General features: G+C 38.1%; 4 protein-coding genes and 1 pseudogene across 8 annotated transcripts; 3 read left to right on the top strand and 2 right to left on the bottom strand.

The window, feature by feature from the left end:
• Positions 1–23,886: 23,886 nt before the first annotated feature.
• On the bottom strand, positions 23,887–43,102 carry PDE6H (phosphodiesterase 6H). Its single transcript, XM_079140574.1, has 4 exons — positions 42,990–43,102; positions 27,463–27,639; positions 26,380–26,420; positions 23,887–24,114 (listed from the first exon to the last, which is right to left on the bottom strand). Exons 2-4 carry the CDS (start codon positions 27,594–27,596, stop codon positions 24,038–24,040), a joined length of 252 nt encoding a protein of 83 aa, XP_078996700.1. The 5' UTR covers positions 27,597–27,639; positions 42,990–43,102; the 3' UTR covers positions 23,887–24,037.
• Positions 43,103–44,895: 1,793 nt separating this feature from the next.
• Positions 44,896–61,941, top strand: ARHGDIB (Rho GDP dissociation inhibitor beta). Its single transcript, XM_079142784.1, has 6 exons — positions 44,896–45,049; positions 54,118–54,301; positions 54,952–55,035; positions 57,002–57,078; positions 59,596–59,659; positions 61,241–61,941. The coding sequence occupies exons 2-6, from the start codon at positions 54,124–54,126 to the stop codon at positions 61,438–61,440; spliced, it is 603 nt and encodes a 200-aa protein (XP_078998910.1). The 5' UTR covers positions 44,896–45,049; positions 54,118–54,123; the 3' UTR covers positions 61,441–61,941.
• A 144-nt stretch (positions 61,942–62,085) lies between these two features.
• Positions 62,086–84,415, top strand: ERP27 (endoplasmic reticulum protein 27). Of its 4 annotated transcripts, XM_079142781.1 has the most exons (7): positions 62,086–63,085; positions 63,415–63,515; positions 65,303–65,440; positions 76,718–76,834; positions 80,344–80,469; positions 81,976–82,173; positions 82,574–84,415. In XM_079142781.1, the coding sequence occupies exons 1-7, from the start codon at positions 62,992–62,994 to the stop codon at positions 82,619–82,621; spliced, it is 822 nt and encodes a 273-aa protein (XP_078998907.1). In that variant the 5' UTR covers positions 62,086–62,991; the 3' UTR covers positions 82,622–84,415. The 4 variants fall into 4 exon arrangements, with proteins under 4 accessions (XP_078998907.1, XP_078998906.1, XP_078998908.1 ...); XM_079142780.1 differs by lacking the exon at positions 82,574–84,415 and having other exon boundaries at positions 81,976–82,489; XM_079142782.1 differs by lacking the exons at positions 80,344–80,469; positions 82,574–84,415 and having other exon boundaries at positions 81,976–82,489.
• Positions 84,416–125,693: 41,278 nt separating this feature from the next.
• On the top strand, positions 125,694–129,098 carry MGP (matrix Gla protein). Its single transcript, XM_079140684.1, has 4 exons — positions 125,694–125,845; positions 127,223–127,255; positions 128,307–128,382; positions 128,733–129,098. The coding sequence occupies exons 1-4, from the start codon at positions 125,785–125,787 to the stop codon at positions 128,872–128,874; spliced, it is 312 nt and encodes a 103-aa protein (XP_078996810.1). The 5' UTR covers positions 125,694–125,784; the 3' UTR covers positions 128,875–129,098.
• Positions 129,099–132,646: 3,548 nt separating this feature from the next.
• Positions 132,647–133,359, bottom strand: LOC306661060 (large ribosomal subunit protein uL18-like; annotated as a pseudogene). The gene has a single exon. The product of its transcript is annotated as a large ribosomal subunit protein uL18-like (transcript).
• Between the last annotated feature and the right edge of the window lie 10,820 nt (positions 133,360–144,179).

Below are 144,179 nucleotides of genomic sequence, written 5' to 3'. Positions count from 1 at the left end.
GGTCAGGAGATTTCCTTCCCCTACAGACTTCAGAAGGAGCACAATTCTTGACAGTTTGGTTCTGGACTTCTGGATTCCTGGACTGTGAGAGAATGAGAAAAATTCGGTTGCTTTAAGCCTCTGGGTTTGTGGCCCCTCATTGTGGCAGTCTCAGGAAACTAACCTACACACCATCACTGATGTGTTCACCTAGTTCACTTCTTGACCTCTCAAAGAAGCACTGAATGGAGGAGAATGACACAGAAGTAGTGAAATTTCAGTGACTGCCAAAAGCATTGGAGCAAGACTTCCAAGTGAATGGAGGGAAAAAGCAGAACTGAGCAGAAAGCAGACAATATGAAGAGATCCATCAAAAAGAGGCCATTTGACAGAGACCACCTACTTTTCATTTCCATCTAAGGGCCTAGGTTGAGGGTAATCAGCCCTGCTGATTCCCTAAAAGTCATTTAGGAAAATTAACATGCTTAGAGGATGTTTTAAAAATTAGCTTAAGTGTTCTTCTCAGTTATGTTTTAGCTACTTTATGCATATAAACCAATTTTCCTAATAGAAACATTATTTAATGAACTTTCACTCTGATGCACTAAAGTAAAACATACATTTAGATAAATGAGTGTTTTCAAAGAAACTTGAAAAACCAATGTTCATGTGAAAGCCTTCCTAAAGTCAACCATAAATGTACATATTCGTCCTAGCCAGAAAAACCCTTTTAAAATGGTATTTGAACAAACAGTTCTTTGCTTAATTTCACAAAACACTTAGTGAATACTTTCAAGACTTTGTAGAAAAACAAAGTTGGATTTAAAGTTGATTCCTTTCTCAGAATAAACAAGTAGGAATCTTGGATGGAGTGGTGAAGTCACTCCTAAGTTCATTTATTATTAAAACACAAAAAGACTTCACAGTTTAATAAAGGGACTCGCATGTTGAATAATCAGGAACCTCAACTGAGTTATAATCCAGCATCTGATATTGATTTACTCCATGACTCAATATTTTATCTCCCACTGACTTGGTCTGTTACTTAATTATAGCTATGTAACATCGGACAAGTGATATAATAGTGCTCTACCTTAGAATCTTCATCCACTAAGTGAAAATCATGATGGCATCTTACTCAGCGTGGCCATGAGAACTGAGTTAGAATATCCAAAACATTGAAAGCAGTTCTTGGTATACAGTACCTAGTATTAGTAATAGCAGTGTAACAGTCTTCCTTTCCCTTCTAAATCTTATGCCTCTGGAGGGCAGGAGTCATGTCTTATTCATCTCAATGTCTCTCAAAATGCATATTAAAGTGTTTTGCAGATAGCAAGTGCTCAGTAAATATTCATCAAACTGAATTTACACAAAGGACAGAGGCCATATAATATCAAATTGGTTCCGATTATATTCATTAATTTTTTTTTAAATTGGTTATCTGGGAAAATAAGAGGAATCATCTTTTGGGAAAACATCTGTGAGCAAAGGATTCCCATGAGAAAGTTTCCATCAGGTTGGAAAAAAAACACTTAAAAAAAAAAATCTTCCTCAGTAAAGGCCAAAGACTTGGGTCTCTGTTCTCTTAAAACTGCCTGAGTATACCCACAGTCTGGAAGAACCCCACTGCTCTCCTGATCCCATTCCCTTCTTCCTTCTTCATTCTTTCTCCTTCCAAGTCCCACTCCTCACCCTAGCCTATTTCCCATTCCAGTGGAGGCCTCCTTCTCCCAGGAGAGCTAATAGCAAATTCTTTATTGCTCTAGCTTTATTGCTTTTAGCTCTGGAAACAGTGCGCTTTCAGGCTGTAATTATATTCCATTTATAAATATTGTCTTTAAGAGAGTAGCTAATAGCTTTTTCGCAATGCTATCTGTAATTCTGTAACTGCTAAATTAATGTCAACTAAAATCTTGAAGTAAACAATGTTTATAAATTGGTTCCTACAGAATGATGCCAAGATAGATCTTGCTAGATCCTAACACTGCTCACATCTACATTAGCTGAGTTCATCAGCTAATAAGCCTGCAGTGAAATAAAAATATAATTGAACATTCTGAGCAGTCTTTGAGAGCCATGACAAACTAAAAATAAACAAAAACACATGAGAATCTGCTGCTTGGTGGAGAAGTCAGGTTGCTCAGACTCCAGAGGTTCTTGTACAGAGCTTCAAGTTTGCTTTTCTCACAAAAGCAATTCAGATGAAAACATTCTTAAACCTTCATAGAAAATAGTTTAAGGATTTGTAAAGAAGAATATAAATCACAGGTAGCTGTCCAACTTCCATAGAGGATCAGATGGAAATGCTACTCAAAAATAAATGAATGCCCAATCGAATGATCTGATTGCAATGACAGTGTTAGGAAAAGAACAGAAGAGTGACTGGATCTTATCTCCATACCAAAAAGATCCTACATGCAGCTATGTGCAACGACCTTCCCAAAACAGAGAAGTATTGTATGTCAGCAAACATCTCCACACTTCACCTGAAAAGAGCCACTTTTGAGAGGTGGCCTTATGTAATGATAAACTGCCTAAGTGCTGAGGACAGAGTGTCACAAGTTTATGTAGCTCAGTGGTAGAGTTCTTGTGTAGTGCACATGAGGCCCTGGGTTTCATCCCCAGTACCAACAGTTGTACAAGCAGTGACCATTTTTGCTGGTAAAATGAGCAGTAATTGCAAAAACTAAATGAGTTAATACAACCAAAGTGCCTAAAATAGGACCTACCACATTTAAGAAATCGAGTATTTGCTATTATTGTGTTAGTATAATTACTACTTAGAGTTATTTTATTTAGGATAATTATTAGGATCATTTTATTTGAATTATTATGTTATTTAGAATTATTAATTAGCTCCTGGGATCCTAGCTCTTGTTGCCTTTGTTTGTTTGTTTGTTTTAGTTCAGGAACTGCCAAGTTGTTACGTGAAGCAGTATACTGACAATCTTCTGTTTAACAGCCCAAAAAGGACAATTCCATTGGCCCCAGAAGGAGGGAAAGGCTTTTTTTTTTCCTTCCTTTCTTTTTTTTTTTTTTTTTTTTTATCTTTTACTAAAGGAACAAGCGAGAATAAAAACAATTAAAATCTAAAATGACAGATAATACAGAACACAGCATTCCAAGCGACTTGTTATCACTTCTGAGGAGTCCCTGGGGCCCCTCTATTTTTGGAGCACAAGGAATTTCAGCAGTTTTCCCTCCTCCTCTGAGATGTGGCTCTGTTGTCATCTGCTGAGATCTCTGTTTCCTCAAACTGGCCTCAGAATGGATAGCAGTTTTTCTCCTTTCCCACTTCATGCTATCTCCCTAAACTAATGAACAACCAGTCTTTATCCAACAATTTTATTACTTATCACTATAAAGAAAAGGATTGGTGCCAAAAATATAAAGTCATAAGTGGCAACGGAAATTGAACACCAAAAGCCTGAATGCTTTCCTCTGATGCAGCAGGGTCCCAGTGTCTTGCAACTTGCCTTTCAATCTTAAAGGTGGAGTTTATCAAACTCTCACCATTTACTAAACTTCTTTTGAAGACTTCTCATAATAAAGAAAAGGGCATAATTAAGGCAGATTAATTGGGCTTTTCTCAAGTGAGTACACTGTACCTTACAGGAATTGCAAATACGAATCTCTCCTTTGGGGCCATCTGCCATGTTCCTCGACCTCTGAATATAAAAAGGTCACTGGATGAAGGTCATTTATTTGAAAACTCCATTCCCACCTTTTATCAGGGGGATCTTAAATTTAAGTGTTTACCAGAATCACCTGGAGAGCTTGCTTACACATAGAATACTGATTCCACTGTTAAGGTTTCTGATTTAGTAGTTTCTAGCGCAGGACTGAAGAACATTGCATGTCCAACCTTCTTCTCAGCGAAGCTGATTCTGCTTCAACACACAATGAGAATCATTGACTTATGGTCCTCCTGTCTTGGTCCTTCTTCCTTCTGATCAAATAGGGAGAGCCTTTTTGCTGAAGAAAGCCAGAGTGAGACACATAGAAATAATGAGAAAGGAAGGGGACACTGAGAGAGATCCAGACAAGCTTGGCTTTAGGATCCCTCAGGATCTGAAGCCAGCCTCTGCACTCCATATCCAAGTTAAATATAAAACAAAATCATAAGTGTACTTTTTGCTAAGCTAGTATGAGTTGGGTTTATGCCATGTGTATCAAAACAGTCAGCCAATAAAATCTCAGTAATATATATATATATATATATGTATTTATAAATACATCCACTCCAAAGCATTTCTCATTGCTCCTGCAGATCATCAGAGACATTATTTCTCCTCATGAGTTTATCAGTTTAATCGGCAATAAATACCCATTACCAATTGAAAACCCTCGTGTATTTATTTATGGAGATCTGATGGTGGTTGAAGCAGATGGAAATCCCCCCAGGTAGACATAGGCACAGAAGGCAAAGTTGAGCATATGTTTGGCAAGCCCAGAATCACTCATGCATTTATTCAACAAATATTTGTTAAACACCAACAACATATTATTCATTATGTCAAGTGCTGGAATGAAATAGTGGAAAGAACCTTCCTTTTTGGTAAGGGTGACAGAAGTAAACAGACCAATGTTCTGCAGGCATCAAGATGGTACCATTGGCTCTAGGGTGCACAAATAGGGGACACCAGAGAAACAGACATGTTCTGTGTAAGCCATCACTCTGAGAAAAGTTGTGGGACATGGTGAGAATGCAGTGTAAATGAGAGGCACGTGCAGTGCAGTGATACGCAGACAGGCTTTGAATAGATCTTGGTTTGAGGCGTGGCTCCATTACTGATTAGTTAGTTACACTGGGCAATTACCTCCCTAAGCCTCAGTTTCTCTTATTTATAAATTCAACTATTCATTCTACCCATTTTAAATAACATTGCAGCAAGATGTATATATTGGTGTAAACAGAAAAAATTCTATCCATGTTTGCTAGATAAAATACCCAAAGTGATGCAATTTTAGAAAAACAGTGAAGGAGCCCTCATCTTCCACTAGAAAGCTACATGAAGAAATGCAAAACATAAAGTTCCAAAGATTAAAGTGACATGAAAAATAAATAAAGGAATAATTTTCAAGTAATCAGTAGCTTCAGAACAGAACTCTTATGGTGCATTTTTAAGAATCAATTACTGAGATCATAGTATTTATCCTACAAATAAGATCTGGAATCACATCTCTTTTTGAAAGTAGAAAAATAATACTAAAAAGAACATAGGAAAAACATGGGAGGTTGGAAGCAGTAAAACACATAAATGTTGGGTGATTCTCATAATGTAAAGTAGAAAATTTGCCCCTGCAAGGTTATACAAGAACATACCTGTTTTGTAGTGGAAGGAAGGGGAAAAAGGCAAAATGTGTGGCCTAAACTTAGATTTGACTGAGAACTTGCTTTACCGCTTTCTGGTTTTGCGTTTGATTATTAGCTCAAGTCTCATGATAAATGTTCATCATAATAATACCCACTCCACAGTTTCATGAAGAATCAAGTGAGCTGAATACAGGTCTAGAATTGCCTAGAATTGTCTCACTTTTCAGAGGTACTCAGTAGATAGACGTGACAATTGGTGAGGAGAAATGAATTTATTCCCTCTCTGCAGGCCAAGCCACACACTATCCTCTGATGACTTGAACCTTTCCACCACATTACTTTTCCATTTTTCATAGATCATGTGAAAATGCTGTTATTAGCAAAATCAAATTGGTTGCTAGACCTTAGGTCAACAATTCAGCAGAAAACCTGCCCAGGACATAATTATCAAGAATTTCGGCAATCTCAAAGAGTAATATTTCTGCTCGTATTCTGGCCCTGTCCCAGGTATTGCCTGCTAACAATTAGCTGCTTGAAAGCTGCTCTAATCGCCCCAGCAAGAAAAGGCCACTTCCTAACATGGGATTCTTATGCTACAAACTCCAACCTCCATGTGTCCATGTCCTCTGGCAGTGAGCACAACTGAGAGAACCGTGCAAGTGACTGTTGGGACTTGGTTCCCTTGAAAGCTACTCATATTATTCCACAAGGAAAAAAAAAATTAAACATATTTAAAAGAATTGTACCTGTGTAAGAACAAAATTACAAACTTATAGAGGTTGACTCAGGGTCACCATGTTGCCACTGGATAGCAATGACAACACTGAAGGTGTTTCACTGTGTGATGCAAAAGGAGAAACAACTAATCAACCAAGAAGGTCAAAAACTTGATAATCAGGGGCATCCTTTTTTCCATTTGTTCTTTGGAGTCAGTGCCATTGTCGACTATCTTCTCTATGAATTTCTCAGCAGCAGCTTTATTGCCTGTATGTTGATAGGCATATCTTGATGTTCTCATGTGGCTTGTGGGAAGTGAAGAATGTCACAGGTAGACTCATAGTTGGCCTTCATTGGTGGTATCTACTGATGAAAATTGAAACAGGCATTGAGTGTAAGAGTCTAGGAAGGCAGCTTCTCAGGAGAATAAACTGTTTCAGAGGCTGAATCAGGAATCTTTTAGTTAGGACTGTTGGCCTATCTAGTGCTGTGGGTGATATTTGCCTTCAGTGCTCTGTCCCCCTACAGAGTGAAGAGGTTGGCTGTGGTTATCATGCATGTAGTGCTCAAGATGCCAACCTGTGCAGTTACATAAAGATTAACCAGTATGAATTTAACCAGTATGGCTACATCATATCTTGGAAAGCATCATTGGAGATGATCAGACTTCCTGAATAGAGAGAAAGTTTATGTGTTCTGTGACATTGGGGAACAATTGAAGAGATTCTTGACTATGAACTATTTAGAACTCAGTTCAGTTGCAAGGAGAAAGTTGGGTTTGTCTTTCCATTTAAAAACTTTGTTTAAAAAAGAAAACACAGTTTTCATGTTAAGTATTTATTTTCTTTCTCTAGCAGTTAGTGCTAGAAAGTATGGTGTCACTAAAAACATTGTCAGAATTTATTTTATGGTACACATATGCATACAATAATGTGTCAATATATCCCAAATTAATGTGTTCACTTACATATGTTGGAGATCTTCACATTTTGATCCATAGAACATGGGAAGATGCTCTTGGTCTATCTCAAAGATCTGTGTATTAACATACTATTTCTGTAGGTTATTTTCAGAAATAAATTTTGATTCAATGGTAAGAGTGAGGACTTGGCTTGCGAATGAGTTAGAAAAGCTAGAAATAATTTTCAATTTTTAATACCTACTTAGTGAAGAAATTTCTTACCTTACCTATGTGCAAGGAAAAACCAAATTCAGATCAGTAATGTTAACTAGTCTCTAAAATTTTGTTTTTATTTTTTTATTTGTTCTAATTAGTTGTGCATGACAGTAGAATGCATTTATACATTTTGATAAATTATACATAAATGGATGTAATCGCTCAATTTTCTGATAATACATTTTTATTTTTATGCTCTAAGAAATCATTTACTTAAGGTCCAGTTAATATAAAGGAAATCTTCATAGTTTATGTTTAAGGATTTGCTGTTATTCTATTTATTTCATTTAAAGGCTAGTCAGATTTTTCTTTAGAACTTTCTGGAAATTCGTTGGTGGTCTTTGGGCTAATAAAATCTTATCTTTTATCACTAGATGTATATTATTATTATGTTACATTAAGAATAATCATTTAAATATTTGGCATAATAAATGCCTAAAAGACATTTTATTTTATGAATCCATTTTTTGCTATAACAGGAATATTGTAAATTGTACATTTGTATTAATGATATTTCTTCAAACAAGGCAATATATGTAACTGTAAGCCAATCTACAAACAATTACAGACATCTGTAAATTCCATTGTAGGTACTGTCAACTTTGTTGGAGTCTTTTAATCTGCAGATTGTTGTTAAGTGTATTTGTACTTCGTTAAGATATTTTTAAATATGTTTAGTTTAGTTGAGTTTTTGTGGAGTGGTAGATTGGGAGGTGCACAATTTTACATTTGTGTAAAACTGTTGTTTACAAAGCAAAAAAAAAAAAAAAAGAATCATAAAGCTATAGAAAGTTTTTTCTCCATTTCAATATCATAGAAAGGAATGCTCTTAGAAGTCTTGAATTATTGAGGGGTTTATTGGGGATTGCATATTTATAAAGAAGTGCCTTTAAAAGCAAGAGAGCATTAATCCAACTGCAACGCATTAAGATTGTTAAGTAGGATATGACATTTATATTCTGTGCATACCACTATTTATTTTGTGAGTTTTAATACCCACCATCAGGAAAACATCTTTAAATTTAAAAAAATCTTGAAATTAAAATTAAATTAAAAGAAGCCCTATAAGTCTGTGCAAGTTATTAGAACTTTGAAATGCAAAATTTGTAGAAACATACAGCTAAAGGCTAAAGAATGTGATGAGAATATTTATCTATTATAGTCCACTAGAGGAAACTGGAAAGCATGATGATTATTTTAGCAGAGGGATTTATCACACATTAATTATAACCAAATGTTAAAGAATTGGCTAAATAGGTGTTAGAGGGTTGAAAATGCAAAAGGGGACACTGAGGTAATAAAGAGATAATGTCCAGAAGCAGTTTCCTCCCCTAGGAAAGTAGAATAAAGAGAAGGAATTGGGGGAAGCCAGACCCAGACCCAGACCAGACCCCTGAGGAGAGGGCTCTGCCTGGCTGCCATGAAGCCTCTGCAGACAGTGGTGGGGGAGGGCAGAAAAAAGCTGGAGAAAGGAACGGAAACCAGAACCCACCAACTGCCACTGCAAGGAGGGGGAAATTGTTGTTGGGGCTGCTGCTGCCAAGGACAAGAACATCCTCCACTCTCTCAGCCTCTTGGCCAGCTTCCAGTGCCTCCTCCTCAAAAGAACCTAAGGGGAACCCAAACCATACTAATGGGTGTCCCAGCCACAGGGTCCCAAAAGGGAGTGTGCAAAGGCAGATTTGGAGCAGAGACCAAATCTACATAACTCAGCACAGTTTCTTCTTAGCAGTTCCTTCTATAAAAAAATCCCAGCAGGTGATTCAACTGGCAACTGCAGTTTGTAAACAAAAAACAGCATTTCTATAACTAGCGAGACTTCTGCTCACGCTGTATTCATCTTTGCAACTATTCATGCAAACAAATAATGGGCTTATTTATTTATCCATGTATTTATCATCCAAGAAGTCTTACCAACTTCCTCCTATTTTCAGGTATCTTTCTGGGTACTGGTATGGTTATGACAGCGAATGAAGGCAATTCCCTGTCTTCTTGGAGCTTATGTTCTAACAGGGTAGACAGATAACATGCGTGTAACACATGGCAGTAGTGCAAAGTTTAGGACAGAAAGTCTATGGCTACAAAGGAGTATCTGATTCACTTCCTTTTCCTAATGTGATAAGCACAAATAAATTGTTAGTAAAAACAACTAACTATTCCAGTTCATCTGGGATAACATTCTACATTAATGTTCTGTAATTCATAAGCCATCATTTCAACTGTCACCTTTTTATTAAACTGGTTAATATCATGTCTTCTAAAACCATGAGACCCTTAGATTCACTACTCCTGGGAAGAGCCAAAGTACACAAGTGTCTGTGCAAACCTGGTGCACTGAGGTGAGTGGACTACAGGACAATGTCTTCCAGAAGTTTCTTTTGTTCCAGGCATATCACATGGGTGTCTGAAATGACCCCTCCCAAAGAGATTTAGTAATAAACTACACATCAGCAGATTTGTAGGAGAAATTAAAAATCAGAGGGCATGTTTCAGAAACTAGTTCTTTTGAAACTTCAGTAACAAATCACTTACTTGTAGCTTTGGGTACAGTTAGTTGCCTAGAAAAAAATAATATTGCATGAGGGCTATTCTAACTCCGATCTACGTTTACTTTAGACAAAATGAATATTGCAGATGCCTTGACTCCAACTTGTTTTGCTTATTCTCAGTGTCATGACTACTGAAATTGGGATGATATTAATCTAATCCATGTGTGTACTTCTTGTGGTGACCTACGTAGGAAAATGGAGGATACACTGTGCGTTTATTGCTTCTGAACTAATTTAAACTCTATTCAGCATCTGCAGATTACATATACTAATCTTATATAATGCTGTGGTTACAAACATTATTTTTAAATTAAAAAAAAACTCTTCTCACCATATTCCTTCTCATAACTAATATTAAAATTCACGTTTTATTCCTCTTCTGATAATCTAATAATATGGGGTTCCAATTCCCAGTGGCCACTGCTCATAGATTCCCTGAAAAGTGAAGCCTGTGCTCTTCAATGTAGTGCTATATCTGGTCCCACTCAGCAGACATGGGCAGTCCCATCACCTGATGACCTCTGGAAGCATTTAAGGTTTATAGACTGTTCTACTGAACAGCTCCCTCCCGACCGCGGGCTGATTTAGGTATTATCCCTTTGTGCCCGTCTTTCTACCTCCACTTGGAAGGTCCCAGAGGGAGTGGAACATGTCTTAGGTACTTAGCATTGTGCATGGTGTTTGGCCTAGAGGAAGGATTAATATATTTAGTGAATGGATATGCATATAAATATCAATTAATAAACTCTTGGAAAATGGGAAAATCTGGAAGATTAGGAATTTATATGCTCTAAGTATGATGTTGATATTCCAACCCTTTCTTTTTGGTCTCTTTGTGTAACAAAGAGTGCATATTATATTCCAGAACACCTGGAGGTCCTCAGTTCTCAGCTAGCCCTCCATTTGTTGATTGCAAACAGCAGAAACTATCTCCAAGTTCCCTTATAAATCCTACTCTAAAAAGTAAGTGTGCAATAATTTCTATGACATAAAGTTAATATCATTTTTTGAAAATGAAGAAAATAGTGTTTCAGTGAGAATCAGAAAACCACATGAGTTCCAATGAAAGAGAATATCTTAACATCAAAGGAAATCTACCAAATTGTTCAAGATGCTGGATTGGGTATACACATTTATATCCTGTTCCTCTCAGAACACACTGAAACAGTTCAAAAGCACCAAAAAAAAAAAAAAAAAAAAAAAATTCAGGGAATTAGAGATAGAGTTTAAGAATAACCAAGGGACAACAGATTTCAATAAATCCCTGGAAGGCAGAAGACAGATGGGAGTACAGTGATTAACTATAGAAGAGGAAGTTGTAGCCTGGGATATTCCTTTGGGGGTTGAGTGGGGCTGGGTATGCCATAATGTGCCAACTAGAATCCTAGTGGGCTTCTGGGCTCAGAGGGAGGCATTGGTCTGGAACCTGGAAACAATTTATTGAATAGATAAACAGAGAAGAGGTACACTAGTTACGTTCCCCTCTCCACTTCCCTCACTGCTGACATTTGTAAGCCATCTGGGAAGCTAAAGCTTCTAATGAGTGTTAGCACACCCCAGAGTAAAGTCACCTCATTCTAACTTTTGGGGGGCCCCACACAACAGTCACGACCACATCTTCTCATTTTAAAGATGAGCTTCTGTTCCACAAGCTTAAGTGGATAAACAGAAATCCCTATTGGAATTTCCATTCAGTGAAGCAACCAATTGGAAACCAATACTAGAAACCAATACAGCTGGTCCATTACTCAACTACATCCCCACCCTTCATTCTTAAATTTGAGGAGAAAAAAACTAAAATGACCAAACATATAAGATAAACTATTATCCTAAATAGAAAAGAAAGAAGGGAAAAAATACTGCAATGGGGAAAAAAAAAATGAGAATTCAAGTATTCAAGATTATGCACCCAGTGCTGGGGATATAGCTCAGTTTGCAGGGTGCTTGCCTGTCAAGCACAAGGCCCTGGGTTCAAACCCCAGCACTGCAAAAAAAAAAAAAAAAAGATTATGCTCCCATGACCAGGATGTTAAGAAAAAGGAGCATGTAGGGAAAAAATAAAGAGATTAAAAGTGGAACAGCTCAAAATGGATTAAGGACCTCGGAATCAGACCAGAGACCCTGCAGATTATAGAAGAAAAAGTAGGTCCAAATCTTCACCTTGTTGGTCTAGGACCAGACTTCCTTAACAGGACTCCCATAGCACAAGAAATAAAAGCTAGAATCAACCACTGGGATAGATTCAAACTAAAAAGCTTTCTCTCAGCAAAGGAAACTATCAGCAATGCGAAGAAAGAGCCTACAGAGTGGGAGAATATCTTTGCCAATCATACTTCAGATAGAGCACTAATCTCCAGAATCTATAAAGAACTCAAAAAACTCTACTCCAAGAATTCAAATAGTCCAGTCAACAAATGGGCTAAGGAAATGAATAGACACTTCACAGAAGAAGATCTACAAGCAATCAACAAACATATGGAAAAATGTTCAACATCTCTAGTAATAAGAGAAATGCAAATCAAAACCACCCTAAGATTCCATCTCACCCCAATTAGAATGGCGATTATCAAGAATACGAGCAACAACAGGTGTTGGCGAGGATGTGGGGAGAAAGGTACACTCATACACTGCTGGTGGGGCTGCAAATTAGTGCAGCCACTATGGAAAGCAGTGTGGAGATTCCTTAGAAAACTTGGAATGGAACCACCATTTGACCCAACTATCCCACTCCTTGGCCTATACCCAAAGGACTTAAAATCTGCATACTACAGAAATACAGCCACATCAATGTTCATAGCTGCTCAATTCACAATAGCCAGACTGTGGAACCAACCTAGATGCCCTTCAATTGATGAGTGGATAAAGAAACTGTGGTATATATATACTATGGAATATTACTCAGCCACAAAGAATGATAAAATTATGACATTTGCAGGCAAATGGATGAAATTGGAGAATATCATGCTAAGTGAGATAAGCCAATCTCAAAAAGCCAAAGGATGAATGATATCGCTAATAAGTGGAGGATGACACATAATGGGGGGGAGGGAAGGGTTAGAGTTAGGGTTAGGGAGGGGGGCAAGTATGGAGGAAGGAACTACTGTATAGAGGGTAAAGAGGGGTGGGAGGGGTGGGGGGAAGGGAAAAAATAACAGAATGAATCAAACAACATTACTGTATGTAACTTTATGATTACACAAATGGTATGCCTTTACGCCATGTACAAACAGAGAAACAACATGTATCCCATTTGTTTACAATAAAAAAAAAAAAAAAAAGTGGAACAGCAACAATTCAATAGAACAATAGGAAAATAGTCTTGGGAATACCAAAAATATAAGCAAAATGATAAAGAGAAATATGGGAGAAAATATAAAGGAACTAGAAAAGACTTAGAAACTCAGACAGAAAACAAAGACTGGACGAGAAATGATATCACAAAGAAAGAGTGGGTAGTGGGGGGTGGAATCCATGAGCTGATAAATACAAGTTTTCAGCAGAAAAAGTTTCATTGATTGCTGAGTAGGATAAATTAAAAATCTTTGTAAATTTTAAGGCACTCAGGATACAAGATAATTAATTGTAAACATTTCCAGAAAGGAAAACACAGATGTGATCCAGAAAAGATTATGTCTGGGATGACACGGCTCTGCCAAAAACCTGGATAACAATCAGTCCAGAGTATGGGCCAGTAGGACAGAGATTCTGGTGGAGATGCCTCCCAGACAAGGTGCAAGACAGGGTAATTGCAATGCTAGGTGAACCTGAGACTGTGACGAAGGCACATTATTATATCGCAAAAAAAAAAAAAAATGGAATTGAAAAATCACAAACTTTGCAAGACTAAGTAACTGATGAAGTGTAACCAAATAAAGAAAAAAAGATTCCCTTTGATCTTGATGCTAGAAAGATGTTCCACTGAGCAGTCCAGAAGTGCAGATATTGAATGGAGAAGAAAATATTTTCTAAACATCCTACTTGACTTTGCTTGAAGGACAAAAACATAAATAAACATAATACTCTAACTGCTGGTGGTTAGTTTTTCTTTTAGAATCAACATATAGGAAATGTACAGGTTTATGTATGTCTAGGGCATCGAATGTTAATGCAGACAACCCAGAGAACACAGAAGAAAAACTGTAGCTGACTAAGAGAGGAAGGAAAACTAGTGAGTGAGGTAAGGACACTAATCCTAAGTAAGCAGCAATTTAAAAAAAAACAACTAAAGGTGATGGGAAGAGGTATCAGTTGAACCATATCTTTGAAATTACAAAGATGATCAATGAGAAATCTAAAAATAAAATATAAGATAATTCAAGGGATGAGAATATAATAAGAAGTTAATAAATAGTGTTTAAATAAAGGTATAAGCCTATTATTTAAGTTTATAGTAGTAAGAATGAAAGAGTTAAAAATAGAAGCAGATAAAGCATTGCCTCTGGGAAGCAGAGAGAACAGAAAGGGAATACTAATTATAAAATACTAATTTTGTAACAAAGTACTAAGAATCATTTTTTAGCCTTATCCCAGTTCTGAGCCTCATTCTATCTTTACACTCATTCCGAGTCTCAGGTCTATCCAATGTTTATCTTAGTCCTTCACTGGGCTTTGAAGGATCACAATGATGGATCAAAATGGTGCATCAAATTGGCCAAATGGAAATACCATGGTTACAAATAATTTTCCCCTCTCACCTTAAAGTATTATCTTTTGTAAAATTAGGGCATGTGGTGAATAATCTAAAGTCTCTTCCAGTTTCAACATTTTTAAAGAATGTTCGTGTAGCTGCTGGTGGGAATAGAAATTAGTATAGACGTTACAAAGGCAGTGGAGGTTCCTCAGAAAATTAAAAATATGACTGTTATAATGATCCAACAGTCTCACTAATGGGTATATATCCAAAAGAAATGAATTAAGTATGTCAAAGGGATATCTCACTCCCGTGTTTATTGCAAGATTAGTTACTATGATCAAGATGTGGAATTAATTTAATTATTCATGTACAGATGAATGAATAAAGAAAATGTGGAATAGACATACAATAGAATATTAATTAGTCTCAAAAGAAGGAAATTCTATCATTTGTGACTATCGATGAACCTGAAGAACATTGTGTTAAGTGAAATAAACCAGGCACAAAAAAATAAATATCATGTATTATCACTTATATGTGTGGTGTGTAACACTTATCAAAGTCACAGAAAGTAGAACAGTGCTTACCAGAGCTTAGAGATATGTTGGTCAAAGGACACAAAATTTGTTGTTTTACAGGAGGAGTAAATTCAATGACTCTATTGTAAATCATGCTGACAAAAGTTAATAACAATATGCTATGTATTTGAAAGTTGCTAAGAGTAGATTTTAGGTGTTTTTACTACAAAAATAAATGATAAGCATTTGGGGTAATACATATGTTAAGTAGCTTGATTTATCTGTTGCACAAAGCATATATTATCAAAGCATTATATTGTACACCATAAATATGTACAATTTTCACTTGTCAATTTGTAAAAGGTACTTATGTGTATATTTTCTTTTATGTAGTGTTTTTGCTGACACTAGAAAATGAGGCTAAACAGCCACAAGATGGCAGTCTAAGTCCAATTCAATAAGGATTCTGATTTTTGTTTTTTAATTTTCCTTGCCTAGATGGTAAAAGTCACTAGCAAAAAGAACTAAGAGAACTATTTGGAGGAAAAGTTTAGTTTTGGCCATAAGTAGCACCCAGAGCCCAGGCTCACCTCTGCCCTTCCCATCCTCAAGCCTCTGCTTACTCTCTGCTAGAGCATGTGCAGTGTACTGCCACAGAGTAGCAGCTTGAATGCTAACACACTTTGAAAATAACAACCACGAAATTGTATTACTCTGATTTGTACTTCCACCCACTGTGGGAAATTCTGTGTTCTGCCTACCTCTTGACCCCCAGCTATTCCTGAGATCCTCGGCGGGTGTTTTATCAACCTGACCCTTACCTTCATTTCTGTGTCATTAATGATTCTGCCAGAGAATAAACAGCATGCAAACATTTCACAAAATTTATTGTAAGCAATTGCTCTATGCAATTGTGGGACTGGCAGGGCAAGTTTGAAATTGGTAGGGCAAGCTGTCAAGAAGGACAGGCTGGAAATGACCAGGCAGTAGGGGATGCTACAGACAAAAGGTAAAATTCTTCAGGAAAGCTTCAGCTCTTCTCTTAAAGCCTTTCACCTGATTGGATCAGGCCCACCTGTATTATCAGCGATTATCTTCTTTATTTAAAGTCAAATAATTATGGATGTTACTCCTATCTACAAAATTCCTGTCTAGTCAACTTAGTACATCAAACCAACCATCACAATTTCCTTTGACATTTTCAGGCTTTTGGGGGCAATATCTGCTGGTGTTGCTTAGGGGTAGTGTCTCTACGGCATGTTAGTAAAGCTGCAATCACCTGGGTTTTCAATGTGCTCATGCTTCCAGATTTCAGCAATGAAGTCTAATTGCAGGCTCTCTTCCCTAGGTGCCAGGACCCAGAAATGATCTGAGGAGAAGAATCCAGGACATAATCATGCAGAAAAACTTCCCATTAGTCACCATCTGTTCCCTTTCCACAAAGCTTGTGTCCCCCGATTTTCTCTTCTATTCTCTTAAAATGGACAAATAAAGGTCAAATCCTTGGCATGAGCTATGCAGCCCACTCGACCCCTCTCTCTCCCTGAGTCATCCTGCGATGTGTTCCCTCTTCCTCCCACACTTGGGCTTTCGTTCCTCCAACATGCCAGATTCACACCTGCCTTGGCTCTTTCTACCTACGTGCTCTTTCCCTGTTTGGTGTATTCCCATCCGAGCCACACCATCCCTACCCCATCATTTAGATAATGACATTTTCCCCTCAGATCTCACTTCAATTGCTGTTTCTTCAGGGATGTCGGTCCTGCTTTTCTTCCCTGCTTGATTTCCTATTATATTCACTTAAAAAGCCTTACATATCACAAGTAATTACAGACCTTACATAGATGTCATTTTATACTTCTATGACATTCTTGTTTAATATTTCTCCCCAGCTAGAGGGTAAGTGCATGGAGGCAGAGACCATGTCTGGTTTTGTTTCTTATGTCTCTAACACTTAGCAAGAGCACCTTGGAATGTACTGGTGCTCAAAAAATTTTGCAAATGAATAATTATACTTTGTATCCCTTCCAGGGCCGAACATAGTATATTAGTTTCCTAGGGTCACCATACAATGTACCACACGGTGGGTGGTTTAAAACAACAGGAATTTGTTTTTTCACAGTCCTGAAGGTTAAACCTGAAATCAAAGTGTGGGCCAGGCCAAGATCCCTCCGTCCCTCCAGGGAAGGATGATTCCTTGTTCTTCCAGCTTCTGGCAGTGCCAGGTACTCTTTGGTTTGTGACTTCATGGCTCCCATCTCATGTGGGATTGCAGGCATCTGTTACCATGCATGCCCAGCTAACAGGACTAAGCTTTAAGCCAGGAGTTGTCCCCCAAGTTCTTATTCAAGGCCCACACAGCTTGCTCTATGATTCCAGAGGACACCTCTCGCCCCCATTCTTTCTCTCTCTCAGCAATATCTGTGCAATGACATTGTCCTACTTCAAAGGGTGGCTATGTGATGCCACATGATTAAAAGTGAAAATGATTACAACATCAAGGCAACTGGCCATATCAGAGTCCTTGGTATGAGACAAAATGTGCTTGCCTAAGTATGTTCAAGGGTGTGAATAGAAATATTGAATAATAGTAATGAAAAGGACAAAACCAGAAACCTCATGAATGAGTCCCACAATTAATTATTCCTAAGGCCTTCTCTCTTCCCCTAGACAAAAAGCTATATAAAAGACCTAAACACAGGAGTTAATATGCTCTACAGTTTTACAGTCTTGATTAGAAAATGATTCATTTAACTTATAGGAATCCTTAAAAACATGGAGTGATATAATTCTGCTAATCTAGTTTTAAAAAAAAGGAAGCAAGGTACTAAGTGTGCCTTTGGTTGACATTTCTTACGGAGTTTCATGATGTTCAGGTAGAGAGAGTGTATTTATAGAAATTTCAGCTGAACTTAGAAATGCCACATTTACCAAGGTCTAGGTCAGTGTAGTATTTCACCAAGTTTATCAAGTGAGAGCTTGGGAAGACAGGAAGAATACGCAGGAGGGTACCTTTTGGCTAAGATAGGTATGCTAGGGCAAACTCTTTTAATTCATCATTTATTCAATCATTGAACAAATACCTATTAAGTGTTCAGTATCTGCTGGGCTCCATGCCAGATGTTAGGTACACAGCCAAGAATGAGACAACAAGGACACTGTTTGCAGAGTTTATGTTATTATTGCTGGGAAAATGGACACAATGGCTATAATCTAAAGGGTGAGTTAAAGGGATAGAAGTGAGAACAGGAATATCATTTGGAGGCATTGTGATAATTCACTCCTGAGACAATGAAAACATCTATCAGTGGACAGATTCACCTAAATTATTACTCTCCTGACTTTATTGCTCACACCCACACGCATACACCTACAACATCTACCTGCACAGCTAGATGGCTCCCGTAAGTGAAACTTCATAACAAACTGCATCCCTGTGCTAGACTGTCAGCATGCTGATATCAAGAAATTCATAATGATGGCAATAAAAATGACTGTAGCAATTATAATGTGATCATTGGGCATTAACAACTACCCAGGGAAGACTCTCTCATTTTGTATTAAAAAAAAAAAAAAGCACTTCCATGAAATAGATGCAATTTCCTTGATTTTGCAGTGAGAAAATGCATTTGGAGAGCTTCAACTTACTCATCTCTGTAGGTTCTCTTGTCTATTTTTGTTTGTGCTGCCTGTGCTTTTGATATCATGTCCCAAAAACTGTTCATTGTCAAGACCATTGCCAAAGAGCTTTCCCCCTATTTTCTCCTAGGTGTTTTATCATTTCAGATCTTACATTTGGGTCTTTAATTCATTTTGTTGGTTTTTGTATGTGATGTAAAATAATGGTCCAATTCCATTATTCTACATGTGCATATTCAGTTTTCCTAACACCATTTACTGAAGATTATTCTTTCTGCATTGCAAACTTTGACCTTCTTTATTGAAGAGCAGTTGACCAAAGAGTGTAGACATAAATCTCAAGGTGGTTATCTCACCCTTCTGCATTGTTTGTTCTGTTTCATTTCTCTTGTGTCTGTTTGTATACCAGTGCCATATTGTTTTGATTACTGTAGATTTGTAATATAATTTTAAGTCAGGAGATGTTTTGCCTTCAGCTTTGTTCTTTTTTTTTTTTTTCTCCAATACTGCTGTAGATATTCAAGGTCTTTTGTGATTTCATGCAAATTTTAGGATGATTTTTTTTTCTACTTCAGCAAAAATACCTTTGGAATTCTGATAGGGATTTTGTTGAATCTGGAGATCACTTTGGTTGTGGATATTTTAACAATATTAATTTTTCTAATCTATGAACATGGAACGATCTTTTCACTTATTTGTATCATCTTCAATTGTTTTCATTGAAGTCTTGCAGTTTTTGGTGTACACATCTCTCATCTCCTTGGTTAAATTTATACCTAAGTATTTTATTATTTTTGATGCTATAATAATTGACATTGTTTTGTAAAAAAAATTAGGTAAGTTGCTGTTAGAGGATAGAAACAAAACTAATTTTTATATGTTGATTTTGTAATATACAACTTTACTGAATTTGTTTATCACTTCTAATACTTTTTGGTGAAAACTTTAGAGTTTTCTATATATAAGATCATGTCATCTACAAACAGACAATTTTACCCCTTCCTTTCCAATTTGAATATCTTTTATTGATTTTATTTTTTCTTGCCTAAGTGCTCTGGCTAGAACTTACAGTGTTATTTTGGAAAGAAGTGATGACAGTGGTCATCACTTGTTTTATTACAGACCTTAGAGGAAAAGTTTTGAACTATTCACCATAAAGTATGATTTTAGCTAATGGTTTGTCATATGTGGTCTTTATTATATTGGCATACATTCTTTCTACAGCCAATTCATTGAGAATTCTTATCAGGAGGAGATGTTCAATTATTTCAAATGCTTCTTCTGTATCAATTGAGATAAGCATGTGATTTTTATATATTCTGTTAATGTAGTGTACTGCCTTTATTGGTTTATACATCTTATAATTACAAGCTTGCATTCATGTAATTTATTCATTCAACAAATATCTGTCAAGTGCATCTGTATTTTAGAGTTATGAGTTTCACCCATAATAGGCCTCAGAAATGTTGCCTGAAAGATTTATTAAATTAATGTGATGAAAGTGTACTAGTTGCTTCTTTTGCCTATTCTGATTATACCTCCCATGTCTGAAGATCACACTTTCCAAGGAAATGATCTCAATTTAGGGGAATCAGAAAATAACAGAATACATAATTTTTTCTTTTGGCAAATTACTGCTTATTTTGAAAGTGATATATAAGAATATATCTGGAAACTCTCCAATTAGCAAATAAAAAATGATTTAAAATAATCTGAGAACTCATTAAATCAGCTGGGAATGCAGTTAGTTCATGAATTTTGCAATTATATGTATGCAATTAACAATTATAAAATATACTGTTATTTATGATAGAAATTAACTAACTAGAAATATATAAATTCTGTATGACCAAAACTTCAAAACACTACATGGTACATTGGATGGAATTGAGACTTACCTTGTAGTATGTTCATTTCATACCCTCTTAATGTTTATCTTGTGTATGGAAGAACTTTCCATAGCCAATCAGAACAACAGACTTAATTGGTCAATGAATGGGGACAAATTCACAATTAGCTCTGAGGATTTGTCTTCTAATTGAATGGTTAGCTTTCCAAGTGTTGAAGTACTCCTTCATTACAGCAGGTGGCAGTACTACACACAATTTGACTTTACCCTGGACCTTGAAGAGGTGTGAAATGAAACCATTAAACACTCATTCTGGAAGAACTGGAAACCGTGGCTCTGTGTTTTAGGACTTCTAGCCATAAAGAGAACAGTTTGCTCATGTTTGAAATATATTTGGACTTATTACTTGTTTTTTATAATTTTATGCTGGAAGGAACCTTGGAGATCATTTAGTCCAAGATCCTTTTTTATTCTCAAAATATTTCAGCCCAAAGAAGGAAAATTAATTATCTGATTATCTAATAAGTACTTTGTAGCCCAGCCAGGCAGAACCCAGGTCTCCTGATGGTTTTTGCCAAAAGAAAATGTGTACTGATGTTGACAATCAGCTTATGAATCTTGCTTTTGAATTTCAGTTTTCATCTAATCCAGCTATGCCCTCATGAAGTAAAAGGTAGGGCAATAACTCATTTATTTTTTCAGGAAGTATTTTGTTCATTTATATGCATACCCAAATTTCATGTCCCATATAAGCCTTTTAGCCTTTAGTAAAACATAAGTCCTTTTCTGTTTCTCCCTTTAAGACAATTTCATGTCACAACACAGCTCTCATTGTGTTGATTTTTCTTTTGTTTGGTCATATGTGATTGCTATTCTCTCTGATGCTAAATATTGGTCTTACTGATTATTCCTCTGTGTGTGTGTGTGTGGGGGGTGTTATTCACGCCCTCAGTTGTTGAGAAAATATCTCTCCCTCCTCCCATCAGTTGATGGGAGTCGTCTTTCTTTCTCAATAGAGGTCAACAGCACAGTGCCCGTTATTTGAACCACTATATATATATTTGCCTAGGGCGGGGTACCCAGAGGAGCATTTTCTCTGTGCATACTGTTCTCCGTCTGACTGTAGTGCTGCTAGGTTCTAGAACGGGTGGCAGTGCCCAACTCATAAGCACCGTCAGCCTCAACTTCTACCCAACTATAGCAACAAACAAGAGAGGGGTGGAGGGTAAGGCAGGCCCCTGGCTTGGCCTGCCCAGACCAAAGCTCTCTCCCTCCCTGGTCTCTCCTACTCCAGTCAGAGAAAGCAGTTGAGGAAAGGACTTTGGAGGGTGTCTGAGTGAGACAGCAGCAGGTTATTCCTTGGCAATAATGGTGCACATTTGGCCCCATGGTTCTTGAAACACTGTAAGTTCAATACTTACAGTCTGAACTCTCTGACATTCTCTGCAATTAAAGAGGCATTTAACTGAGTTACTATGGAGTAGTGGGGTATTTCTATGTTATCAGTCAATAAAACAGTTTAAGAGTCAGAATGCATGAAATGTTAGCCCCTCTCTCACACATTTGTGTTATTGGAAAGCAAGTTGAATAGGCTAATAGAGGCAGCAAGATAAGAATTATCTAATTCCTAATGTGTAAATTGTAAGCTAGGACTTCATTGTGTTTTCAAAAATGACACAAATATAAGAATCACTTGGGACTCTTATTAATAATATCGATTCCAAGATTCTTCCCTTGGAGATTTCTAAACCAAAAATCTTGAGTTGGACCCAAATTTTATATGTTTTTCACAAGAGATTCTCAATGGTTCTTATTATCAGGAAGGTGTCTGAAGAGTTTTTAAAATTCTCCAAACTCTAAAATCTTGTGATGAGTTAACTTCTGATATATTTACAAAATTGAAATGAAGAAATTCATAGTATTGGTAGCAAGGCATCCAAGTCAGAGAGGGGCATCTGGCCATTGGACATGTTCCTTTGGGTGCATTCTGTTTTGTCAACATTATTGTTTCACATTTAGAGAAACATTTTCAAGGCAATCAAAATGTGGATCAAACTCTCATCTAGCTACAAAAGAATCTAGATCTCCCTGACTAAAAGACAGCCTGGGATGAACAAGTGGAGACTGAAGTCATTGGCTAGGAAACTCGGCTGACTTAAAGGGGTGGGGCCAGCTTTGGCAGGAGGGAAGACAGGTGCATGGGTGGAGGCAGGAGTTCCTGCTGAAGGAGGAAGCACACATTACTACTCTGCCTCAGTTCATGTCATTGTTCCACTTTTGAATTTATGTCTTCCTTTTTCTTTTGTACTTCTAATTTTCTGGTCGGTAATTACTTCGGTCAATTGTGCAAAATAAATAATACGGAACCTACAGCAAAAGTAATTCTCTTGAATACTGAGTCCCTTTAATTCTCTTGCTTAGATTCTGAAGCCCTAAAAGTCATAGAATTTATTGTTACCATGAACCTCAGGTTATTAAATTCAGGCAAACTGGAGGGTCTAAAGGGTGGAGTCTTTGTCCAAAATTACAGAGCAACTTTCTGGTAGATTGAAAACTAGAATATGACTCTCTTCACTCTCTTTCACCCTTCTTTTTTCAGTTACTTTTTTTTTTTTTTTTTGGCCACACATTATGAAACTGAAATGAAGAAATCCATACTGTTAGTACCAAGGTATCCAAGTAAGACAGAGTCGCATTCGAATTGCACAATTGCCTTGAAAGTATTGGGGAAAGAGAGCTATGTGCACATTCCATTTGACACAACCTCAGAGGTGAAGCAAACCTTCATTTTATTTCGAGGGTTCAACTACCTGTCCTTTGCATCTGAGTCTAACCCCTACAGCATATAAACCTTTTAAACGGATAGTTTAAAAGTGATTTATTATAAATGTACAGAAATCCAGCTGATGCATTTACAAATAACTTGTGGCTCTCACCTTAAGCTAATGGACAAAATAATTCTGCCAAAGGGATGCTGTAAATGGGAACTTTCCTGAAACAGAGCACTGAGTGTGATTTTAAGTGTCCATTGTTCAACTAACTTAGAACTATACAATTTAGAGCTACATGGGATTCCTAGGATAAACTAATTCAATAAAATTTAGATCCAGAAAGTGCAATTTACAAAGCAGAATTATGACTTGAACCTTAATCTGGGGCTGTTTCTCAAGCACTGTGTGCCTATTTCCATGTGACTGTGCCTTTTTGTTTAATTGGTTCTTGGAACGGGGCCACAAATATTTGCATGCACTATTTAGTACAATTTCACCATAAGATTTAAGGTAAATATCTCCTTTCTTAAATAAGAAGGGGTGAAGAATGACATGTTATCTTAAAATTCTACTAGTAATTATAATGAATGCCAAGAAAAATTAGATTTGAGGAACTTACACATGAAAACAAAATGCAGAGAAATATTGATGATAGAGGTGGTAAAGAATGAATGCCCCAGCTTTTCAATGACACTCCTGGCTGAGCTATGTACTGCAAGAGAAATTCTGACACCTGGAGAACTCTTAGTAGTAAGTGGTGGAAAATGTCCACATAAGTCCAAGAAACTACTTCTGAGTACTGAATTTTAAAACTCTGTCAGATTAATAGAGCAAAAGCAGTCAAATTTACAGCAGGTGTTGTTGAGAGTTGGCAGAACCTCTGTTGCTTTAGATAATCCCAAACTGGGCGAGCTCATGCAATTCTAGGTGGCTGAACGCCTCCCAGGGACAAATCACCGTGATATCTGCGAGAGATGAAAGAAGAACATGTAAGCCAACTTCACCCCCAAGGAGAGCCTCTTCCAGGCAAAGGACACTCTCTGGGCAGAGACACCTCACTCCACCCTTCTATCTATCTTCCCATGGCAACTGGGAAGCTATCCAGACTGGCCCTATAGCCCAGGAAGGATCCCATCAATTGCATAATTATTGTCCCCCTACTCCCCCGCCACCCCTACTACCCTGGTATCTCTGTTGGTTTCGTTCTGTATCCTCTTTGAAAAGGTGACAATGGCTTGATTGGGGTACTCTCTGGGGTATGGCTCACTGAGTCTGCTAAACCTCAACCACCATAGAGAGAATAGAAGTAGAATTCTAGTCGTGTCAAGGAATTAAAAGGGAATGTGAGCACTGTAAATTCCCAGGATCTGGGGTTCAATGGTCTTACTCCTACCAGATAGGTTCCCTTGGTTCTCTGACTTGTTCAGTTCCTTTACATTTTGAAATGTCTCTATCAAACCACATACTGAGAGACAATCTCAAAGCATCATCTGATTCAGCCTCTTGTTTCAGATGTTACTATCCCCCATCACAGAGAAGCTGGCTCATACCCAGAGTAAACAACTAGCAATCAATCAACAAATCAGTCAATAAGTCTAGTTATATATATGGGACTAGAACCAGACCAAAGACCTCAGATCTTTCCTCAGTATAAATCTCTTTTCATTGTTCCAAATGTGCAGAGAAAAGCCTATCTTTCAGAGCCCAAAGCAAATGTGCTGGTCTATATATACCTGGCCTAAATACAGAAGCAATTGACCTAGAACAACAAATGGCCTTTATAAAGTAACTGGAAAATCTATTTGAGATCCCAGGAATGCCATTGACTACAGAAAGCAAACACACTGAATATCTCCTGGTAAGAACACTGGTTTCTATGAATGTCACCAGTTATTAACTGTGTTCAATGAGTTCAAAGCATATATCCACACAAAAATCTGCACATAAATATATATACATATATATTATATATGTATATATATGTATGCATATATCAGCTTTATTCATTATTTCCAAAACTTGGAAGAAACCAATGTCCTTCAATAGGCTAAATAAACTGTGGTATGTTCAGACAATGGAAAAATTATTAAGCAATAAAAATAAATGAGCTATTAAGTCATATAAAGACATGGAGGAACCTTAAGTGAATTTGATAAGTGAAAGAAACCAGTGTGGAAAAGCTTTATAATGTAAGATTCTAACTACATGACATCCTGGAAATTGCAAAACTAAGACCTGTAAATTGTAAAAAAGATGTGGCTGTCAGGAGTTTAGGAGGGAGAAGAGAGAGCGATGAGCAGTTGGAACACAGGTTGTTTAGGCAATGAAACTATTCTGTATGATACAATAATGGTGGGTATACAACATTATGCATTAATTAAAACACTTAAAAATCATATAATACAAGGAATTAACCCCAAGCTATGTAAGCCCCAGACTCTGGTTAATACAATAGTAATGTATTGATATGGAGTCATCAACTGTAACACATGTGCCACACTGCAGGATGTTAATATTAGGGGAACTGTGTACAAGGGGAGAGAGGGAAGGGATATACAAGAAATCTCTAGACTTTCTGCTTAATTTTTCTCTAAATCTAAAATTTCTATGAGAAATAAAATCTTAATTTTTTAAAAATACGCTGGGGTACACTTCCCAGAGTACATTGGTTATAATCATTGTCCAATGAAGGAAAATATTCTAGCCAATTTAAAAAGTCAAGTGGGCTGCATTCAGCATGCAGGGTCCTGTTTTCGGTGCTAGAGGATGTGCAAGAAGAGGAAGTTGCTAAGGAGTGGTTTGCCTGGTAAAGTGAAAAGTTTGTCCAGGCCCCACCCTTATTTCCAATACTTCACTCTGTGGCCTCACATTGTCACTTAATTCCTCTGTCTCAGATTTCTCTTCTGAAAAATAAGTTGGGCTAGACAAACTCTGAGACTCTTTCTTCCATGAAAGTCTACCATCATCCATTATATGCCCTCAAAGCTTGTTTAATAGAACAAGAGGATTCATTAAACTTTGGACTCCCTTGATTTCTTTTAGGGATTTTGCATCTGGTCACATATGTACTTACTTAGGAGGGTAAATTAAATCCCCACATTTCTATGTCCTTGAAGCTTCTGCTGGCTCAGGTATTCCTTGTAACTCTCAACTTCCCCTTGAGGCCTGAAGTGTGTAAAGAGGTGAAACTCTAGGTGCAAAGTTCTCACTTAGACATGTTAGTTGCTCACCTGTTCCTAGCCCCTCCATGCCTGGAATGTCATCTCCAAACCTACATGGAAAGAATAAAAGAGACATTTAACTGAATTCGGGTAAAAGAATCCTGGAGTCATTCACATGAAAAGTTTCTTGACTCAAGCGGGAAGAAGAAGCAGCTTAAGTGTTTGGATTTAAGAAATTTCTTTCATTTGTATTGAACTGAAGCAAAAAGAATGTCGCTCCAATAAGATTCAGTGTATCTCTGGAGAGGGAAATATTTCTCCACTCTAGAAGTTTAGTCTAAGACTTTTGAAAACCAGAAAAAATGACCAAGAGGACGAATTAGTCAAGCTTCCCTTTTTAAAAATAGAAACTGAAATGAGAAAGCACCACAGAAGTCACTTAGATTCAATTCTTCTATTTGTTCACATTCACAAGCATTAACTTAGCATCTGCTATGTACCAGACATCATGTTAGTCATAGAAAGTTAAGGAAAAAACAAACAAATTTCCTCTGAGGGATTTTAGACTCAGGAAACAGATGTAAATAAATAAGAGTGATGCAAAGAAAAAAAGAAAAATCAAATTATAATATTATACATTATATATTAATGATATATTGTATCATAGAGCAAACATGAAAGTATGGATAAAATTTCAGAGTCAGTTCAAAAGCAATATGAACAATGTATTAAATATATGAACTATGTTGACAGGATTTTGCCAAGGAGAGGAAGAAAAAAAGAAAGAGCTAAAGGCATAAAATTTTAAACCATAAAAATAAACTGTGTTTTTTGGAACTGACCAGTGGTTTGGTATTCCACATTCAAGTACAAGGAATGTCAACAAAGAGAGGTCAAGAAAAGCCTAGAAGATCAAGTCCGGGGTTATTGTGAGAGGCTCCTTTTTCCATGCTAAGTGTGGCCATGGACCTGGGACCTGAGAGGGGAAGAGTTACAAAGCTAAAGACATGACTCAGCAAAGCCTGAGTTAGAAAGGTAACTAGAGGGCAGGGTGGAAATTTGTGTGAGCCTGTTTAATATTATGAGCATGGGTTTCTCAAACCCAGAGCAGTCTTGTGGGAGCATAGGTTTTCTCTTTCATTTTGGTCTTACCCTTTCACTCCCTTCTTAGGAGGTTTGCTCTTGAATTGGCGAGTCTGTCTCTGCTTGAACTTGGGGGGCCCTTTGCGTGGGGTGGTAGGACCCTGGCTTGCTGCTGGAGGAGCCAAAGTAGTGTTGTCACTCATTTTGACAGTCCTTGGGTGGCTGAGGTTTCCCCTGTCGGGTGCTCTGGACAGTGAGAGAGGAAAAAAAAAATAACTTCAAGTAACAAGGACCATTGTTATTAGACATTCACTGTAAACCAAAAAGGACAAGTGCTTTGATAAAGAAGCTCAGTATTCTGTGTTGACACAAAAGGGCAGAGAAGATTACAGTTTAAAGAGATTTTTAAGAAAATATGGTATAACTCAATGGAGGCATTCAATGTACTGGAGTGTAAACTGACAAGCAAGTGATTTAAAAACTTGAAAATGTAGACATATGTTATTCCAAGAGATGAGCTGCTCTCATGTTCTGTGAATTCATCATAATGGTGTCCGTGCCCTCTACGACCACCAGGCCCACCATTTGTCAAATGAGGGAAATGGACTAAACCATATCTACAGCCTATTATAGCTTTCACAGGTTTCAAAGCTTTGCGTGCATATTATTCCAGTCAGTTATAAAATAACCTGATTCTAAAAGTTTTAATTTATACTATTTATGGGCTGTATTGCTGTATATCTTTATTTTACCTAATCCTCATGTGATCCAAAGACTTTTCTCTTAGTTCTGGGAGGTGACAAGGTAGTCATCTGGATAGGAGAAGCTCTGAATGGGGGATACTGATGACTACACTCAACATGTCCTAGTAGACATGGGCACAAATAGTGACCTTAATGCAGATGATTAAGTAATGAGCTTGCACTTTAACTCCATATCCAGACCTTAGGTTCTTCAACCACGTGATTCCCAGATATCCTCAACATTTTCTGCTATCCAAATCCTGGACCTGTCCAGTATGGTGTTCCCAGGCTAATTTAGTTATGGACAGGCAAACTATCCTTTAAATATAAATTGCAGAAAAGATTCACAAAGTCAAATGTAAAAAACAAACAAGCCAAGTTTTAAAATGGCATTTTTTTCTTTCTCTATTTCTTTCACAATAATCAACAAAACTTATCCTGAGAAGGAAGATTCTGGAAAGCTCTAAAGAACTTCCAAATAGCCTTAACTTCTTACCCTGAGCCAACCCCTGCCCTAATCTGGTGCCTGGGGGCTTTTTTTTTTTTTTTTTTTTTTTTTTTTTTGCGTGGAATCTCTTACTGTGCCTGCTACGGATTTATGCTAATGTTCTTAGCTCCAACCCTCCTTTATGGTCTTTGGCTCAGGCCAATCATCACTTTTTACTTTCCTTATGACTTTGAAAATCAGGTTTAAATCATCATCCTTGCCTCCAAGATATTTTGCCCCTGTTTTCTTTTTCCAATTTCTGTTGTCATTTTCTCTTGGCAGTCCTCAACTTGTTCAACAGAAATGCATTGACTAATCTGTGAGCTGGTACCAGGATGGTGAACTTGGCCAGGGCCCTGGATCACTTGCTCATGCTAAGAATCTTGTCTTTATCTCACACTGAAGTATGCCTCACAAGGCTGATTTTTCAATTTGAGGACATTTTTGTTATCTCAGAACCTATGACAGAGCTCGATGCATAATAGGTGTGCCATATATATTATATTGGTCAAGTGAGTGAAAAAATTAATACAGAAGTTCACTGAATACCCTGAACCTTTGGTGTTGAGATTCCAACCTGTGACTTTTCCATCAGACTACAGAGAAGGCACTAGCTGGACTTCATCTCACAAAGCCCTCAGTGGCTTTAGGAAATGCACTGCCAGCTCCTCTGATCACTAAGTCTGACTCTTACACTGTGGGTCGTGTCTAGCCCTGTCAACAGGCAAGGTTTGTGCCTCTCCTACATGTGGTTGGGACCATGGAATTGGTGGTAGGCTGCCAAGGGCAGCATCATGCTCAGTGGCCCACCACCAATTGACACATCCTGGCTCTGCCAAAGCCACAGGGCAAACTAGAAAACTTCTCTCAGCTCAAGATTTTTAGACTCTTCAATTCTTTCAAAGTAGTAAGATACCACACATTTTCGGTTCTTTGATCTGGAGAACCTATTAGAATTAGGATTGCCAGGTTTTACAGATAAAAATATAAGGTACTCAAGTAAAATTTGAATTTCAGATAACAAATTAGTTTTTAGTGAAAGTATATTCCATGTATTTCAAAGTACATACTTACACTAAGAAAATTCTTTGTTGTTTATCCAAAATTCAAATTTCACTGGGAATTACATATTTTATCGGGTGACCCTAACTGGGATCCTTTTACTTTGGAGTCAGAGTTTGATAATGGCAAGGCTCAAGGTGACTTTGATCTGTCAAATTATCCTTTAGGATAATGCAGTGCAAAGAAAGTGCCCTTTAGAATCAAACAGATTCAGTTTCAATTCCTGCTTTACCAACAAACAAACAAACAAACAGAACACTGGCTATGTGACCTTGATAAGTTTCATATCCCTCTCTAGACCTCATTCCATTTATAAAATGAATAAAATAATACCTTCCTTTTAAGGTCATGGGGAACATTAACGGAGATAATGTAAGTAGGTATTAAATAATGATATTAGATTTGAGATTACTAATACTTAAATCTTCCCTTGAAATGTCTAAGGGCATCCTGGAGCTAAATAATCTCAAACCTAGTGACAGGCTCCATTCTTGCTATAAAAGGAGGTTTCATGATTTTGGCCTCCAAACATGTCGAGTACATCATTCCTTTGTGAGGTAGGATACGTTCCTATTTTTACTACAATATTAGAATTTCCCCTTTTGAAGATTATAAATATGTTCCACAGAAAGAAGTGGATATAAGAGCTCACTTAGAAGGAAGCTGGGGTTAGTGTCCCTTAGCCCACAGCAGCAAAGCTCAGCTACATGAAGTTACAGAGGATGAACCTCCACAATTTCCAGTGAAAGAAAAGCAATTTCAGAAGGTTCTTGAGACAGAACCTCTGATGCTGCTTTATCATTCAGAATTTGAATTCCCAGTTCCCTTTTCTCAGCAGATGTAGGCAGATAGACAACTCCATTGTTGATAGATTAAAGAAGGGCATAGAGGGATACGTGAGGGATAGTACTGTTCTTCCACTGCTGGGATTGGGCTCTTAGATGTCACCCAGAGTCCTGCTGAGGCAGAAAAAAAGCAAATAATTTGGAAGAACGAATAAGACCCAAACAAAAGATACATATATATATATATAAAAGCCCACCAAGTACCTTGCTCATAAAGGAGCAAACAAGCACTTTAGCCTCAAAGGGAGAAGGTTAGGCCACTGCTGCCCCATGGTCAACCCCAGTGCCCACTCTGCTCACTGTCACCTTATCCTTATGCTCTCACATGAGCCCCTGGGTGCCTGGGCCAAGTGTGCAGGCACATCCTGGGAGTAAAGCATTGTTTACTCTGTGGTCATTTAATGCCCCAGATCCCTCCTTTCCCAGAAAACTGTTTGCTGTGAAGCCTCAAATAGAGAAGTGTCCATTTTGGTTTCCTTCCAAAAGAATTCAATAATCAAGGTTTGTAATGACCTGGTAATGACCAAGTTTCTCCCATTAGCTTGTCACATGGCAGTATAAAGAGGTTTCAGTGCATTTCCTTCATGTTCTCTCCCATATTTCAACCCCAACCCCAGGGCAGGTCCACAGGTCCAGAATGTTCTCTTCTTCCATTTCTTTGCTTTAGATTCAGATCAACCCTCCATTGCCTTTCAGTTAAATCCTTCTCAAACTCCCCAGAAGTTGAGAAATACTCACAGTACAGCACGTTGCTCCTATAAGCTGTCCAGTTGCCTTCCTCACGATAGGCAAAAGAATCTTTGCATCCTGATTTCTCTCTCCGTAATACGCTCATGCTACCTAATCCCGCCGTCATAAGCTCAGAACACCAATTCAAGGACAAAGAAGTTGCAAGACCATGGGGTGAGACTGGGACAGGCTTAGGAGTTTTCTGATAATTAGATGTTCTTTAAAGAACTGACTAGAGCTCTCCCTGCTATTGATAATTAGGATAATTAGATATCAAATTCATAAACACAAATTATTGATAATCATGGTAGATTTTAAATTTTTGATTCAATATATTTTGTCCTTTTCCACACCCACATTTAGTCCTACCCCATTACTTCTCTCTCTCTCTCTCTCTCTCTCTCTCTCTCTCTTACACACACACACACACACACACAGGCCTAATTTTTATGGGACTAGATAATGGGAGAGAAACAAGTGAACCTCAGTAATTCTTACAGGATTTGATCATGTAAATAATGACATTGAAAAACACATGATACCTCTTCCTTACTGGAATTTTATGTACTTCCTCTGGGAACTGGAAACTTAAAGTTGGAGTGACATTTGTCAGAGTAGAGGTTCAAATGATAGGAGTTGTGAACCAATGACATTTATTTGAAAATTGATTGCTCAGCCTTCCATAACCAGAAATTTCAGGGTACAGGGTCCAGGCTATGATCTAATTCACTGGGACACTTGCCTTAGTCCTCCAATTGCATTTAGCCACTAGTATTAATTTATATATCACTTTACATGATTTTAAACAGACCTTGGCTCATATGCTATTGAACTTGTTTGATAATTCACCACAGAAACACCAGGTGATTTATTCAAGTCTGCTTATAAAGTTAACAGTGGACCAAGCTTGGGAACACCTTGCATATTCAGTTTTCTTCTACTATACCAACAAAACAGACACGACCAAGATGTACATGGGCTAGTCACTTTTATACTTTGTTTGTGAATTGTAGTGTGCCTTCCCTAAATTGCTACTCACTGGAGAATTGAACTTTGTAAGATTTTTAAAGAACATCAATTTATCCTTCCTAAGTGGGGAAATATTAATTGGTAGCCTCAAAGAGATTACGTGAGTAGATAAATAGCTTAAGAGTTGCTTATATGCTTTACCACAATTAGAGCAGTTCTGAAAGCAGCAAACATCCTGCAAATCCAGCAGAGTGTTTGAAGTCTGTGTGGGTCCCTCCACTCTCCCTTCTGTGTCTCCATTACCATTCACAGTTTCTTCTGCTCCTGCATACCAGGCACATGGATATTTAGGTGCTTGTTTGACAAACTGTCAAACAGTGTTCTCCTTCATGAAGAACTGCAATTAATTCTTAATGGCAGTGGAAAGAGCTGTAAGCTGAGTTGTCCAGAATGTTGTCATTTAAAGTGGAACAACATCAGTATCCCCCGCCAGGTACTTGCTAAAAAAATGCAGGATTTTAAGCCCTACTCCAGACTTATTGAATCTATATTTTGTGATTCATTTTTACAATAATGTTTGAAAAGTGTCAGGCTGGATCTCATGCAGGTTTGCCACCATTTCTCTGCTATCTGAGAAGATAGGCACCTCTTTGAGTCTCAGTTTCCTTATCTGTAAAATGAATGATTTTGAGTGCCAGGATCTTCATTTTTTCCCATCCCAAAATTCTTGAAAGAGATAACCCATAGTCATCATTTTAAATTCTATTATTCTTAATGGAGTGGGTGAGAGAGGGTGTCACAATCCTTCTCCCAGAGAACTGTGAGACTCAAAGACCAAACATTCATATCAAAAAGCATCCCAAAAGAAGGAGAAAAAGAGTGGGACGGAAAGGTACTTTAAAAAGTAATGACTGAAAATTTTACAAATTCTATGAAAGACATATAGAATCAAGCAAACCCCAGTGGAAATATGTGCCGAAATATGTCATAACCAAACTTCAGAAAACTTAAAACAGTGCTTTTAAGCAATGTAAGAGAAATACCACTTTAGGTACAGGGAAAAACAATCAGAATGACAATAGATTTCTCCTCAGAAACCATGGTGACCAGAAGGAAGTAGGACAGTATTTTTCAAGTACTGAAAGAAGGAAACTCGGCCTTGAGTTCTTTAACAAGTGAGTTTATCTTTCAGGAATGAAGGGAAAATAAAGACATCCCCAGGCAAAGGAACACTAAGAAAACCTGTAAACCATAAGACCTACCCTAAAATAAGGACTAAAGAAATTTCATGAAACAAAAAGAAAATATTGAGAGAAGGAATTTGGAAACATCTGGAAAGAAAGAATAATAAAAAAAGAACAATAATATGGGATACAGGGGGATATAGGGAAGGCAAAAAGCTCAACCACCCTCAGGAGGCTCTGTGGAGAAGGAAACATTGTTCAAGACAATGTGGAGTTCTAAGGAAATGGTCACCATCTTATATCTTCACGGAATGCATCCATTCATTGTTCCCAGTTCCAAGTGGCTGCTCTACTGATTCTGTCTCTACTACTCCTGGCTGTTACTGAGTCTCAGGGAATTTGAGTAGACTTGCCTATCACTGCCTGTGTTGGGCAGAGCTCTTCTACCAGGTAACTTCATTTGTCATTGACTAGTATAGTGATGGTTAACTGGGTTATTTTATCTCTGATCTTACCAACCTGATTATGGGACCATATGACTTTAGGCAAAGTAATCAATCACTGTGGAATTCTTCTAAAAGTACTTTGGTGGGCTAGACATAAGAGAAAGAAAGCTAATAAAAACCTGAAAAAAAAGAAAGAAAAAAAAAAAGGAGGAGGAGGAAGAGGAGGGAACTAGGTACAATGGAAGATGAATCACAAAAACATTTTACTAAGTAAAAAATATCCACCACCAAAAAAATCTTTAGTATTTGATTTCATTTATGACACTCTGGAAAGGCAATCTCTGTAGCACTGGGGTTGCCAAAGGTTGTGGTTGAAAGAGTACTTGACTTCAAAGGCAGAACACAGGAATTTTTTGAGGGATGATAAACTATTTGGTATCTTGATTACAGTGGTAGATGTACAAATCCATGCATTTGTCAAAGTTCATGTGTATACCACAGAATAAGTTTTATTACATGCAAATTTCAAAACTAAACATAATAAAATATTTAAAAGTCTAAGCTCAATATCTTTATAATCATTGGTTCATGATCCCTTCTGACAGATGGGAAACTATTATTCATTATATATAGGAAAGTAATTACAGGGAAGGTACTAAGCAATTAAAAATTTAGTTGTCCTGTAAGCTGCTTACACAAGTGCTAATCTCTAAGCTTTCTTAGGGCTTCTTAAAATACCAGTGAGTAGAAAAACACACATTAAAGTCACATTTCCTCCACATTTGGAATCTCCTATCCTGAGCTTCCCATTCCAACTGACATAAGACACCAGAGAGGAATACTGTAAATGTGAAAGAGGAATGTACAAGTTCAGTTCATCATTTCTTTAATATCCTATATCTTTATTCTCTAGAACAGCAATAATTACTCTGGAAAAAAAAAATGTTGATAAAAAATATAATACTTAGGGCTGGGGAGATAGATCAGTTGGTAGAGTGCTTGCCTTGCAAGCTCAAGGCCCTGGGTTCGATCCCCCAGGTACGGCCAAAAAAAAAAAAAAAAAAAAAAAAAAAAAAAAATATATATATATATATATATAAATACTCTCTTCCAGAAAATAGCCAACTCATTTTAGGAGGTCCATTTAATCCTGATACTAAACCCAAAGATACAAGAAGAAAAGAAAAAAAAAAAAAAAAGAAGAGCAGTATCTCTCTGAACTTAGATGCAAAAATTCTTAACAAAAAATTAATAAATCAAATATATCAATGTGTAAAAAAAGAATGATCCACCACAACCACATGGGATTTATTCCAGCTTTACAAGGCTTACTAGATATTAAAAAAATCAGTCAACATAATTGACCAAATGAAAAGAAGAAAAATCACATGATCCGTCAATTAATGAAGAAAAAACATTCGGCAAAACCCCAAACCCATTCATGATAAAAACTCTTAGCAAACTAGGAATGGGAGAAATTATAAGGAACATCTATAAAATCTACAGACCATAGAAACAAAGTACAGAACTCAGATATAGACTCACACAAATAGGCCCAGTTAATTTTTGACAAAAAGCAATTCAATGCGGAAGGACAGCCTATTCAACAAATGAGCGTGGACATCATGTCCATAGACATCCAAAGACCAAAACTAATAAAAAGAACCTTAACCTAAGCCTCACCCTTTATGCACCCAAAACTTCACACCCACATCTCATACTTTTCACAAAAATTAGTTCGAAGTGGGCTACAGATTTGAATGTAAAACTGTGAAACCTTTATAAACCTTTAGGAACTTGGACTTGGTAAAGAGAATTTAGACTTGCCAGTGAAAGCACAATCTGTAATGGGGGGAAATGATCAATCTGACTTCATTAAAATTAAAATGTTTGCCCTATGGAAATCCTGATAGGAGAATTAAAGGATAAATTATACTAAGAGACAATATATACAATTCACATACCCAACAAGGGACTTGTGTCTAGAAAATGCAAAGTACTCCTAAAACTTAATATGAAAGAGGTGAAAAATCCAATTCAAAAACTGAACAAAAACCTGAACAGAAAAGACACAGAAGAGGATATGCAGATATATGTGACAAACAAGTACATAAAATGTTTGCCATTATTATTCACTGGGTAAATGCAAATTAAAGCCACAATGAGATGTGACCACACTCTTGAAAAAATTAGTATTAAAAAAACTAGTTTTTACACTAGACCATGGCAAGGATATGGGGAAACTGGATCATTCATGCATTATAAGTGAAAATATAAAATGGTACAGCCACTGCGGGAAACAGTTTGGCAGATTTTTCTAAAGCTAAGCATGCATTTTCTATACAACCTACAATGCACTCATAGGTATTTATCCAGGGAAGTGAAAATTTAGTTTTACTCAGAAATTGGTACATAAATGCTTAAAGCAGCTTTATTCATTCTGCCAAACTGGAAAGTGTCCAAATTTCCTACGATATGTGAATAAACAAACCATGGCACTTTTGTACTATGGAATACTGCCCAGCCATAAAAGGAAACCAAGTACCAATACGTGCAACAACTTGGATGAAACTCAGGGAATTATGCTAAATGAAAAAAAAAAAAAAACAATTTCAAAAGTATGTATGATTCCATTTATATAAAAAAATTATAGAGATGTTGAACTGTTTAGGGCCGGGTGTGGTAGGAGATGGGTATGACTATAAAAGGATAAAAGAAGAGAGCCTTGTAGTGGTGGTAGAGTGAATTATGGATCTAATTATGGACACACACACATACACACATGAGAAATCTGAATAAACCCTGAGAATTGGGCCAATGTCAGCTTTCCAGGTTGATACTGTACATCACTAAACAAAAGGGAATGAAAAAGGAGGCTCCCTGTATATCTCTTGGCAACTTCCTATTATTTCAACATATAAAGTTTAAAAAGTTTGTTATTCTTCTAAAGTCCATAAGAATAAGAATATTATAATTTAGATTATGATGTGTCCCCCCAAATCTCATGTGTTAGAAAATACAAGAAATTTTTCAGAGGTGAACCGGTTGGGCTATGGGAACTTTAAGCTAATCAATGCCTTAACCCACTTTAATGCATTAACTGGGTGGTAACTGTACGGAATAGCTGGAGGAGGTGGGTTGCTGGGGGCAAGACTCTAAGGTATATATTTGTCCCTGCTGCACAGAGTTCTCTCTCTCTCTGTCTCTGTCTCTCTCCCTCTCTCTTTCTCTCTCTTACTCCCTCCATCCCTCCCTCCCTCGCTCCTTCCTGGTGCCTCTGTCCTGAGCTTCTTTTCTTCTTTTCTTCCCCACACTTTACTGCAATGGTGTTCTGCCTCACCTTGAGAGACCAGAGCAATATAGTTGTTTATCCATGGAAGGAGACCCTTGAACCATAAGCCCCAAATAAACTTTTCCTCCTCTAAATTGTTCTTGTTGGGTCTTTTGATCACAGCAACAAAAGGCCAATTAAAATAGAAGCACAACAACTTAAACATAGTAGCAATCAAGTAAATATTTGTTGGACGTTCTCATTCTCCCTCTGTTTCCATAAAGCCATTCTTTCGTCTCAAGCCACTCCTCCTCTGTTTCCCTTGTAGGCATCTCTAGCGTCTTTCCTAAATGCTGAGGTTTCCTAGTGTATTTTCCTTTTTCATTCATTTTACAGATACTTATTGACAGTCCACTATGTGAGTAGGCAATGTTGTAATCCCTGGGAAAGCAGAGAACATAGCAGGTCTCTGCCCTTACAGAGTTCACATTCTTGTGAAGAAATGGATAATAAATAGAAAAAAAAATGCAGAAAATATGTGGAGATGTTATACACCATAAATAAAAATAAATCAGATGATTAAACCAAGGCATCATTTTTAGAATGATTAGAGAAGATCTCTGAGGGACTGACATTTGAGAAGAGACCTAAGTAAAGAAAGGAATGGATCAGGTATGATTAATTACCTGTGGGGAAAGCATTGCTGCAGAGAGAATAATCCCTAAAGGGGGAGCCTGTTTCTCATGAAAGGATTAGCAGGGGAGCAGGATACTGGAATGAAGTGGACAATGGCTAAGTATAGGAGATGAGTTTACAGTTTTGCCAAGGGCCAGATCATGAGTATATTAATTATCAAATGCTGCATACAAGTACCCCCAAATTTGGCAACTTCTAAAACACTTGTTATTTCGCAGGGTTTTGTTGTCATTTTAGTTTTTTTTTTTTTTTTTTTTTTTTTTTTTTTTTTTTTTGTTCCTGATACTGGAGCTTGAACCCGGGGATGCTGAACCATTGTGCTACGTCCCCAGTCCTTTCTATTTTTATTTTAATTTTGAGACAGGGTATTGCTAAGTTGCTGAGTTTGACCTGTAGCTTGCCATCCTCCTGCTTCAATCTCCTGTTACTGGAATTAGTAGTGCATTATGATATCTTGTAGTTTCTAAGGATCAATCCAGAAACAACTTAGTTGACTGATTCCAGCTCCGGGTCTCTCATGAAGTTGCTACCAAGCTGTCATCATAGGGCTGTCATCATCTGGAGCCAGAAGATTCACTTCCAGAAAGCCTAGGGTTCTCACCATGCAGACCACACCATAGAGGGTTTGAGTGTCACTGTGACATATTTTCCAGATTCCCATAGTACAAATGATCTAAGGGAGCTCAAGAGAGGAAACACAATGCCTTTCATAACACAGCCTCAGAAATCACACACAAGCTCTTCTACTATATTCTGTTGGTCACACAGACTCACCCTGATACCATGTGATCAGGGCTGAATACCAGGATCATTGTGGCTGTCTTGGGGGCTGGCTACCACAGTGGGGCAAATGTGGGACTTCCATTTATTCCAAATGGATGAAAGGTCCCTAGAGGTTGGAAAGTCATGTGACAGTGAGTGTGCCTCTTACTCTGACTGCTATGAGAACAGAGGCTCATAGAGAGGCTATTATGGAAATAGAAATAAGGAGGTTGTTGCAAAGATCCAGCAGAGGCACAATGATGGGAGGACGAGGGTGTTAGCAAAGGAGAAAATGAGTCATCAGCAGGTTGTAGACCGAAAGTAGAGTTAACAGGATTTCCTCAAGCTGTGCCAACTTCTTCTACACTCTCTCTGGATAAATATATCCATTTATAGGCTTAAACTAGTGTTTCTCCAACTTCAGCTTACCTGCGGAGCTTTCCAAAACATAGATTCTTGCCTCCAACTCCACAGGTTCTGATATAGTAGGTTGGAGTTGGACCTGGGATTTTGCATTTCTGAAAAGTTCTTCAGGGATGCTGATCTGCTGGTACAGAGACCATACTGTTTTAAATACCATCTATACTCTGATGAAGTATAAATGATTAGCCTAGAGTTGAAATCCTGCCTTATATATCTTATTATGTGTCAGAAATCACTTCCTAGTTATGTCATCAGTCTTTCAAACTCAACACTAAATGTGTACAAGCTCAAGTCAATGTTTTCCTCAATGCATCTGTTCCTTCTTTTGTAAGTTCTATCTCAGTAGGTGGTACCACCAAGGATCCTAACAAGAAAGCCAGAAGTCATCTGCGACTCCTGATTCTTTCTCACTCTCATCCGTGACACCACATCACTCACCAAATCTTGCAATTTCACCTACATATTTCTCAGATCTGACCATCTCTATCTCTATTATGATTATTACAATTAAACAGTCTCCTAAAGGGTTTTGTCCACATCAACTTCTTCCACACCACTTTACCTGAGTGAATTATATAAAACACAAAACTACTCATGTCCTTCCTTTATTTCTAGTGGTTCTCATCACTGATGGAAATCAAGGCAATGTTTCTTATTAATGTAGCATAAGAAGCCTGCTGTGCTCTGGACCCTGACACTGCTCCCCTCCTGATACTCCACTTGAGCTCCTCCCTTATAATTTCTTGCAAGTATCACATTTGTTAATCAACTTTGCATTTCTGTGACCAATATACCAGACAAGAACAGCTTAAAGGAGAAGTTTATTTGGGTTCACAGTTTCAGAGGTTCAGTCCATGATGGCTGACTCCATTGCTGTGGGTCTGAGGTGAGGCAAAACATGGCAGATGGGTGTGGCAAAGGAAAGCTATTCAGTTCATGACAGTCAGGAAGCAGAGAGAGTTTGAGTGCAAGTAGCCAGGGGTAATATAATCCCCAAGAGCATGCTTCCAATGACCTACTTCCTTCAGCCACATCCCAATTAGTGGTTACCACCCACTAATCAAATTATTAATCTGTCAAATAGGTTGATCAACTGATTAGGTTATACTTTTACAATCTAATTGTTTCACCTCTGAATGTTCCTGCATTGTCTCACATATAAGCTTTAAGGGGATGCCTCTTCCCCAAACTATAACACACCATGCTAGGATGTGATGCCATTGTCTATGCTTCTTTATGTCAGATACCTTCTCTCCCATTCCCAACATTCCCCACATCAATCACCCAATGCCTACTATCCTCCAGAACTGAGCACTGTGGCCACTTCCTCCTGGAAGCCCTACCTGATATCATTATTTGTGCTTTCGCTGTACATTTTCTTTCCCTATGCTTATAACATGTTTTAAATTTGTTTGTCTTTGTCTTCTCCTATTATGTTATTAGTAACTTGAGGTCTAGGATTATGTCATTTATCTCTTTACAGGTTCTGACATATAATTAGGAATTATTGTTTGTTAGATTTAAAATGAGTCCTTATAGCTGGGCCCAGTGCCTCATGCCTGTAATCCCAGCAACTCTGGAGGCTAAAGTAGGAGAATGGCAACTTCTAGACCAGGGTCCATAGCTTAGCAAAACCCTGCCTCAAAATAAAAAACAAAAGTCTGAGGATGTAGCTCAGTGGTATAGTGCCCATGGGTTCAATCCCTAGTACTCAAAAACAAAAAACAAAAAAGAAGAAGAGTCTTTATGCCAAGAATATGAAATATTGCCATTGTAGTTCAGTGTCTTATGTAATCATGTGCCTCATAACATTTTTGTCAATGATAGACCACATAGATAAAGGTGGTCCCATAAGATTATAGTGGAGCTGAAATAGTCAATCACTTAGTGACACTGTAGTAATACAGCAGCACAACAGTTACATGCTTGTGGTGATACTGGAATAAACAAACACACTGCACTGCAGTTTGTGTAAAAGCATAACATAATTATGTGTAGTACATAATACTTGATAATGAATGAGTATGATTGGTTTATGTATTCTATAGTATACTTTTTATTGTATTATTTTGTTATTTCTACTTACAAAAAAAAAAAAAAGATAATGATAAAATGGCTTTGGGCAGGTGCTTCAGGAGGGTTCCAGAAGAAGATGTTACCTTAGGAAATGATGACTCCATGCATGTTACTACCCCTGGAGACCTGCCAGTGGGATAAGACGTGGAGATGGAAAAAAGTGACAGTGACAATCTTGACCCTGTGTAGACCTAGGCTAAAGTGTGTGTTTTTGTCTCAGTTTGCAACAAAGAAGTTTAAAATGTAAAAAGAAAGAAAGAAAGAATAGAAAAAACTTATTGAATAAAGATACAAAGAAAAATATTATGTACAGTTCCATAATATATTTTTATTTTAAGCTGTTATTTCAAAAGAAAAGTCAAATTAAAAAAAAAATTAAAATTTATAAAGTAAAAAGTTATAGTAAGTTATGGCTAATTATTATTGAATAAAAATACTTGTATAAATGCAGTGTAGCCTAAGTGTGCAGTGTTTATAAAGTCTACAGTGGCGTACAGCGATGTTTTAGGCCTTCACATTCACTCCCCAGTCACTTGGTGACTCATCTGGAATAATTCCTCATCCTGCATACTCAGTTCATGGTAGGTTCCCTATTCACATTTTTTAATTAAAAAAAATCTTTTTTACATTTTTACTATACCTTTTCTATGTTTTGCTATGTTTAGATATACAGATACTTGCCATTGTTTAGTAATTGCCTACAGTTTTTGTGTAGTAACCTACTGCCCAGGTTTGTACCCTAGGGGTAATGGGCTATCCCATGTAGCCTACGTGCATAGTAGGCTAGACCATCTAGGTTTGTGTAAGTGCACTAGGTGACATTTGTGCAACAAAATTACTTCCTGGCATTTCTCAGAATGCATCTATCATTAAGTGACACATGACAGCATATGAAGAAAAGAAGAAAGAAAAAGTGTCAGTTAGCCTGTTGGCACATGACCATATTCACATTCATCCCTCCCAAGGCCACATTCTCCTGGAAGAACAAGGTGGAGTAGGGGCAGAACGCAAGCATAGCTGTCTGATTTAGACACACATTTCTACTGAAGAATTTTACACAAATTATTACACAATTCAGTTAAGTATTATTCTAGGCACTCCAAGGAATACAAGGCATGTAAGATGCAATCCTTTCTTCAACCATTTTAATCCTGTCTTCAAGCATTCAAACTGGAAAAATAATTCCAATATTCACAAAATAATCACTTAACAATACAAAATGGTGCTTACTAAAGTTCTAAAATATATTGCATAATTGCACACTCTAGAAGTTCAGAAAAATACACAATGTACAATAGCAGTTCAATATGTCATATATATTGTATATTATAAACTGTACATTCTAGAAATTTTTTTTTTTTAATTCATTTGCCCAGAATCACTGATGCAAAGCTTCAAAGAAGGAGGAGGTAATATTTGAGATTTATGTGGGCTGGTCATAAGCAGTTAGATTCAGTCATTCTAATATTTGCTCTACAGCAAAAAGGATCAAACTGATAATGATGGAAATGATGCTTTTTTAGCCTAGGCCTTTTATTAAGCATGTACTGTGAGGTAAAAACTGCTAGATGTCACACATCTTTTTCAACCCTTCCAGCAGAGTTGAAGATCAGTATCATCCCTTTTTTATAGATGAAAAAAATTAAGGCTCAGAGAAATAAAAACATTTAACCCAAGGCCACATTTTCAGAGGAGTTAGCACCAGGACTCCTGCCTGAAAAGCTAGTCTTCCCTCAGCAGGGCTACTGCAGATGCTGCATGGACAGTTTTCAGAAAGGACAGCCTTCAGGGTAGAATGCCTTCTAGGTGTCTCCATTTGTAGCCTGTAAGAAATATCTGTGTCCAAAAAAGGTCAGGTTCATAGCAAAGGTATTGCCCTATGGAAGATTTGCCTAGACTTTACCTTTCAGCCGTATCCTTGAAACATCTGGAAAATAGTTCAAAGGTTTAATGATTTCTTTAAAAACTCTAAAGCAGGTTACCATCATCTGTTGATTTCATTAGGCATTACAGTGTTTACATGCTGTTTTCATGACAGGCCCTTTCTAGTATCTGTAGATTAGATGTGGAAAAGGCAGTCTCAGCTTATAACCCATCTTCACAGCATGGACTGGAAACGGAGTGTGTGCCATTTTAACCTCTTAAAGGAGCCTCTTTAGTTTTCCCTTCTGATAGCATATGTGAACAATGACCTGAAAAGAATACGAGAAGGGGTCATTTGGGGTAGACTACTACCCTGACCATGATGCTTAAAGACATTTTAGGAGACTCCAGCAGTTGCCCTTTAACTTGCTGAAAGTTTATGGTTATATCGTTAAAATGATGTCTAAATTAATAATTTCTAATCCTTTTGAGGTCATGGCCTACTTGGAAAATTTGATGAAATTATGAATGCTCCCCCTTCCCCATCAGTGGCACATAGGTTCCATACACACACTGCTTCTACAGGTATTTGGAGGCTTGATACCCTCCAACATCTTTGCCTATAGCTCTGCATTAAGAAAAATTGTGAGGACACACCAGGCTCAGCTCAGCAGGAACAAAATGCCATGCTAGGCTAATGATGTCTTCCCTGGGAACATGAGAAACAGAGGGAAGCAGGTAGAACAGGAATTTATCATTTCCAATTTTTAAACACTTCTCATTTCAATTAATATATTCTGCACATGTTACTTTTTAATTGTTCCTTCACTAGAACATAAACTCTACAGGACAGCAGAGAGTTGGTCTGTCTGCTGTGTACACCAGAGCATGGTACAGTACCTGGAAGAAAAAAAGATGATCAGTAAATATATCAAATGAATAAATGTGCCCCCTCCAAAGGGCAAGAAGATAGAAAATCTATCACTCTCTGTGTATATTAGTATATGCTTCTGTTTATAATAAAATTACGTACTTCATTTCAAGAGCCATCTTCCATCCATATTTTTGAAATGAAAATAAAATTAATGACCATTTCTCCAAGTAGATTAACTTGAATAGTCAGTTCTAAGCATGTTGATAAAAATATCAAATATTGAAATATTAGTACAAAATAAGCATTTATTATTGACAATAGCATAGAATGAGTATGACTAAGGTACTTAAAAGCTAGTGTTTTCCTCATGAGATTTAAATACGGTCTTGACAACTTGTTCCCATTTAATTGTTTCATAAATCATTTCCTCAGATACAGTACAAAATCAGTTTTAGCACTTGTGAAACTGTCACAGATTCTGAGTTAGAACACTGTGAAGTCACATTTTATTTTGTAATCTGCGTTCCTAGGTTTAATCAAAGGGAGTGCTTTAGCTTTTGTTTAATTTGAAGGAAAAATGAGAAAAAATGATAACAAACAATACTTTATTGTTTGTGGTGCAATATGAAACTGCATCTTGAAATTATAACCTATAAAACTCCACAAATCTGTTTGAGGACAAATTTTTAAATTTAGCACCAAGTATATGCACTTAACACTCATAATTTCCACTCTGCGTTCACTGCCAGCACACTTTCAACATAGCTGGCTGATGAAGAAGCTGGCAGGGACCTAAAAGCAACAGAAGTTGGTGAAACAAAGTAAAGCTATTTGAATTCATTGCTTCTGGTTTTAGACTGCTTGCCTCACTAAGCTTATGCACTGGAGTGACTTGATTTTTAGACATATCTGCACAATTATTCATAATACTCATTGCTATAGGCTCCATCCCCTGGCATGTACATTCATGCATATCAAGTCACACGGGCTGTCTCGCTCCCACATGTGCCATTAATTGGCAAGAATGCTGCTCAGAGTTGGCTGATTAAGAGATAGGCAGTGCAAAGGAACAGGATTTGAGACAGCCTAGGGTTTCCTCTTCAAGTAGGTTTAAAACACTTTTTTTTTTTTTTTCTCACTAACTTCCTTCCTGTTCTAACTGCCAGTACTCAGAAGTCAGAGTTGAGAGGCAGAGGCACCCCGGACAGAGACGAGAAGCACTGAATGTGAGTTGAAATGCCTCAGGGTGGGGAGGCTACAGCTGGGTGCAGAGCAATGGAGGAAGTCACTGAGTTAAGCCACTGCCCTCCACAGTCAGATTTTGGGGGGCTTGAGGGGCATTCTTTAACACAAACTTTATGATAAGAAAGCACTAAGGAGGCTGCTGGAACAATTCTGCAGAGAAGGGGAAGTCAGAGCAGGAGTGGTAGTAATGACTCAGGGGAGACAGTTGTGGAGGGAGGGGAGAGTGTGCCTGCAGCCGGGAGATGGAATCTTAAATGTTCTGGAGAAAGGCAGTGAAGATACCTGCTGGGGAGCGCCTGGAGGAGTCTCCTGCAAGGCAGGAGCACGCATTTGGCCAAGCTCAGAAACAGAAAGCCTGTAGATACAAATTGATATGGACGTGTTGGTGGAAGGTGGGTTGTGCTGGGGTGGAGATGTGTGGTTTCCTGTTTTTAAGCAGCCAGTGTAAAGAAACTGGTTGAAAAGAGAAAAAAAAAAAAAATGGTTCAGAGCTGTCAAACACTAAACTGTTTTCCACTAAAGATTTGACTGGCGATACGAAAGAAATGCACATTGAAGTCCTCCCTTAGACTACAAGGGGAAGTGTGGTGGAACACACTTACTTACTCATCTGTCGCACAGTGATAGAATTTCTACCACTAACAAAAACTGGGGGTTAAATTCCTGTTAGAGGGATGGGCAGAAAGATGTTCACTGTTGTTGCCAAAAATAAAATAGCCCTTTACTTCAGAGAGAACGAAAAGCAAACATGGAAGGTGCCAAGTAATTTATTAAAGAAACAGGTTCTAGAAGAATTCAAGTGGGCCTTGGGTCTTCAAACTGTAAAGGTCTGAAGTTTGGCTGCCATTAGCAGTGTTAGACATGACCTTGAGTACTTTCTTCCCTTTAGAGAACTTTCCAGCTGGCATGTTTCATAAATAAAGTCCGTGATAGAACTCTAGACTCAGGGTAACTTGTTGCAGGGATCTGATAAACCCTGAGCAGTTCTTCATCCTAGATGAGAGAGGTAGACCCTCTCATGGAGGTTTTCACATGACAACCAAGAACCACTGTAAGGAGGGCTGGCATTCTGAGTCTTCTTTGCAGGGATGATCAAGCAAGGGAAATCAAGGGTTCTATAGTGACCTGTTGGCTGGGGGTCCAGTCACCAGAGGTGTCATTAATCTTGTTGTTTCTTTTTGTTCAATTTGTAAGAAAATGTCCTTCCTAATACCAAATATAGCACAGATTTAGTAACAAGATCATCCTATCATTTTGTGAGATGTGTGGACTTCTGAGAGCAGAACAATTCATTCTTCGTCCATGCTGGGCAGACCAAACCCATGAGGAATAACCGTGTGATAGCCAACCAATCTCTGGCCGACATCTTCCAGGCACTGGAATTTAGTCCTTCCTTGTTTTGGAGAACATGAGTGTTTGTCCCTAGGGAAATTTGCACTGAGCAACATCAAGACTCTGTTTTCACTGGGAGTTCAGAACAGCAAAGTTATTCTGAGGGAAATTTATGGGAACACAATATATTACAAACTTCAGTAGGCAGGAAGAGAGAAGCCCTGGGGAGTAAAAATGAAGCAGATAGAAAAGAGAACCAACATTTGTTCAATGCCTTTTATGTGCCAAGCCTAGTATTAGAGACTTTCAAATTATTATCCTGAGAGGACAGGGGAAGAACATTAAGGCTCAGACATGTTCAAACATGGTTTCATTAAAGTCACATGATGGTACCAAAAAGGAAAAAAAAATCAATAGCTATAATACCTCAGAACAGCATTTTAGAAATATCCAGTAGACGTTTTGTCTAATCCCACATTACAAGTGTCCCAGTTCCTAGCTAATGTTATGCTGCCTAGGATGTTGGAGTCTAGAGTGGCAGTCCCTGGGTATTCTATTGCTTCCGAAACTTCTTCAACATCCATTTGTTCCTTAAGTACTTACCAAGTCTGGTCCCCACAGCCAGACTTGGGCTTCCTCCAAGGGTCTGGTACTCTTAGTACACATGGTTATAAAAATTATTTTTGACTAGTAACATTTCAAGCTTAATTAAAACTTCCATGAATATATTGAGTTATTGAAGTAGATAATCTTTTGCCTAGTAATGGCATCCTTAATGCACTGTTTTCTTTAAGGATTATTTAAAATAAAATTTGTGAAAGAGTGACTTACAAGGTGGGCACTCAGAAATGCTTAATGGTTGAGTTAGTTCTCTCTCCTTAGCCCGCCCCCCCCCAAAAAAAAAAACAGGTTAAAAGAGCATATTATGAACACTCAGAAAGAAATAATCTACTGTTTCTCTCACGAGGAAAAATGTTAATTCTACCTGTAGAAATTCGTATTCTTGTCTGGATTCATTATAAAGTTTGTTGCATCTAACAAAATATGCTCCTCTCAGGCACTGGTGTGGTTCTTATCCAATTTTAAAGGTTTGGTTGTTCATGGGGCTAAGCTGGTGAGAGCAGCACAGGGGTGCCCAGGGAGTACCAGTTCCTCCATGTTGTTGGAAACCCTGAGAGGCCAGGGAGGACTCCAGAACTCAGTGCCTTCTGGTGTCCTTAGAAATAATAAATTTGCAACCCCCAAATGCACCAAATTGCCAGGCAGGCAGCGAAGCAGACAAATCCTGGACCAGCTCTGAAATGGCAACACTCTTCTGAGATGGCCCAGCTCTCCATGACCTGCTCTAGACCTGCAGCCCCAGACTTGGGGGAAGTAAGACATAGCCTAGTCAACAGAGTGGAGACAACAGGGGTGACAGAGCCTGCTGAGACTTGCATAGACACTTCTTAGATGGAAATCCCCTACTTCTGGTACTTCCACATCTCTCTCCCCTTCTCTTACTCTCTCCCCTCTTCTCTGTCTCCCTCTCCTTCCTCTCCTTTCTCTCCCTGCCTCATCTCTGTCTCACCCCTCCCCTTCCTTCTCTATTTCTCTTATCTCTCCCTTTTCCACCTCATATTTAAAAACTCTGGTCTATGTGTCTAGATTCATAATCTAGCACACTCCAGCAAACCCACCTTTGGGAGGATGAGAGCTAGCTAAGTATCCCCTACATTTTGCTCCAGTATCATATGGAATCCTCTCCATTGACTGGTGCCAAAGTCTGCTGACATTTCCCATCATTTAGAGTGACTTCTGGCTTTAATTAGGCAAGGGAACAATAAATGAAATCTAAAATTAAATTGTTTATGTGGAAGTTTTCAAAAGAAACAGAAGTTATTGTCCCATTTTAATTCTGTTTATAAATAGTTCATTCAATGCCCAGAACTTCTTGCCTCTTCCCCCCTGCTCAAAGAAGCAGAATCTGATTTTGAGGAGGAAGGTGTGGACATGATCACCTCCTATCAGGAGAAAAAGACTTTGGTGCCAGGCAATTAGTTCCCCAGTATCACTGAAACTATGCCACAAAATAGTATCATGGCAGGGACGAGAGAAGAGGATTTAGCATTTTATGGAACCCGAGAAGATTAAATTCTCAATACAGCACATCTAAAACTTGGCATTGCTTTGCTGAATGGCAAACGTGAGGGAAGAAGGCACCAAATCCACCTGAGTCGGCTTGTGTGGAATAAAATAGAGACATCTCGTGACAGAGAGTCATGTGTGCTTTGGGGCCTGACCAAGTCCATGTCGGTCTCATTAAACAGATATTTGATTAATTCTCCAATTCATTTTTCGTGTGTAAAGAACCAAAGAACAAAAACAAACACACAAAAACCAACCCCACTTTGTGTAGCAGTGGGTGAAGAACTGAGGGAGGTGAGAAAAGCCCAACCAGAATCAGAATATTTTACACTGATGGGCTGGGTCTCCTCGACCTCTTCACTTCCCCTTTTCCTTTCTCATTTTACAAGGTCCTTTAAACTAGGGAACATGAGAGTCACTATATTAAGAAGGGGCTGCAGAGATCTTCTAATGCAACAATTTCACTTTGCAGAGGACAAAACTGGGGATCCAGAAGGGGTAAGCAACTTGCACAAGGCAACACAGGGATAAGAGTTGCACTGAGGACTGGGGAGATAGCTCAGCTGGCAGAGTGCTTGCCTCGCAAGCACAAGGCCAGTACCGCAAAAAAAAAAAAAAAAAAAAAAAAAAAAAAAAAGAGTTGCACTGAAATCATCTTAATATGACACTTCCCTGCTTCGTTAAAGTTTTCGCTGCAGAGTTTGCAAAGAAGCACTTACCTCTGCTTGTGCACCCCCAGGTAGATTCCCAGGATGGCTAACAAGCTCTAATTTTACCATGACTACTCTTTTTTTTTTTTTTTTCCTTTTCCTGCAGTACTGGGGATTGAACTCAGGGTTTTGTGCTTGCAAGTCAAGCACTCTACCAACTGAGCTATCTCCCAGCTCTACCATACCTTCTTAATTAAGACAATTGAAGCAGCAAAGATTAGTGCCTACAAGTCAGACGACTTGGGTTCAGACATTAGTTCTGCCCCTTACATGACATTATCTTCTCAGGTATTTACTTAACCTGAGTTTTAGTTTACTGGTGTGTAAGAGAATGAAGATACCCACAGAATTGTCATGAGAACTAAATGATAATCCTTAACAAAGCATTTATTAATAAAGTTGGTTGTTCTTTAGATGATGGGATTGGAAACTGTAGAATTTACATAAAACTCCTAATCTTACATCATCAAGCATCTGTAAAATGGGAAGCTAAAAAGAGAAAAATCTTTGTTTGTCATTAAATATATAGACATATTATTTGGGAAATCATTGTTAAGCCAAATACTGTTCATGGCTGGGGTTTTGGGAAAATCTAAGGTTACCCAGAGATAATGATATTGTACTATGCTTTTGTACTATATTCATAATATTTGCTAAAAGAATACATTTTATGTTCTCCTGCCATCACAAGTTGGGGAAGGGTTAACCATGTGACATGGATATTAATTTGCCTAACTCTAATGTTTTCCCTGTGTTTATTTCAAAATATTATGGTTTATACCTTAAATATACAAAATAAATTTTAAATGGGTTTTTAGAAAGTATTTATGTATTCCAGATATTAATCTCTTGTTAAATATATTCATTGCAAATATTTCATCCATACAGCCTAAACCATTACTCTTTTCATTATTTATTAAGGTCATCTTATGAATAGAAATTTAAAATTTTTATGTAGTTGAAATATTTAATATTTTTTCTGTTCCACATTCTACTTTGTGGTGTCTACCTTGCAACACTGTGATGATAAATGAAATAATGCCCATAAAGCACTTAACACACAATTGCTAAGTTCAGGGTTTATGATCAGAACTCAGTAATTGTCTACTGTTATTATATTGTGTCCTTTATTATGCAAAGGAATGTTGGATGAAAGAAAAGCTTTCTGTCTGGGAAAAATAAAATAAAATAAAATTTTAAACTGCAGCACCTTTGGGGAAATTGCATAAATGTTAAATAACAAAACAGAAGTAGATATTCTCTTATTTACACAAGTGAGACATATAACTGAATATCTAGTAACTTAGTTGACACGTGGCTACAGGTCAAGAGAAATCAGCAGATACAGATTTAGAAAAGTAAAGCATCTAGAGATAAGTGCTATAATCCCTCAAGTCCCAAACTGAGAGTAAGATCCCCAGTGGTTGAACATTTACTCAGGGATTCACTGCCAGAGATCCAAAACCAAACCCGTGCAATGACGAGTCCAATTTAGTGAGGAGGTAATCATCCAAAATAAATAGGTTGACCACAGTATTCTTCTAAACAGCTCTCCCTGGGCACCTGTGCTCCTTTGCCAAGCTTTGTGGCCACGGTCCCTGAGACCCAGATGTCACCATATGTTCTCCTTCTACACATCCAACACGTTGGGTGGATGGACATGATCATGAGTTTGAGGCTCCATGTGTCAATGATCTGACTGGCTGGACCTCCTGGGGAGCAAACTTCCCTGCTCATACTCAACCCTCTACTTCATGTTTCCAGGAAACTACAATTTCAAGGTCATGCTCCTAATCTAGAGATTGTGGGCTTCTGTAAAGTCTGTGAAGGACTTCAGAGTCCATGACCCCTGGATCATTTGCACAATTTCATGGGTTTATTTTTTTTTTCTCTTAAGATAAGGGCCATGATGTTTAATGATTTTTAGAGATCTATAATATCCAAAAAAGATTAAGAACCATCAATCAAACCAACAGGGCCTTGTCAGTATGGTTGAATTGCTCAGCTTTCAGCTCCTCCACTCCATTAAGTATCATAAACATCAGTGTGTGCTAAAGTGCAATGTGTTGGAAACAGGAGGTGCTCACCAACTGGTTGTGACCTCAGTTTTGTTTTAAAAAAAGGCTTCCCCTGAGAAATGCGTTTCAATTTTTTATATTTGTTGTAGTAATACATTTTCATATTTTTCTAATCAGCTTTCCGGAGTAAGCTAGTTGTGGATCATGTGGCCTCCTATTTTTTTTTTCTTATGCCATAATTAGACCAAATTATTTTAATGTGGTCCCAAATTTTGTCCTCTTGATAGTACCAAGTTCATACAGTAACCCCTCATTATCCTTCATTCTTCATTGTCTTTGAAAAAAATTATTTCTCATCTTTATGGAACAATTATATTTGCAATGAGTCAGGAAAATGCAGGACTGACAAAAATATCAGATTTAATAAGAGAATAGATACATTGACTTCCCAATGGTCACATAGTTAGCAAATCTTATACTAGTCCAGATCTATCACACTAGACCAGATCTCTCTCTCTCCTCTCTCTTTGTCTCTCTTTCTCCCCCACCTACCCCTAGTTTGTACTCCCTTCAAAACCGAGATCTCATGAGGCTGCAAAATTTCAATTCCCTGCAGGTTAATGAAGTTACCTTGAGCTACTGACTGAGTGTAATGTCACCATCTGTTACTCAGGCTTCAAGCGGGTGACTTGTTAGGAACAAGCAATAGATTCCAGAAAGGCCTATCCATGGCAGCTGAGGTGCCCTCTTCACTGTAAATAGCCTTCCTGATGCCCTGTCAGCAGACTTATCCTGTGGCCTCCACTTGGTTAACTGTTAGCATCCTAGGGCCACCAGAAGACAATCTGTCTCATCTGATCAGTATTATTTGGTTTGTTCTTCATCTGCCACTTAATGATCGATTGTCCTTAAACTACCCACAACTACCACATCCATGCATTGCATTCTTCTTCTTTCTTTTTCTTCTCCTTCCCCTCTTCCTCCTTCTCCTCCTCCTCTTCCTCTTCTTTTTTCCAACCCTAAGTGCAGCTTGGAATATGAGTTGGATTAGTCATTTTGTTTTTCTGCTGGTCTCTGGAGGCTCAGTTTTGAGTGATGCTTGCTCTTCAGCTGAGACAAGAGTCGCCATGGGAACAGGCCTACACATTTACTTCCTACAGGAAGTGGACCTGGCATTGCAATACTGCTTTCGGAACTGGTCAAGGCTCCTAGTGTTTGGCTTCTTTAATTGGAAGAGGAATAATGAGCCAAAGGATATCCCTCCCTCCCTCCCTCCCTCTCTCCTTCCTTCCTTCCTTCCTTCCTTCCTTCCTTCCTTCCTTCCTTCCTTCCTTCCTTCCTTCCTTCCTTCCTTCCTTCCTTCCTTCCTCTTTCTTTTTGTTCTGTTAAAATTGCTTTTGTTGGCTTTACTTCCAAATTATCTTTCTTCCTATTGTCAATGACAGTGACATTGAAACTCAAAACCACAATTGATTCTGGCCAAAAATAATTTCACTTTCAAGAGCTTTACAAAGAAATTTGCAGTGTCTCTCAGGATAAGATATGATGGATACCATCTTAGAGTGTGTTCCTTAAGAGAAATGAAGGTTTAAGCCACAGGCTAGAAGGGAGTTGCCCTCGAGATAACTGAAGGAAGGCAGATTTTCTTGCCCAGCTATCTCCCTGACAACCAAACATCTTGCCACCACTCACAGGACCTGAAGTTCTTCCAGTGGGAATTTTCCCCCCCTTGCTTAGGACATGGAAGCTCTCATCCAGCTATGTGAACTCAGGCAGTTCTCAACTTCTGGATCTCCATTTTTTTAATGACAGGATAGAATATATCACCTTTAAGATTCATGTCAGCTCTGAAAAGCTGTGGTTACACATGCCTTCAGTCATTAACTCTCACGTATGGATTTACTAGGTGTTCTTCCAATGTTTTAATACAAAACAAGTCAATGTAAGAAATGATAAAAGAAGAAATACTCTAGGGTCCACCCAGATGGGACCTTAGAGAAATTCACTGGAAAGTTGGTGGGGCCAGGGAGGGACTCAAGGGTAAGTGGGTCCAGAAAGGGTAGGCAAATGGATGGCTGCTAAAAACAAACTTACACTTAAAATTTTGTCCAGGGGAATTCAAGAGTCCTTTGCTATTTCATGGCAAGTAAAAAGAGCAAAAGGGCTTTGGACCTAGAACCTGATGAATCAATCAGTGAAAATGTATAGACTGCCTGAACTGTCTAAGCATTGTGGGAGATTTTTAAAAAACAGAACCTGGAGCCTGCTCTCAAGAGTTATTAGCAATGCTGGGTGGGAACCTTTCAAACACCTCAGGCAGGTATTACAAAGGTGCGCAGTTCCTCATGAGTCACCTTGGAGGTGTTGCAGGTGTTCAGTAAAGAGTTAGTTCATGGGAAGAAGCCAACCATTTCTTTGGCAGGTACTCTGCCTGTCTCTTTAAATCACTGTAACTGGGGTTGTGCATCCTGGGAGCTTTGACACTAGCAAGCCTGGTTGGATTAGAAGGACTGGTTATTCCTATAACTATTTGAATCAGGCTATTTATTGCTTGTTATGGGAATGATTGTGCTATATTTCTTCACTTATATAGTTCACAGATGATTTCTTTCTTTCTTGTCAGTTGTATGCAATGAATAGGAGAAACTCATTGCAGTAAAGAAAAAATCAGGAAGGTTAGAGACTGGAATACATTCTATTCTTATTCATGAAACATGAGATTGAGTTAGGAACAAATCTGAAGAATCACTGATGATTACAGAGGTCCACTAGGGCAAGGAAGGTGCTAACAGCAGCTCCACAAACATCTTCCAAATCCACTGGCTTTGGCTAACAGACTATCATCTTCTCTCTCTGAAATAGATCAAGATGACTGAAAAGGACCCAGAGCCACAGCTGGACGATGGTGATGATGAGTTAGACAGCAAGCTCAATTATAAGCCTCCACCTCAGAAATCCCTGAAGGAGCTGCAAGAGATGGATAAAGATGATGAAAGTCTAACTAAGTACAAGAAAACACTGCTGGGGGATGGTCCTGTGATAGCAGGTGTGTGTGTACCGGGAGGGGGGCAGGTGGAGGGTCCCAGGTGCACCATGCATTGCAGCCACTCCAGAGCCAGAAGCAAAGGAAAGAGGACCAATTGTCTGCATGGTTAGGTGAGTGAGGCACAATTTAGACATGTCAATAAAGTTATGGACTATAGAATTAAGTCTTCATAGGAGATAGGACACAAGTCAGCAATGAGACCAGTAAAAATTACACAGAGAGGATTTAGAAAGAATTCCAGATGGCCACCTGGAATTGCATTCCCTTTCTCCATTATCTCTCACATTTTGTCTCTTTCCCTTGCTCAGTCCTTTCCTGACCATTCATCTCCTCCACATACACAATGGCAGAACTTGACAGGGCCCAAAGACATGAATAGGCAATGCCCAATGGGTAGAACACCTGACCATCAGCCACTGGTTAAATGATGTTGGTCATTAAGATGAGTCTGCAATGCCCGAAGCAGAACTAGCATCACTGAAATTTATAAGGCCATCAAGACGAACCATGGTGAATCTGTCACTTCCATTTCTCCAAATAGAGATACCACTTTTTTCTTTATATTTGCTCTCTTTTGTTTAAAATGCACACATGCTATGCACATACCTCTTCACTGTGCTTACCCCCCCCCTTTTTTTTTTATCTTGCAGACCCAACAGTCCCCAATGTCACTGTTACCCGACTTACCCTGGTTTGTGACAGTGCACCAGGACCAATCACTATGGACCTTACCGGTAAGTGGACATATATATCTGTACTGTACAGGAGGGTCTAAAATATCACAGGGAAAACTTGGTCTTTGTCTCCTTTTCTCACTGAAGAAAATCCTAGTAAAGACCAGTATGCAGTGTTTACCACATTTGATGAAAAAATCCAAACTTTAACTGAACTTAACTGAAGGGGAACAGAAAAATACCCTTTATTTATTTCTTTGTATGATATTTACTTCATGCTTATTTACACATGATAACAGGAAAATTACTATTCATTTAAGAAAAACTACAGGTGAAGATATTAAGAAGCAAGCTGTATGCTCCTGGAGTTGTAATGTTTATGCAACTAAACACCAAAGAAAGTATTAATGTTTTATCAACAATAAAAACTTACCTAGCTAAGGCCTCCTGAACAAAGCTAGAAATTCCACTGTTAAATACTTAATATTCAAGCTTTGGACTCTGGCTCTTATTTTATAAGCAACTTTCCTGCAAAATGTGTACAAATAAAGAGGTGATTTTTTTTCACCTGTTGTGACTAAGGGTCAAGTCCTCTTCTGAGGGTCAAGTCCTTTTCTGAGTCTGAAGTCTTGAGGAGATGGGGAGAGACTGGCAAGCTGAGTGTTAGGAGGGGAAAGGGTACCTGGAGGGAATGAGCAAAGGTCCTAGAGGCAGACACAGGGTATTAAAGGCACATCTTTGATGCAAAAGAATTTGCTGCCAAATTCAAAATGTGTACTGTACTTTTGTGAGGCAAAGCAAAGCAAGACTCTGGAATAGTGGACTTGGCAGTGAGGAACTGCCCTCTGACAGGACAGATCGACTTTTTACCTTATATGGACAGTTTTGTCAGAAGGAGGAAATCAGAGGCTAAGAAGACACTTCCTGTTCAACTGAACCATTAGAGCAGACACACACACACACATTCAGTGACCTCCAGCCTTCAGCATCTCTCCCCCAGAGAAACTCCCTGTCTCTCACCAGGACTCAGACCTCTTCCTGTTCAAAATTGTTCAATGTTATCAGGTACAATGGTCAGTTTGCAAGATAAAGTCTGAGTTAGCACTAAGGAAAGCTGATCAAGGGGCCCTGATGATATTGCAAAGGAAGTTTGATCTCTGTCCCCTTTCCCTGCAGAGAAGACCCAAATTTAGTTTCCTATCATGAGGGAGCTGCTGATCTGCATGGCAGAGGTATAATGCTGTTCATGAAATGAAGTACACACACACACACACACACACACACACACAATGTCAAATTATACCTTGAGAAAAGATCACAGCACAATTACCTCCTTAACCAAGGTGCAGGTTTTAGGGGCAGATTCCAGTTATTTGAAGCCTGAAACATTTATAACTTAAGTGCTCTTCCTTAAGAAAAATGAGATTACAAATGCAAATACAAAAGCAATTACCAAGGTGAATATTTATTTAGAACAATAAAAAAGAATCAAAAGAAGCAAATTTTTAAATCTAGAAAATGCTACACACGTTACCAAGTCTATAAAAACATATAGCTAACACTCATATTTTTCTCGTATTTTTATTTGAGGGGCATGGGCAATTCCTTTAATCATCTCTTAGTCGGGTTACATATAAGTTTATCAACATTCAATAGAATAAAAAGATGACTCAGATTTTCCTCTGTGATGGTTAAAACTTTTTATTATTGACAATTAAGAAGGATTTGCCTTCATCAGTTCAAGTCAAAATATTTGGGAAAATTTATCTTTTAACTCATTACTGATAACATTATATATTTTTAGCATTATCATTAAACTCAGGGGGAAAGTCTCCACAAGATTGTTTCATAATTGTGCTGTAAGATTTCGCACAAGAACTGATCTCAAATGCTCTTTGAAACTGAGGTCCCTGTGGATCATGTTGCCCAGATGGGCCCAACAAATGGCTCTGGCACTTAGATTCATTCATCCTTTTCTGCAGCTGCTTTTGGGGAAACTAAACTCTTTCTAAATCCCCTTCTACAGGGGATCTTGAAGCCCTCAAAAAAGAAACCTTTGTGCTGAAGGAAGGTATTGAGTACAGAGTCAAAATCAACTTCAAAGTAAGTATCTTTCCCTGAGCGTTTCTACAGGGTTTTAATCTTTCCTATAATCAATGACTACATTCCTTGCATTATCACATTGGCATACTTTTTGTTTGTCATCCTCTTTATCCCCTGACCTGGGTCTGGAATGTTCTTTTCTCAGCTCTGAACCCTACCTGTCCAGACTCACCCTGGCCTCATGCACTTTGCAGCCAGGATGTTTCAAAGCCAGCTGGTTCCTCACTCTGTGAACTCCTAATTCACCCATGTGTCGCACACTGCTATACACTGTACCATTTGTGACATTTCTTCCTTACACAACCTAAGCACCTTGAGGCAGAGTAAAATTATATACCTTTTCTTTCCAGTATTTCACAAGAAACTCTCTAAATGGTGAATATATTGAGAAAAAAAAAAAAAAAAAAAGAATGGATCAACTGATAGGAAAAGAAAATAGAATAGATAGGGCCTCGGCTCTAATGGTTCAATGATGAGACAAATCTAGCGAGTGTTTTCTTTGCTAAATAACTGAAAATTGCCATTACAGTTGTAGAGCAGGTGACCAAATATGAGCAAAACTAAATAAGGGATGAACTGACACCTAGTGAACAGGCATAAATTCCAATGAGGAGCCACAAACACCAGGAAAATAGTCTTGACTTTGAAAACAAATAAGTCATAAATGCACTGTTTGACTTCATGGTCTGTATTTGCCTTGGCTGCCCCTTATTCTTGCTCAGTCATATTCTCCAGGGACTGGTCTCCACCAAGGGAGACTTCATCTGCTCTCTCTACTTGTGTTCTGGGTCTTTCTTTCCCCTAGGTGCAGGATATGATTCAGGGTGGATAGAGATCATTCCCCACCAAGGCAAATATGCCTGAAAATAATTTCATTTGGGAAATATTTCTTGACATCTACTTTATAATTGGCACTGAACTGTGGATCACTGTTTCCTGTAATATTATTTATTACTAGAGCACCTGGGGGATTGGTAAAGCATTGTATCAAAAAACCCCTAAAATGAGTTACATATGCATCAGTGCACTTTTTAATCATTTATGCTATTGCATTATCAATTTAGTAAGACAGTTTTTAGCAAATGAAATATGGCAAGTAAAGATTGCCCTTGTCCCAAACAGATTCTGCTAATTTTTTTTAAATTAAAAATGAGGGGCTGGGGTTGTGGTTCAGTGGTAGAGTGCTTGCCTAGCACGTGTGAGGCACTAGGTTCGATCCTCAGCACCACATAAAAATAAATAAAGGTATTGTTTCCATCTACAACTATTTTTAAAAAATGAAAAATAAAAACACTCTCTGTGTTGAAACTGTCTGAAGTTGAACCTCCCTGTGGTCTGTCCCAGCATGAAGCTACAGTTAGAGGAAACACCAGATCAAACTTGAAAACAATTGAAAAGCAATTTAAATCTTTACTGAGGTCTCTTGAAAGATTTCCAAGGAAATCTGCATGTACAATACGGACTATCACATCCTAAAATCCTCTTTCATACTTTCTTTCCATTGCTCTCAAGCTTATTCTCTTTCCCTAAACTTTATAGCACTCTAAAAACCTGGCCTAGGGTGGTTCTAGTGGTTTAACTACAGTAACCAACATGTAAAGGGAGCCATAATTATTTGGGGGTGGGGGGAGAAATTATTTGACAATGTCTTAATTCTTCATGTCACTGAACTGTTACCCAATCCCTCCAGCTAATGACTCAATATTCACTTTGATTTGTTTGTATAGACACTGTATGAAATTAACAGACAACCCAGTTCAGTCCCAGGTAAAATGAGTCATGGAAAAACAAAGTGCTGGGCTGTCTATATTTTCATTCGGCTTTAGGGAATTTTCTTTGAAAGTCTTTGGGAAAGTGACAATACCTCAGACAACATCTGATAATGACAGACACCCAAAATGCTTGTGTGGTACAAGTGGACTTCCTTCATTATTTACCCAAAAGGGTATTTCCATGTGGCCCATCATCTTGCCCCAACTGCAGGCTCAGTTAAATGGCAGCCATGACCATCTCCCAGACCTGATTTTCCATTACCACTTTTCTCCTTGTTGTTTGTTTTTCACATGTTAGGTGGGTCACTCTGAGGTTATGGTTTTAAGATATTTACATAATATTTCCCATTGGTATTTTTGTAACCTTTCCTGAGACAAGGATGCTCTATTGACTGGAAGTATCGAGGAAGGGGAGCTCAAGAATATTAGACCATTGAGGAAGGAGAAATATGATGAAGAATATTAAGACAATGTTTTAATTAACCACTGCTCTCCTCCAAAACAATAAAAGTGACTGTATTTAATGCTTAAAATTGGATTGGCAACATTGAGTCTTGTGATCTCCTCTCTCCAATTTCTGCCTTGCAATCACACTAAATGATTAGAGTAGGAATACTCATTCTGATTAAATCTGTAGTCTTTTCATCCTCAGAGAAGACAGCTAGGCAGGATCAGTAGGAAAGATGAGGAAAAATGTCTTTAATCTGAATTAAAGAAAGGAACTGTGAATCCTTCCCACTAACAGGTGAACAAGGATATTGTGTCAGGCCTGAAGTATGTCCAGCACACCTACCGGACTGGGCTGAAAGGTAAGGAACCCAGACTTTATACTGTCCCAATCTGCTTTCTGATTATTAATAAATTTTAATAATAGACTCTTATAAGAGTCTGATAAAAGCTGTGGAGTCCGGTCCTATGAAAAGGCACATAATACCTCTGACCTAGACATTATTGGCAAGATCAACGTTTGGGATATCTAGTTTAGATAGGGTCAGCCACTAACCTTCAACACTCAGCCTCTGGAATTCAACTCCATTATTCACATAGGAAAGTAACCAAAATATGTTTGCCTGAAATAAGGGACATAAAAATACTCACCAAAGTAAAATAGCAGTTCCCAGATGGAAAACTCAAGTGTCCCAGAAATGCAAGACAGGTTAAGACCTGCCCAGTGATATGCTTGCAGGGAGCAGGAGTTGGGGAATGCAGTATTCAGTTTCCTAACAAGAAATAGAAAAAAAAATCTTTCTAGGGTGAGAAAAGTTATCTAATTGAAAAAAAAAATAATATACCAATGCTATTTATTCTACTGACATGCTTTGGGAACCTGCCTTCAGTTTTATTCTATTAGTATAAGCACAGAGGAAAAGGTGGGAAGGTGACAGAAGCACTTTCACAGTTCCATTCTGCTCCAGCCTGTCTTCCCCACAGGGGGGAAATACTATCCTTCAGTTCCACCAAATCAACAAACGATGGAGAAGGGAGACATGCATAAATTTGCTTAAAGCAGAAACAATCAATTACTCAAATCCCAGAGGAAATTGTTGACCAGAAATAAACTAATTGGACTTTCCTATTCCTGGTTTTATGAATAAATAGTTCAATTTCCTATTTCCTTTTAGCACAGAAACCATGTTGATTCACTGGGGCAAGAGGAAGATTATGTTTCTGTAGCTGTTCCTGCAAATTTATTAACACTTAAAGGCCAGCTACATACTACCTGTCGAGCTGCTTACTTTTATTTATTCTTCCTAATCCTTAGCTATTCTTAGTACATATCCAAGTTACTCACCCATAAATAAATTTGTTTAGCTATTTTCACTATTTGCCCCAGTGCTTTATTTTTTTACAAACTTGTTGATTTTTCCCTTCCGGTCACTTATTGCATCTGTGAATTCTGCCTATTCTGATCACCACCTGTTGTAAATGGAGAGAGAAACAGAGGACCAAAATGTTGTGTGACTTAGATAGTTGCAGTGCTGAGACCGGAACCGAGGTCTCAGCTTGTTTGGGTTTTTCAAGTGGTATAATGGGCTACATCTCCATTAAAAAGAGCTTGGATTCCCAGACTTGAGACACTGGTTCCCCATCTTTCCTGATGATCAGAATCAGCCATAATGCTTTTTTGAAACACTGATTCTTGGGACCCATAGCAGGTTACTGAACCATAGTCTTTAGGAATAAGACAAGGAAACTGTTATTGAAAGTCCCTCCAATAAAAAAAGAAATCGAAGAAAAACAAGTGCCCCAGGTAAACCTACATTCAACCGGACTTGGAAACTATTGTTCTTGGCTTCCACTAATAGAGGCTGTGCAACAAATTCTCTATTTCCAGTGTGTGTTTTTCCTCTAGCAGACTCTTACCCTAATGAACTTTTCTTTCTTCCTAGTGGATAAAGCAACATTTATGGTTGGCAGCTATGGGCCTCGGCCAGAGGAGTATGAATTCCTCACCCCAACTGAGGAGGCTCCCAAAGGCATGCTGGCCAGGGGCACATACCACAACAAGTCCTTCTTCACTGATGACGACAAGCACGACCACCTCACCTGGGAGTGGAACCTGTCCATTAAGAAGGATTGGACAGAATGAATGTTTCTGCCCATCCCTCCCCCTCCCCTTGCCACCCGAATCCTCCCAGTCACAAGGGTACCCAGTCTCTCCTCCCTCCCTGTTCACAGCTGGAACCTTCTCCAACACTGCCCACATTTCTGTATTGTTGCATCTTATCCCATCCTGTCTCTCAAAATGGTTCCTTGCACATGAGGCTTAATACCCAGGCTTTAACTCTGCCTGCTTCCTCTGACCCCCAATCAGAGCCAGATCATTTAAGTTCTCCATTTCATTTAATGTTTCCCTCTTTTCTTCACGTCTGAGCATCTGGAGGCCAGGAAATGGGCAAACTACCATGAACAGTCCTTTTGCCTTAGGTTTAGTGGCTCATTCCAGTTCGTGAATTCTTTTTATTGTTGCTGCTGGCTCAATGAATCCCTTGACACATGCCCTGCCAGTTGGGGTTCTTCTTTTGTGGGAGATACTGTAAACAACACAAGAGAGTAAGAATAAAACAACTACTTTATGTTCTGACTGAGACCCTCATTTCCTGATTTCTTCTATCAAACAAGTATGATAACCAGAGGGTTCACATTCCGGGTTCCCTGGGGAATGGGACTGGGGTCCACCATCCTGGGAGTATTTACAGCCTTGGGAAAGGATTATTATAGGACATTGGGTGATGAGTGTTCAGAGTACAGATGATGAAAAATGTGAATTTAATTTCTTTCATAATATTTACTTATGGGTGTTTCTCCTAAGCTTGAGACCTATATATCCCGTGGCCTGTGGAAATTTCACCTTGGATTTCCCATAGGCACTTGTGGGCCAAACCAAACAGTGTCTTTCTCCTGCTTAAGGCATTTCAATAGTTTCCCATCACCTACAAAATGAAGCCAATGCTCCTGGGCTTTGCTTATTATGGAAAGGCCTATTGCAAGCAGGTCCCAGCATACCTTTCTGCCCATATTTATTTTTCCCTTCTTTCCACAATTCTCAATGACTAATCATTCTCTCATGCATTATATTTACATCTCTGTGCTTTCGCTCCTCACATGAAACTGCCTTTCCATATTGTGTTGCCGGGTAAATCTTATTTCCCCAACATACTTTATGGATTTTTTTGTTTTGTTTTGTTTTTTTGCGGTGCTGGGGATTGAACCCAGGGCCTTGTGCTTGCGAGACAAGCACTCTACCAACTGAGTTATATCCCCAACCCGGATTTTTCTATTTTTTAAATCACTTTCTATTTTATATTTAAATGATCAGTTTACTTGTCCACCTCTCCCATGAACAACCTAAGCTGGGAGAGCCTGAATCAGTTCATAGCTATCTTTGTATTCCTAGTGCTTAGGTCAATATCTGGAAAAGAGTACTTAACTTTTTTATTCAAACGAAACTACCTGACTCTCCTCTGATTGGTTATGTTCTGAGGCCCTGTCACTAAACTTGGTCATTTATCTCAGAAGTTGAAGGTTCTCCTAGAGCCAGCTGCAAAGTTCCCAGTGCATAGCCAGTTAACCACAGAGTGAGCTGCTCTGAACTGGCATCCCCAAACACAAAGTCCAGGGTTGAAGTAGAAGAAGAACAATGGAAGGTGCATGCTACAGGTGGCTGTTACTCTTATTTCTCCTCACACGTGGGCTGGCCCCAGAAGTTGCTGGAGAAGTTGAAGAGTCCTCAGGTAAAAATGAAAAGCACTTGCATGTCCATAGGGAAAAATTTTAGAAGGGAGGAGAGTATGGTAGTACTCTGGGTACTTTCCTTCTAAACCTGGAAAATTATCCAAAAATATGTTGGAGAAAGTTGTGTTGCCTTGCAAAGACAAGCCTAACAGAATCCTTCAGAGAGTGGCCATAAGGTAAGGTCACTTCCATATGTTAGATTTTTTTAAAAGTCTTGAAATGATAACAGCATTCCTAGAAATTATGATCTTCTTGGCCTTATATGAGATGTACTTATAGAGCTTCTTCTTTCCCTCAGAATCCAGACATCTTTTGCTTCTCTCTGTAGATGGTCCTGATGCTTCCCAGGGACCTGTGTGGCTCACAGATGTCCCAGCTGCTGTGGAATTCATCTCTGCTGCTGAGGTGGCCATCATAGGCTTCTTCCAGGTTTGTCCACATAACCTACTTTCTGTATTCCCAAGAACCAGGCAAGATCTTCCTCCAGGGAGCCATGATGGTGGCCTCTTGGCCAGATGGCAATACCTTAAAAGTAGTGGGGTTCAGAGTCCGCTTCCAGCTTATCACTTCAGACTTTTAAATTTTACAGCATTCCCAGTCTCCACATTAGGCCTTTCTCATACTTGCTTCAGGAGTTCTGAGTCTATTGATTGGATCTCCTTATCCCCAGATGCTTGAAACTAAGTCAGTATCTGCAGGAATAAAACCAGCAGCAAACCCTACTGTTGTCCTTAATGTCCTTGTCTGTACTCTTATAGCAGCATATAAATAGGCAGGAGTCAGCATAAACCTTATATAATCCAGGCAACAGGCAACACTTTCTATATGGTATGCCAAAGTTCCCAAGCCTTAGCTACCTTTATGTAAAATCTTTCCCTAAATAAGTAGACCCTCATCCTTCCTTCTCTCTACCTTCTCTAAAATATTGGAAAATGATGACTTTCATATATTGAAGGTATTAACCTCCATCTTTCAGATTGGCTGTCTGGCCAACAAAGGCAACCATAAATGAGAGGGCATCTTTCCAGCATTCTCCATCTCTGATGGTTGGAATCTGGCAATTCTCACAGTTGATCCCACTTTACTCTCTCACTGCAGACTTTCTTGCTTATTTCCACTCATTGATCCCAACTCACGATTATCCTGTCAGTTGTGTACACAGCTGGAAATATCTGTGAGGAGATGCAATGTGGGAGGAAGACAAGGAGCACAGTTTCCAGTAATGAGAGATCTGAGACAAAAACAGCCAACCTCCGAAAGACAGGGAAGGGCAGGCGTGAACTGGAAGAGTGTGCAATAACTTCAATAGCCACTAGAGAGCGTCAATGGATCCTTGAGCAATTCTATCTGAAAGAGCAAATCACAAAAGAAGAAGAAACCTCGATAAACAAATGTTCATGACCTCTATTCAACTGTACTTGGCCTTTCAGAAAAACGAGCTACCAACTCCCTCTACTTGACCCCCCAGATGCTGAGTTAGCGATCCTCTCTCCTTGCATATCTGCATCTGCCTAGGGAGATGCAGGGTAGAATACATTCATACCTGTTCATCACCTGGAGCTACTATGAGCAAACATTTTGTGGCAGCAGGGAAATGATGCCCATTTCATCATTTAGAAGTGGCTTCCCTGCTTCCTGACCCTAGTCCTGTGTTGCAGAGCTGGACATGTGAACAGTGTCTTCATGTACAAAGCTCAGGAAAGAGATTTGAAAAGAGGGAACTGTTGTTCCATATCCTGCACAAACCATTCTTAATAAAATTTCTAAGCTTCCATTTTAATTTATTTTACTTGCGTTCTGTTTTGGCCCCTTTGTTAGCACCTATTTCTTATTTTTGTACTTCCTCTTTCCTCCACAAACTGTACCCCAAACATTTGTCTCCTCGAGTATATCACTGACAGTACAGCCCAGCTCCATAGGCCTCTGATTTTGAAGTCTCTCAGCTACTAATAAACTTCAACTCTATGATAAGGCCAAACCAAAATCCCAGGCTTAGCCACAATTTTAGTAATAACCTACTACTTCACATATCCTGGAAAATTAAAAAATGCCACTGCAAATTTAACCTACATTCTTAAGGATGCTTTTTTTTCACTAGACACTAAATCAAATCTATAATTTCTGGTTTGAGTGAGTATATTATTTCTCTTCTCTATTCTATATCTCTCTCCTTCCAAAATAATCTCCTATGGGTTTTTTTTCCCTCTTGTTTTTAGGATTTAGAAATACCAGTAGTGTCCGTATTCCATAGCATGGTGCAAAAATTCCAAGATGTGTCATTTGGAATCAGTAATGATTCTGAGGTCCTGGCCCACTACAACATCACCAAGAACTCCATCTCCCTCTTTCGTCTGGTAAGTTGGGTGGACAGCTTAGCCTCCTCCCAGTTTTTGTTCTGGTTGTGGGCTCATAAACTTGTGAGACTGGAAAGAACTCTATGTCTTTAACACTAATGCTGGTGCCCAATTCAGGGACATTGTTGACAAGGATGGTGACTCAACGGAGGGTTGCCAAACAGGTGCTGTGATGAAGTGGAAAGAGGACTCAATTGGGAGTCAGAAAACAGAACTCTGTAGAGCTGCTTGGTGGCTCACCAAATGCTGGGCAGCTCACTTAGCACTTTTTGGCCTCAATTCATTTCATCTATAAATTAAAAAGAGAAAGATCTCTGCCTTCATAGATCTTAAAGTATAGTAGAGATTGTAAGCAATACTCAAGTATCTACAATGCAAACAGCGTCACTATAAAGCATTACAAGATTCAAAGGACAAGAACTGGGAATGCTGGGGGGAAAATGAATAAAAGCACTGTACTAGGAAGTAAAGGAGAGATAAAAACACATGACCAAGGGGGAAATAATTGAATTCAATTAGGAATCAATGATCAAGCCAATTTGAATCCCAGGGTACAAGTTAGGGGGAAAGAATACCAAACAAGGAAGATTGATTAGACCCATATTGTGGAGAAATTAGAACACCATTTAATTTCATTGGCACCATAAGGCCCCAAAACCTTTAGGTCATAGAAGTAAAATGAATAGAAATGTGTTTTAGCAAGACTGTTTTGGAAACCATGGGTGGGATGGATTAGTAGACATAAAAAGATATGAAAAGAGAGAGCTTTTGGTAGGTGGACCAACTAGACCATGTAAGTTATATTAAGGATCTGTAGATAGGTAGAAATTAAAGAAAAGCAGATTTATGATTAGAAATTAGATTAAGTAAATGATCAGCAAATAACAGGCATCAAAATTTTGGAAAGGGGGTCAAATGTAAAGCAAGGTTGTCCAGGAATAGTGAGAATATGTGCAGAAATAGGAATTATTACTGCAGTATTTGGTTGTTGAGTTTTAATACGTGGTGGAATATCAAAGTAAAGATGCCAAGAGTGTTGTGAAAATGAGAACAAGAACCAGAGATAGAGCTCTCAAGATTTCTGGACCAAATGCCCTTCTCTCCCTGAAGCTGCCATCCTTCCTTTCTCGTTCAAACTTCCTTTAAGTGTGTGTTAGACTCCGTGTCTTGGACTTCCTTTTGCTGGACACTGCTGTGTAGTTTATGCCCTATGGCTCCATGAAAGCTACATTCAGCCAGGTCAGCACAGCCTGTACATGGCCAAGCAAGGAACACTTTTTACTCAACATTTCTGCCATATTAGATAGCGTTGGTTGATATTGTCTTCAGTGTCCTGTCTTGAGTTCTAGGAAGCCACTCTTCTTTCTCATTCTTCCTGAGCCCTCTCTTCCTCTACCTACACTACTTCCTGACCCAATGCTCTTCTCAGTCTAGGGTATGGAATCCATGCTCAGTAAGGCAGAGACTGTCCTGCTCATTTTCAAACGCACAGAGCCTAGAATCGTGTCTGCCATGCGGCAGCATTGGTAGCACGTGCTCATGAGGTACTTGTTGAGAACAAGTGTGTGAATGAATCAATTAATGAATGACTATGTTCTCCTTAAGCAATCTAATTCTCTCCCATATTTGACCATTATGTTTGCTGAGGATTTGGGAGGATTTACTATCCTAAGCACTATACTCTTGACATGCTCAAAATTGCTAAATCATTTCCCTCCATCTCATACACTATTTTATTGAGTGATTACGTTCATTAGTCTCTCTCTTTTGCCATTTGCACCTCCTATCTTGAATCTATATTTCTCCACTCTTCCTACATCATTCCCATTTAGGCTCCAAGCATCCTTTCCATTGTAATTCCAATTGTTTCTTAACTGATCTCCTTTTACTACTTCATATCCATTTTCTAAACTGGTATCACAATGACATATTTAAGATGGAAATTTGTTCCAGGCATTCCTCTCTTAAAATTTCTTTAACATTTCCCACTTTTTGCAAGATATTCAGGGTTACCTGTAGTTTCATTTGACCTGGTCACCACCTGCTTCTCTAGTCCCTTTCCTAGCAGATTTCCATGCTGTCATTTATTTGCTCAGTCCCCAACAATACACATGATGATCATTCAGTCCCCTCTGCCCAGATGCCTCTAACCCAAGGACTCCCTTTCCCCTGGCCTCACCCAATTGACTCTTCCTCATACTCCAGATGAGTCAGTTCAGGCATCTTGTCCTTCAGAGAACCTCTCTAGAATCCCCAAATCAGCCTAACCATTTCTCTGTACATCTGTATCTCTATTTTCATTTACCACTCCATGCCTCATCTATTACTCCATTAGACCATGAGCTATACAAGGTCAGAACCCACAGCTTATTCATCTCTGTGTCCACATCCACAGGTCCATAACACCTAAAAGGTACCCAGGAAGTGTTTGAGAAACGAAACTCACCTCCCAAAGTATGTCTGAGGCTATGAGAGCACCTTTGAGCCACACTTTCCCCCCTGCATGATAGTTGCTGGTCTACATTTTTTTTTTTATATGTAAGAAATGTTTTATTTTTAAATCATATCTTGAAAGACAGATTTCATATTCCTGTGCATTAATTTTAGTGTTTGATCAGTGTTTATATACATACTTGTTAGCTGTGTAGGAAATTCACTACAATGTTTCCTTGCAACTGTTTATGGTAGCACATAAAGTTCTAGTTAAGAAAAATATTATGCTCCAATTAATATTTATTGAATCAAAGAGTGAATAAGTATCCATTTTCAGAAAAACATCAGACCGCTCTGTGGCCTGAGGAGTAGATGTATTGACCTTCATTGGTGGATTAAATAACGAGAGTCTAAGACACCCTGAACTTTCTGAATTTGCCCCTGATTCACAATCCATTGCATACAATGTATTTAATCCTAATATTCTGGATGAATCCTATTGTTGCCCTTCTTTATATACTGATAGGTACCACTGTACAAGCCTGTTTGCCTCCTCCACTTCTCTCTTTCATTTATCTAAAAATATTATTAAACATCTTTTATCATTGTGCCACGTACTGTGGGAGTATAACAATGTACAAGATGTTTTTTCCTTCCAAGGAGTTGGTAGACTGCTAGCCAAGATATAAGACATGCACAGGAACAACTAACTGCACTCCTTTATGTACCTATTTTCTGATAAACTAATTGAGTAAGAGAAGCCCCTAGGATTAGTATCCCTATGGAACAAAAGATGAAAACTACTTTTAGTACAAATATACTTATTTAGCACAAATAGACTGCAGGGCAGTTTTCCAGTAGTCATACTTTTGGTATTGAATCATTATTTTACTTGCATAAATTTTAATTTTTGAAATGCTGTATCTTATGATGGAGGTGATACCAACACAAACATTTTTTAACCTAAAATGGCTATTATATGTATTATATTACAAGTAATAATTTGTTGAAGAATAACTCTTTGTCAGTATATTAAGTTCCCACATAATACTAAAATGAACTGGGGTGAGATTTCTTATTATGGCCACCCATAAATATGTCTTTCAGTGAGAGAAGTCTTTTAAATTGAATTCACATTCTGCTTTTTATTCACAATACTTTTCAGAAGTAAGTCAGTTCTCTCTTGGAGCAGGTATGAAAATTTATGATGTAGACAAACCAGTTATCTTTTCCTAACCCCCCCCCCAATTTCTTTTCCTATATTCCTCATCTCAGTAAGGACACTGTCACTGACCATAGAAAATCCCCCATAGAAATCACAGTTCTTCAACTCCTGTGTCTAGTGGTTAAGTCCTTCCAAATATTCTTTGCAAGAACTTCACAAATCCAGTCTTTGTCTCCCTTTTCACTATCGTGGTTTATTTCTCCTGCAGACAGTTGCAGGACCCACTTCACAGACTTTCTCTGCACTGAGACTGGCTCCAGTCCTTTCTGCTTTCCCTTATGTTAGTTATAGAGGTCATCCTAACATGAAAATCTTATGCCTTTCCCCTCTCAAAAATTTTTTTAATCTCTTCTTCAGAATAGATTGAAGTGACCTAGTACAGCTATTAGTGCCATTTGGGATCTTGTCCCTGTCTATTCTTTCAGCCTCATCCCTTGATTCTGTTCCAGTGGTACCTGTACTCTAGGCATGGGTACTCAAAATGTCCATTGTCTTTCAAAACTTCCAGCCTAAACTCTGAGCAGCTGGTTGGGCAGTGGTAACATTTACTCAAAGGGCGTAGAAAGATGTAGAAGAAAAGTAGGGCTGGGGGCAGCCTCATGGGATTATTTCATTAATTAACTTTTAAAACACATATTTGTGTGTGCACATGTGTATAATATGTATAATACCTGTATATAATATGGACATGAACAATACATGTATATTCATCCTTTAGAAATTGTGTTTGGTTGCATATAATAGAAACATAAACATAGTAGCTTAAGCAAATCAGGGTTTCTTATTCCCAAATATCAAGTCCAAAGGTAGGCTGTCCAGGGCTGGTGGGTTGGCTTCATGATATCATCAGTGTCACAGGTTGCTTCTCTCTTCCCACTGTGCTCTTCTTCATGTGAACATTTTTGTAGACATGGCTTTTGCTTCATAACTGCAACATGTGTAATCCACCTCCTTGTCTGCATACCAGATAGGAAACACTAAGGTACGAACTGTAGTTGCCTTGAATATTCCAGTGTGAGGGTTAACTATTACTTTTGTTTCCCTTGAGTTCTGGACAATCAGTAGGTAGTGGTTCCGATGGGGAGATCCTTATGCAGCTGTTCTGTGTTGCTCCTTGAAGAGAGCTGAATGCTTTTGTGGCCAGACATTGAAAAGTCACAAGGTGGATTCCCAGTTATCAAAACCAAGAGTGGTGACTCAAATTTCATTCAAATAAGCAGGATGCAGGGGAATCACCTGACATCTGTAGAACCTCCAACCACTTTGGCTTCTTACAGTATTTGACTGAACTGATATAGGGACAGAATCTTGACGTCTCCGGGGATGAGAAACTGAAGGTGGTATCTGACTTTCAAGGAAATTCGTCCCTGTGTTCACTGTTTCCATTAAAGCAGCCTCCTCTGGGTTCACAGCTTCCCAGGCCCACTCTGCTACACTTCAAGTTGAATTTTCATTTAAGTTTCTCTTCATTTTCTTCTATATCAGTCTATTAATTTTTGTTTTGCCTTCTAAATTCACAAAATGAAGTTCCTAGGCCAAACCTTCAATCCTCGAGCTTCCTCGCCTTGGTCAACGGTCCTGCAGAGACCGGAGTCAGCGACTGCCGACCTTCATGCCTCCTGGTCTACATTTTTACAACTGAGAAATAGGACTAAATCCAGTCTTGTATGAAAAGCATTGTTAAGGCAGACATGGAAGGTGAGGTGGATTCCTTTCCCATGGCTGTTGAACCATAGAGAGTCATCCTTCAATGCAGAAGACTTAATCGGCTACAGCTCTACAGGTTCTCCTTCCCCAGTTTTTTTGTTTGACAATCTCATGAAGGCCTGAATAAGGGCCTTCATCAGATAAACCCTTGGGGAAGAAAAACATGGGTGTTGCTTCCAGCTGCTCAGGCTCCACGATCTTTAATAGAAACATCAGCTCGGCTTACAATTTAGTCTGTACAAAGCCCCCTGATGACTTCTCAGAGCTTTTCACACCTCCCTGCTATATGTTTTTTGTTTACCACTAGTGATGGACCTACTCCAAATGAACTCCTGGGACCTCTGTGGACCCAATTATGTATGTACCATACCAAAAAACCAGCACAGTAGTTCCTGAGCTCTTCACCAGCAGGGCTGGGAGAGGCTAACTTATGTGATGCAGCTTTTAGATAAACACTTTTTTCTCAGTTTATTCTTTCAAACGTTTAGTACACATTTTTAAAGGATTATTGTTCAGGAGTTTAGAATAACTTTTTTTGAAGGGGTGCTGGGGGCAATAACCAAGATTTGGGAAACATGAACCTATGTCAAACTTTCTGGTACTTTCTTTCATCTTAGATCCAGTTTGTTGTGTTTTGGTGATTTGCTAGTTTGTGTGTGTGTGTGTGTGTGTGTGTGTGTGTGTAGTCTATGACTGATTCTATTACAGTTCTCACAAGAATTTAATGAAACAGTTGTTATCCCTACATTTTCAATAAGAAAAATAAAGTTGTGAGGTCAATTCAGTTGTCCAAAGTTTCAAAACTATAAAGTAACAACTGTCTGATTCCAAAACCAGCACTGTTGATCTCAAATCATATCATTTCTACTATGCTATCAAGGTTTTCTAAAGCACTTAACTCTACAAGAAGTGCATTTTCACACTAGATTCTGTGTACTATAACATCCCTCATTCTAACGCCTACCTTTCTTTTTAACCACTTTGTCCTAAATCATTCTCCTATCCCTATGTCACTAATTAATCAAAACCCAGGATTATGCCAGGTGTGGTGGCTCACTCCTGTAATCCCAGCAGGTTCAGGAGGCTAAGGCAGGAGGATCTCAAGTTCAAAGCCAGCCTCAGCAATGGAAAGGCACTAAACAATTTAGTGAGATCCTGTCTCTAAATAAAATACAAAATGGGGCTGGGGATGTAGCTCAGTGGTTGAATGCCCCTGATTTCAATCCCCAGTAGCCCCCAAAAAACAGAATTACATCTCAAGATTTAATCTAGATATTATATATTTTGATAAAGAAATGTCAGAATTTAGACTTACAGGACTTGCCATTATAAGAACATATTTAAAGATAAGTTGAAATAATGATTAAGTGAAAAACTAATGATATTACTGGATGATTAAGATATTAGAAAAATAAAAGGCCAGAATAAGCTGTATTTATGGAACATATCATTCTCCAACAAAAGGCTGACTTATGTGAATGTTTTCAGGAAGGGTTTTAGTAAAACTCAGGGAACAATACTGAGTCGTATCGCACGTACGACAGGGCTATTGGGAACCACAGCCTGCCTTTTGTGAATGTGACAACAGAGAGGCTTCTATATTCTCCCAAAGGACTCTTACTGCTGCCTGAATAGGGATGAAATCCCTGGGGTGATGAATCCTGAATGTGTCCTAAAATGGAACCTCAGATATCATTCTAATGCTTCCCATGCTTTGGGTTTTCTCAGTCAGTTCTATTTTTAAAAATAAAATTAGCCTAACCTTGACCCAATAAGATAGTAAAAGAAGCATAGCAAGTCATTCTCTCCTTCTGCAGTTATTTATTGGGTGCCTATTATAAGAAATGCATTTACCAGAAAAAGAGAATCAGTGCATAAAAATAAACTGATAGGAAATGAGTGACGCAATATAAGTCAAGTTTATTAAAACATTTTTTTGTTGAGTATGTATTTACCAAGTAGGTGGTAAGATGAGCAGCTTAGGAAAACAAACCCAGGGGCATGAGGGCAATTGTTTAACAAACGATTTTTCACTGCCACCCAAGGGATTAAATACTTGGTATTTAACTTAGTGTAAACTAAAATGATTTTTAATACATTTTCGGAAAAGCTGGGTTGTCAGAGAAATCCATTGGAGTTCAAATGAATATTGCTGAAATAATAAAGAACAGAGAAGGAGCAATGGAATTTCTCAGGATGATATAGTATATAAAACAAAGCAACACAATCTCCTTCAGGTAACTCATGGGGAAGCTTAGGTGGAAACCTTCCCATTTTACTGCTCTGCTTTTATTCTGGTGTCTCTTTCCTTGGGGAGAAAAATAATAGGATATCTTAAGTAAAATTCTTTCCAAACACATGAGAAGTATATTTTTAAAAATGTTCTTGGTTCCAGGGTAGGATTTTCTTTCCAGTGCATTATGCAAATAATTCCCTTCACAGAAGGCAGATTTCCTGCTCAAATGTTGTTTCCAGTAACCCTACACATGAATGTTCCAGAGTTTATTAGTTTAAGAAATAATGCAGTAATTGGGCATGTTTTGTTAAAAGAGGCACAACAAAACCAAGAGACTGCAGGAGGGGGCTTTTAGTAAATCTCCTTCTCTGCTTAAGAAATGTTATCACCAGTTCACCTCCTCTGCCTCCCAGTACTGCATTCCTTAGGTCCAGAAACACCTGGAGTGACCACGGCTTCCTGTTCTCCCTGTTCTGGGAAATGTGAAGTACTGCCTGGAAAAGCGAGTGGGAGGGAGGGAATTCCTGGCCCACCCCACAGCTAGGTCAGCTGAGGCGCAGGCCCGGGGCCTAAGAGTTGCTAGAAAAATAATCAGGAAGCATTTAGACATATTTGATATAAAAGGAGCTCTGATTGTTTTGTAATAACGATGATTTTGGTGGTTACAATAGCAAAGTCTTAAGTATGAGGGAGACAGTCCAGCTGGCCTGGTCTCCAGCAGTCTAAAGATCCAGAAGAGCCTCAAATATTAGTGTTTTCTGTGTGTTCATTTATTTCTGCACTCATTCTTACTAATTCAGGTTAGAGATGGGGGTAGAAAGTTGGGCAAGGTCTCCACCTAAGAATTTTTCTTTTGCTTTTTTCTTTATTTTCTAAGTTATCCACTTAGAACTTTATGAATTTTAAAACAATTAGGTATACAAAGAGACTTCACATTTTAAAATAGCCTGTTGTTTGGATGACTTTTTTCAAAAATCTTTTTTAGAAATAAAAACATTCTCTGCACTTCAGCATGCAATTACTTCATGATCTTATATTGTGCAAGAGTCCTAAAACGAAGAGCATGTGAATGGTCATCTAAGTGAATGGCAGCAATCTATGCCTGCATGCCTAATATATAGCAGATACTCAACAAATAATTCCAGAACAAATGGATTATAAGAGAATGACTAGATTATATCCAGGATTAATAAAATTAGCCCTAAGGGTAATTTTAACCTAAGCATTGAACTTCTCAAAAGTTTATATTGCCTTTAATTAACCCAATGGAAGATCACCTTAAAAGAAGTAAAAATTGGAAAATAAGGGTCATCACCAGTGTGACAATAAGGATTAATCTTGGATTCTAACTATTTAGGGACTTAAATTTCCCTTTCCCTGAATTCTAGCCTACATAAACTAAAAGGAGATTTGCCTCTGATTTTGCTGGGTAGACTAAGGAAAAGTATCTTGGGGATAAAAGGGTTATTTTCATTGAAGGCAAGATCTGATTGGGTACAGCCCATACAAGATAACAAATGAAGGGGATAAGGGTAAAGAGGTGCCCAGGGATCTTAAAAGCAACCCAAACTATTTTAGGAAATGCGCAAAATTGTTCAGGGGCTGACATTGATGATTGTATCTATAGGCATAGTTGCTATGGATAACGGAAGCATTATCTTAGGTTGTTTGGGATTAAGTAGATTGAGGGAAGATAATGGAAACTTTGGAAATGACTAGAAGTAGGAAGCTCTATCTTTTAATATATCTGTGTTGGTCAGTTTTCTGTAACAAAATGCAACAAAATGCCTAAGATAACCAACTTAATAAGGGTAAAGGTTTATTTTGGCTCATGATTTCAGATGTTTTGGTCCATGATGTTTTTGGACCTGTGGCAAGGCAGCACATCATGGCAGAGATCTTCACTTTATGGTGGCTGAGAAGCAGAGAGAAACAAAAAGGGGTCATGGTCCAATATTCTATTTAAGGCCATGCCCCCAGTAACCTAGCTTCCTTCTACCAGGCCACAGCTTCTAAAGGTTCAACCACCTCCCAATAGCGCCACCACAATAGCACCGCAGGCTGGCAATCAAGCCTTCAATACATAGGCCTTTGAGGGACATTTTGGATCCAAACTATGGCACTGAGCATGGTGGAGGGTCATTCTAAAATACAAATCTGAGAAGATGGACCAGGTAGCTAGATGATTTCTTACAACTAGGTTATAGTAAAAGAAGGGAAAATGTCTATACCAAGGACTAAAAGATGGAAACTAAGAACATTGGGTAGAGCTTTTCATCTTGGAGGATTTGTCTAGTTCTAGGGGAAAAAAACACTCTAAAGGATGTGATGTTTATTAGCATTTTTGAGAGATTCTCAAAGAGACAGCAAAGCAAACGTTGGTGTATAGGCTCCACAGGGAAGTGAATCTAGTAAAACCACTTCTGTGTCTCCTATGGATCCCAAAAAGCTGTTCCTAATGCAAAGATAAATTATAAGCACATCAAACCTCACATGGGCTGCAGTACAGAGCACAGATGCAAATCATCTCTATACCTGAAATTGGATTAGGGCAATCACATGCAAATACACACACACACACACACACACACACACACACACACACACACACTTACATATGTACAACTATAAGCACATGTAATGTGTATGATCCACCCTTAGCTGTGCCCTAATATCCAAAACTCAAAAGAAGAGAAAATCTTAAATCAGAGAAAAGAGACATATTACCCTCAAAGTAATCTCACGGAGACAGCAATAAAAGTCACAGCTGATTTCTCACTTGAAATAGTACAACACAAAATACTAAGCATTACATCTTTCAAACACTAAGGAAAATAACTGTCAACTTAGAATTCTACCACCAGCAAAAACAGACTTCAAAAATAAAGTTGAAATAAATAACATATTAAATAGTCAAACTGAGAGAATTTGTCACCCAAGCATTAATTGATACTAAAGAAAATACTAAAAGGTGTTCTCTAGACAGGGGGCGGAAAATGCCATGTAAAACTCAAAAACACAGGAATGACTGAAGAGACACTAAAATGTAAGTATGTGCATAAATTTAAGTGTATGTTAACTACATAGCAATAATAATGATGTCTTGTGAGATTTAGAATTAAAACACATCACAATCATCTATAAGTCTGAGTGTGGGGTCAGGGAAGGGAATCAGAGAAAGAAACTGTATGAGAATGTCGTAAAATCCAAGATGAGGGTGGAACTGCCAATTAATAGTAGGTTCTAATAAGTAAAAAACACACGTTATATAATGTATGCCAGTGATCCCTAGGGAAATAACTAAAGCTTGTGTGGCTTCTAAGCAAAAAAAAAAAAAAAAAAAAAAAAAAAAAAAAAAAAAAAAGAAAAAGAAAAAAAGGTGGGGTGGGTTAATTAAAGTATTCAGTCAATTCAAAATTGAGCCAGAATGAAGAAAAATGGAATTGAAACAGGCAGAACCAGTGGAAAATGAATAATTAAAAGTATCAGTAATTGCATTACATAAAAATAATCTTTAAAAGACATACCTGTCCCTTGAGAGCAGAGAACACTCCTGGCTCAATTTTCTGTCTTTGAGCTTTACTTGAGCCTTGTCACATAGTGGTCTAAGAATATTTATCAATTATTGAAAAGAAGATAAAATGGTGGCAATTTGATCCTTTTTTGTGTTACCCAGGTGGATAATGAACAACTGAAATTAGAGGGTGAAGATATTGAAAACATGGAAGCCACCCAATTAATCCGATTCATTGAGACCAACAGCCTTCGCCTGGTGACAGAGTACAACCCTATGGTAAGCAATATCCCTGCTGCCAGCCCCTGAAACCCTCCTCTTGTCAGGGAGGGCACTTGTCTTCATTGCAGAGACCCTTTCCTCCAAGAGTTCTGCTCTTTTGACCAGTAATGTAAAGTAAACATCCTTAACTGAAAATCTAGCATGTTGCTTATATTAATATTCATACTGTAACCTTTCAAGACTGATGGATTTTTTCCTATTTAACAAAGAGAAACAGAGACGGAAAAGTTAAATGCCCCATCACACAACAAATAAGAAAGAAAGCCAAAATGCAAAGTGAAGGTGACTGATTCAAACCTTCTGAGTTTTGCTGTGCCCTGAGCAACACTGTAGATCACATTTCTTGAGTTAGATTCCCATCCATACGGAAGGTTCATTTTGTTCTCTAAAACTCTGGTGACCCATACTTTTATAAAATACAATAAAAGCATATTATTAGGTAAATGATTTTTTTCAAATAAAGCCAACTAGTTGGGCATGGTGTTGCCTACCTGTAATTCCACCTGTTCAGTAGGCTGAGGCAGGAAGGATCTCAATTTTGAGACCAGTCTGGGCAACTTAGCCAGACCAAGTCTCAAAACAGAAAAATAAAGAAAGCCCACTGATCACATATTTGCATGTCAGAGCAACATAAAATTTTCAAATATCTATTCCTATTTTCTGTGTGTACCTCCTTGTGGACCAGTAACATTTCCTGGTCTTGCACCTTGTACAAACCACCCTTAGGTTAATATGTGCTTAAATTCTCAGGGGCCTCAGTATCTAGGTTTATCTTCCTCTGGTGTCACATGATAGTTGCAAACTGAAGGAAAGTGTCAGTCTTCTCTCCTGATCATCTTCTAACCTTCTCACATTCTATGGCTTATAGAATTATCATACATGCCCTGCCTTTTTCTTTCTTGAACATAAATCATAGAGGGATTGAATATTTATTTTTAGTGATCAATATCAGCTCAGAAATGCTGGGCATCCTTTAAAAACAATACCTAATACACATATTATGTTTTTTCAGAACTTATAAAACCTTTTCATATTCATTTTCTCATGTAATCCTCACTTAATTCTCATTTAATCATTTAACTGATTGTTTGAAGTGAAAGGGAGGAAATTATTATGCCCATTTTATAGGAGAGAGCATTCAAAACCCAAGTGATGTTACCCAAAGTCACACAGTGAGTAAATTTTAAAAAGACGGTAATTTAAGAAGGAACATTTAGCTGGTGATGCATTGGCTCGTCTTGTCTATTTCCATATTACAATACAGGAAATGGAAGTTCAGAGAGGCTAAGTAACCTCCTAGAGTCATCAGGGTAGTAACTTGAGCTTCAAAGACAGCCTCTGCACTTACCCCTGTTTTTCATGATGGTTCTTTGTGACTGCATTCTGTGGTTTTTCTACAGCTCTGCACAGTAGAAAACACCCCTTTTCCTGTTGACTAAAATCACATCCACTTCTCACACCATCTTTAAAGGGTGGTGGCTCCATTTCCACTTTGGCCAAGATTCCAAATACACACACACACACACACACACACACACACACACACACACACACACACACAGTGTCAGCAGCAATAATCAAGAAGGCATTCTTTGCCTAGATCATGGTCATTCTGATTGTGTATCTATTGAGCTAACTGGGGTGCACAGGGACCCAGAAAAAAGTGATTTTACAGTTCCAGGTAAATGGCTCCAGCCTGCTGGAGTCCTGTCACAGCAGGGCAAGGATTGGCCTGCCTGAGCTCTCAGACCTGGTGGTCCAGTTCCTACCTTACCTAGCAATAATGTATCTTTTAAAAAGTTTCTCATTACTCTAGGCTAATCACATCAAGAAGAATTCAAGAAAGAATTTCTTTAGAGAAACAAGTTCAATTTTTATTGTGATTTTTAATTCTCATTTAAAAAAAATATTTTTCTCATTTGGAAAGGTGTCCATTCTACAACTATTTCTCTTCTGCTAATGATGCAGAAGTTTGCACCAGTAACCACGGGGCCGAAAATCACAGCCATGCACTTGGCCTGCCATGCACTTTTAATAACACATGGATGTCTTCAAGGCGAAAAGTCAGGCTTTTTCTATTAGAATTCAACTAATAACCTCTGCTCTCCAATCCCTTCTGCTGAGATGGGATACACTCAACTCTTTTTTCTTGATTCTTTCCAAGAATTTTCCTCCATCTCTGCTTTAGGAAGTTGGATGCACACGTATTTAAGTAAAAGAATCAAGTAAAACAAGAGTCAATTATTTATCATCTGTTCTCACAAATGCAAAATCTTGGATCTTGCCTTAAACTCCAAGGAGAAGTCTTCTTTGCTCACATATTCACCCTCTGAGGCCAACCTCTTACCATGTACATGCTGATTTTATAGCAGTGATTTCTGTATTTAGAAGGAGAGATAGAAAACAATGGGATTTGTTCAAAATGGACTTGCAGCACAATTTTGGGAAAGCAAAATTAATGGAGCCATTCTTTCTCTCCCCTTCTTATCCAGATAGTGGCTATCCCAGTCCCCTAAGTCACTGACAACTTCATGGGGAATTGCCAATCAGCAAAAAGTTCAATGCTCTGGTTCCCTGTAGAGTTCACCTTCCTATTGACACGAGGTGGACTGGACCTACCACACTTAGGGGTAAATTGATTTACATGGGGTTTTGCCATCAGTCAGATGACCCAGCCCATTCCATAATTAAGAGTTTGGACTATGGCACCAAACTGCCTGGTATGAATCCCAGGCCACAATTTATGTAACTTTGACAACCATTTAATCTATCTGTGCCTCAATTTCCCTGCTTGAAAAACTGGAATTTTAGGGATTCAATTAGTTATTATATGAAAAATAGCTGAAGATGGTTCCTTGTACATAATAAATACGCAATAAATATGCTCAAATAATTTGTAGTCAAGAGTCACATTTTAAGTGTCTTTTTTTGCAACATGAAAAGGAGTTGAAAAAAAGTGACTGACAGGTTTCATGGCATATTTATTGTCAATTTCATGTAACAGATTGCTCTAAAATTTAGTAACTTAAGACAGTAAATATGAATTATCTCATATTAATTATCTCATGGTCAACCACCTGGGAGTGCCTTGGCCAGGTGTTTTTGCTCTCACTCATGTGGCTGGCAAGGTGGTCCCCACTGTGACCATGTGATTCTGTCCGTAGGGCTGCTCCAGTGCCCCATGCAGGCTGGCTTTCCCCCAAGTGAGGGATATTGGGAAGAGCAAGGCAGAATCCATGATGACTTTTATGATCTCAAAGTCACATTCCATCATTTCTACAATATGCTCTTGGTTTCTCAGTCCAGTGTTGGAAGGAGGGATCTACACTGATGCATGAGAGGACCAGATGGGGAGATTTTTGAGAGCTATCTTGGAGGCCTATTATATTTGTGTTACATATTCACTGGATTATACTAAAGTCCTCTCTCTCTCTCTCTCTCTGTTCCTCCTTCCCAACCTCCCTTCCTCCTTCTTTTCTCTCTTTCTACTATAACCCACTTGCCAGACTGGGTTTGGTCTATTTAACACATTGATTGAGATTCATCTTCTCCTGGTGATAAACAAAGCGTCCCCAGAGTATGCAGAGAACATGCACAGATACCGGGAGGCTGCTAGGCTCTTCCAGAGAAAGGTAAGTTGGGAATGGGAGATGCCATTTGAATAAACACCACCAGGAGGAAGGTGGGGAAAGGAAGGAGAGATAAATAAAGCCAGTATGTTTCAGAGATTAAGAAAGAGTTGGGACATAAGAAATTATATTATTTGAATTTAAATAGGTCATGCTTTGTAATATTAAAGGCTTATATAATCATGTTTTCCCATGGTGGTTAAGGACTTTTTTTCCTGCATTGATAGGTGGGGAGAAAATAGAGACATCAAGATACAGAAAATAAAATTGCCTACTAATCACCATTTGTTTACCCTAACCATACTCTCATCAAGTTTGGGACAGACCTTAAGATTTATTTCTCAAACATACCTGTCAAGACCCTGGTGCCTACTCAGTGGCCATCAGAGATTTATTTCCTTCCCCTTTCCTCCTTCATGAAGTTCTGCTTGATATCTTCCAAACACTAAGATTTAGCTACTTCAAGACTGCTCAGCTGGAGACCTTTCTGGTTATCACAACCAACTGATAATAAAGTAAGCTGTCTTTCTGATGGCTGGTTCCTTAACACCGGAAGCATTCAGTGTGAGTGAACAGAGATGATCCCCTACCACATTACAAAGACTCCTACTTGGGATAGAAGGTTCGATCTTCGACCTAACAATATATGGTAGTCCCTTTACGGTAGTTTCACTATGGTCAATCATGATCAGAAAATCTTGAATGGGAATTTTCAGAAATAAGCAATAAGTTTTAAATAACTTTCATTATAGCATATTGTTATAGTTTTTCTATTTTATAATTAACTATTATATCATAAGTATATATGTACAGGAACAGATGTGGCATATCTGTATTTCAGTACTATCCATGGTTTCAGTCATTCACTGGGGGTCTTGGAATATGACTACCAAGTAGTTAATATTTATTAAGCACTTACTGTATGCCAGATGCTGTACTAAAAATATTAAATGCATCACCTTATTTAATCTCCACTGCCCAACAAAAGTCATTCTACAACATGAAAACTGAGTCTCAGAGAGGCTGAGTAATAAACCAAATTCCACACAGCTAAATACACCAGAGGTAAAATTTAAAACTTGTTCTCTGCTTTTAAGGAGAGGCTATACTTCCTCCTTTAGATAATCACTAAAATCTCTTCCAATTCTATGTGCTCAAAATTTTAAAAATCTGACCAAAGGAATAAAATACTAAAGCAACACAAAACAATTTTAAAAAATTATTTTAACTCCATTGAGATTTAACTTATGTGACACAGATCATAAATTTAATCAGTGTAAACTGCAATAATGACAAAGGATTTCTTGGGACTGTGGCTGTGGCTCAGTGGTAGAGCACTTGCCTAGCACTTGTGAGGCACTGAGTCTGATCTTCGGCACCACATTAAAAATATAAATTAAATGAAGGTATTGTCCATCCACAACTAAAAAAAAATTTTTTTAACTTCACAAAGAATCTCTTTATCCCCAGAACCTCAGATCTTTTTCTTTCAAACTTCTTCAACTGCAGATTCTCTTTATTCTGGTGGACAGTGGTATAAAGGAAAATGGAAAAGTGATATCATTTTTCAAACTAAAGGAATCTCAACTGCCAGCTTTGGCAATTTATCGAACTCTGGATGATCAGTGGGATACACTGCCTATAAGTGAAGTTACAGTAGAGCGCGTGCAAAACTTTTGTGATGGATTTCTAGAAGGGAAATTGTTGGTAAGTGCGAGGGTACAAGTAAAGCAATTTTCATTTTCTCTCTATGTCCCTTTTATAGCTTTTGAATAAGAATTCTTTGGGCTCTACTGGATCTGATTAAGAGCAAGTGAATATGAGGATGTGATGGTCAGAATCAGGATGCTCATGTGCATATAGTTATGGGAATAGAACTAGAAAATATTTTTGGAAAGGTATTGCATATTCAAAGGAGCTGAATTTGGAATTTTGCCATTTTGCCTAAGGTATCAATGGGAAATTAATCAAAATCCATAAAAGAGTTCATGAGATAAAAATTGAAAATGATTTAGCACTTCCCAAAGTAATCAAAATGACCTAGTTTTCTAAGCTTAAAGCAAAAATTAACTCCAAATCTAAATTTCAGTGTTATGATGTTTTTCAGAGAGAAAATCGTAAATCAGAAGAAATGACTTCTAAAGTGGAACTCTGACTCCTTCCTGGTACTTCTGCTTACTACCATATACTTATTTTATGCTGAATAAAAACAGGCCATTCAAACCTAAGAGACACCAAACCTGTTCAGCAGGCCTTCCAACCACAGACATATGGGTGGTGGGGTTGGGGAGGTGCACTCCATTTTGTTTCTTAAAATCTCATTGACTTTTCTTTTTCTTTCTTTTAAATTCCCTATATTCTCTGACTACCCACCTAATTTTCTATTGCGCATTCATACAGTGTAGATCCACCTATGATGCAAGGCTCTAGAAATTCTATGACACCTATATGAAGAAGAGTCATTCCCAGAGAGAGATCGTTCCAATGTATCATTAATACTGAATTTGCCTACTTCACATGATTCACACAACATCGCTTCTGCTCTTCGGAGGTTGTCTAAGGATTGAAAGTCTACCTTCCTTCATAAGCGCCTGCCTCTCTCTGACTCCCGGCCAAGAACAAAAGATGGTTTTAAGCACCCTTCAAAATTATGTTTTAGCCAGAAGTTAAATGATGTCCCCAAGTTTCTGAACTCAGCATAAACAGATGTGAAAACTATGCTTGTTTAGCATTCCCCAATTCCCCATGAAAATCAACAACTTGTATAATGAATAAAGGCAATAATGTTATAGGAAAAGATTGGCATCTCTTCGCAGGCCGAACCTTTTGTAAACACCCAGCTGCCCAGTAAGCAGTGTGTCCCTCACCCTTCAGTGCTCACGGTTTAGCAGCAGGCCATAAGCCACATGCGTGTTGTTGTTCAGTCTGTGTGTGGGATGGGTGGTGGGTAGAGACCATCGCGGTGAGAACTGGTACAAATGTGGCGAAGGAGCTAGGAAGTCAATTAGGCCAAGTGTTGGGGAACAGGGGAGAGAAGAGGGGGCACTTGGCGCTGGGCAGGCTGGAGCTCACTGCAGGTGAGGTGTGCAGTCCAGCTCCTGGGTCGGAGGGAGAGTTTGGCTGAGTGTCTCTGGCCCACAGGCTGTTACTGTCAACACACAGATGCTACATTGTTCCCAGGAGGCCCTTGGCTCTGCAGAAAAGCGCCTAAGTGCTGAAGAGCTGAAAAACCACAGATGTACACCTACAGACTGGTCCAAGTGAGGAACGGGGAGTGAAAGGCTGGGTTGTTCCTTTCTGCGGGGAAAACTCCACAGCCCCTGGGTGTGGACTCAGCAGCTGGCCGCAGCCGGTGAGTGCAGCAGAGGATGGCAAACCTCAGCAACACGAGAGCCAAGGGCTCTGAGGGGTCATTCGTCCATCCCAGGGTTGCATGAAATCGCCCCAACAGCCCTTTGCTGGAAGCTGAAAAACAGTGCTAGGATAGGCACATCCCAGAAGGCTGCCTTCGTCCTGTGAGCCAGAGTCCTGACATTTACAGTCAGAAATTCTTCCTGATACCCCAGCGAAGGTCCTTCACGGGACAAGCTGTTTCTTCTTACCATCTCCACGGAAATTCTTAATGGCTGCCAGTCCCATCCCCAAAGGCACCTTCATTAACTTGCTGGTTTCTCTTAAGCCTTCTTATCCAGTCTCCTTTTGTCTGTACTCACAATCCAATTCATTTTTTATCATTTTTTAACATTTCCAAGTTATTTGTTTCAATTATTTGTTTTTCTTTCCTTCTCCTTTCCCAACCTTCCCTCTTTTTTGCTTAAATTGCTCAGACCCCAAACTTCAGTAGGACCCATGAACTATGTTTTGCTTGATAGTCAGTTAAGTTTCAATTATTTTACTTGAAATGTCCCCATACCTGTAGTCAACCCTGGTCATATAGGTCGTAACATCTTTACCGTATGTTTTGCTACTTTATGACATTCAATGGCAATTTTATTATATATTCTTTTATTATGTATATGTATTTGCATGTTTAAAGAATTTAATTGAATTATCCCTTGTCAGCTTGTAGTTCTCCAAAACTGCCAATTATTTTCTCCTATCTTTATGGTCAATACAGTTCTTGGAAGATCTGGGGACTCACACCCAATGAATGGAACTTTTTTAAAAATAAGGGATTTCTAAAGGTTTTCGTCCATTCACTAAGGATCCGACCTAGATTATAAACTCCTGCAATCTCTAGCCCCCTCTCTGTCTTTGGGTAACTTCTAGAGACTCTACATTAATTGCCGCCAGGCTATACTGTTGTTGGAATTCTGGAAAAGCACATCTCAGGTGCTCTTCATTGTAGAATCACTCATTGACTCACTGGCAAGGCTGCTGATTCTTTGCTTTACAGTATGAAAGATGTAGTGATCTTCTGCAATAAAACTTGCAAAAAAGACTTTAGACGATTTGGAAGACTGTGATAGAAGAAAGGCATGCAAGTGGGGCAGGACTCAGCAATGACAGCAAAGTTTGGGTTTGAGTTTCACATCTTCTGGGACCTTGAGAAAACTATTTTGAACTTCAACTCAAATATAATACAATAATTCATCAGATGTTATGAGAGCTAGCCTAAGGTGAGGACACATACAAAGGGAAGTTTGGTTATTAGTTTTTTAAAAAATAAATTAATTAAAAAATTAATACTTCATTGCCTTCCCTGTTTAATTGACATTTCTCCAATTGTCAGAACTTATGGAAAAGGAGAGGATGCCTTCTGGATTTTTCTAAAGTGAATTAGCTCATGGGCCAGGGTAGGGTGGGGGCTCCCAGCTGAACTGGAAAATTATTTGAGATAACTATAGCTTTTATAATTAATTACTCAGGTATAGTGAGGCCTATGGACCAGGAACAATTTCCAATGAAAAGATGATTTGTTATCCACAATTCCCAAGGAAGGAGCACGTTCCCTGGGCATGGGAAGCACCAGGGTGGGTCAGGAGGTAGAGGGAGCAAGTGGGAAACGTAGGCAAAAGCCTCCTTGAGTTTCCTTGGAAAGGAGTGGGCAGGGAAGGGCAAGATGCTTAGGACTGGCAGGTCTGAATAATTTCCCCTGGCTCAGAGGAGCTGTCCTTAGTAGCCTGGAACTCATTCATGGGTGATTAGGGCAGATAGATAGTGAGTGGCCCCTAGTGTGAGAGCCCTGAGAGTCCTAAAAGGGAGGTGGTCAGGATAAGGACTCTAGATTAGTTGTTTTGCGTATTAAAGGTGTGCTAGTAGATAAGTCATTAACTCCAAGAAGGTATGGGTCTCTCCAGGGTCAGCAAGACCCCAAAGGTGAAAGCATCAAGAAACACATGGTTAGTACAATTAACACCCACTTTTCAGAGTGTTCCTCTCCCAACTTGCCTAGTTGGGTCATGCTACAACGGAAGGCAGTCTTCATCAGGTCTCGGTTAAAACACATATCTTGGGAGGACAGTAGGTAGGACTGGGTGCTGAGTAGTATGTTATGCGAAAGCATTCACTGATTCATATACTCATTCATCCATTTTAAGCTTTTATTAACCAACTGGGGGTGTACCAGGCAATATTGCCTCCTAAGGGCAGAGTAAACTTGGCCTTGGGTGATATGCCACAGAGCAGAGAACTTTCTGTTGCAGGGGAACCTAGAAGCCCCTAGACTGGGCTATGGACACGGAGCAGCAGAACAGAAATCTGGATAAAGGAGAAGCAGATACTGTGGAAGGGAGTGGGCAAGACACTGGCAATGGGCTGAGGAGGCCCCAGAGCTGGGGGAGGAGAAGCCACAATGGAAAGTCCACCACAAAAGGGAAGAGGCTCATCATGGACAAACTTTATTTCACAATTGAATTTGGAACCATCCCTATTTATTTCACATTTCTAAAAATATCTTGTTTTCTAAGCAAAGAAAAATAAAACAGGAAGTGGCATGAATCTGACCCATGGTTCCTAATTGTAGAACCTTTACATGGCGAGACCTGGAGAGTAGAAAAAGGGGGGAGTTGAACAACATCTTTTGAGTTTTGAACCTTTGGAGAAAAGGTCCTTTAGAAACAAAGAAACAAGTGGATTATAAAATCATATCCCTGTGCATATGAGACAAATTTACTCTTATTCAAATCATTCATGAGATAGGTCACTTTTTTCTTCCTGTTCTGGAACCAGAGGTCCTGTTTTTGTGGGCTTGACAATGAAAAAACTGAGTCATCAGGAGAGGGTGGCTGAGGGAAGGGTTAGGAGCATAAACTGCTTCTATGGGATCCAAAAAGTTGTGTGGAATTTAAACTTTAATGTTGAACTGTCCAAAAAATCATACCAAGTCTTAATAGCAGGATTTAATTCCTACATTAGACCCACTGGTCTTAATACGGTAACATAGAGTTAGCCTAGGTTTAAAGAAGAAAATCTAGAATATATTTGACATAATTTAAGCTGTGATGAAGTAAGAATTAAAAAAAAAAAATCAGCACGTTGTATTATAGATTATGTTTCCCAGGAAAAAGAATAAGAATATATTTGACATAATTTAAGCTGTGATGAAGTAAAAATTAAAAAAAAAATCAGCATATTGTATTATAGGTTATGTTTCCCAGGAAAAAAAAATATGGGACTAAATTCCTTTATAGGAAGTCTACTGGGGGGGGGAGGGGTGCTCTTGGAACCTGTAGGAAAGAAGTGGAATTGGAAGGAAGAAAAAGTTGGACTATGTCAGCATCACAGTAATGATGGGGCTATGATGTCCTTCTGAAGTTGTCCTAACTTAGAGAATAAGGATAGGCCTTTATACCTATACCCAGCATTGATCATTTGATGAGGGATACACATCAGACAGAGGCATGCTGGATGGCAAGATGGCTCACTTCAGCAGAGGCTAATTTCCAGGTTGGAGATGGGTGGGTGAAACTCAGCTAAGAGCTGTCAGCTGCCAACATGCCCAGCAGGTGGGGGAAGAGGGATTCTGTCCTAAAGAGATAGTGAGTAATCTGTGAGGCTCAGCATAAGCCTAGAGCATTGTTTTCTTTCAAACTACTGTGGTTACTGCACCAATGTTATGCAAAAGAATGAGGAAAGGGTGAAATTTTTTGTTTTGTGTGTGTGTGTGTGTGTGTGTGTGTGTGTGTGTGTGTGTGTGAGAGAGAGAGAGACAGAGAGAGAGACAGAGAGAGAGAGAGAGAGAGAGGTGCACCCTCACTGGGATGGAGTTAGAGAACATGCATCTCTGCTGTCCTCACAAACACAATTAGATCAGACTTCCCACAGCAATACAAGAGTATTCATTCATTCTCACACTCACTTATCCCTTCATCAAACATTTATTGAGTTATCTACCAAAGATAAAGATGCATCAGGGAACAAAACAAGTCCCAGATAGTCTAGTGTCGACTATACTCCTTTTCCTTCCCAGGCTTCTGATTCCCCAGTACAGGACAAATATGAAACTCACTGGGAATCTAAAGAATGGTCTAAATTTCTAATGTACTTAGTAAATATTCAAATATATCCATGATGATAACATTTACTTAATAAAGAGAAGGCAAAGACTTGACTAGTAAATTGTGAGTTAGCAAAAACTGATGATAAGTTTACCTCTTAAATTCTGACCATTATGCTCATTTGAACAAACTAAAAGGCTTAGAGCCTTTCACATTTGTTGTTAAATATTTCTTTCCTGAATGTCTACAATCACCAGTGTCTTATCTTCCTGATTCCACTTCTGGATCCTCATCCCATCTGGTATGTCCTTCTCCTTGCTAATAATTACCCATTCTATGGTCCATCCTTTGTTGCTTTCCTACAAACTCATGGGCATCTGTCTCCTTTATCTCCACCTCTTCCTAGGATGTTGTTCCATATAGTGACATGTTTCAGACAAGTTGAATGATTATATCAGGGCTGATCACAAAAAAAAGGAATGGTCAGGAAAGGAAATATTGGAGGAAAATAGATACATATCAAAAACATCAAAAGTTCTGCCTTGTCCAGTAATCTCCACCATTTACAACATGACCATCGGAATTATACTGGTCCCAAAGGGTACTTCTTGGTGAGTCACATAACCTTCACTCTAACACACTTTGGAAAACATGTCACAAAGTGAAAATGCGAAATAATCACTTATGATCTAATTCCTCAGACCTGCAGCCTCTCTTGGATTGACTCTCTTCACTCCACAAGCTCTTTCCGCCTAACACCACTAATGATATACCAGAGATGGAGAGGAAAGAGTTTAACTCAGTCAACAAGTGGAAATGTTCAGTGTTCATGGAAGGCAGGGTGGTTTGTGGCAAGGTATTTTCATGATTGTGAAATGTAAGAATGGTAGTGGTCAATAATGAGATATTGATTCGTAAGGTGAGAGTTAAAAGGCCAGAGAATCAATGCCCTGTTGAGTCCAGTTGGTGTTTGGAAAAGAATCCATAATAACAGTCAAGCATCCCTCCCTTGATAATAATTTGAACTCACCTCTCTGTGGGATTAAATTTTTAGATTCTAGAGCTTATTTCACTTAACACAATGTCCTCCCATTCTGTCATGGTTATGACAAATGACAGGATTCTACCTTAGCCAATAAGGTTAAGTCTGGATGGAATGATGGAAGCCAGACCAAGTGTTAAAAATGCAATTTACTAAAGCTATAGTTTGAGAACCATCATCAGCCTATGACCCTCTAGTTTTTCCACCATCTCATTTTCCCATTTGCCAAATTACAGAATATTCAAATCCTCAGGGTTGGCTTCCTTGAAAAGAAATTCACCATCTCCCAAACTGTGTGATTCTAATTACACAGTTATAATTATAACTTAGTATCATAGCATTAGCAAATTCTAGAAAGCTGAAGTCACAAAACACAATTTCACTTGACTCTCAAAATGTCCGGCTTTAAGCACAATGTATTCAACTTCTAAGGAGAGAAGAATTTTAGGACTAAACTTTAAAGTACTTTGTCTCCAAGATAACTAATGAATGAATGAGGAAATCTGTGATAACCATCAAGCAGAATTTCCAAAGGGACATATTTGGAAGAGGCCATATATTAGTTACAGTTCTTAGTCACCAAAACCAGAATAGAACCCAAACCACAGCAAAAAGTGCTTTGTTTGTAGAGCTGATATTAAATTCTCATGCTCTTCTGCAAATTCCTGACCATGTTTCTGTAAGGGACACACCCCTTACATCAACAGATATGCAGAAATTCTTCAAGATAAAAAGGGTTTTTCTCTATAGAGAGATTGAGACCCTAGGATGGGAGCAAAGTGGTCACAGCTGTATGAAAAGGAAGAAATTTCAAATGAATGGGGATATTTCCTAAGAATAAAGTTACTTCTGTAAGCAGGAATTGCTCCTATCAGAGTTACTTCTCTGCTCAGTTCTTAAAGGACTACCATAGGTTTTGCTTATTTAAGACATCTAAATTTTCATAATCTGACACAGGAAATTGGTTGTGCTTTAAAAGTCAGAGGTGGAGTACTTCTTTATTGACACAATAATTGTACATATGTATGGATTACAATGTGATGTTTTGATTCATGTAATACTGTATAATGTTCAAATACATGTAATCAGTCTATTTATCATTTTAAATCTAAATTATTTACTGATAGTAAGTACATTCACAATCTTAAATGTTAGCTATTTTGAAATATACAACATATTATTATTAACAATATTCATCAAACTATGCCAAAGAACACCAGAACTCCCTGCTACTATCTAACTATAGATTGTACCCCCTCACCAGCCTCTCCCTGTCCTGTTTCTCCTCCTCTCCTCAGTCTGGTGGCTGCTATTTCACTTTTAATGAATGAATCAGGAAATCCATAATAACCATCAAGCATCCCTCCCTTGATAATAATTTGAACTCACCTCTCTGTGGGATCAAATTTTTAGATTCTAGAGCTTATTTCACTTAACATAATGTCCTCCCATTCTGTCATTGTTATCACAAATGACAGGATTCTACCTTTTCGTGGCTGTATGTATACCACATGTTCTTTATCCATTCATCAACTGATGGACATTTAGGCTGTTCTGCATCCCAGTTATTGTGAATAATACTGAGTGACCTTGGGAGTGAAGGATCTTTTCGACCCGCTGATTTCATTTCCTTTAGATATACACCCAGGAGTGGAATTGCTGGATTGTGTAGTAGTTCTAGTTTCAGTTTTTCAAGGAAACTCCATACTATTTCCCTTGATGACTGTACTCATTGCATTCCCACCAACAGTGTGTAAGAGCTCCCTTTCCTCCGCATCTTGTCAAGCACTTATTTTTCGTTTTCTTGTGCTTTTAATGGCCATTCTAACAAGGGTGAGGTTTATCTCTTTGAGGTTTTGATTTGTATTTCCCTGATGGTTAGTGATGTTAAGCATTTTTTTAAATATAAATCTGATGGTTATTTGCATTTCTTCTTTTGGGAAATGTCTATTCAGTTCTTTAACCCATTTTAAACTGGATTTTTCCGTTTTTTTTCCTATTGAGTTATTTTAATTTCTGATGAATTCTGGATAGTCCCCTGGCAGATGTGTACTTTTCAAATATTTTCTTGCCATTCTGTCCATCATCTCTTGATTCTGTTAATTGTTTCCTTCACAGAAGCTTTTTCGTTTGATGTAATTCTATTTCTCAATTTTTGCTTTTTGTTGTTTATGCTTTTAGGGTCATATTCAAAAAAAGTCTTTGCCCAGACCAAAGTCCTGAAGCATTTTCCCAAATGTTTTCTTCTACTAGTTTCATAGTTTCAGGTCTTACATTTCAATCTTTAATTCATTTACAGTTGATATTTATCTGGTAAAAGGGGTCTAGTTTCATTTTTCTACATGTAAGTAAGGGATGACATACATTTCATCACACAAAGGTCCAGGAAAGGATTTGTCTCTTAAGGCACAAAGAGTAAAACATCAGAGTCCTGAAAAGATCTGGCTGTTACGTTCCAAGTGCTGTATATCTCTTCCAAACTGGCTCCAAAGATAAAGCAAATAAACTAGGAACATCTTTTGTAAACTTGAATGTAGAAGCACATATACCTTTCAATATTCACTTATTGTGCAAATTCTGTAATTCATATTAATGGCGGGATTGGTGGAAGGGCTTGGTCTGCAGTAAAGAAGGAGAATGAGGCAGGGAATGTTTGGGTTCTAATCTCACTTTCCCATTAAACTCAGTATGTCATCTTGTGAACATCACCGTGTCTCATTTTTCTGACGTGAAATAAAGTTAAAATTAACCTTATCTCTCCTCACATGCATAGAGTAGGAATCCAATGATCCGAAGAGTAGAAAGCATTCTGAAATGTAAAAATACACATGGACTTTGGCCTGAGCTCAGAAACTCCTTTGAACAAGATCTCCATAGACACACCCACCCACTTCTGTCTAGATGCCAAAGACTCAGAAAGCAGCCTAAAGTGGCTAAAGAAAGAGGAGAGAAATGAAATAATCCCCAAACACAGCCTACCAACTAATAGAGAGTTGGCTCCCTGAAGTGTCCCAGTGTGTGCATATGGAATTGTTCCAGAACTTACTTTCCCAGGCAACAGAGTCAAAATCAAATCTACCCCATTCTTGGGTACTGCCTAGTAACTTAGTGTTACACTGTTCTAATCCAATGCTGTGAATGGGAAGCAGAGGGCATCTAACTTCTCTGAGACTCAATTTCCTCCATGTAAAATAGGGTTATGGGAAAATGACTGTAAAGGTTCTTTCTAATTTAACATTTTGGGTTTTGAAAAGAAAATGAAGGCAGAATTGATGAATTGACTAGTCCATGCCCAGGCACCAGCCCAGACATTTTGCCTCTCTATTGTATACTCATAATGAAAATAACCTTGGTTCAGTTAAGGCCAATGCAGCTTTAATCTACTACTGGATTGTAAATCAGTCACTAGTCTCAACTCCAAAGCAACTGAGCCTATTTCTGTCTGGCTTTCTGTGCCAGAACACAGCCCCCAGTTTGTTTGGTTTTAATAAATTTGTTCTGTTGTTGCGGACATTGTGTAAAATGGAAAAAAAAAAAACAAGTCTAGACTGGTTTTTGGTCAGGAAGTTAGGGCAGGGTCTCTTTATTAAAAATAAACATCCTCCTTCTCACTTCCTTTTCACACAAATCTGCTCCAAAAGCCCTTGGAATCTGGGGCTCTAATATGTGATTATTAGTCCAGATTCATGTACGACAGCTGACTCCTTTGTGAATAATTATGCTGAGAATACAAGAAAATTCTTAAAGGCAGCTAACAGTATCATAAGCTGAATGTGACCTAAAAATAATAACCTGAACCTTGGTAAGATCTTTCATCCTCCTTCTATAAAAGTTGGCACACAAATCCCAGGGAACAAGACACATTTCTGTCTGAGTCCTGCATTCCATGGTTCTTGGCACTCACTGTCCTGTTTTAATTAAGGACAGTGGCCTTATCACTTCCTGCCCCAACAGGGTCTCCATTACTGTAACTAAATCCAGAATCGAGTTTGTTTTAAGCCCTCATTCTTCCACCTCTCAGGGTTTTCCTTTCCTTTTGGGTCTGCCTTTTCCTTTTCTTTTTAGGGGATTTTGTGAAGTGCTATTAAAACATAGAAGTTTCTGTTTAGGGAAGTACACAAGTGACCCCCACAAATACGTGGATTAATAACTGTCTCTTGTTCTCCAATAAGAACGTGGAAGAGCATGTAGAAAGCAACATGGCATGGTAGTTAGGCATGGAACTCTGAGGTCAGACAGCCCGATTCTTCTACTCACTAACTGCAAATTTTCACAAATTTCCTAATTTCAATGTGCCTCAGTTTCTACAATGTAAAATGGGAATAATAACAGAATTAACCCTGTAGTTTATTGTAAGGTTTAATGAAATAGCCCAGGTTAAGCATTTGGCACAGAACAAGCATCAATTGTTATACTAGGGAAATATTCCAAAGTTATCAGAGGGCATGCACTGCACGAGATTTCTTTGATTTTCCTTTTTTTTCCTGGTGTGTGCTAAGGTACGAGCTGTTCGTTCTATCTAGAATATCCTCCCTGCCTTCCCTAGCTGGCAGCCACTCTTCTGCCATCAAGGGCCCCACAGATGAGTCTCTCTGGAGCTTCCCTCAGGCCTCTGAGCTCCCAAGTACATGGTAATACACCTGGCTAATACAGCACTCATCATGCCTTACTACCACTATCAATTTATGCATTTGTCTATTTTTTTAAAAAAAGCATGTGACACACATTGGGAATATGCATTGGCTTTCTAAGCCTAAAATGGTAATATCACCCACACCTGGAAGAGTTTCTGCAAAAATGAGGACTAGAAAGGCGAAGTATCTAGAATATAATGGGCACTGGATAAATAACAACTATTATTATTACTAGCCTTATGAACCTTTGATCCTTGACCTCAAGGAAAACCATACAAATAAGCTCCCTCTAGACAAATTAATTTTTGGAATTCAGCTAGTTATCTAAAGAATCTTCAGAAAAGTTTTAAGTAAAAAAAAAGAAAGTTTTAAGTTTGACTGAAGGTTTTCTGATGGAAAATTATATCAGGGAGGTGAGAGGAAGGATTGAAGTATAATAAAAGAAAATAAAATTATATAGACCAGTGTTTATGAACAAGGGAAAGAACCGAGAATAATAAAGGAAATGAAGAAGACAGATAAAAATAAAAGTGAAGAAAGAAACTAGAGCTTTCTTCCCTTGTGAAATAGGAGACGTAAAATGTTTGCCTTTTGGGGTGGTGCATTCTCTCTCTCTCTCTCTCTCTCTCTCTCTCTCTCTCTCTCTCTCTCTCTCTCTCTCTCTCTCAGGCTCCTGTGTTCTAGAGATGATCACAGAATCTCCAGGAAATAAAGGCCATAAACCATGTAACCAACAATTTTGATTAATTAAACCAATGACTTTAAGGTATCCTGGAGTAAGGAAAAAGTTCAGATCTGAGTTCTGATTGCCATCCCAGCATTCACTATTTCTTTCTCTGAACAAATTCATCTTTCTATGCCTAAAATGGCAATAGCACCCATACCTGGAACAGTTTCTTTGAAAATCAGGACCAGACAAGTGAAGTAACTGGAATAGAATGAGCACTTGAGAAGTAGTAACTATTATTATTATTAACCTTATGAAGCTATATAGGTAAATTATGATCCCTGACCTCAGGTAGGCTTACAGGCAATGAACGTGTGATACATTAAATTTAAAAATATAATGAGAGCATCTTAAATAATTATTTTCTAAAAAACAAGTAGGAATTTTTCAAAAGCTAAAGTATTTTTTAAAATTTCCTAAAATTACTGAGAAAGACCCATAAAAGGTTGTAAAATTTGCCTCTAAATACAAACAAACTGAAAAAACTTGGCATTTTTATTAGGAAACATATGTTTACCCAAATTGTTCTGAGGACAATCAAATACTTTATCAGTGGTCTCACAAGAAATAGAACTTGAGCTGGTTCACAGAAAACAGAAGGATTCAGGTGGGCAAAGAAAACAGAAAGCATTTCAAAAGGTTGGAGTGATATGAAGCATAGGGACCCAGTGTCTGAGATGATCCTGAATCCTTAAACACCACCTGCCACCTTCCAGCAGCTCTGGAATAAACTCCAGACGTGCTTGTGCACTGCAATAACTTCTGGACTTTTTCCTCTTTCTGATATCCTTACTTTAGGCTCAGACTGAATGCTGATCTCAATTTTTGATTTCCCATCTACAGCCTCATAGTCCACCCTCAGATCCAGGACGCACTACTGTCCCTCTGGTTCGCTCTCTCCATCCCCTCCCTTAATAACAATTTGAACTTGCCTCTTAAATCATGTCTGTTTCTGGTCACTCCACATGACTCCTTATTCCATGAGGCTATTAGGACTGGGATTCATGCCAAGCCGTTGGTCCCTAGAGGGAATGGAAAATATAAGATATTCGTAAATTAATTTGCCTGAAACAAAGTATGTGGGAAGGTAAGTGGTTAAAAGCATTAGCAAAATTGAAAAATTACAAAGTTCTTTCCACATTGCCTCTCTCGAAAAACCTGGTGTTTGCCAAATTCTACTAGCTGAGAAAGCCCACGACCCACCAAAGCCTGAGTGACAAGCTGTAACTTTGCCAGGTCACTGAATTGCTAGTGTAGACAAAGCCAGCCCCCAGGTGGGAAGGGTTTTCACTTGTCTTCTTAGAGGGAAGCACAGAAGTATTTATAGTCACAGTTGTGTTTCTTAAAACAAACTCAAGTATAAGCTCTCATTAAGAAAGTGATTTAGCAATACTCTGTGTTACTTTATCAAACAACAAACATGGATTGATTGCTTAGTCTATGTAAATCACACCCGGACTCATGTAGTTTAAACTCTCTATATTTAACATAATTTTGTTGAAATTGTGCAATATGTTTTTGGTCTTATTATTACTCATTAAGAAGTTTTTTTTAAAAAAATAAGTAAAAAGGAAATGACAGTCACTTATTCCTAAGGATTCAACCTTTTTATCCATCCCTGAATAAAAAGAGTTTATTCTGTGGAGAAAGACAGGTAGGAACCTTTCAGGATAGGGATGTTTGCATTTACATTGAAAAAATAAATATTTTATTGCACAGCTGATGACTCCAAAATTTGTATTTCCAGTTCAGATGGTATAACTCTATCTAGCTGTCACAAAAACACTTCAATTGTTTGTACCCATTTTCATTTCTCCCTGCAAACCATGAGACTACTCTAGATGAGCATCAATTGGTCCTTGATGCCACACCTTCATCCCTGCATTCATCGATTCACCATTACCTCCTGGATGAATGGCACATGCCTCCCCCTCCTGCTCCCTCTTAAACATCACCTTAGCTGAAGGTACCCCACCTGAACCTGGACTACCCTAATGCTCCTACCCCTCACTGATGTCCCTGCATTAGCCCTTACCCCTCTCTAATCCATTTCCAACAGTGCTGCCAGACTCATTTAAAACCATAATCTGATTATGTCTCTCTTTTCCTTCTTAAATTTCTTCAATGTTTCCAGTTTCCTCTAAGATTTATTTTTAAATCAGGTCATTTGCACTTTTACATGGTCCTGCCCAGTTCTCCAGCCTCATCATATGTCTATCAATAAATACTCCAGCCCTCATTTCACTTATGACCTGTACAGCTACTGTCCTTAGGTCTTTGAAACTCTTCCTGTTCTTCCCACCTGCTTTATTCATTTAACACTTATTTATATCTCCAATTGCAGATGAAATTTTTTTAAAGAAATTGTTTTCTAGCCTCCTGAAGTAAGTCCAGATCCTCTGCCATGTACTTTATTAATAGTATTTTTCTTTCATAAATTTTATCAAAATTTATAATCATGTATTTTCATGTTAATCTCATGCCACAAAAATTTGCATTCCACCAGGATAGAGATCTACCAATCTTTCTCATTAGCATAGCACAGCGATGACTATCCGATTGGGGTAGATGGGGTGAACTAACCCAAAGAACAACCAAATATGAAGTTAACTGAAGGTCATGTGAACAGGTGCAGACCCTCTCAGCCATTCTTCTAATCTTTCTGTTTTCTCTTAGCATTTAAATTGACCTATCATATAAATTGACATTTTTATTTGGTTATTGTTTGTCTCCTCTACTAGACTCAATCTCTGAGAACAGAGGTTTTGCCTGCTTTGCTCAGTGTTATATTCTTGGTACCTAAACCAGTGCCTGTACATAAGAGGGGCTTGATAAATAGATGGTTTGAAAAATGAATGATGGTGAATGTCACATTAAATTGAAAAAATTTTAATGAACCAATTCAAGAGAAATGGTTCTTATGCTAAAAATGAATTTTTACTCCATGATAGAAGCAAATTATGTCTGTAATTAGAAATCAGTATAAATGAGTGAGGTTAGTCAATGTCTAAAAATAATATATGTTACTGGAAAATGGAGATGGGTAGCTGAAAAAGCAGCTATAAAAACACTTGGACATAGGAAGTAGCTGTGAGACACTGGTTTTATTATTACAGTTAAATGCATCCTTGTATGTATCTTTCATTACTAGTTTAATACAGATGGATAAACTAGTAGCCATAAAGAAAGGTGACGATTAGCATCTTTTGTTGCATTTACCCATATAACCATTTCTAATGAAGTGTAAGCCTCTAATATCTATCTGTTCACTCTTTTTTTTTTATTTATTTATTATAAGTGGCCTAAATTGAAACTGCATTATGGCAGACCTCTGACGAGAAAGGTCATTATTCCAGGTTAGGTTGAGCTGAGGAATTTTTCAAAGGCTAGAGAAATGAACATCACAGACAGACCATGCCAATTTTTCATTCCTTCCACTTTGAAAGGTTAAAAACATACAAACAAAACTCTCTTGTTTGGGAGTTTGAAGAAGGAAGTACAGTCTGCAGGCCTTGATACAGACTAAGCCTAATAATTAACTCTTGCGGAGATACTAAATCTTGCCATTCAGATGCCTGTACATTTTTGCTACTGTGATATCTAAGTAACCAGCTGAGCTCTTGTGCACACTGAGACACTTGAGATCCGTTTTAGACACATCTTTGTATTGAAAGTAGCTAGCAGCTAGCACATTGTGTACAACAAGATTAATATGCAATAAGTATTATTGCAAAAACAAGATAATAAATAACCAGAAAAAAAGTTTATCTACCAAAACAAAGATTGCATGGATGCTTGTTTGTATGTGGAGGGGAAAAACAATCTCACATGAGATTCGAATGAGTCTGCAGATGACACTGGGTTCTAAATGTATACCACATTTGTGTTAAAAAATTCCAAGTTGATAAATTAACATGAAATTCTACTCACTTGGGAACTTAATAACAGCCCAAATAAGATAAACTCATTATCCAAAGTTACAAAATACATGAGAAGACTAGCCATCAAGAGCATGAATCAGGAGATATAATAAACAAAAAGGGAAAATCAGAACAAAAGGAAGTTTTAACAAACTACTCATAATTCAGCAAGGAGATAAAAAAATGGACCATATGGAGGACATAGTAAGAAGAAGATCCAACGAAAACTAGTAAAAGTTGAGGGAGGCACTAAAGATGGTGTAACAGGCAATATTTGAAGAAATAAAGTTTTAAGATATGCCTGCATTGAAGAAAGACATGAATTATCAGAGCAGAAAAGCACACTTGCCAGCCATGTAAATAAAATGCAGCCACATAGACCTACATCATAGTGAATCGTAATGCCAACGAATTAGAGAAAAAATCTAAAAGTCATTGATGAGAAAAACCATCAGACTCACCTCAGATTTTACAACAGCATCAGAAGGATCCAGAAAAATGATGAAAAGAAACATCTTAAAAGTATGAGGGGAAGCAGCTTTCAAACTAAAATTTTATTCCTCCCCAAACTATCATTTCAGAGGAAGGACAAAAAATACAGATTTTAGAGATCTATTGTATTTGCTTACCACTAACAAATACTTACTGGCAGAAGATATACTTCAGAAAATTGTACAAAGAAAAAGAAAATGAATGCAAAGAGACTGCTAAAGATACATGAACAATGACCATGTACGAAGCGTTAATGATAATAGTCACTGATTTGGGGAACACTTCAATAAGCACTGAAATCTTTTAACAACCTTGTGTTGTTCAAGAGGTATGTAGAGGTACTGGTTAAGTTTGGATTGTGCTATGCTAAATATGAATATTAGTAATTCAAGGAAACACTTGTAAGGATTCGATATAATATGTAAAATTTTAAAGTTAATAAAGGGATAAAACGGAAAAAAGAAATGTCACATAAACCAATGGAATCATTAAAGAGAAAATTTTAAATAAGCATAAAAGATTTAACAAAGAAAAGCACAAAATAAAATCTTAGAAATAAATCTAAATATTTCACTAATGATACCAAATGTAAATTGACTTGATTTTTAAACTTTCTCAATGTGCTTTAACAAGACAGTTAAACAAGATATAAAGATTTATAAAAATATGAAGAAAGGAAATTGAAGAAATTCTATCAACCAAATATTTAGGTAAAGAAAACGATTATAACTAAATTAAATTAATATAAGTTACCAGAAAATTTGAGGGGGAAAGTATTGTTTTAGACAAAGAGACACACTGAATGATAATTAGAAGAAAAATTCACTGATCAAAACTATGAAAATTCTCAATTTATTCATAGCACCTAAAAATACATCTTTAAAACATATGAAGCAAAAATTGTAAAAACTGCAAATTTGAGAAATCTAACTGCAGATTTGATAAATCTGCAATTAGAACTGGAGATTTTAATCCTTAATGGGTTAATAAAGAAGACAAAAATAACAATAAGGCCAAAAAAGTTTTGAATAATTCAATTAATAAATAATTCAATAATAAGCTTGCTAAAATAAGTATATATGCAGCTCTACATCCAACAATTAAAGAATAATTGTTAGGCAAATAGGTACCATTTATAAAAATTGATCACACTTTTGCATAGGAAGTTCCCAGTGCAAATGCAGCCATGAAGGAAACAGGGACCAAGGTTCAAGTTGCCACTGTCCACAATCTACCATGTATCAGGGACAGTACTAGGTTTTGAGATACAGAAGGATTAAAACAGATGAAGTCCCTTTGATCACGAAACTTGCAGTCTAGTGGGGGAGATAATCTAAGCAGTTGACTACATCAGTAATCAATTATGACTCTGTTGAGTCCTGTAAAGGGGTAGTACTAAAAAGAGGGGGGGGGGGGGAGTATTAAAGAGGCCTGACCTCCTCTCCAAGTTAGGGAAGATTAAGGAAGTTTAATATGGGGCATCAAAGATGTACAAGAGTTAGCCACTTAACAAGTGGAACATGAGTATCTTTGTTTAAGGGGCTAGTATCTGCAAAGAACCCAAGGTGGAGAGGAGCTTAGGGTATTGGAAGAAATGAAAGGAGCCTGAGTGGCTAGAGCACGTTAGCAAGAGCCAAGGCTAGAGTGGCACGCAAGGGCACGATTAGGCAGGATGCTTAGGCCATGTCACAGATTTTAGAGTTCCTCTGATATCAGTGAAAAGTGATTTAGTGGAAAAATGACATGATTAGACATAGGTTTAAATCCGGTCTAGAGTTTCCAATGAATCTGCACAGTTGTAGCTATTCCTGCAAAGTAATCTGTAGCAAATAACTATCTTGATCCATTATACTGCAACCAGCAGCATTCTCTATAATGTACTTCTAAGTCCATTCTTGGAGTGAACCCTTAAAATATAGAATCATTTCATTCCACATTCCCTCCCAGAAAAATTGACTAACTCCTTAGCCTAAGGGGTGAATGAAGTTAACTAATTTTTTTTTAAAATTTCATCTTCAATCTTATCAATCTTCAAAATTATCAGTTGTTCTACTAGCATCTATGTTCTGGTCTAGAAGTTTGATGGGAGTTCAGAATCTATGTCAGCTTTCTGGTCACTAGGAAATCATTTAGGGAATTGAAATGGCAATTTATTAGCTAACTAGTTTAGAAGCCCAATTTCTTATCTTTGTATTTATTTCTGCATTTGGGCCATTCTGCCAAGTGGCAGTTACCCATGACCTGAGCAAATAAATGCAGTATCTAGCTTGCTTAATTTGCACCCAGTGAGAGATTGTACTGGAGAATTTAGCTTATTATAAAATGCTTTATATTATAAGCATATCCAACAACTCTTTGGCATCTCTTTTTTAAGAAATTAAATAAATAAAAATAAATAACTAAATATAATTCAAATCCAAAAAAAAAAAAAAAAATGATCACATACTAGGCAAAGAAAGTAAGTCTTAAAAAATACCAAAGAATAAATAACATAGACACCACATTCACTAACCAACATGCAATAAAATTAGAAGTCAATATCAAAAGATTTTTAAAACAATGTGTTCAGCAAATTTTTAACACTACTAAAATAATTGCAAGTCAAAATAGAAACAATATTTGAAGCATTTTTATGATTTAAAAAATTCCTATTTTATATCAATTATAACAGAAAATTAGAAGGAGGAGAATCTCTGCAGCTCATTCTATAAGGCCAGGGTTACTTTTCTATCAAAACAAGACAAGGGTATAATAAGGAAAATAGAGGCCTAGTTCACTTGTCAAGTCGGATTTGAAAATTCCAAATAAAATTCTAACGAAACTTTAGTAAAATTTTTTTTAAAGAGTATTAGCAAAAATTGATGAATTGTGAACATTCTAATTCACGAAGATGGCCTAATGTTAGAATATCAGTCTCTCATCATATTGAGAGATGAGTAGAGAGAAAACCAATGATATATTGATAAAGAAGAAATAGATATAATTCAACACCACTTGATAATTTTAAAAGTAATAACAAATTAAGATTATCCTCCTGTTAATGGGTATCTATAAAAAAAACTGAAAACATATCACATTATAATCAAAGAGACCTTAGAATCATTTTCTTTCAAGTTAGGAACAATGCAAGGATAACTACGGTCTACCATATTCCTACCAGGGCAACAAAACAAGAAAGATAAATTTAAGATATATCATTTTAAAGTAAAAAACATGCAAAAATGGCACTGTCAATATTTATATATTAGACAATTGTCTATACAGAAACACAAAGAATCTATAGGCAAAATTTTAGAATTAATATATGAGAGCTCAATGAAATTATCAGTTTATATAAACAGTATTTTTTAATCTAGTGTTCCTAAATACACCAGTAGAAATTATATTTAAGCATAACTTTTCAAATGCCATTCATGAAAACACTAAAACTTCCAATAAATCAAAAGAAAGGTACGCAAGATCTTCATGGGAAAAGTTACAAATATTTATGAAAAATATAGAATAACTAAAAGAATGTTAAAATACAATGATGACTATAGATGAATAGATTCAGTATTCTAAAGATGTCATCTTCCAAAGTTCCTTAAAAAATCCAAATAAAATTTCAAAGGCAAAATTCCAGTGTGTTTTAAATAAAATTTGTCAAGTTAATCAAAAATTATATAAAAAGTTAAAAGATCAAGAATAGCTAAAATAATTTTTAAAAAAAACAGGGGCAATTTGTTGTCTTAGTCCATTTCCTGTTACCATAACAAAGTACCTGAGGTTTAGGTCATTTTAAAGAAAAAAGAGGTTTATTTAGCTCACAGTTCTGGAAGTTCAAGAGCATGGTACCAGCATCTTCTGGCTTCTGGTGAGGGCCTAATGGTGGAAAAGCAAGCAGGTGCATTCAGAAGAGGTCACATGGTAAGAGAATAAGCAGAAGAGTGAGCTGACGAAGCCAAATTAGCTTATAACAACCCATTTTGATGGCAACTAACCCACTCTCACAGGAACTCTATTAATCCCTTCATGAGAGTAGAGGACTCATGACCAATGTGCCTCTTAAAGGTCTTGCCACCTCTTGATAATTGTTACACTAGGGACTGAGCTTCCAGCACATGAACTTAGGGAGACAAACCATATCCAAACCATGTACTTCCTCCTCTCCATAGCAAAGTTACTAAATTTCTTGGGAGATCAGAATACATTTCAGGAACAAGAACAACAAATAGACCAACATAATGAATCACTGAACCTGAATATAAATCCTCTTTTATGGGAGCTTGGAGACATTGCAAATAAATGTGGAAAGAATGGAATATTACATCAAAAGTGCTTGGAAATTAGCCATTCTTTATGAAAAAGGATAAAATTAGTCCCTACTTTACACCATATGAAAGTATTACCAGTTGGATTGAAGAACTACATATGAAAAATGAGATGAAAAACTTTTGAGATTATCTTTATGAAATCTCAAAATTTTTTATTTGACTGCTTTGAGCTTATAGGTCAAGTTCAGGAAAACTGATGATTTATAAAGTAAAATAATTCTACCTGTAGGTAGAAAAGATATATCCATCAATTCAGATTATTTTCCATCACTGTTGTTACTTTTAGAGTTTTCTTCATAGAGATTCTGTGCATCCTTGGTTAAATTAACTCAAGTATACTTAAAATTTTTTGTTGATACTGTGAGAGTTATACCATTCTTCTTATAGTTTTGAGTTATTACTGATGCAGATAAATGTGATATTATTGTCAGTTGCTCTTATAGGCATGTGGCTAAACTCACTAACTTTAATAATTTATTGATTTAACAATTAATTTTTAGGTTACTGATAAGATTATCTCCAAAAATTATTATTCTCTTTCACAGTTTTTATATTTTTTCTGACTATATAACATTGTTTGGGTCTTCCAATCCTATGAAAAAGAATAGTGATAATAGGAGGTTTCTTTTCTTATCCCTAGTTCTAAAGAAAATGCATCTTGATTTAGTCCATTAAGTGGAATATTTGCTGTAAGTTTTTATTATATAAACTTTACCAATTTAAATAATTTCCCATCTGTTTCTAACAATAAGATTTTTATATTTCATACATTATTATTTTAGTAGCATATTTCATATATATATTACAAAAAGATATACATCATTAGATGTTTTCTCTTCATCAGATGAAATGGTATATGATTTCTTTCTTATTATCTATTATGTGGTGAATGCCATTAATAGATAATGGCATTTTTAACATTTATTTAACATTTTTTAATGTTAAATAAAAGTGCTTCAGTTCCTGGGATAAAACTACCTGACCAGTACATATAATTTCTAATTTTTAATTCAATTTTTTGGATTTTGTTAGCTAATACTTTATTTAGTAATCTAGTATGAAGAGCTACCATATTGCTGCTTGTAAATTCATTTTCTTCAGTAGTGTTTTTATCTAGTCTTAAAATCAAGAGTTTCCTAAAATGAGTTAAACACCCTTAACTTTTTATTTTAATTCTGTGTTTCAACTTTTATACAACATATACTATTTTTTAAAAAATTCATAAGTCTTCACTTTAGAGGCTATTTGGGCCTGGGGGTTGGGGAAGAGGTATTTGGTTGCCATTTTAGTTTCTTTGACAGTTTTTGATTTGTTAAAAATTCCTATTTCTTCTCAAGACACTTTTGGGTTTAATACTTTTGTATTTGCAGAGGTGTCTCTTTGTCTTGTAAATAATGAGTTTATATAAAAAAACTTATTACATTTTGTAATCACTGATTTTCTTACTGTAGTCTTTTAAATTCTTTATTCCTTTTCTTGGGTTGTTCTGTTCTTTTTCCAACTTCTTGAATTGCATTCTTAGCTCACTTATTTCAACCTCTTTTGCTTTCCAGTTAATGTATGGAAAGCTATACATTTCCCTTTAACAGGTTCTCACAAATTTGGATATGTAGTGATCTCAATATTATTCAGATCTAAGCATTCCTTTATTTCTTTTTCCTTTATTTTATTTTATCCTAGGGACTATTCAGTAATATGTTATTTAATTTCAAAATGCTTGGGAATTTTTTTGATATTAAATTTGAATTTTATTGCATCACAATCAGAAAATGCAGCTTATCTGATATTAATGCTTTGAAATTATGTTTCCTTTATGTCATGTGGTAGAAAAACAGTGAGTATTCTTTGTTTGATATGCAGCTTCTGTATTTCTAAGAAATGTATGTTAAAATACCCAGGTTTAGAGTCTGTTTATCTCATAATTTGTGTAACTTATTGCTCGCTTATCTATTTGCAGGTGCAAGATGAAGTATACACATGTCAAATGTGAGATACATTCATGCTTATCATGGTTATATTTTTATGTTTAATCATGTTTTATCTAATGTAAAACATCCATTTCTACAATATGCCTTTACATAATCAATTCAAGATTTTCTGAGTATTGTAATTATTTGTTTACATGTATTCCTATCTCACTCTATAAAATGTGATTTTCTTCTGGAAAGATATCAACTCTAACACAGGATAGGGCATGGAGTATGTAGATTGTAATTGTTTTGTGAATAAATAAATTAATAGAATATTATTATTATGCATAAAAATTGCCCTGTTACCAATTTATTAACTTGTATTTATAAATTCAATTTAGCAAAGAATTATTAAGTGTTTACTGTTTGCTAAGCTATATAGCATGTTATGTGATAATAGAGCTATGAGTCAAACTTAATTTTTACTCTTTAAATATTAATATTCTAATATTAATGATATGCAACCTACTGCAAATGATATACACAAAACCATGTAAATATACACAGAGAACTGTACTAAGTCAGGTAAGGTCCAAGGCATGAAAGCCCCTGGGCCAGAGTCAATTGACAACTCTGAGCCTCCGTTTCCCCATAGGAACTTTATAACAATAAATTATATTATCTATATCAACATAATATTTTAAATTATATTTTATATCCACACATGCTATGATTTGGATATGAGATGCTCCCAAAAGCTCCTGTGTCAACACAAGGAATGTTTGCTGGTAATCTGATTGGATTGAGATCTGTGACTTTAATCAGTCCATCCTAGTTTGCATGGACTGGGTGGTAACTATAGGCATATGGATCGTAACTGGAGGAGGGGTCACTAGTGGTGTGTTCTAGAAGGGTGCATCTTCCCTGTGATCCCTTCCTCCCTCCCTCTCTCTCTCTCTCTCTCTCTCTCTCTCTCTCTCGCTCTCTCTCTCTCTCTCTCTCTCTTTCTCTACTTCCTGGCTGCCATTTCCTGAGCAGCTTCCCTCCACCATACCCTTCCATCATGATGCTCTGCCTCACCAAGGACTCAGAGCAATGGACTCCAATGACCATGAACTAAACCTTTGAACTGTGAACCAAAATAAACTTTCTATCCCCTAAGATGTTCTCATTGGGTATTTTGGTCACAGCAATGCAAAGCTAACTAACACAATATGCATATCAAATTTTAGACGTCTAGTAATATGTGACCTTTAAGAGACCAAATTTACAGATTTGTTCAGTTGTTTGCATACTTTTAATTCCTGGTCCTTTGTTGGGGTCTTTAGCCCCCTTGCTCTTCTCAACCAGCGACAAGGGAAGGGGACACTCCCCAACAAGGTCAGACCGGGATAGGTAGGCCGACTGCCCGCCTGCACCATTGTCCTCCGGGCGGAGGACAATCAGAGCGTCAGGGAGACCAGTCACAGCAGGAACTCGTTTATTGAAGAAGTCACACAGCTTTTATGTAGGGTTGAGGCTAGGCGGGAACCAATCAGCTTAAAGGTCAGCAAGGCAGGGGGTGTGTCACGCAGGCGAGAGTCCCATAGGACTATATGGCAAGCACAAGCTGATCACGTTTGCGGAACTGTTGTTAACCAATCCCTGACGCTGGTCCGATTTATCATCATTAACTTTTGAAACCGCCTTTGAGGCCTTGATCTTACTCACTTGCCAGGGAGTAAGGAGTCAGCCTGAGTTAGCTAACGTGTCATTAGTCCCAACAGTCCTTATCAAAGGTGCTTATATTTGATGTAAATGTGATAATAATTGCCTCCTTTATGCATATATTTTATTTTTAAAATACTGGTGTATACTATCAGTGGCAATTTTTTCCTTAAAGCATCATTTGATAAGACCTGGAGAGTTTAAAGAATAGGTTATTCACTAAGGCCTATATAAATCTATATAGAGAATCACTGATATGCCTTAGTATCTTTTCTCTCTTGGGTCTTTTCTTTCAGAACACACAAAATAAACTTAGGATCCTTTAACTGCCCTGTGTTTGAGCAACTGATCTTACACCATATGGAAATCATTCCTACAAGTCAATCTTATCAATCTATCCATGGCAGCCTAAACTATTGCTTTCTTTTTATGCAACACAAAGACACACTGGCAAGATTTGAAGTGAGTCAGGTTTTCATTTATCTTTGAGGCTGCACAGGAAAAATTCTAGCCAGATGAACTGTGCTTGGCCTTAGAAGGGGTGAGTCCAAGTACAAGGCATAATACAAAGATCAAATGTGGGGTCTGAGAAATCCAAGTGCAGTTGCCAGATTAGCTAAGGTCAAAACTGACCTTCAATTGTTCCAGGAACATTTTTATTTTTGATCCATTGTCCATTTGATTAATTTCTGGCAACAGAATATAAAACTAAGCATTTAAACAGTGCTTTTCTCCAGAGTCCATGGTATAGAGAAGAGCCAATATTGGTGTCCCAGTTCCTATTTATTCCAGAAACCTTTGGCTTCAAAACATGTATCCCCAGAAATCCTCCAGCTCTGGCTGCTGACCTTGTGAGAAAGTTTATATGGTAACATCATCCAAGGATGAGAAGGAAGTACTGAAATTCATTCCAACAAATACAGCACAACTTCTTGGAAAAGGGAAAGTAAGACAAAATTTTGTTCATTTCAGCTATTCACTAAATGTTCCAAGGATGTACTAGATTTATATAGAGAGAGAAGGGAAAAACTTCAGGAGAGCCATGCTCTTTTTTGGGAATCTATTTACAGATACTATATTCATATTTTTTCCTTTTCACCCTGAAAGTCATGTTTTGTTTTTAACTGTCTGGCATAGATAAGAGGCTTGTTTCGATGGACCAGAAAAAAAAAAGTGAAAAAAGAAAGAAATGAAACCCTTCTTAATAAATATTAATTATTCATATTAAGGTAATGAAAAGTAGTTAATTAAATTAATTGATTCTGCCACTTTGGTGATCTTCATATATTCTTATTTTCTTTCCATTGAACTTCTTATATCCAGAACCTACAGTCAGCTTTTGTATGTAACGTCATGTGGCCACCACAGGTCCACTCCAGTAATGGAAATGTGAAAACACCAATGGAAAGAAAAATACATAGAGGGGAACTGATATCCTAAACACAATAAGGAAACTTTTGTTTTCTTTTTTAACTTTACCTGTCCAGAAGAATTCTTGCTATTCAAAGGGTTTTACTGAGATTTTTCCTTCAAGACAAAGTATACATAATTTATTTTTGTAATGTTATTTTTAAAAATGTTATTTTATAAAAGATAATAATTTAATGTAATAGTTGGATTGCTGAACAAGTCAATAGTAGGAAAAAAATAGGAGTGAAACAGTCTTTCTCCCTTGAGTGTACTCTATAATTATTTAGTATTTCCAGTTACAGTCATTTCTTATCTACACAAAAAAAATCAAATTTATTCTTCAATTGAAAGGCAAGGATATTTTTGGTTAAAGTTATGAGACTTCTGTAGTTGACTGCTGAGAGCAACTATATTGAGCTTTTCTAGTGTTCAAGTACTATACTAGGTTTGTAGACAAGCTCAGTTCAAGAAACACAAATGAGCACTTACTGTGTGCATGGGGAAGTATAAGGGATGAGGGCTATAAAAATGAGTGAAGAACACCCCTGACTTCATTTGAAGAGCTTAAAATCCAGGGCAGAATGCAATCACGTAAACAGACAATTTCAGCGTTCTGCAAGGAAATCAGATAAAACCGCAAAGCAGTGAAACCACTACAGAAAGCAGTGTGAAGACACCTCAAAAAACTAGGAATGGAACTACTTGATCTGGCTCTCCCCCTCCAACGTATATATCCCAAAGAACTAAAATTGGCATACAATAGCAATATAACAACTTTAACAAACAGCACAATTCATAATTGCCAAATTATGAAACTGGTCAGATGCCCATCGATAGATAAATGGATCAATAAAATGTGGTATGTATATACAATGGAGTTTTACTCAGCTACAAAGAAGAATGAAATTATGGCATTTGCTAGTAAACGGATGGTAGTGGAGAAAACAGTGCTAAGTGAAATAAACCAGACTCAGAAAATCAAGAGTTAAATGTTGTCTCTCATATGTGGAAGCTAGAGCAAAATAAGGGAAAGAAGGTGGCAGGGGAAGAGATTGGATATCATAAAGATCTAGGGAAGATCAGTGGAGTAGAGGAGAATGAGAGGGAGGGAAGAAAGAGGAAAGGGGTAGAAAGAGGAATGAATTTAGCAATATCATGTCATATACATTTATAAATGTACCAAAAAGAATTTTACCTGTATGTATATGTAGAAAATAGCATCAAGAATAAATAAATAAAGAGTGAAAGGAAGGTCAATAGAGGAGAGGACAGAGAAAAGAGGAAGGAGGAGGGAAGGGAAAGGGGGCAATGGGGATTAAAATCAAATTCTTTGCATGTATGATTTTGTCACAATGAACCCAAATACTATGTATAATTATAATTCTGTAATAAAAATGTTCTACAAAAAATTATCATACAGTTAGTATGAAAATACATTAGAGGTATTTAACTAAATATGAAAATTCATTATGAGAATTCTTTCTTCTTTAAGCAGAAACAAATTCACATAGAGTCTTCTTTACTCCAGAGTTCCACTCTCTCATTGTGCCATCAGGAAATCGGGGATGTGTGTAAGAGGGATACTGGCATAATTCAGTACATAATAAGAAGCTGTTGTGTGCTTTAAAGATCAACTAGAGGGCTGGGGATATAGCTCAGTTAGTAGAGTTCTTACCTCACAAGCACAAGGCCCTGGGTTCAATCCCTAGCATCACAAAAAAAAAAAAAAAAAAAAAAAAAAAAAATTAAATCCAGAGGCTAGCCTGAGTACTCACAGCCTGGTGGAGAGACGAGATCAGTAAACACCCAGGTCAAAGCCTCATCCTCACTAATCTCACACCCAGATCCATCTCACCTGTCCTACTGCTGTCTCAAAAAAGGACAAGAAATCACATTTCATGCTGTTCCCATCAGTTTACCTTCCCTTCCTTTTGATCCTACTCTTATTCTCCCTCATGTAGGATGGAGAAAGAATCCAGTGAAACCTTTCCTTTCATTCTCTCAACAGAATAGAAGTTTCTTTCAAATTCCATAATTTCAGGAAATAAATAATGTTTGAATGTGAGAAAATAGAAAGCACAGAAAATGATAAATCAGAAGAATCAGAGTCAGAAGTGAGGCCACCAAGATCTAGACAAACACTGATTAGAGGACCTCTTAAGGTCGTGCCAGAGGCGGGGCTGAAATAAATTTCCACGGGCCAACCCAGCCTCATCTCATTGCCTTTTCTCCATCAGAATTTTATCAGGGAGAAATCATATGTGGACAGCATCTTGTTTCAAGGCCAGTTCACTGATTTGCTTGATCAGCAAAAACATGCTCTACACCATGCTTCCCCTATTATTACCCTGGAAATGTTTCCTCTGTGTCCTCTCTAAACTCACTTTTCTGAATTTCATTTTATCTCTTAGTTTGCAATAACTAGATGATGAAATCAAGGAGAGGAATTATAGAGTCAGATCTCCATGTCAAGGAGATTTTTCTCTCACTCACCAAACCTTGGCTGGAAATACTGCTTTTCTTGTCCCAGAGATTTCAAAGCATATCAACATCCACCTCAAATGAATGAAGTTATTTGACTATGACTGGGAAGCACCAGCAGACGAGGCCTACTGGCAGACACAGATCTGAATGGAGCTATTGCAAGACATCTTGTTAGTGGTTTTCAGACCTCGGTGCAGACATCCAAACACCAGTCAGTTCTGGAAGGACCACTTGCAAAATTGCATTATGAACAGAATGTTCCTTCAAACACTGTCTTACATAATGACTTCTCTATCTTGTTTATCCATTTCATGGATGAAATAATTTAAAAGCATAAAACTATAAAGGTCTATTCCAATGCTTCTGTTTAAAAATATAAATAATTTACTTGCCCAGCAGTTACATAGCCACTTGAGTGGCAGTGTCAGAACCAAACTGAGCTTTTCCAGATTTCACTTGTGTTCTCAGAGGGCAGGAATGATTGAATCCTGCTGATTCAGTCTCTCTCACTTTTTTCATTTCCTCCCCAACTTTGGTTATCACCAGCAATCTATTCCCCCAAGGACAGTGTGGTGGGAGGAGGCAGAAGTAACACTAAGCCAATGGGGTTGAACCAACATTTTTTATAATGTGGGGCGGGGGGGAGAGGGGGATGTGCTGCATGGGGTGACATAACAGCCATTAAGTGAGGAGCTCTTCAAGTACTGTCTAATTTGATCCATGCAATATATTCCAAGTTGGGTTTAATGATCCTTAATTGGATCACTGAGAAATATGAGGCTCAGGAGTTTAACTAACTTGTGAAATGTCACACAAAAGTAGGTGGCAGAACCAGAATCCAAATCAAGGCTTCCTTATTCCAAAACCCACATCCCTTAGCTGGAGGGGTATTTCCCTTCTACCAAGCCTTTCCTCAATCCCAGTCAGCCTAAGTGATGACTGTCCGAGGAGGTTACAAAGAGTGGGCAGAGAGTACCACCATGGAGTAGAGCTGCAGGATGCTCACTTTCCTAATTTTTGTTGTTGTTTGGTTTGGTTTTGCTTCAAAAGCGCAATTGAAGAATAAGTGAAATGGCTTTAGGTTGGAAGACAGGGGGGATTTGATAGATCTAATCCATGCAGCTACCAGATTTTTTTCTAGCTAGTCTATTACCTGAAGTTAACGTCACCTTAAGAAACATTTAAGCTTTCTTTTAAAAAGTGCCCTTAGATGAGACATAAGGCCCTTTCAGATGCATACCTATGGCTAACGGATTTCAAGGAGAATATTTTCCTATTTCGACATTAAAAGTGAACATTTTCACCTTCTTTTAACAACTAATGTTGTTTTCATATTATATGTACTTAAATATCCTTCAATCGCTTGCTGTTGTTTAAAGTGTCATGTCTGTCATCCCTAATATGACTTCTTGCAACTTACATATGTACTCTCAAGCTTTCATGTACCATGATCTGGTAGCAAAGCTGTCATCTCCCATTCCTTCAAGTCTTTATAAATGACAAGCATGCTCCCACTCTGCCTCCAGCTCATTCACAGAGACATCACGTCATCCTTCTCATGTCCCATCTCCTCACCTGTTTCTAACACTCACCAATATCTCCCTCAATTCCCAGAGGTTACCTGGCTCCATTTCTTGGTATTGCAAATTTCTGAGAAAAGGAAGGACAATTTTGATCTTAGTGAATTAGAGTAATGAAAGCAGACTACAAAGCTGGGGCACAGTGTGAAATAACAGTAAAATAGACATAAAAGAATTCCTTCCTCTCCCACTAAGACCATGGAACCACGGGAGAAATGCCCCAGTCTCCATCTTCAGTACATCTCATCCAGAAAAAGCAACCAGAATCTAATGAGTAAGTAATCTGCCTTTCCAAAGCTTCATCTCCAGCCAAGACTGGAGGCTCAGAACCTGCTCTCTATTTTGCTTTGAGTTGAAGGAGCATTTTGTAAAGTAGGCCTAGATTTCCAAATTTTCTTGAAGTCTAAGTAACTGCAGAAGTTGGCTTTATAGACACTGGGATGACATTTTCAATATACTAATCCAGAAATAGTGTCAGATGGTAGTCAACGAACATGGTTCCTAGACTGGAATGAGACTTGGTGATTCCTGAAGTAAGCTGAAAGGTTTTTGGAAAGTAACGTATTTGAGCTGGAACACTTTTGGGTAGATAATTTAGCATGCAGAGAATTGGATAGAGAAGTGGGGCCTTAGGATCCAATACCAAACTCATCTCTGTCTTTGTTTTTTATATGTCATTTAACTTTCTGGGCTTAAGTGACAATATTTAAGTCTTTGATTCCTATTGTCCTGTTTTAAAGGATATTAAAGAAATTATTTCAAATATGTATATCTCTATAATTTATCTTTGTCTATTTTTTTTTTTTTTTTTTTTTTTGTACCAGGGATTGAACCCAAGGGCACTTAACCATTTTTTAATATTTTATTTAGAGACAAGTTCTCGCCAAGTTACTTAAGGCCTCACTAAGTTGCGGTAGCTGACTTTGAACTTGCAATCCTCCTGCCTCAGCCTCCTGAGTGATTGAGATTACAGGCACATGCCACCATGTCTGGCTGTATCATTTTATCTTTAATGATGACTGGGACTCCATGAAACCTGTAGACATAATCACAAAATTACTCGCACAGGTGTCAGATCTTAGGGAACATTTCGTGGTTGTATTAGTGACTAAAAGCGTATTCTTTGGCATCAAACAGCCCTCTGTGTTTGAACTGCCTTTGCCATTTATTTTCTGTGTGACCTTGGATCAACCACTGAACCTCTTTGAGCCTCTTTAATACACATAGAAGATGTGTATTATAAGAAGTAAATAACACAATGAGTAAAAAATTATTATTAGAGTAACTAGTATATAGCAAACACTTGATACATGATAATATTACCTGGATAGTTGTATAATTCTTGTTTGATAGTTATTATCTGTTTTAGCTTCCCATCACAATAACAAAATTCATGAGATAACAAACTTATAAAGAGAAAAGGTTTGTTTTGATTCACAGTTTTAGAGTTTCTAATCCATGATCAGTTGGCCCTTTTGCTTTGGGCCTGTGGGAAGACAGCACATCACAGCAGGAATATGTGGTGGATCAAAACTAATCACATCACAAGCCCGGGAGCAAAGAGATAGAGAAAGTAGTGGGGTCCCACCATTGCCTCTGAAGTCATACTCCCAGTGACTTAAGGCCTCCCACTAGGCCCTGCCTCTCAGAAGTTCCACCACCTCCCAACAGTGTAACTCTTGAGAATCAAACCTTTTACAAACGGGTCTTACTACAATATATCCAAATATAGCACTATCTTTCTAAAAAACTGAAACTTTTAATAAGAATTTTGGAAAAGAGTGGATGGAATAATCTACATAAAAAGAAAAAATCACAGCTGTCCCCAACCAAGAGCTCCACTAATTTAACCTGTCTCTAGAAGTATCTGATTCTCCAGATATTCCATCCATGCCTGAGCTTGACAAACCGTTATTTCCACTTAGTTCATTTAAAACAAATAAAGAAAAAGAATGAGGGATTCCAGATGCCTGGGAAACTCTGTCAATTAAGAAATTGGAGACAGAACCCATTCAAGATACTTCCCTTAAAAGAACAGACTGGAGAGATCAGCACTGACCCAGGAAGCTAGCCAAATTTCTATCTTTCCATTCATTGTCATGTGGTATCCTAGACAGTGGTTTCTGTTTTTATCTTCAGGTAGGCTGCTTCCTAACTCTTTTCTCATTTGCCTTTTTCCTTTATTGGCAAGGGTAAGGGCTTTAGGGTTGCCAATTTAAAAAAAAAATTAAAATAAATAAATATGAACTCATAAAATCAATATTCTGTAAATAAAGTTGAATCTTATGGAACATGGTGGAATGAGGACAAAGAAAAGAAAAAAAAAAAAAAAAATCTGATGGGAACCAGGAAAATTCCTCAAACAGACAAAATGCCCAACCACCTGAAAAAGAGTCATTTAGAAAACGGACAAGCAAAAACAGAGAGAAGTAGAAGGAAAATATATTAACCTTATTATCCCTATGCCATTATTTTAGATACAGAAATACTATAGAAAGGGGATGACTCTTTTGGTAGATCCACTAACAAATGTATTTTTCTGAGAAGTGTCACCCCACAGTAATTTCTGGCAGCTCTGCCAACTTTTCTTCTCTTCCATTCTCTCCCTGAATTCAGAATTATCTGAGTTTGTCCCATATGCCACTCTGAATGCTCTAGAAACAGCAATACTCCTGAATTCCCATGGGCAAGGTTGGACCAAGGAGAAAGCACGTCCCTTGATCCTCTGTAAGGCCAACTGACTGCCTAAACAAAATTTTAAATAAGAGGAACCACCAATCCAATCTGTATTCTAAACGTAAACTAAATGAATGGGAGTAGGACCCATCTGTGTGTTTTTCTCAACTGTATTTCCAGTCTAGGATTGGCACATAGTAAATGCTCAATATATGGATGGATAGAGGGATGGATAGGTGGATGTGTGGATGACTAAACCATGGGCTACTTCTGGCCTTGGCAAACATGGCCATACTTCTCTTTTCCTCCTAAGAGCAAGTAAAAGGAAATCCTGAATTGTTCTGTGACTTCTGTTGCCTAGGTTTCTGCATTTCCAATCTCACTTCAGTAGATTCCTGTAAAAATTTTTTAAATTGACAGTCATATTACTATCTCATATCTTTGCTCTCACTTCTAGAGGGGTCTTCAATTATCCTCTCAACTAATTAATATTTTACTAAGTGAAAATAGTTATAGAAATTTTTTTTTTTTTTACTTCTTTCCATCTCTCTTTTTTTTTCTTTTTTTTTTATTGTAAACAAATGGGATACATGTTGTTTCTCTGTTTGTACATGGCGTAAAGGCATACCATTTGTGTAATCATAAATTTACATAGAGTAATGTTGTTTGATTCATTCTGTTATTTTTTCCCTTCCCCCCACCCCTCCCACCCCTCTTTACCCTCTATACAGTAGTTCCTTCCTCCATACTTGCCCCCCTCCCTAACCCTAACTCTAACCCTAACACTAACCCTTCCCTCCCCCCCATTATGTGTCATCCTCCACTTATTAGCGATATCATTCGTCCTTTCGCTTTTTGAGATTGGCTTATCTCACTTAGCATGATATTCTCCAATTTCATCCATTTGCCTGCAAATGCCATAATTTTATCATTCTTTATGGCTGAGTAATATTCCATTTTATATATATACCACAGTTTCTTTATCCACTCATCAATTGAAGGGCATCTAGGTTGGTTCCACAGTCTGGCTATTGTGAATTGAGCAGCTATGAACATTGATGTGGCTGTATCTCTGTAGTATGCAGATTTTAAGTCCTTTGGATATAGGCCAAGGAGTGGGATAGCTGGGTCAAATGGAGGGTCCATTCCAAGTTTTCTAAGGAATCTCCACACTGCTTTCCAGAGTGGCTGCACTAATTTGCAGCCCCACCAGCAGTGTATGAGTGTACCTTTCTCCCCACATCCTCGCCAACACCTGTTGTTGCTCGTATTCTTGATAATCGCCATTCTAATTGGGGTGAGATGGAATCTTAGGGTGGTTTTGATTTGCATTTCTCTTATTACTAGAGATGTTGAACATTTTTCCATATGTTTGTTGATTGCTTGTAGATCTTCTTCTGTGAAGTGTCTATTCATTTCCTTAGCCCATTTGTCGACTGGATTATTTGAATACTTGGAGTAGAGTTTTTTGAGTTCTTTATAGATTCTGGAGATTAGTGCTCTATCTGAAGTATGATTGGCAAAGATATTCTCCCACTCTGTAGGCTCTTTCTTCGCATTGCTGATAGTTTCCTTTGCTGAGAGAAAGCTTTTTAGTTTGAATCTATCCCAGTGGTTGATTCTAGCTTTTATTTCTTGTGCTATGGGAGTCCTGTTAAGGACCAACAAGGTGAAGATTTGGACCTACTTTTTCTTCTATAATCTGCAGGGTCTCTGGTCTGATTCCGAGGTCCTTAATCCATTTTGAGTTTAGTTTCGTGCATGGTGAGAGATATGGGTTTAGTTTCCTTCTGTTGCATATGGATTTCCAATTCTCCCAGCACCATTTGTTGAAGAGGCTATCTTTTCTCCATTGCATATTTTTGGCACCTTTGTCTAGTATGAGAAAATTGTATTTGTTTGGGTTTGTGTCCGTGTCCTCTATTCTGTACCATTGATCTACCTTTCTATTTTGGTACCAATACCATGCCGTTTTTGTTACTATTGCTTTGTAGTAGAGTTGAAGATCTGGTATTGCAATACCCCCTGTTTCACTCTTCCTGCTAAGGATTGCTTTAGCTATTCTGGGTTTCTTATTCTTTCAGATGAATTTCATAATTGCTTGCTCTATTTCTGTAAGGTACGTCATTGGGATTTTAATTGGAATTGCATTGAATTTGTATAGCACTTTAGGTAGTATGGCCATTTTGATAATATTAATTCTTCCTATCCAAGAACATGGAAGATCTTTCCATCTTCTAAGGTGTTCTTTAATTTCTTTCTTTAGTGTTGTATAGTTCTCATTGTAGAGGTCTTTCACCTCTTTTGTGAGATTGATTCCCAAGTATTTTATTTTTTTCGAGGCTATTGTGAATGGGGTAGTTTTCCTAATTTCTCTTTCTGAAGATTCATCACTTATGTATAAAAATGCGTTGGATTTATGGGCATTGATCTTGTAACCTGCTACTTTACTGAAATCACTTATGAGTTCTAAGAGTTTTCTGGTGGAATTTCCAGGTTCCTCTAAATATATAATCATGTCATCAGCGAACAGGGATAGTTTGAGTTCTTCTTTTCCAATTCGTATCCCTTTAATTTCTTTGGTTTGTCTAATTGCTCTGGCCAGAGTCTCAAGAACGATGTTGAATAGAAGTGGTGAAAGAGGGCATCCCTGCCTTGTTCCAGTTTTTAGGGGGAATGCTTTCAGTTTTTCACCATTTAGAATGATATTAGCCATGGGCTTAGCATAGATGGCCTTTACAATGTTAAGGAATGTTCCCACTATCCCTATTTTTTCTAGTGTTTTGAGCATGAAGGGGTGCTGTATTTTATCAAATGCTTTTTCTGCATCGATTGAAATAATCATGTGATTCTTGACTTTAAGTCTATTAATGTGGTGAATTACGTTTATTGATTTCCTGATGTTGAACCAAACTTGCATCCCTGGGATGAAACCCACTTGATCATGGTGCACTATCTTTTTAATATGTTTTTGTATGCGATTTGCTAAAATTTTGTTGAGAATTTTTGCGTCGATGTTCATTAAGGATATTGGTCTGAAATTTTCTTTCCTTGATGAGTCTCTGTCTGGTTTAGGTATCAGTGTGATATTGGCTTCATAGAATGAGTTTGGGAGGGTTCCCTCCTCTTCTATTTTATGGAATACTTTGAGAAGTATTGGAATGAGCTCTTCATTAAAGGTTTTGTAGAACTCGGCTGAGAACCCATCTGGTCCCAGACTTTTCTTTGTTGGTAGGCTTTTGATGACTTCTTCTATTTCAGTACTTGAAATTGGTCGATTTAAATTGTTTATGTCCTCCTCGTTCAGTTTAGGCAATTCATATGTCTCTAGAAACCTGTTGATGTCTTCGAAATTTTCTATTTTGTTGGAGTATAGATTTTCAAAATAGCTTCTAATTATGTTTTGTATTTCAATCCTGTCAGTTGTGATATTTCCTTGTTCATTCCGAATTTTAGTGATTTGGGTTTTCTCTCGTCTTCTCTTTGTTAGTGTGGCTAAAAGTTTATCAATTTTGTTTATTTTTTCGAAGAACCAACTATTTATTTTGTGATTTTTTGTATTGTTTCTTTTGTTTCAATTTCATTGATTTCAGCTCTGAGTTTAACTATTTCCTGTCTTCTACTACTTTTGGTGCTGGTCTGTTCTTCTTTTTCTAGGGCTTTGAGCTGTAGTGTTAGGTTGTTTATTTGTTGAGTTTTACTTCTTTTATTAAATGCGCTCCATGAAATAAATTTCCCTCTAAGTACTGCTTTCATAGTGTCCCAGAGATTTTGATATGATGTTTCTTTGTTCTCATTTACCTCTAAGAATTTTTTAATTTCCTTCCTAATATCTTCTGTTATCCATTCATCATATAATAGCATATTGTTTAATCTCCAGATGTTGGAATAGTTTCTGTGTTTTACTCTTTCGTTTATTTCTAACTTCAATCCATTATGATCTGATAGAATACATGGTAGTGTCTCTATCTTCTTGTATTTGCTAACATTAGCTTTGTGGCATAATATATGGTCTATTTTAGAGAAGGATCCATGTGCTGCTGAGAAGAAAGTGTATTCACTCTTGGTTGGATGGTATATTCTATAAATGTCCGTTAAGTCTAAATTATTGATTGTGTTATTGAGATCTATGGTTTCTTTGTTCAATTTTTGTCTGGAAGATCTGTCCAGTGGTGAGAGAGGCGTGTTAAAATCACCTAGTATTATTGTGTTGTGGTCTATTTGGTTTCTGAAATTGAGAAGGATTTGTTTGACATACATAGATGAGCCACTGTTTGGGGCATAGGTGTTTATGATTGTTATATCTTGCTGATTTATGCTTCCCTTAAGCAGTATGAAATGACCTTCTTTATCCCTTCTGACTAACTTTGGCTTGAAGTCCACATTATCGGAAATGAGGATGGATACTCCAGCTTTTTTGCTGAGTCCATGTGCATGGTATGTTTTTCCCCATCCTTTCACCTTTAGTCTATGGGTATCTTTTTCTATGAGGTGAGTCTCTTGCAGGCAACATATTGTTGGATCTTTCTTTTTAATCCAGTCTGCCAGTCTATGTCTTTTGATTGATGAATTCAGGCCATTAACATTCAGGGTTATTATAGAGAAATGATTTGGTTTCCCGGTCATTTGGTTCATTTTTAAAATTTTGTTTATTTATTTGTTTGACACAACTTGTTTCCTCCTTTATTTGACAATTCCTTTAGGATAATTCCTCCCTTTGCTGATTTGCTTCTTTGTTTTTCATCTCTTCCTCGTGGAATATTTTGTTGAGAATGTTCTGTAATGCTGGCTTTCTTTTTGTAAATTCTTTTAGCTTTTGTTTATCATGGAAGGATTTTATTTCATCGTCAAATTTGAAGGTAAGTTTTGCTGGGTATAAGATTCTTGGTTGGCATCCATTTTCTTTCAGGGCTTGAAAAATGTTGTTCCAGGCCCTTCTAGCTTTTAGGGTCTGGATTGAAAAATCTGCTGATATGCGTATTGGTTTCCCCCTGAATGTAATTTGGTTCTTTTCTCTCACAGCCTTTAAAATTCTGTCTTTATTTTGTATGTTAGGTATTTTCATTATAATGTGCCTTGGTGTGGGTCTGTTGTAATTTTGTGTATTTGGAGTCCTATAAGCCTCTTGAACTTGATTTTCCATTTCATTCTTCAGATTTGGGAAATTTTCTGATATTATTTCATTGAATAAATTGTTCATTCCTTTGGCTTCTTTCTCTAGGCCTTCCTCAATCCCAATAATTCTTAAATTTGGCCTTTTCATGATATCCCATAGTTCTTGTAGATTCTGTTCATGATTTCTTACCATCTTCTCTGTTTGTTCAACTTTGTTTTCAAGGTTAAATATTTTGTCTTCAATGTCTGAGGTTCTGTCTTGCAGGTGTTCTATCCTATTGGATATGCTTTCTATGGAGTTCTTAATTTGGTTTATTGTTTCCTTCATGTCAAGGATTTCTGTTTGGTTTTTTTTCAATATCTCTAATTCTTTTTTGAAATGATCTTTTGCTTCCTGTATTTGCTCTTTTAACTGTCGATTGGTGCGATCATTCAATGCTTGCATTTGCTCTTTCATCTCATCGTTTGCTTCTCTGATCATTTTAATTATGTACATTCTGAACTCCTTTTCTGTCATTTCTTCTGCCATGCTGTCATTGGGTTTTATTGATGTAACATCTAGATTTGTTTGCAGCATTTTCTTTCCTTGTTTTCTCATATTGTTCAGGTATCAGTGGACCGCTGAGATATTGCAGATTTCCTCTATTGACTTACAATGTCCCTGAAGATTTCTATATATATCCCCCCTTAGCCTTCAGTAGGCTGAAGTCATGGAGGAAGTTGATAATGCGGTGCTCCACAAGGAAGCTGCCTCTCTAGGAGTGGTGGCCTTCAGGTGGGATATAATCCCTGCTAGTGGGCAGAGGTGCCTCCACTTGTTAACCAATGGTCATCCAAAGGGGACCTAGGCTGCGGGCTGAGGCAAGGCCTGTTTGGGCCTGAGTCTCTGGTTTTACCGTCCTTGTGGGGAAACCTCACCCAGCAGGGAAGACTCACCCGGTGGGGAGGTCTCGCTGGTCAGTTCCCTCCTAGAGGTTCCCCTCAATTTACAGCTACCACCTGGGCTGGGCTGCCTTCCTCTGCAAAGTTCCCAGGGGCCCGGCCCTACCTCCTGGGCCTGGGAGCCTCACCCTTCGCAGATGAATCTCCTTAGGCTGCCCCTCCTCAGAGAATTTGCCCACAGGCCTGGAACCTTCGCTCCGCCCTAAGCCTGACTCTGTGTGGCTCTTCCACCCAGAAGCCTCCTAGATCCTGGGACCCTGCTCTGCACCTAATCGCCTGGCTGTGTGGCCCCTCCTCTGAGCAGCCACCTGTGGCCCCGAACAATCGCTCTGAGTCCCAGAGACCCGCCACAGGCCTCTTCCTCCAGACAGCCGCCCAGTATTCCGGTGCGGTCACTAGGAGTCCAAGAAACTCACTTCGTGCCTCCTCCTCCCACCAACCACCCGTAGCCCTGGGCAATCAATCACTCCGAGTCGAAGTGACCCTCCCCGTTCCTCCTCCTTCTCCAGATAACCCCCAGGAGCGGTCGCTCTGAGTGGCTCTGAATCCACGTGACCCTCTGCACGGGTCCTCTGGGCAACCGCCCGGAGCTCTGGTGCGGCCACTCAAGACCAAGCGTCCCACCACGCTTCTCCTCCAGGCAGCCCCCCTGTGTTCAGGAGCTGTCACTTTAAGACCAAACAACTCACCACTCGCCTTCTCCTCTGAGCAGCCGCCTGGAGCGCTAATGCAGTCACTGCAAGTCCAAACGACCCGCCGCGCTCCTCCTCCTCTTCCTCCTACTCCTCCAGGCAGGCCCCGGGGTTCAGAAGTGGTCAGAGTCCAAACAGCTCGCCACGCAGCCCCGTCTCTGGCAACCGCCTGTAGCTCTGGTGTAGTCACCCGAATCCAAGCGGCCGCGCTCCTCTTCCTCCTCCTCGTCCTCAGGGCAGGCCCCGGGGTTCAGAAGCGTCGTTCTGAGTCCAAACAGCTCGCCGCGCGGCTTCTCCTCTGGCAACCGCCTGTAGCTCTGGTGCAGTCTCTCCGAATCCAAGTGGCCACGCTCCTCCTCCTCCTCCCCAGGGCAGGCCCCGGTGTCCTGAGTCCACACAGTTCTCCCCGCCACTCCTCCCCTGGGCAGCCGCCGGAGCCCCAGTGGTAGCTCCGAGTCCCAGCGCTGTGCTGAGCGGCCTCCTTTACGGCGCTCCCAGCTGTCCCTAGAAATGTTTTTAATTATCTAAAATCCAAACATAAGTAGGAGTTTCAATGTGGTCTACTCTTTATAAGATATTCCAAAAAATAACAGAATGAATCAAAAACTATTACCCTAGGTAAATGTATGATTACAAAAACGGTATGCCTCTACTTCATGTACAAACAGAGAAACAAGATGTATCCCATTTGTTTACAATAAAAATGAATTTAAAAAAAGATATTCCAATTAAGAAAATAAAAATTATAAATAAAAATTAATTTTTAAGATTCTAATATTTCCTGATAATTCTCAGTGTTTTATAATCTCAGATAATCCTTTTACAACCAAGGCAGTTCTTAACTGTTTTTTCCCATGTCTCATTTTAAATATGTCTCACATCCTAAAACTCTCTCAAAATTTTCCTCTTTATAACTCGAACTCTATATAAAATTCACCCAGCAACCTGAATCTGCAAGGCTCTTCTCGTTTTGCACCCTTTACTTTCATTCTGCACTCATTCTTTTCTTCTTTGTTCATTCAGAGGAGTCAGTCTTGGCCACTTCCAATGCAAAGTGCAATTCCTGCTTCATGAGTAGTCCCAGCCCTCTTTATAAAAACATATGACCAACTTGGACTGGGGATATAGCTCAGTGGTAGAGCACCTGTCTAGCACATATGAGGTATTGGGTTCAATTCTCAGCAACAACAACAAAAAAGCATACAAATGAAGTCAGCATCTGCAACATTGTCTTTGAGACAGGAAGTCACATAAGAGGAAGAGAAAAAGATGGGTTCGGAATTCTTCCACACTTTAATAATTTTTATGAGTCACATATAATGGGATTGACCATAAAAGAGCTCAGGAAGAGAAGGGAGAACAGTGAAAAACAAAGACAGACACTGGTGAGGGGTGGCTCCCAAAAGAAAGTGTGAACCTTAGAAAAACCAAAATGGTAAAGACAAATGTTTATAAGCCCCAAAATACAGTGGAAGCAGTAATAAAACAACTCGTGATAAAAGATGAAAAACTTAATTGGGAAAAGAAGGATAAGATTTTCAAGTTTGGTTCAGAGAGTATAAAAATAAACAGTTGTGATGTCAGAAGACTGAAAGAGCACAGTTGCCCTTTGAACTTGAGAATAGAGGAAGCATCTGGAACCTGGCTGGAAAAGACTGAGCTAATGTACACGCAGTGAAGAACATACCAGTTATCCTGATGTGATCATTATACATTTGCCTATGTGTATTGAAATATTACTATGCTCCATAAATATGTACAACAGTTATATTTATTAGAATTTTACTTTTTTGAGCTGGGCACAATGGTGTGTAACTGTATTCCCAGAGGCTAGGGAGGCTGAGGCAAGAGGATCACAAGTTCAAGGCCAGACTTAGCAACTTATCGAGGTCCTAAGCAACTTAGTGAGACCAAAAAAAAAAAAAAAATATATATATATATATATATATTGCTTTTAAAAAAAAAATCACTGGTGTATGACAGTGAAAGGGGGGAGAATTCTTTTTTTTTTTTTTTTTTTTTTTTTTTTTTTTTTGCAGTGCTGGGGATTGAACCCAAGGCCTTAAGGCAAGCACTCTACCAACTGAGCCATCTCCCCAGTCTGAGAATTCTCCTTAATTCTAGAAATAGGATTAGGACATGAATAACTTGCTTATTTTAAGTGTCAAACATTTGAAATCTATTTGCATGATATTATGTTAACTGAACTGATTATATATATAATATTTATCCATAGCTAGTTGTTCCTCCAAAATCATGCAATGCAGGAAAATGGCTCCCACACTTAATTTATTTATTGATAACATAATGATTTGAGTGGTTTATATTGGAAAAGGGACTCAGGAGCAACCCTGAAAGAGAGTTTGTGATTTAAAGAGAGGAATGACCATCAACCTTGTTAGTGGACATTGTGATTGTTTAATTTGTCAGAGATAGATATACATTGCCTTTCTCTGAGATCATCTTGAAGATTTTATCAAAAAGAATTTGTCTTAGAACGAAAAAAAAAATTGGAGGGAAAACCTGAATTTTATTAGTCTCTAAGAAACATAATTTTCTGGATTACAATTAAGCTCTTTTGTTTTGGTTTTGTTGTAGGGAGGGTAACCAGAATTGAACTCAGGGCACTCAACTACTGAGCCACATCCCAGTCTATTTTGTATTTTATTTAGAGACAGGGTCTCATTGAGTTGCTTAGTGCCTCGCTTTTGCTGAGGCGGGCTTTGAACTCTCTGTCCTTCTGCCTCAGCCTACCAAGCCACTGGAATTACAGGCGTGTGCCATGGCACCCAGCAGCTATTTTGTTTTAACAGGGAATCTTTTAGTATTTATGAAAGCTCCGTCCAGTGATCCATCACTGCTCCTTGAAATAAATCAAAACTGAAAAGTGCAGTCTCCCACCGGCAGCCCAGCCCTTTTGCTGTTCTGCCCAAGAGGTCCACAAGCTGCTCTGAGATTCAGGTCTGTTTGTCTGCAAAGAAAACTCCTGGGTTCTCTAATGACAAAGATGCATCAGGTAGAAAAGGTTGTAAGATTGCCCAAGAAGGAAAGAGAAAGAAAGATCTACAAGATAACCAGAGGCAACAAGTTGAAATCCTCAAGAAAAGTCACAGATCTCCAGGGCCTCAGTGTATGTAAAAATACATGTCTGTGAAGACCTGTATGTGAGGACGCACTATAGCCAAAGAGCAAAATCCACAGTCTGAAGCTATTACTTACTGAGGGGTGTGTCTTGTTTGTCTATAGCTTCCATATAGCATCTAACAAAGTACTTTGTATCTACTCTACCACTCACTAAAAGTCACTTGAATTCATTAGCAGTACAATGCCTTCAGAAAACCAGAACCCTCTTCTCCTGGTTGCACTTTTTTTGTTTTGTTCTGTTTTCTGGCAGTGCTGGGGATTAAACCCAGGGCCTCATGCTTGCAAGGAAAGCACCCTACCAACTGAGCTATAGCCCCAGCCCCTGTCCTTGTTGTACTTTCTCCATCTATGTTATCAACCTAAGAGAGCATTGCCGCAGAGGTTTGGACTACCATCACTAAACTAGATAAGTTACAAGGGAGCTAATTAAGGAAACGGAACTGATGGGGTCTCTGGGCATCTGTAGCCTGCTAAGCCCTTAGAAAAATGCAAAAGGTGCATCTCACCAGGCAAATGCCTGATGGTGGTAGAATTGGTGATTCAGCCTTACAGTGAAGATTCTAAGTTCAGGAAGTGAGGTTCTCTTCCCCCACCCCCACCCCAGGGCCTGTCCTACTCCTCCATCTAGGGAACAAACAGAACACTATGGCTCTGTCTGTGAATCAAGCCCCAGAGGCCAGCAGTCAGGGCCAGGAGGGTAGATCAGAGAAGAAATTAGAAAAGCAAACATTTGTTTGTGGCAACTCCCCTCTTCGTGGATCTTTGCCCAGGCCTGGCCCCAAACATAGGGTGTCCACAACCTCTGCACCAGGGCAGCATCCTGCTGTGGCACAGCCAGGACCAGGAGTGAGGGAAAACTGCCCACTCCGAGTAGATCATATCTGGAAGGAATGAATATTTGGGAAAAGTCCCAGTGCTAGTTTAGTGCCAACCCGTCTCGACCTTTTCCAGCCCTCTCCCACTGGTTCCTCCCCTTTCAGCCGCTCTGGTTCTTATAAAAACCCCTCAGCCTTTCCCTAACAGCCTGTAGGAGCCTCTGCCTACTGCTGCTGTGCAAGACCAAGGGCCACCCCCAGCACACCCAAGAGATCATGAAGAGCCTGCTCCTTCTCACCATTGTGGCTGCCTTAGCGGTGGCAACTTTATGTTATGGTGAGAAACTCTCCCTGCCATCTCTCTGGATTCCTTTTCTGTCTCTGGCTTCTGTTTACTTCCACTTTTCCTCTCCCTCCTCTGCTTCCCTCTTTCTCTCTGAGTCTCAGTGGATACTGATCAGTTCCAACAAGTCTATTTTATATTGTAAATATCCAGGCGCTTCTAAGAACCTAATAGTTAAATCCTTTCGGTGCTAAGTCTCTGTACACATAGAAACTTAGATATTTTAGGAAGAAGATATCAGATTCCCAGCTCCTGCACTCTCATTTTTAAGGCTGTGTAAAGACTTTGGGATCGATGGGTTAAGGATATTACAGGTTGAATCATTTACCTTTAAGAAAACCAGTTTGTACAGGGAATATTAAGTACAGTCCTTTCTGAGGACAGGACAATGTCATGAACTTGCTACATTGGTTCAGTGAATTAATTTTAAAGCAAAGTTTTACATTTAAAAAATTCCAGGAAAAAATCTATTTCATAACTTCTCTTGTCAAAAAATGAATAATTTTCTTCTCTTTTCTATGTTGTTAAATATATCTGTGTTTATTCAAAGAGTATAGAAGGAAATTTCAAGCGAAACTATTTATATAATGCTGCTTCAAATACCTCCATCTTTTAGCAGTTTTAAGCCTAAATTACATTAACAATGTTGAGCATTATGCTTCTCACCCTTGAAATTATTCACAAATTTCCTGTTTAAGATTTGATTTTGTCACCTCCTTTTTAACTTTTCAAACTAATTTATGCACATATATGTATATATATACATATATGTGCCTTTTATTGTCAGATTTACCTGTTGTACTCAGGAGAAGAGTGGAAAGAAGAAACTTATGCTTTGACATCCTCTCTGCACTGGCATTGTGCCCAGTATGAGTTGTCAGCTGAATTCAGTGGTTTCTGCGGCTGCCAATTTAATACATTCCTATGAGGCTTTCAGAACCTCTTAGAAACCTGTCCTGGTAAAGACCAGCAGAGCAAGGACCCTGGAGTTCTCCTGCCTGGAGAGACCTGGCTGTTTTCTATACCTCCTGTACTTCCTCGACCCTATTCTCAAACAGACCCTGAATAAATCAGAGGAGAAAGCCCTCTGGAGACTTCTGTACAGCACTTAACATGTCTTATTTTACTTAAGACCTCATAGCACTTAGGAAATCTTAGCCAAGACAGGCCACTACCTCTTTCAACATCAGATAAACAAGGAAAGAGATGTCCACAGCAAGGACAGAGCTAGGCAAGCAGCTTGTTAATTCCTGAAATTTGTATTAATATTACTCACATTTTTTAACTCTCTCCTCTCCATCTAGACTTCTTTTTGGACTATTGCAGTGTCTGAAAACTAATTATATAATGAATCTGTTTTTTTTATTCCAGAATCCCATGAAAGCATGGAATCATATGAAATTAGTAAGTGAATACTTGATTTCCTTATTTTAAATCTCCTGCATTAAAGAATCTCTCCCTATTTTCAAATAAATGAAGTGGTAAGACAAATAACAAGGAGGAAAAAGAGGGCCTCCTTTGGAAAACTAAATTTTAAAATCCAATGACTGTAAAAACCACCAAATGAGCAATGTTTAAAGCTTGCAGTAGTATAATATGACATTTAAACTGCATTCAACAAACTTAGGAGCCATAAGATCTCATTTGGAAATTTTAAGTTGGCACCACATCAACCACACAAATGGAAAAGGAGGAGAAAAGACAAATGGTGAAGTAGAGTGGAAAGCCAACTCAACTGGGAGACCACGGTGTCAGCAGTAAGCTGAACGCTGTTAAGTAGTATCTGGACTTACAAAGACTGAGTATGGTAGGAGACTGAGTATGGTGGGAGACTCTCATTTCTCAATTGTTCATTATTTTTAGTGTTTAAACTGCTCACACACTGTATTCTAAGTTATGTTTTGTAAATCCTCAGGACAGAGAGTATTTCTCCTCAAATAAATTAAAAGCAAACAGAGGTTGTTTGGCCGCACACAGTCTGTAATACCAGCTGCTAGGGAGGCTGAGGTGGGAGGATTAAGAGTTCAAATCCAGCCTCAGCAAAAGTGAGGCACTCAGTGAGACCCTATCTCTAAATAAAATACAAAATAGGACTGGGGATGTGGCTTAGTAGCCGATTGCCCCTGAGTTCAATCCCCAGTACCCGAAAAAATAAAATGCACAGAGTGGGATTTACCAAAAGCAAGAAAGGCAAAGTCCCTGCCCAAAGACAACCAAAGAAAAATTTTGTGGCCCGTGTGGCAAGTCTCTAAGACATATAAATGGATTATTTATTTATATGCTCAGGCGGTTTATGAAATCAGCTTTATCTTCTGCTTTGATTTCTGCCTATCTCAAATTACATAAAATACCATGAATTTATGAACTTTCAAATAAATTTGTACCAGGGATATTCATGAAAATATTTTCAGCTACTGTTTCCCTAAAGTTGTATTTATTTATTTTCTGTTTTAAGATCCCTTCATTAACAGGAGGAATGCCAACACCTTTATGTCCCCGCAGCAGAGATGGAGAGCTAAAGCCCAAGAGAGGTGGGTGACAGGTCTTGTTGAGGGTCTCATTTCTCCCAGCATAGCATCACCTGTCTGAAGGAGTGAGAAACAGATTGTGTCTTAAAATTCTTTGATTTCAAGACAGTCTACAGAAAACAACTGACTCTATTGAAAGATGCAGAGAGAGAAGGAGAGAAAGGATAGAAAGAATATTTCTGTTTTCATTTTAAAAATAAAACTTTTGTAAATATCTCTCAACATTGGGGGCAAAGGCTCTCTCCACTATTCCTTGTACTTTCTTTCTTTTTTTTTTTTTTTTTTACTTTTCCTTTTTCTTATTTTCTCATTTTCTTCGTGCTCCTCAATTTTGGCTTCTTTCCACTTTCCAGGGTCCGAGAGCGCACCAAGCCTGCCTATGAGATCAATCGGGAAGCCTGTGATGACTTCAAACTATGCGAACGCTATGCCCTGATGTATGGATACAATGCCGCCTACAACCGCTACTTTAGGCAGCGTCGAGGGACCAAATGAAATGAGAAAAAAAAGATCTTTTCTTCTGGAGTCTGAAGCCTGGTTTTATATCCCCCTGCAATAGCATTACAGAAATACATAGACACATATATGATGCTTGTTTTCTACATAACCTCTTACCTGGCTGCACCCCTTCTTCCTGCCCCCAGAGTTATAAGTAACAAAAGTGCAGTGTGTTAGGATGAGTGGTTTTACATAATAAACTTCTGGTTTGAGAACTTTCATTTTATGAATCTGATTTCTTCTGGGAAAATGCTGAGATTGTTGAACCATGGCCCACCTGACCCAGAATAGGAGATTCTATTAATCTTGCCTCTGGTGTTGATTAGAAGCCTAACTATGTAGAAAAAATAAAATCTAGAAGGCACTGACCCAACCACAATTTACCAGACCCTCTCTATGTTGGGATTAGTGAATGGATTTTTTTCCTATTTTGTGTTTTTCTGTTTATGTGACATCAGATAAACAAGGGTAGAGATGTCCACACCAAGGACAAAGTTAGGGAAACAGTTTGTAAATTCCTGAAATTTAGGATCACTCCATTTGTTGTTTATCTCTTATACATCAAGGTTAAAAAAAAATGCTCTCTGGATCAGTAATCCAGAAAGAGGTAAAATAGAAGAAAGATGATAATAAAAATAGAGCAAATAGAAAACAAATGGCAAGATGATCAACTTAAACCTTACTGTATCAATAATCACATTATATTTAAATAGCTTAAATACCCCAATTTTTTTGCTTTGATGTATGTTGTATATTTTACAGTACATTTTAGTATCTTGCTTTAAACAGTTTTTTAAAAACATTTAGATAATCATAAAAATATCACATACATGTAGTCATGTAGTTTGTACTTCTAGTATACTTTATCCTCTTGTATACCTTCAAATTTCCATCTGGTGTCATTTCCCTTCTGCCTGAAGAACTTCCTTTAACATATCTTGTGATGCAGTTCTGTTGAATTCTTTTTTTGTTGTGGTTAGTTTGCCTTCCTTTTTGAAAAATATTTTTCACTGTATATCAAATTCAAAGTTGCCAGCTTTCTCTTTCAGTTCTTGAAGATGTTATTCCAGTCTTCTACACTGCATGCCGATGTAAAGTCCATTGTCATTCATACCTTTGTTCCTCAGTACTACCATGTCTTTTATCTCCCCTGTAAGATTTTTCTTCCTATTGTTGACTTTAATAAAATTGATAATGAGGCACTTTGGTGTGGTTTTATTTCTTTTTCTTGTTCTTGGGGCTTATTGGATTGTATTAAATTTAGAAACTTTTCACCAATTATCTCTTCAAATATTTCCCCTTCCCCTTTTTCTCCTTTGGAGGTTTCAGTGACTTGTATATTTGACCACTTGAAGAATCCCACAACTCCCTTTTTATTTTGTAATATTTCCCTCTCCACTTCATTTTTGACACTTTCTATTAACATTTTATTAGGTTCTTTAAACTAAAATTTACTACTAATCTCATCTAATGTCTATGAATTTCAGACACCATTTTTTATTACTATAAGATTGACTTGGATATTTTATATCTTCCATATTCCTACTTATCTTTTTTTTTTAGTGCTTGTAGGCATAAACTTTTTTTCTTTTCAAATGTATTTTTATCATATATATTAAGAAATACAACATGATGTTTTACTATAACTATTTTAATGTCCTTAGCTGCTAATTCTAATATCTGTGTCAGTTCTGGATTGATTCTGATTGGTTGATTATTCTACTTCTATGGATCACAGTTTTCTACTTGTCTGAATCATTGTCATCTTTTACTTGATGCCAGGCATTGTAAAGTTGACCTTTTTGTGAGCTGGATATGCTTGTGTTCTTTAGCTTTGCTCTAGGATTCAGTTAAATTGCTTGGGGAAAGCTTGATTCTTTTAAGTCTTTCTTTTAAATGAGACCAGAACAGTATTTAATCTAGAGATAATTATTTCCCCACACTGAGCCAACACCCTTCTGAGTACTGCACCCATGATTGGGTGGTAGGAACAGACAAAAATCCTAGTCCTAAATTCGTTCTAGTCACTAGTCCCTCACTTAATGAAAGATGAAGTCATGCAAGAATTCACTTTATTTTTTCTTATCTCACAAGAGATCATCTTTCATTGCTTGATGTCAGGGTCTTAAAAATTATTATTCCATGTGTATTTTCTGTTTCTTTAGTTGTTTCTTGGGGGAAGGGAGACCTACCTTGGCTAAAAGTCCATTAATTCGGGTAGGACTACTTTGAATAGTTATCCCAGTCTCAGAATTTCCCCATAAAGTTGGCTGAAATATTTACTGCAATTACATCACAGTTCAAATGCCCACTCTGCTCAGCCCTACTTCTCTCATTCCCTTCAGATGTTGTTCCTCAATGAACCCCCTGCACACAAATCTCTTAGAGTCTGTTTCACAGGGAACCAAATCTGTGATGGTCATTTGAGTGGTAAGTAGTGAGACCAAAGTCTTCTACCTCCACATCTCTTGTTTTATCATCACATAGTGCTAGAGTTACAGTTTTTGAGTTGGAACAGAGTCCAGAAGTAATTTAATTCATCCCCCTCATTTTACAGTTGAGAACTTAAAGGCAAACCGACTCTTCCAGGGACATGTAATGATTTTAAGAAATTTGTTTGTATGGGCCTAATAAAATCTAATTCCCTAGATTTTTAATCCAACTTTTTAAAGGGTTCTGTACAAAGCTCCCATATATTTTACCAATCTCCCAGTGGCACACTTTCCAATTTTATGAAGCTTCTTTTAATGCAGTTCCCACCTCAGTCAAAATTTTTCTGTCTACCTTGTCAGTTCTAAGATTTGATTTTTTATCTCCTTACTTTTCAGAACCAAGACACATGAAATGATAAGTCATAAATCTTATTTTCTAACCCTTTCACTTGGTAAGGGCTTTCATGGAGTACTTCATCCTGAGAACCAGAGAGTGTTTAAACACAGTACTCTGTTGCTACCCATAAAAGCAATTTAGCTTCTTAAGAAAGAATTTGAGAATAAGGCTTTGGGAGTGAGTTTTTACCCAAGATTTACCGCTTAGAACTGTGTCAATCTTGGGCAAGTTAATAAATTCCACTGGGCCTTAGTTTTCTTTTCTTCAAAATAAGATTATTCAAGTACCTAACTCACAGTTGTTGCCAATATTAAATAAATTAATACATGTAAAATACATAAGACACTGCCTGGCACAGAATAAGCGCTCAGTAAATATTAGCTATTTCTATTGTCACTTTCTATCACAGTATACTACTACTATAACTCTGAATATTAAGAAATGACAACAAATCCCTCTTTGGGGATTTCTACTTATATCCTGAGCAACTCTCATTGACTATGGAAAGCTGACAGCTGGACTTAGAGCTAAACAGAACCCATACCACTGATCAATTTGTACCCACGCCACTCTTCCTCCCTCCTCTACCAGGCCATGTCTAACTATGCTGACCAAGTATCTATTTTCATAAAAGACTGGGCCAGGAAAGTTTATTTTGGTTTAAGAAAATTCATGACTTAGTTTTATACTCAACTGGATTTTGAATTCATGCAGCCAAAATAATCCACACGAGAATGAAGCTAAACCTAAATTCTTATTTGGTAGCAGTAGTGGTAGCATTCTTGAGAACCATTTTCATCCTTACCCTTAACTTTTTAACGAAGGGAAACTTTAAGTAATCTGTTGCTCTAGTCTGACTTCTTTTTTTCTTTCTTTGCTTGCTCAATAAGGTTATTTATTGTCTTTATCTGAAAAATCTTCATAGAAAAACTTGTTTGGTTTAGCTCACAGCAGCCCATTCCTGACCTTCCTTCTGGGGAAAGGACATTTGGGAATGGTTCCACCTCTTCTTTTTAACTTCGCTATTGGGTTTCTTTTCAGAGACTAGATTCTCTCTCTTGTTATAGCAGAATGAGCTTTCTTACACATCTCCTTCATCATGTCTGGAGTAACATTGTTCTTTATGTACTGAGAGAATTGTTTCTTTCCAGTGTCTTCACCTTCTTTGATCAGATAATGCACATCATCTGCAACATTCTGATGCGTGATGTGCTTCTGATGTACTTCTGCATTGAACTCCTTGCTTTCAGAATCATACCCAGGGAATCGTTTGGTACTATGAGAAATAGACTAGCCTGCACCCACAGCTCCCTTTAGGGCCCCAAAAACTTTATTGCCAGTTGTAGTTCTTGGAAGACCTGAATCCAAACAGCAAGTGAAGACATCAGGTTGACTATTAATGCTTTCCACATTGTATTAGTGTCCAGTCACCTCCTCTTGGCCTTTATAGGTCTTGTCCATGCCAAACCTATTGAGAAGGCTGCAGGCCAGCAACGGGCCAGTACAATATCCTGCAACGTAATTTGTCAGGCCAACTTTCACACCATATTTTGGTAATACACGTGCATATGCTGTGCAAGCTATCATATTCCCTCCTGTATAGGCATAAGAAATCTGACAAATGATATTTCTGTTAGTTACAAGAACTGTCATCCTGTACTTGAGCATGTACTTATTTTTTCCTTGGATCACCAAGCATCTGTGAGTATAGTAATAAGTTTTGTCCTCTCGTGTTCTTCTAAATTCCTCTTGATACCTTTTACAGTAGGCCTTACTCTTTTTTAAAAAAATTTTTTTAGTTGTTGATAGACCTTTATTTTATTCGTTTATTTATATGCAGTGCTGAGACTCAAACCCAGTGCTTCACACATGTTAGGTGAGCACTCTGCCACTGAGCCATGACCCCAGTCACAGTAGGCCTTATTCTTGACACCAACAAACTCCATCCTGAAGAATAGGGACTTGCCTCTGTGGCTCAACACAGACCTGCAGACCCAGCACAGCTAAAAGGGAGAAAAGCTAGTCTGACTTCTTGAGTGCTTAATTACCATTCATTACTAGCCTTTCCTTCAGTTCCTCAATCTTAATACTTCTGTTCCAGGTCCTTGTCAAAATATGGAACTCTGGGGTCTGGGGATATAACTCAGTTGGTAGAGTGCTTGCCTAGCATGCACAAGATCCTGGGTTTAATCCCAGCACCACCAAAAAAAAAAAAAAAAAAAAAAAATACAGAACTTTAATGAAAGTGAACTCTATCATGAACTCTTTTTGATTCTGAACACTGATTAGACTCTACTGCCTTTGTTTATCTATTCATGAACCAGAACTCTCTTTGAACTACAAAGCCCTCCTCTGGAATAAAACATTGCTACTTATCTGATTACTGCTGGTGTACCTTCTGACATACATTTTCTGCAGGAAGAATCCCTTGCCATTGATGTTGTTCAGAGCAAAACACATTAATCCACTCTGCTTTCCCTTCAGGAATCAGGCACTTTTGTCCTGAATGCATTATAACCCTAAACCAGCAAACTTTCTCTAGTGCTTTCTCCAAAAGGTAGAGTACTTGGGTCTGAGAACCAAGGTGTAGAAGAAGCAATAACTCTACCTATCATCATTTTAATGCACACAAGGAATCTATATTTTTATATCTCTGCAATTCTAATCCATTGGTCTGGATATCCCAGTTCATATAGAAGAAAGACATTCACCATGGGAAATAGGAGAAGTCCCATTTAAGCTCTAGAAGCTGCCCAGTAACTCCTGGTCCTTCATACAAGGAAACCAGGTAATAAATAAAAGTGTCATCTTTCTAACAGGAGTAGTTAAGCATGAACGCAAGGCTTCTGTAGTACCATATAAGCAGGAAAAATGCATTTGGAGCCCAGATAATCAACTAGAGCTTTTCTTGATACTTCAGCCCTGTCATGAGAGTAAATGGACTAGTCTCTCAGTCATGGTCTGAAAAGGGCACAGTGACCAAGAGCTCACAACACTCAGGAATAGGACTCTATCTCCCTTATCAAGTTAGGCACCAGTGCCTCCAGATATGCTGAGTGAGGGAAGTGTAGAATGGGAAGATTTCAGAGGGAAACAACATATATCGGTAGTGGCCTTGCAACCACCTGCAGCAACAGGAGCTGGAGTGGGCCCACTGACCTCCGCAAGTGCTCTGGATAGCCCTAGGCATAAACTAGAGCTCCAACTTGAGACTCTACCAAAGATGAAGTTATACGACTAGGAAAGAGGAAATTGTTTTTGCACTAAAACTGGGAAATACATTTTCATAAAACAACCACAGCATCCAGAGAGTGTGACTAGAACCTCACTATTATAAATTTTTTTTTTTCCTGGAAAAGAGACCAACCAGAAACCTGAGGACACTATTTCTGGAGCGTTTTGAATAAAGTAGTCCAGTGTAGACTATAATGGACGAAGTGTTGCACTGCCCAGGGCTGAGGTGTTCTTTCCCTCAGATGTTAGAAGCTGGTGTCTCTCAGCTGCCTCAGTCTCTTTCCTAAAACTCCCTTAGATGAAAAGAGTCACTTTGCCAAATAAGCAACCCATATCCTAACACTGGTCAATGTGGGGGTATAAAGACCGTGCTACTAACATTTTCTAGTCTTATGATTGCTTCTGTTCTCCACTCACCTTTCTAGCTTCATGTCCAAATTTTGTCAGAATATGTCATAGCTTCATTGCTTAGTTTTTTACTTCATATATTCTGTGTGATGGAAAACAAGTAAGATATGAGAACATCTCTTGATAGGCTCCAATTTTGTCGTAGGGTTAGAATTTACCTCAAAATCTCTGATCTGAATATGGAGTCCCCTACCCCTTCTCAAGTACATTGACACATGCAGTGATTACATTATGAGGTTCATCTGTTAATTTCTTTAAAGAAGTGAACTGGGTGACTTGTTGGGGGATTTTTCCATCTTTCGTTTTTCTCAATTCAGGCATTGAAAGCTAACCAGCAAACAAGAAAGCCAGAAACCTGAGTCATCTGGGGTTGTTAAAACATGAGGTTAAGCTTTGAAAAATACTGTTCAAGAAATGTGCTCTTTTCTCACTTAGTTAACACAGGAGATTTTGATGGTGTTTGCCTAGAAACCCTCTGATTCCTTTACTTTGGGTAAAGCAATACACAAAACTTGTCTCTACCTCTTTCATCTAAGGATAATGACCACTCCTTCTGACCACAAATACAGTAGGAAAATAATCTGTATACATTTAGATAGATGCTTTTAAACAGTCTATGGGGGAAATTCCTCCTTACATGGAGGCTTGGGAATGTTCCTAAAGGATAATGATTTTGGATTACAAAATTATTTGAAGAAATTCCAGAGTCCTATGACTTATTCCTCCAAGTGAATTAGACCTCAAGCATAAGTCTATACCAAAAAAGAAATTATAGAGCTGAAAAAGAGGGGATAATTTGTTCATTATACTGGTAAATACACTTCTACATAATGGTCACAATTTCTATAAAAACAGAACCAGAACTACACATTTCATTAGATGTGCACAGGCAATTTGCACTTATTTTTTTGAAAATATAAAGGAGAATTAGGAATTGGAAGAAAATATAGAAAAATTTTAGATCAATGTTTCCCAAACAAGTATTCTAAAGAACACTCTGTTCTGCCAGAAGTTGTCCTATGCCCAAATTCTATTGTCTGTCTGCACCTCCTCAGTGGAGTAGGGGTGGGCACAGATATAGATATCAAACACTATGTGGTCCATAAGTAAAGGAATCTGTTTGAGTCTGATTAACACAGTTTTGCAAGATGATTTGGCCACAGAATGTTCTTTTCAAAGGGTAGTGATCAACATCTTGCAAAGAACTATTTTAAACCATTGGCATTCCTAGCAGGTATGAAGCATTTAACAAATATTTATCATACACCTCCTCTGTGCCATACAATGTGGCCAATGTAGCAGATGGTCGTTCAATTTGTTCTTAAAAATTCTATGTTATGAAGTTCTGTCTGCACATAATGCCTTCCTTTTCCTACATTGAATTGATTTAAACATTTTGAACTTAATTCTCTCTCAGAACAGAATGAGTCTATTTCATGGACTCATTTCTCTTTTTTTCAATTCTCCACATTTGCTATGTTGCTCAGGCAATTTCATGCTCCCATGCATCCTCTTGTAAATGCATTCTGCTTTCCAGTATCTATCATATAGGACCCAATAGGAAGCAAAACCCATTGTCTGATCATCCCAGAGTGCAACTAATTGTGATTTTTCATGACCCAAATCACGTTGCATCTGTGCAAAGTCTAAGCTTGCATTTGGTCCTCTTGTGATTGCTTTTTACTAGTGGTCTGTAAAAGCCTTCAAGTGCTTTTAACATAAACTGCTAGCAAGTCATATCTTCCCCCATCCTGACTCTAGGGCCACATTTTATAATCTAAATACAAAGTGTATTTTATTCCTTTCTAAATGTCAGCTTGTTGAATTCAATAGTCAAAAATAATTTTATCATTCATTGTAATAGCTGTCAGGGATATGAATCATCCGAAGTTTAATGAGAATGACTTCAGCTCTGCCTTTGAGTAAAATATGCTGACCAATATGGATTAGCAACAGATATATCAGGAAGCAAGAGCCAAAAGAGGCAGAGTGAGGGAAGGCATTGGAAGGCAAGACCAGGGAGGAACTTTAATGCTTGATATCAAAATCTACTTCAAAATTAATGGTATTCACTGCTGTTGTGCATGCATCTTTATTAATCTAGTCTGCTATTTCAGAGATTCCAATACAGAGTTAGGAAGCCAATAAACTCATTGCACGTGCTATTTGAGGTCAGTCACTTGGCCTTGCTAACTCTGTTCGCTTATCATTCAAATGCCTGAGTAACCAGGTGCTAGAGGATTAGCTAATATATAACCCAGTATAAATGCAACTAACTGGACCATGAGAACAGAAGGCAGAGGAAAGTTCATTAAAAGTTTATGATGAATCAGATATAGTCTCCTTTATGAAATGCTATTTATAGGTTACTCTGGGTGCAGGTCAGGCTGCACCCAGAGCTTTGAGTCCATGTTAGGCAGATGCTCACAGTGCTTTGGTAGAAAGAACCAAAACCAAGTCAGTCTGATACAGAACCATGACGACAAAAGAAATCTTCTCTAAGGAATCCACAGCTTTACTTCTAGTTTCTCTGGGTCCGCTCCCTCCCCACGTATTGGCCCAAACAAGTTACCAAAGTCTTCCCAAGGAGATGTCTGAATTTTTAAACTGAGATTTGGAGAGGCCTATGTTGACCCAAGGACTTTGGTAGAAAGAACCAAGACCAAGTGAGCCTGATACAGAACCATGAAAACAAAAGATTCAAATAGGAACCATAAAGGCAGCAAAGCAAGCTTCTGAACAAGATATTCTGGGGCATGGCTCCCCAAAGCCCCTTTCAAGTCACACTTAAAGTAACACCTGGGTTACCAATGTGGGAAAAGGTTCTTTGCCAGTCATCCAGGCTTCTCAAGATGGGAAGAGGTAGAGGGAAAAATAGACCCAGGGCAACTTGTTCTCTGAGTGATCTCTAGATGAGAAGAAGCTTGAAGTGTTTCTGGACCTCTCAGAATCACTCATTTCTGAGGCCCTTGCCATTATATGATAACTATAAGAAGTCAAAACCAGTTTGAGGGAAAAGCATGCAGCTTCTAGAATGTCAGCTGCAGATGTGGAATAGAAATATTGTGTGTGTGTGTGTGTGTGTGTGTGTGTGTGTGTATGTGTGATGATAAAAAGGAGACACAATCTCAGTGAAGTATGACCCTCCTCTGACCCAGCTCAGAGACCCAATTCAAGCTCTCCCCACCCAATCTGCCCTTACTCCTGCCCTAGCAGCCCTTGATATATGGAATTGATTTTTCATTTTTACAAATGTAGTTATTGTAATTGCTGTCACATACATATATTATTTCCTCCCATCCTAACAGCATCTATAGGAAATAGGCAAAACAGGTATTATTAGACACAGTCAAAAGTTGTGGAAACAGGTCAGTTAGGTAAGTCATGGCAAGATGAAAGTAAATCACCATTGGGACTAACAGAACACCCTCTTGGCCATTAACAGGGAGAAAATTTAGAAAATCGTTTTGCAAAGGGAAAGCTGGAGATGGACAGAGTACACACAAAGTAACCAGATTCTCAACAGTATAGGAAAGAGAAGACATATCATAACACTAGAAAAGTTGTTGAGAATGAAAACCCTCTGCAACCATCTTTCACTTCCTTGGGAATCACAGAGGAACCTGTTTGAAATCCATGTGAAGAACATTTTCCAGTGATAGGAAATCAGTCTCTTGTCTAGAACAAACTATATCCTTTGGACAAAATCAAATAATTTTGCAAACTGGAAAAATAAACCTGTTCTTCAAAAATATTTACAGTTTTTTTTTTTTCCCCCTCTTTGCACTCAGTGACCTGGAAGATGAAAAGACAGCCCTGAGCCAAACCAAAATATGTCCATGGTTTTCCACAAGCTGAACTGAGTTTGTAAATGTTGCAGTTAGAGAGCTTCAAAGTCATAACTCAGGGCTGTGCCTGCCTAGTGTACACACACTTATAATTTTAAACAATGACTTGATTTATTTCCTTCATGTTAAAAGCAAACAGATATTACTTGTAGAGGCTAAGAGCTTGACAGGATAAACTAGGGTTTTTAGATATTCAAGCACTAGAATTGGCCCTATATATTCTACAAAGTTGTTCCAGTATCCATATTCATAAGCCTCGAGGTTTCCAAGATCTTTTATGACAGGCCACCCCACAGTGTTATCTACCAAAGAAGCTTTCCCAGCTCTGCTAATGCTGGTACCCATAAATCCAGGCTTTAAAGAGAACTGGAAAAATGCCTTCTTTGTGGCCTCAGTTGCAAAATGAACTACAAAACAAGTTGGGAGAAGAGTGGATGCCATAAAGTGAAGGTTTCTGGATGGTCCCCATTTGGTAGCCACACTCTTAGCTTTGTTTCCACAATTCATCACTGACTGATGTTTTAGGATACGCAGCTCTTTGGGAAGGGTGGGTTGAAAGACTTTCTCCTTCCTGAAAGGATGTAAAAATGTAAATCACCTTCACTCCCACCTACACTTCTCTAATCCCAGTTGGGACTTTTAATACCCTTTCCACATCATCTCCTTATGCCTCAGTCTCTAGAACCAAAGAAGGCCAAAATTATAGGCATAGACCTCTTCGTTCATTTGACCTCTTCTCAGGTCATAACCTCATATGAGCTACCCTTCCCTTTCAGAAAGCTCAAGTTTATGTATCTCCTAAATCAGAATGATAGTCTATATCCTTCTCATCGCATGATTCTACTTTATATTCCCAAGATGGGCTCTAAAGATTAGGGCACTGTGTCTAGAGGAGAACAGATACAAGAAGAAAAGGGGCTGAAGACTAAGCCTGGTGACCTAAGGTTGAAGAAATGAGCACTGCTTGACTGGGTGCAGAGAAGTCATGCATGACATCCAGATAGGAACATGCAAAGACCTAACATGTGGAAGGATTTAAAAAAATATGTTTCCTAAGGATACAACTACAAAAAAGAGGTTAAAAAAAAAGATAGCAAGAGATATTATTGGTTCAATGAATGTGAAATCTAAAAGAGAGGTTCAAATCTGAGGTCTGTTGGAGTAAACATCTTATCACAAGAGAAGTTTCAACCTGGAAAAAAAAAAAAAAAAAAAACACTTGATAGGGACAAACAATGGAATTCTTGATTGTCAAACCAGAAGAATCTTAAAATCTTAAAATCCTATGATTCTTTTCTATGCTGAAAGGGGAAGAAATAGAAGGAGCCAATACTTCCATTTATAAAGCCAGCTGTCAGCCCCCTTCCACTCAGAACAGGAAAGAGTCTTACAGTGTGTTAAGTTGCAAAAATCGGCTGAAAGAAGTTAGATAACCAGGGTGGACAGATGGCCACGTGAGGGTGGGCAAATAAGGAGGTGATCATTACTGAGCTATAATTGTTTCTGAATTTTAGACCCACACCTTCATTCTTCCTTAGTGTGCATGGATGACGCTTATTTATTTATTTAGGTTCTGAGGATTGAACCCAGGGGCCCTTAACCATGGAACCACATTCCCAGTCTGTTTTATTTTTTTATTTTGAGATAGGGTCTCACTAAGGTGCTGCAGCTGACCTTGAGCTTGTGTTCCTCCTGCCTCAGCCTCCCTTACAGGTGTGTGCCATTGCACCCAGCAACATACTTCTTTTAGATAACTGATTTAACTTTTTTGTTCTCTTTATAATCATAATCCTGGGTTGTGAATTAAATGTGACTGAAAGCTGACAGACAAGTGCTATATTTTGGAATCTTTAGTGTCCCCCAAAGCATGTGGTAAAGGCTTTCTCCCCAGCACAGTGCTATCGGGAGGTGATGGAGCTTTTAGGAGGCAGGGCTTAGTAGGAGGTCTTCAGGTGGTGAGGATCATGATCTTGAATAGGATAGTAGGACCTCAGCCCTTTCCTTTTCTTTTCTTTTACTTACTGACCATGAAGTGAGTAGTTCCTGATCCCCATTATGATGTGCTGCCTCACCACAGGCCCAAATGATCATGGATCAATGGTGACAACCAATCATGCGCTGAAACCTCCAGAACTGTGAGCCAAAATAAACCTTTTCTCTTTATAAGTTGATTGTCTCTGGTATTTGTTACAGTAATGGAAAGTTGACTGATGCAATAACTAAGTATTTGAAAAAGACGGAAAGAAAAAAGTCTATTACTTTCTAAGCATCTCTGTGTTTAAACAAATATAAGCACATATATACATTTCATTTATAGTGATTTGTGCAATGTAAGAGAAATTAAACTGGACTTAAAGACTCTAGACAGTAGATACAAATCCTGTGCCCAGTCTTGACAAGCTAACTAGTTAACTAATAAACTAGTTAAGTATTACTTAGCAAAATCACTTACCCTGTCTATACTTAGTTTCCTTATCTTGAAAATAGGGCTAATAATATCCATTCTAACTACCATATAAGTTGTTATGAGTATTAAATTGAATAATGAGAATATTTTAATTACTAAATGTACAATGTATGAGGGAGGAAAACGTATGGATAAAAAGAGTCCCTGATCTAGGTTAGATATTTTTATATACACTATTACATACTTCTTGATATAGAGCTTACAAAAATAAATACACATCAACCATTTGTCAGAAAATCATAAATCTCTTCTTTTTTATTTTGCTTTCACTTTTAGTACCAATCTTTAAAATAAGTTTCCTATATATAATATACACAAATGTGAAAATATATTAATTTATGTATCTGCATTTTCTATAAATCCACTTCTTTTGAACTAAATCTGATGGATCTTTATCAAATAAAAGACCAATTCAAGATAGAATAATAAAATTGCTTGTGTTTCTTCAGTGTCTCTCACTTCCCTTCCCTTGACCTTTCACTACCACTTTTTACCTCTAAGATAAATGCCACCCAGTATTAGTCCCTTCAACTCAAACCCCTTTAAAAGCCTTCCTTTGGTAAATAATCGCAGTCTCATGTTCTCTGATACACAAAAATCAGTGTAGGACCTTTCCCATAGATAATTGCCTTTTAAGATTCATCTATCACTGTGGCCTGAAAGCTGAGTCTCAGATTAATTTACGGAAATGAGGAAGATTAGGCACAGTAGAGAAGATCCCTCCTTTGTCCCTGCTGGCTATAGAACTTCTCAACTTGCATCTTTGAGAGAATTATAGTAAACTATTCTATTAGGCCAATATGTGAACAATACTGAAGCTGAACTTTTGGTGTGAGTAGCTGTTTTCCTTAGTCACAAAATGTCAATGTTTATGTAACTACAGTCAAAATCCAGAGGCACCAGTTTGACCAAAACTTTCCTCTCTCAATATTACACTACAGTTCTGTACACAACTTACATGAATGTAGAACTGTGTGGTTATAGCACATTGGCTGGAAAATTATGTTTTCCTTGACAGCAATTAGGGTTTTACCCAAAGATCTTCCAGCCTGAAACAACATTTAAAGGCATATTTTTAAAATTAAGGGAAAAAATACTGCTAATGAAGCAAGGAAACCGTACACCAGATCCAAAACACCTACTACACTACATTTCAGCTAAGGTATCATTCTGACTGTTCTCTCCATTTGCAAAATAACATTATGTCTTTCAATTAACACTTTTACACATACTAAACATGCATTGAATTTGTAAAGCCACTATTTGTAAAATGTACAAAGTATCTTGTAGGTGTTTTCCTATGTAAGAAAACTATTGCTATTATGGATTACTTTTTTAAAAAGAAAGAAGGGGCAATAAAAATTATTGAGCAGCTGCAGCCTTCGGGAATTACATAATTTTAAATTGAAAAGAACTATACCGACCCCTCATCTGATATTAAATCACTTTTCCTTCTACTCCCCTCCCCAAGTTATTTATTAATCAGTTCACAATTACAACTGAAAACACTGTCAAATGAAAAGTGAGGAGTATTCCCAGTGACTATGGAGACTGAGGCAGGAAGTTCACAAATTTAGCAATTTAGTGAGGCCCTATCTCAAAATACAAAATTAAAAAGGGCCAGGGAAGGCTCCGTGGCATGAAACCAAGAAAGCAGACAGGCAGCTTCTCCACAAGGTGGGAGAACAAAAAAAAAGGTCGGGGATACGTCACTGGAACCTAAAACGACATTCGAAGCAGACCAGGGACACTGGAGGTTGGATATAATAAAATAAGGAAAAAAATCCCTGTGGCACAGCCACAGTCACAGCCCAACGGAAGCTCCAACCGGAGAGGTCCCCCCATGAGCATAGAGGAGGGATAAGGGAATTAAAGGAACCTGCATTTTTGGGAGGACCGAGGCATGGATGGATATGAAGTGTTTAAAGACCAAAGACATTGCCAAAGAAACCTGAAGGATGCACTGCATAATATCCTAGTAGGGGGAAAGAAGCCACCAGCTCTCCAGGTGGAGTGCAGAGGTCAAAGGAAGGAACCCTTTTGCAGGGCCTGCAATTGAGGAAGCTGACTCCTGACAAACCCAAGTATAGACCCAAATACAGGCCCAATAAACGCACCTGGCACAACGCAGTGTGTGCGTACGTGACCAGAAGAAAATCAAAAATGGAGAGAGATTTACACAAGGGACAACTGGTCAGGGAAAATCACAGGGCTCTACCCCTCGCACTCCAATCCAACTGCTTGCAGGACCTGCTGGGAGAGATGCATCTATCTGGGAACTCCGAAGGGTCAGGGTAGGAGAAATTGTTTGGAGACCGAACCTGAGACCAGGAAATGTGGGATCTGCAGATGGTGTAGGGACTAAGAATTGGTTCCACCACCACATGAGTGGAACCCAGCGGAGCCCTGGGGTAAAGCCCTGCAGCGCACACCAACAAGTACCAGGCCCTGGAGGTGCACTGATTTAAAATTTCCAGACGAATTGGCATTCAGGGAAGAGCCTGGAGCCCAGCTGA

Source organism: Sciurus vulgaris (genome assembly GCF_902686455.1).
Source record: "Sciurus vulgaris genome assembly, chromosome: 5".
Classification (NCBI taxonomy): Eukaryota; Metazoa; Chordata; class Mammalia; order Rodentia; family Sciuridae; genus Sciurus; species Sciurus vulgaris.
Note: the sequence above shows the minus strand (reverse complement) of the source record. Positions and strands in the feature narration are given on the sequence as shown.

What these genes read in the sequence shown, in the direction of transcription:
- ERP27 (XM_079142780.1), top strand. Translation starts at nt 62,992, where the DNA reads ATGGAAGGTGCATGCTACAGGTGGCTGTTACTCTTATTTCTCCTCACA. An exon ending in CCATCATAGGCTTCTTCCAG is followed by an intron (nt 63,516 to 65,302) that starts GTTTGTCCACAT and finishes TCTTGTTTTTAG; the next exon opens with GATTTAGAAATACCAGTAGT. An exon ending in TGACAGAGTACAACCCTATG is followed by an intron (nt 76,835 to 80,343) that starts GTAAGCAATATC and finishes CCCACTTGCCAG; the next exon opens with ACTGGGTTTGGTCTATTTAA.
- MGP (XM_079140684.1), top strand. Translation starts at nt 125,785, where the DNA reads ATGAAGAGCCTGCTCCTTCTCACCATTGTGGCTGCCTTAGCGGTGGCA. An exon ending in GGTGGCAACTTTATGTTATG is followed by an intron (nt 125,846 to 127,222) that starts GTGAGAAACTCT and finishes TTTTTATTCCAG; the next exon opens with AATCCCATGAAAGCATGGAA. An exon ending in CATGGAATCATATGAAATTA is followed by an intron (nt 127,256 to 128,306) that starts GTAAGTGAATAC and finishes TTCTGTTTTAAG; the next exon opens with ATCCCTTCATTAACAGGAGG.
- PDE6H (XM_079140574.1), bottom strand. Translation starts at nt 27,596, where the DNA reads ATGAGTGACAACACTACTTTGGCTCCTCCAGCAGCAAGCCAGGGTCCT. An exon ending in CCTAAGAAGGGAGTGAAAGG is followed by an intron (nt 26,421 to 27,462) that starts GTAAGACCAAAA and finishes CTTTCCATGTAG; the next exon opens with GTTTGGAGATGACATTCCAG. An exon ending in CATGGAGGGGCTAGGAACAG is followed by an intron (nt 24,115 to 26,379) that starts GTGAGCAACTAA and finishes CATCTCTCGCAG; the next exon opens with ATATCACGGTGATTTGTCCC.
- ARHGDIB (XM_079142784.1), top strand. Translation starts at nt 54,124, where the DNA reads ATGACTGAAAAGGACCCAGAGCCACAGCTGGACGATGGTGATGATGAG. An exon ending in GGATGGTCCTGTGATAGCAG is followed by an intron (nt 54,302 to 54,951) that starts GTGTGTGTGTAC and finishes TTTATCTTGCAG; the next exon opens with ACCCAACAGTCCCCAATGTC. An exon ending in AATCACTATGGACCTTACCG is followed by an intron (nt 55,036 to 57,001) that starts GTAAGTGGACAT and finishes CCCCTTCTACAG; the next exon opens with GGGATCTTGAAGCCCTCAAA.